General features: G+C 43.5%; 8 protein-coding genes across 11 annotated transcripts; 2 read left to right on the top strand and 6 right to left on the bottom strand.

The window, feature by feature from the left end:
• Positions 1-19,823: 19,823 nt before the first annotated feature.
• Positions 19,824-21,173, bottom strand: LOC310777749 (beta-1,3-galactosyltransferase 2-like; the record flags this gene model as incomplete). The annotated part of the gene is made up of 2 exons (XM_083638114.1): positions 19,824-20,840; positions 21,165-21,173. The coding sequence occupies 2 exons, from the start codon at positions 21,171-21,173 to the stop codon at positions 19,824-19,826; spliced, it is 1,026 nt and encodes a 341-aa protein (XP_083494240.1).
• Positions 21,174-45,491: 24,318 nt separating this feature from the next.
• LOC310778151 (uncharacterized protein) lies at positions 45,492-46,181 on the bottom strand. The gene is made up of 2 exons (XM_083638502.1): positions 45,773-46,181; positions 45,492-45,597 (listed from the first exon to the last, which is right to left on the bottom strand). Exons 1-2 carry the CDS (start codon positions 46,169-46,171, stop codon positions 45,517-45,519), a joined length of 480 nt encoding a protein of 159 aa, XP_083494628.1. The 5' UTR covers positions 46,172-46,181; the 3' UTR covers positions 45,492-45,516.
• A 147-nt stretch (positions 46,182-46,328) lies between these two features.
• Positions 46,329-85,250, bottom strand: LOC310777748 (aryl hydrocarbon receptor-like; the record flags this gene model as incomplete). Its single annotated transcript, XM_083638113.1, has 11 exons — positions 85,065-85,250; positions 76,255-76,442; positions 58,349-58,461; positions 57,842-57,931; positions 55,394-55,514; positions 50,216-50,352; positions 49,889-50,091; positions 48,436-48,545; positions 48,042-48,183; positions 46,441-47,525; positions 46,329-46,354 (listed from the first exon to the last, which is right to left on the bottom strand). Exons 1-11 carry the CDS (start codon positions 85,121-85,123, stop codon positions 46,329-46,331), a joined length of 2,274 nt encoding a protein of 757 aa, XP_083494239.1. The 5' UTR covers positions 85,124-85,250.
• Positions 85,251-86,177: 927 nt separating this feature from the next.
• On the bottom strand, positions 86,178-91,521 carry mat2al (methionine adenosyltransferase II, alpha-like; the record flags this gene model as incomplete). Its single annotated transcript, XM_083638112.1, has 9 exons — positions 86,178-86,280; positions 86,406-86,539; positions 87,336-87,518; positions 88,065-88,283; positions 88,395-88,538; positions 89,920-90,032; positions 90,132-90,254; positions 90,462-90,539; positions 91,446-91,521. The coding sequence occupies 9 exons, from the start codon at positions 91,519-91,521 to the stop codon at positions 86,178-86,180; spliced, it is 1,173 nt and encodes a 390-aa protein (XP_083494238.1).
• A 4,863-nt stretch (positions 91,522-96,384) lies between these two features.
• LOC310779047 (vesicle-associated membrane protein 8) lies at positions 96,385-98,774 on the top strand. Its single transcript, XM_083639541.1, has 3 exons — positions 96,385-96,525; positions 97,385-97,552; positions 98,129-98,774. The coding sequence occupies exons 1-3, from the start codon at positions 96,523-96,525 to the stop codon at positions 98,264-98,266; spliced, it is 309 nt and encodes a 102-aa protein (XP_083495667.1). The 5' UTR covers positions 96,385-96,522; the 3' UTR covers positions 98,267-98,774.
• Positions 98,775-98,938: 164 nt separating this feature from the next.
• hnrnpd (heterogeneous nuclear ribonucleoprotein D) lies at positions 98,939-104,699 on the bottom strand. 3 transcript variants are annotated; one of them, XR_014552804.1, is made up of 8 exons: positions 104,270-104,699; positions 102,832-103,000; positions 102,446-102,607; positions 102,092-102,223; positions 101,843-101,939; positions 100,695-100,847; positions 99,963-100,483; positions 98,939-99,168 (listed from the first exon to the last, which is right to left on the bottom strand). XR_014552804.1 is itself a non-coding variant. In XM_083639539.1 (8 exons), exons 1-7 carry the CDS (start codon positions 104,434-104,436, stop codon positions 100,416-100,418), a joined length of 948 nt encoding a protein of 315 aa, XP_083495665.1. In that variant the 5' UTR covers positions 104,437-104,699; the 3' UTR covers positions 98,939-99,168; positions 100,385-100,415. The 3 variants fall into 3 exon arrangements, 2 of the variants coding, with proteins under 2 accessions (XP_083495665.1, XP_083495666.1); XM_083639539.1 differs by having other exon boundaries at positions 100,385-100,483; XM_083639540.1 differs by having other exon boundaries at positions 100,389-100,483.
• Positions 104,700-107,502: 2,803 nt separating this feature from the next.
• On the top strand, positions 107,503-116,113 carry enoph1 (enolase-phosphatase 1). Of its 2 annotated transcripts, none has more exons than XM_083638479.1 (6): positions 107,503-107,828; positions 108,189-108,267; positions 111,055-111,257; positions 112,342-112,474; positions 112,678-112,801; positions 115,072-116,113. In XM_083638479.1, exons 1-6 carry the CDS (start codon positions 107,776-107,778, stop codon positions 115,209-115,211), a joined length of 732 nt encoding a protein of 243 aa, XP_083494605.1. In that variant the 5' UTR covers positions 107,503-107,775; the 3' UTR covers positions 115,212-116,113. The 2 variants fall into 2 exon arrangements, with proteins under 2 accessions (XP_083494605.1, XP_083494604.1); XM_083638478.1 differs by having other exon boundaries at positions 108,166-108,267.
• A 3,655-nt stretch (positions 116,114-119,768) lies between these two features.
• Positions 119,769-128,052, bottom strand: LOC310778566 (BTB/POZ domain-containing protein KCTD9-like). The gene is made up of 12 exons (XM_083639038.1): positions 127,913-128,052; positions 127,607-127,728; positions 127,452-127,495; positions 126,342-126,435; positions 125,073-125,131; positions 124,799-124,927; positions 123,935-124,002; positions 123,226-123,321; positions 122,947-123,096; positions 121,625-121,730; positions 121,363-121,496; positions 119,769-121,102 (listed from the first exon to the last, which is right to left on the bottom strand). Exons 1-12 carry the CDS (start codon positions 127,958-127,960, stop codon positions 120,986-120,988), a joined length of 1,167 nt encoding a protein of 388 aa, XP_083495164.1. The 5' UTR covers positions 127,961-128,052; the 3' UTR covers positions 119,769-120,985.
• Between the last annotated feature and the right edge of the window lie 16,127 nt (positions 128,053-144,179).

Below are 144,179 nucleotides of genomic sequence, written 5' to 3'. Positions count from 1 at the left end.
TTAAAAAATCAACAATGTATCCTGCTGTACAACTGCAGCATAAAATCATGTTTAATAAGACTGAAGGTCTCACGATATTGGAGATGAGTCAATATGAATAATTATTATCAACATTATTCATTTGGTTTTTGACATTATCTTCTGTTTTACCATTTTCATTACTCTACATTGTCTACATTGTCATACAATGATCATCTCTATCGAAATGCTATGGGGCAAAGAATCAGAATCACACTCAGAATCATCTTTACCTATTGGCAAGTATGTTTACACATAGCCTACAAGGTAGGGGCGTTTTTAGGATTAGACCTTTGGCGGGGCTCAGCCCCCAATCAGAATATCCCGGCCGGACCGCAGAACCCCTAGGGGGGATCCGGGGGCATGCCCCCTCGCGGGGAAGATTTTGTACATTTTAAAGTAAAAATGAATCAATCTGGTGAGAGCAAAGTAGGGATGTCAAGATAATATAATTTCTACTTCGATACCGATACCCAGGAAAATATCGATACTCGATACCATGGGAAGGGGGGATCACATCAAGAGGCATGAAAATAAAGTTAGACAGATGGACGGACAGATGCACACTTCTCCATAATCTAAGCCTGATAAAACTTTGAATTTGGACACCAGATTAGCCCTGCTCTAGCCATCAGAACACATTTAGCTTGTTGAAGCAACAGATATGGAGGGGAAAATCAATGATAGGGAGGGGAAAATCAATGATTTTTCATTAAAAGAAAGCACTGATAGTATCAAATCTGTTGCAAATGAGTCTTGTATCCATTAAAAAAATTGTATATTGATACTTTTCGATATTATTGATACTTTTGACAACCCTAGAGCAAAGTGAAGAGGCTAGATCTCTAAAGAACTACACACATACTGTTCTGTGGCTTTACAATGATGTCTCGCTATTCTGCATACAGGGGGGAACGTGATGCTGTGTATCAATAACATTGGAGAATTGGAGATTTGTGCGATTTTGACAATGTTGACGATTGAATGATAAGCACTATTTTCTGAAAATGGCTCAGAAAAACACTTCAATGTACCTGGACATCCCATACATTTTTATGTATCCAGTGTTGGGGAGTAGTGAACTACATGTAGTTGAACTACATAGTTTAACTACATTTTGCAATAGCTTGCTGGTAGTTCAACTGCATTCATACGTAGTGAGCCAAGTAATTAAACTACTTTGATGGTCATTTTTGTGTAGTTTAACTACTCAAACTACAAACTACAATTTTGGGCAATAAAATGAAAGGAATGGACATTTTATTTTACCATAACTGTTGAACCAGAACCCCCTTTGACAGGACTGCCTCTTTTTCTTTCACCCTGATTGCTTTGACCTCTGATTGGCTTGCCCTGATATTCTTACCCTAACCTTAACCAATCCTAGTCAAGTCTTTACTGTTTATTCGTCTGATAAAACAAAACCCAGAAGAACCCAGAGTTGTTTACAACAAAAGTATAACATTGAATGTATTGGGTGTCAATAAACTCAATTGAAATACATATTTGTGCAGGCATTATGCTTTTTGTACGCTATTATATTTGATTTCATATATCACACGTACATTGTCAATTGAACTTTTTTTTAACAAAGTAGTTTGAACTTCTTTTTCTGCATAGCTTGTAGTTTCCTACACTACATTTCTCGCAGGGTAGCTTTGCTGTAGTTTCAACTACTTCCATGGTGAAGTAGTTGGTAGCTTCCTACGCTATGCTTTCAAAGTAGTTTCCCCAACACTGTATGTATCTGCATTCTGGGTCTCTAGACTAGAGACTCAAGCCCCCAAAAAAGAGTCTAAAACGGCCTATGCTACAAAGAATTGACTTTGGCATTTTGGTGCATAGCAACATCGAACATAATAAAAGAAAATAAATAAGTAAAAGTAAAGAGCAATACTGCGAGTCAGTAAGCTAAAGATAAAAAATGTTAAATAGAAATATTTACAAAAGGAAAACAACATTTAAAGAATGTCTGAGCTATGTAGTTTTTGCAGGAATGTGCAGAATATGAACTATGAATGTACAAATGTCCACAGTATGAGGTAGCTATATTTAGATGGATGAATTAATTATTTAGTCAATAAAAACATTTGCCTGTATAATAGTTGGTTAGGGGTGTGTGTGTGTGTGTGTGTGTGTGTGTGTGTGTGTGTGTGTGTGTGACCGTGCTTGCGCGCGCGTGCGTGCGTGTGTGTGTGTGTGTGTGTGTGTGTGTGTGTGAGCGTGCGTGCGTGCGTGTGTGTGTGTGCGCGCGCGTGCGCGTGTGTGTTTTTAAATGACAGTCACAATGCCACATAACATTTTGGCTTTGAATGTCATGAATATGGATTCACTGTGGTATTCTCTCTCTCTCTCTCTTCCCCCTCTCTATCGCTCTCTCTCTCACCCCCCTCCCCCCTCTCGCTCGCTCACTCTCCGGGCTGTGGTGATGGCAGTGGCTCGGGGCGGAAGGAGATGTACGAGGAGGCTCCAGCCCTGAAGCCCAGGAAGGTCATGAGTTCATCATGTCCCCCGCCCCCCCAGGGCCACTAGTACTACTCCCACAGGAGATATATCTAGAGGCAAGGGCAAAGCCAGGAGGTGTGTGTGAATGCATGTATTTAGTCACCTATCTGTTCATGTTTTTTTTACTGTACTCTAATAGACTGCATACACAACCAATATCAATAAAAGGGGAAAAAGAAGATCTTCACACATCCAATAAATTACTTTGTTCTCTGGCTCAGTTGGTTTCAACAAATTAACATAATTTGAGCATTTAAAAAAATATATAAATCACTAGGGGGCTCGCCCGCTACGTGGCCTCGCCCAGCTGGCCCTGCAGCTCGCATACGCAGCTGGGCCGCTGCGCGGCCTCACCCTGGCTGCTCCTTGATGGCATACTTCAGGGATGCTGGATCACATATCCTGGAGCTGGCAACATTCAGCTGTCCATGGCTGAAGACGGGGGGTCTGAAGGCAGACTCCCACTTCTTTTTTGTGACATCACTGATCACTGGTGATGTCACAGTGGGATTTATGACATCACTGATGATGTCACACATCTATGGCATCACTGATGATGTCACCGTGGGATTTATGACATCACTAGGATTCATGACATCACGGATGATGTCACAGTGGGATTTATGACATCACAGTGTGACAGTGAGAGAAACAGAAACAGACAGAGCCCCAGCTCCCATTTATATACTGATGATGTATATTGAATGATAAGTGTTTGCAACTTTGCAACAGAAATAAATACAGCTTCTTCTTACATTTTTCCCTGTTTGCCTGTGAGAAGCTGATGCGGGAACCTGAATGATCAGCAGATTGATGTAAAACAATACTGCCCTGCAAAGCTAAAAGGGGGTAACTCGCCAGAGTGTAGAACTGAGAAAAATGACTTTAAAGTTTTGTTGTTGTCCAGCCAAATGTATTGTAGGAAGAAAACTGGAAATGTGTTAATTATTTGTTTATTTAATGTAGTTATTTATCTACATAATTTTTTTTAGCTCAAACTTGACCTTTGACCCTTATTTGGAAGTTACCTTACTCTGGCTTTGCATTGTCTGTAAAATAATAAGGGGTGATGCCAAGCAAAAAGACAGTAACTTCAATTTGATCCTTCACTTGGTTGCTTATCACTATATAAAACCAGTATATATGATAATAATGATAACATAGACATGAAGTCTCATTTTCATGGCACAATTACGCTTAATATAATATACGTATTAATATAATATAACTAGATTATCAGGCCGCTACACATCCTTCAAGCCTAGTTTGGTGGGACTCTTCGCCCGTTGTGTTTCTGTGTGTTGGCGCCTCGGGGGTTAATGTCATATGAGCTGGCTCCTCGGGGGTTGATGTCGTATGAGCTGGCACATCTGGGGTTAATTTCATATGAGCGGCACCTCGGGGGTTAATGTTGTATCAGCTGGTACCTCTGGGGTTAATTTCATATGAGCGACGCCTCGGGGGTTAATGTTGTATGAGCTGGCACCTCCGGGGTTAATTTCATATGAGCAGTGCCTCTGGGGTTAATGTGGTATGAGCTGGCGCCTCGGGGTTAATGTTGTACGAGCTGGCACCACAGGGGTTAAATTTGTATGAGCTGGCGCATCAGGGTTAATGTGGTATGAGCTGGCACCTCGGGGGTTAATGTCGTATGAGCTGGCGCCTCTGGGGTTAATGTCATATAAGTTGGCGTCTCTGGGGATAATGTTGTACGAGCTGGAGCCTCGGGGGTAAATGTGGTATGAGCTGGTGCCTCGGGGGTTAATGTCATATGAGGTGCCTCGCGGGTTAATGTATAAGGGTTAGGGGGTTAATGCCATATGAGCTGGCAACCTTGGGAGTTAATGTGGGTGTCTGTGTGGGTGGGGGTGGTAATTGGTCCGATGTCACAATCATGACATTAGGCCTGCCCAGTAATGTAATTCATACCTCAACTCAACCTGAGCATTCTGGTGAGTTACCCCCTTTTTGCGTTGCAGGGCAGAGCATTCAGAGTGCAGTCAAACCAAACCAAACAACCGTAACTGATGTTACCTTAGTCTTGCTTGGCTTTTCTAGGGCTTTTGGAAGTTACTGTAAATATGACCGCCTATTTTCTCCAAAAAACAACACAATTGACTCAAGATATTTTTCCACATTATAAAGCAGATCTTCAATGTTCCAAAAATGACAAAAACTCATTTTTGACAAAAATTGAGTTACCCCCTTTTAGCTTTGCAGGGCAGAATAGTGATCGCTGTTCTGGGAAAAGTAGGGCTGAGCTACTGATCTATGACTCAAACTTCAGCTCCATGCCCGCAAACCAGCTACTGCTTGTCTTCATTTGACATCCCGACAGACAGTAAAGTCCCTTCTGCTGCAGGCAGCAGGAAAACTCCCAGATCACTTCCAGCCTCCTCTGTGCTGATTATTCTCTTCCGAGCGCCCTGCTCATACATCACCTTACAAATCCAGTGACACATTTCAACACGCTCCTGATACTTGGGTATTAAGATACAGACTAGTGCAGTGCCCATTCTCCCCGCTGCTGCACAGAAGGCTGTTTGCTTGTTTATTGAGGTTTATTAAATAACTAGTGCAGTGCCCGTTCCCCCATGCACCACCCCGTGGGCGCTTCCCCCCGCACACACACTGCACTCTGTCAGATCCCCCTAAGCGCAAGTTTGAAGTCGATCCGACAAACGGTTCTCAAGATACGCGAAGGAAAGACACAGACAGTCCTGGAATAAGTCCAAATTGCATGAAATGCGGCAATCAGATGAATGGCTATCAAGATAAACCGCTTTTTGTGTTGCCAGTAGGTGGCGCTATGCCAAATTGCATTGAATTCAGGTCCCTGCACTCCGTTGAGTCCCCCTAAGCGCACTCCCCGAGTTTGAAGTTTGAAGTCGATCAGATGAATGGATGAGATAAAGCGCTTTTTGTGTTGCCAGTAGGTGGCACTATGCCAAATTGCACAGAATTCAGCTTCCTGCACTCCCTTGAGTCCCCCTAAGCGCACTCGCCAAAGTGGAAGTCGATCGGACGAACGGTTCTTGAGATAAACAGCATTTTATATGTTGCCAGTAGGTGGCGCTATGCCGAATTGCACGAAAACAGGGCACTGCACTGCACAATAGGGCACACTCCCAAAGTTTGAACTCGATCCGACCAACGGTTCTCGATGGCATGCAGCAGATGATGCTCATCCATAAGCAGTTGTGGAAATAGCCAGGTTTTACTCTGGGAACCCTACTTACACAGGATGGGGGTTCCCGGAAGTGGCGTGGCCCTAGAGCACGGATACTCAACTTGCTTTGCCTGGGGGCCACTTTTGCAAAATGACAGGAGGCAAAGGGCCAGTCAATAAACATTAACATTAATTTTTCTGTAGCAGATTGTAGGATTTTGGGGTGTCAGCCGGAGTTTAGTCTCACATTTTTTTGCATAGTTAATACATTATACTGTAAGTGCCTGGGTGGCGAGCAGACAGCCATATTTGACAATTTAGCTGGAGCTCAGTCAAATTTTATTTAACCTTAAGTTTTCATTGTGAATTAGGAAATTGTCGGGGGGCCACTCTGCACCCTATCGCGGGCCGCATCTGGCCCCCGGGCCGCAAGGTGAGTATCACTGCCCTAGAGGATATTATTTCCGAATGCGTGACTCATTATAGCCTACCATTATAGCCACATAAAAATCTCTTAGAAATCTCACTTAACTAAGATCACTGAGCTCTACTGATTATTTCCCCTTCACATGAATATGAATGCTGCTTATTCAGCAGACAGACGCTATCATCATTATAGTATAGATAGATACATGTAGAATGTGACGCATGTCCAAATTGCACCAAATACGACACTGCATGTCATTGGGTCACCAGAAACACCCCTGCCAAGTGTGAAGCAGATCGGACAAGCGGTTCTCGAGATATGCGAACGCAAAGTCTCACTCACTCACTCACTCACTCACTGAGTCACTCACTCACTCACTCACTCACTCACATAGATTCCTTGCTTAGCAGGGGTGCCCAATACGTTGATTGCGATCGACTGCAAAGGCCGTGATGATAGATCGCGTGCCATTCATTCATTCCCTCCACATTTTGTCCATCCTCCCATTAAGGCATCTGACACTTGATTGACATAAAGATCGACCAGTCTGCTGCTGTTGAGAGCTGTGTTACATTAGGTTACCATGACAACTAAATGACGCTTTGCATCCTGGGACTGTAAACCATGGGAAGTGCGTTTGTTTGATCGACCTTGCGAGCATCGCTATGCTTTTTTGTTTTTTCCTGCGGTATGCAGCCTTAATGATTAACCAATTAATTGATCGCTAACATGTTCAACTAATGGTTAAGGAAAGTGCACAAAAGTTGCACTTTTGCAATTTGCAATTTGAGACTTTTCCGGCAGCCACAAGGAGCCGTAGCGCATCTGGTGGACATTGCACTTAATGCAGATGAGAATCAACCTTGTTTGTTTTTTAATGGTAAGATGTTTCTACATGAACTGTGTTCAGACTCAAGATGTACAGTATGCAGAAATGCTAATGAATAGCAGCAAACTAGCTACGTCAAAGCATGGAGCTTTGTTCCCTCCCACACATACTTTAAACCAGCTCCATCCTGGTCCTGTTCCATCTGGACTGGAACTGGATAATGTTACAGTAATATTGTTAATATACCTTTGATCTTGTTCTTCTACTGATACTGTTCCTTTACTTGTATGAAAAAATCGCTCGATGAGTGAGAATAGCGGCACTCCAAAAAGTAAAATGTAAGACTTTTGCTCAGGTTTCCATTTTTATTTCAGGCTAGACTGACGCGTTTCGGCCATGGGCCTTCATCAGAGCATCATACAAAATGATGGTACCAGCCTCTTTTTATTACCTGCATTATAAAAAGAGGCTGGTACCATGTTGTGATTTTTGCACTGGCTGAATTTCCTCTTGAGGACAATAAACCCAATGTATCTATAAACTGACTGCCTGCCTGCCTTGACTGCCTGCCTGACTGACTGCCTGCCTGCCTGACTGCCTGCCTGCCTGACTGCCTGCCTGCCTGACTGCCTGCCTGACTGCATGCCTGCCTGACTGCCTGACTGACTGCCTGCCTGCCTGACTGCCTGCCTGCCTGACTGCCTGCCTAACTGCCTAACTGCCTGACTGCCTGCCTGCCTGACTGCCTGCCTGACTGCATGCCTGCCTAACTGCCTGCCTGCCTTGACTGCCTGCCTAACTGCCTAACTGCCTAACTGCCTAACTGCCTGACTGCCTGCCTGCCTGCCTGCCTGCCTAACTGCCTAACTGCCTGCCTGCCTAACTGCCTGACTGCCTGCCTGCCTGACTGACTGACTGACCCATTGGGATTATCACGGGACAGGTTGGAATCCTTTGGCTCAGTGCGGTTCCCCCTTCCACCCCACACACAATACAATGGCTCCCTCTTCAGGCAGCCTCATCAGATCTGGATGAAAAATGTGACATTAAGGGCTAAAGGACCAAGAGCCTCCTGCACTCATATAATCATATAATATAATATAATATATTATATGACGATTGATTTGTTTGATTCTGCTTTCAGACCAATCAGCATACTACAGTAGTTAGTTAAACTTATACAATTAAACGTTAATGTTATTAGCTGTCACTCAAGCAATTGTGATGATGTGCATTAGTGAGTGATGTCATCAGTCATGTCATCACAGACACTGATCAAAATCACAGATGATGTCACTTATGCATAGACATTGCGACAAAAGTGATTAAACAGTGCCATTGACACAGATGAGATCACTTATGCACAGAGCAATTGTGATGTCATCAGCGATACTGTCACACCATGACACCACTGTCATCTATGACATCACCGATCTTCACTGATGACCTCCCAAGGTCGCTGACGATGACACACTGATGACATCACTGTCATCTATGACATCACTGATGACATAATATAGATGACCTGACAATGTTGTCGATGATGTCACACCGATCACATCACTGTCATCTATGACATCACTGATGACTCATCAATCGAATTTAGTCACAACAAAAAAGCACCTGGGAGGGTGGAACTGCAGCTAGTATGAGTTGTGCCAAACGAACATTAATATCTCAAAAATATGATGACATTGTGAGTGAGAGCAGCTCAAAGGTCTGATGGATATATTATGTATGTAGTGTTAAAGTTGTGTGAACTGTCACAGTTGTGTGTGGGTTTAGTAAAAAGTACAGCATAGACTAGAGCGACACGCTCAAGGCTGTTTCCATTATAAAGGCTGAAAAAAGCATAAAACCTAAACTGTGATTTCTCAAACAGTACTAAAGATAAATTAAAGCTGATTTAATTGGATAGAGTCCTAAAAGCGGTGACTCGTTGGATGTTTAAATGGAGTATCTAGCTTAAAGTATGAAGGAGCAGTCCAAAAGGGCATGGTTTCACATTGAACCGTGGTAAACCGCACTTGCCCCCAGAAGCTGTCGGAGCCAAACAACCCGAGCCTTCGTGTGGAGGAAGATTGACAGCCCTACTGATGACATCATCACCAATGACCTCACGAAGTTCGCGAAGATGTCACACTGATGACATCACAATTGCTCGAGTGACATCATTGATGAGATCACTCACTCACTGATCAGATTTTACGACATCACTGATGATGTCAGCGATGAACAGAAGGCTGATTTAAGTGTTCGCATGTGAACAGTCAAGTGTGACATGGACAATTTCCAGGCTGGACTGCAGACCTCCATGGAGGCGGTACAGGAGGTGGTACAACCAATTGTGCAGAGCGGCATAGATGTGGTACAAGCAGGTGTGGAGAGCGGCAGTTGGGTGGTACAAGCATTAATCGGTGAGTGTACCACCTGCAAGGAGCTACAGGCAAATCTCAGAGAGGTTGTCATGCTCAATGAGGCTCTCTGCCAACAAATAGAGGCCCTGAAAATTCAGAGGAGAGGCATAAAGAATGTCTTTTTTGCAGTTGCCATAACACTGCTGGCCGTGGTGGGGGGATATTTTGGTGCCTGGAGGACCTGGGAGGAAGATTGATAGCCCTACTGATGACATCATCACCAATGACATCACGAAGTTTGCGACGATGTCACACCGATGACATCACAATTGCTCGAGTGACATAATTGATGAGATCACTCACTCACTGATCAGATTTTACGACATCACTGATGATGTCAGCGATGAACAGAAGGCTGATTTAAGTTTTCGCATGTGAACAGTCAAGTGTGACATGGACAATTTCCAGGCTGGACTGCAGACCTCCATAGAGGCGGTACAGGAGGTGGCACAACCAATTGTGCAGAGCGGCATAGGTGTGGTACAAGCATTAATCGGTGAGTGTATCACCTGCAAGGAGCTACAGGCAAAGCTCAGAGAGGTTGTCATGCTCAATGATGCTCTCTGCCAGCAAATAGAGGCCCTGCAAATTCAGAGGAGAGGCATAGTCGATAAGATCAAGGAGCTCCCAAAGCATGTCTTTTTTGCAGTTCCCATAACACTGCTGGCCGTGGTGGGGGTATATTTTGGAGCCTGGAGGACCCGGAGGCACCCAAAAATGGGTATATTTAAATTATCAACATGAACAAATAGTTCAGTCAACGCTTGTCATAGATTTAACCATTTATTGCAACAAATGGAAATACATGTTATGTTTGCTGCTTGCTGATGGCTCCACTCTTTACAGAAGATGCTCCCCGGATTAGCCAAGCAGCATGCTAAGCTAATCAGGGAGCGCAATGCAGAATCCCCCATGGGTATACAAGAGTGAGCCCAAAGCAAGACATTGAATACATGTTGAACCTTTGAGCCATGCAAGACTCTGAACTAGAAAGGTGGAGGCTGGGGTGGTGGAGGCAAAGCTTTGAGCCATGCAAGACTCTGAACTAGAAAGGTGGAGGCTGGGGTGGTGGAGGCAAAGCTTTGAGCCATGCAAGACTCTGAACTAGAAAGGTGGAGGCTGGGGTGGTGGAGGAAAAGCTTTGAGCCATGCAGACTCTGAACTAGAAAGGTGGAGGCTGGGGTGGTGGAGGAAAAGCTTTCCAGCAGCAGCAGCAGACCATGTGTGTGGCGGCATTGGAGTAGCAAAGCAGTGTAGAAGGGAGCCATATTTAAATTGACCGCCTTGTGAGAATGGATGTGATTGGTGAATGATTCAACACTGATCCAATCAGTGGGCTGTCAGCTGATTACAGCTGTGGCATAGCCAATGACTTCCTTGTCCTGCATGAACTTCATGTATATTTCAAAGTAGTCTCGCTTGCCAGACTATCTGCGTTTTGCGCTGTACCCGCGCAGGAGAGAGTCTGGTTGGTCTTACTCTCACTCTGGTCGAGCCGTGGAAAAAAGGCTCTAATTTCAAAGCCACTTCCTACATGGGGGCACGGTGGCACAGTGGTAGTGCCTCACAACAAGAAGGTCCTGGATTCGACTCCCGCCCTCCTACGCTGTTGATACTGGGGGTCTGTCTCCCCATGCGAAGAGCTTCACCGGTAGCACATGGGAGGATCACGCTATTCCAACAAGTTCCCCTCCCTCCGAACAGGCGCCCCGAACGACCAGAGGAGGCACCACTTCAGCGACCAGGATATTGCATGTTTTGGTGAGGGGATCCTATATGAAGGAAACCCCCAGGGGGCACGGGAAGAACATGCAAACTCCACACAGAAAGTCCCTTTTGACGACCTGGGCGGTGGGCACTCGAGGACATGCGGAGGGGCACGCAGCGCTCACAGCGTCCCAGGTGGGATTCGAACCCAGGACCTTCTAGCTGTGAGTCGACAGCGCTACCACTGCGCCACCGTGTGTGCCTGTGCCTTTCTGTGTGGAGTTTGCATGTTCTCCACATGCTCCCCTGGGGTTCCTCCATACAACATCAATATGACCTCTAAAAACATGCAGAAGATCATCACCTGACCAGAGACGATGAAGCTGGTCCCCCGGCGCCTTCCTGCAGGAAGGACATACCTCGATGGGAGAATGCAGACAGTTTTGGCGACCACCGTTGACAGTGTGTGTGTGTGGTTGCTGCATGCAAGTGTAACTGAATTACGTCCCCGTTGGAAGCGGGAGGTCGGTGGAACGAATCCCGCTCCACCCATCGGCAAGCCCTTAACACGTTCACTGCCGTGGACGAGTTAACTCGTTTTTTTTTTGACGGTGGGACGTGGATCAAAGCCCCCTACATCTCCTATAAAAATATGGGAGCCACCGAACGTGTACAACCCATTCCACCGACCCACTAAGTGGCGACAGTGCTCTCCAGACTAGAGAAAGCCGAGCAAAAACAGCAGGAAAAAGCGTGAGGAAACCATTCTCATGAGAATGGTTTGGCGAAAACGCTTTCGCGCTGGGAGCTGGCGCACAACGGTGGGGGATTCCAAAAATAGACTCTGGGTGCAACACACTTTGAAACACGCAGCAGAAAGCCCAGAATCGCACGCAGCTTCATCCCAGCTCACAACCGAAACCCCAGAAACGAGCGAGCCCGATCCAGACTCGCCCGACGAGCGGCCGCCAGGCAGCACAGACAGGCAGCAGAGACTCGCCTGTGACACACGCTGCAGAGCCACCAGAGACACACCCACGGAGGGAGGAGTTTGCAGGAGAGGGGGGTGGGGGTGCTGTTATATTGGAGGAAATTACTGTTCAGAACTATTGTTTAGATGTCTGATGTCTCACTGATGCCAAAAATAAATGGTTAAAGTGACTGTTCTGCCTGTTCTATCGAATTTCACAAAAATGCATTTATCTCAGCTTTCCTTCTCAGATGCTGAAACCATGCTGTATTCAACTGCTAATGCCTACATAACAGAACATGATAAAAACTAACTCTTTTAGACAGAGAAAGCACACATTCTATTAGTTCTTATGAGATATTTTGTGTTCACAAAGTCCTAGCAGAAAATAATCCTCGGCTCTTGAAAGATGAGCCAGAATCCTAAAAAAAACCCTTGGCAGAAGCTACCTACTGTATTGGATAAACTGTTGGCAGTGAATGTGTTAACATGGGTTGCTGCCAGTACTGTGACTGTCAACACAATGCAGGTTACATTGGTGCCGTGACCCGGATGCCCAGTGGGTGTGGAGTGAGTTTAGCGGGGTGAGTGTTGGCGAGTAGGTTGGTTAAACTCACTTCCCACTGTAAAGGCCTGTTAACCGGCTCCGCCAAGGGAACTTGGTTCTCTTGGCATAGTGGTTAGCGCATGAGCTTTGGAAGTGGGAGATCGGTGGATCGAAATCCGCTGCACCCCTGGGCAATCCCTTAACATGGATTGCTGCCTGTACCGTCAACACAGTAGCCTACTGGCACCTTAACACCTCAGGCTCCAGAGTGTGTTTCACACTCTGAAATGCACGTCAGCCATTGCAATAGCTTGCTTTCAGGTGATGTCACGTCACGTCACAAACTACGCCTGGAGGACACTGCAGGGCAGTGAATTCCCATAAAGAAGTGCTATATAACCAGCTGTCAAAATACATATGTTTGAATGTTTGTATGTGTGAATGGGAGCAGCTCACCTGCTATCAGGCCGGGGCGTTGACAGCTATAGACGGTCTCTTTCGTGGACAGCTCAGTCGGTGGTATGGAGGCCAGATACAAACAGCCTCTGCTCAAAAGACGCTTCTTAACTCATTGAGTGCCAATGACGACTAAAGTCGTCAATTCAAATAGTAACGTAGAGTGCCAATGACGACTAAAGTCGTCAATTGCGTTTTTTGACGGTGGGACGTGGATCAAAGCCTGATGCATCTCCTGTAAAAATATGGGGGATGTTGAAGGTGTATAAGCTATTTTACGGACCCATTAGGTGGCGACGGTGCTCTCCAGATTAGAGAAAGGTGAGGAAAAAAACAGAAGAAGCCGTGGACACAGGGAAACTGATGCATGCTGTAACGTTAGCTGTGCCTGTGAACAGCAGCAGCCAATCTGCTCCCACAATTGAGCCTTTCTGTCTGTTGCGATAGCCCCTCCACATGATTAGTTGCCAGAAAAGGAGCACCCGACAGCCGACACCAGCGTCTTTCTGAAAAGATAAATTATTCTCAGCTGGAAGCGCTGGGAGCCGGCGACAAAAATGGCAGAACGATGTGAAAATAGGCTGGGTGCAGCCAGCGCACTTTGAAACGTGCAGCGGAAAATTCAGAGCAGAGAGCCACCAGAGACACTCCCACGGAGGAGGGGTTTGCAGTTGAGGGGGGTGGGGCACGCAGGGCACCATACAACACCGACCCAGACAGCAGGCTCGATGGACAGATTGGCAAACACAAGCTAGAATATCTGATGCCCACCAGCAGTAAATCAAGACCAGCAAGAAGCTGTAGGGTCTGCGCACGCAGGGGCCAGCGCTGCTGGTTGCAGCTAAAAAATATTATTTTGCCATCTGTTTTATTGAAGGAAATTATTTTTGAGGTGTCACTACATCAGAGAATATTAGCTTCAGAGTCAGTGATGTGCTTGAAATGCTTCATTTCACAAAAGGCTCATTATCTCAGCTTCTAGTTTGAAACGTCTGTTTTTGCTGAAACCAACCTATCTTCTCCTGCTGATAACTAAAGAACGGAAAATGATATCAATAAACTTTTTTTTGCTGATGATACAAGATAGTCTCATCGTTCTTTGGGCGTGTTCGGTGTTTACATAGTAATATCACACAATATTCTGTGGGTCTTGAGAAATCACTGAAAACGCTCTGAAAGGGCTGGCACTGGGAGCATCCGTTTTCCAAAAGTGGCTGGCACTCAATGAGTTAAAACAAAAGTCACACACACACACTAACACCCGCACGTGAGAACGGAGGGAAAACTACTAGGGAACAGGGGCTCCAGAGAATCCATGGCCCGGCTTCAATCACTGGCAGAGGGGGGCCTGCGCACCTGAAATGCCATGGATATAAGCTCTAAGCCACTACCACTTCCTGTTTGAACCTCTGATGCAAAGACATAAATTGACATTATAATTAAACAAGGGGTTGTGGCACAAAGAACATGCCGGAGTGAGGGGGTCCTATTGGCATGGCAAAACACCTCAAGGGGTACATACAAGTGATATGACACCCTTCTTCATAACATAAAGATCACCAACGTATATTGTGATTTTCTTTTTTCTCCTAATATTGTCTAAACTAGCCCGTCGGCTTTCCTCATCTCATCCATTCTGCTCTTCGCTTCATGCCCTCCAGACATAGTTTTGATGTCAGAATGAGGCCGCTCGCCAGCACCCTGCATAAGATCTAAATACGGTCACATAAGCGCCACAGGACCGCCAGGTGTGTGATGTCACTCGAGCAATTGTGATGTCATCGGTGATTATGTCATCAGCAGTGATTATGTCATTACATACACTGATGTCATAGTCATTGTGACATCAATCAAGCAAATTTTATTTGCAGACTCAAAATAGAGCAAACACACAACACACAAAACAAGGCTAGGTCGGAACCTAGTATATGGCCATGGCTAACACATCGATTCTATATTATATGTTGCTCTTATGACATTATGTCACAATGCCTATCACATCAATGATGTCATAAGAGCAATTGTGATGGCTGAGCTGCAATACTGTTTATTGGTCTTCCCGTTTTTAGCTGAGAAATATTATGGATAAATCCAATTATGACTTCTCGGGTGTTGCTGGGACTAGAATGAGTGCTCGCTTCATTAACAGGTAACATCGTGATATATTTCATATTAATTAGCTATAGCCTAGCCTAGCTAGATCTAACTAATCGACAAGCATCATCAAGCATAGAACAGAATGATATGATTAACACACATATTACTGTATATAAACACACAAACAGAAATTTAAGGTATTTCTCTCGTGTGGCTGTTCAAGTTTCAATTTTGACTACAGCTTTTACCACAGACAGCAATTAAGATCGGTCAAAGGGCCGCATCTGGCCCCCGGGCCGGACTTTGGACATGCCTGACCTACAGGCTTTGGGGATCTTGTGCAGTTTACCCGCAGTGCTAAAATCACATGTAATGAATGAAGAGATCTTCTGAGATGAATGACTTGGTCCTTCAGTTTTTACCACAAGGTGTAATTCTCTGTAGGCCTCATCTCGGCGGACAGTTGCATCACTGGAAAAAAGAGACGATGCTTTCCAGATTGTTTCCTTCTTCAGCAGATGTGGTGAATAGACAATACCGTACCGTGTGGGAAACAGACGCTGTATCACTTAAGGTTCCCCCGTTATGTGTTGTTTAGGTGTTTAGGTAACCATGGAGACAAAATATGCGGCCTAATAACATCTTACACTGCAGTTTTTATTATTCATTCATTCATTCATTACTTTTTTAATGTGTAGTTCATCCCTTAAAAAAGTGAGACAGTCAATATAAACTCGCCAGAGTTAAACAAACACAGTCAAAAACAAGAAGCTAGTAGCAAGTAGGAATATGGTGATTTTTCATCAGGGCGAAACGTGTGAATTGTCATTAGGCCAATAGATGAGAGAAGGATGAGCTTTTTGCGTGGCTGGCTGATGATGGGACAGTCTAACATGCTGGGTGTGTAGGTCACGCCTTCAGTCAGTGGGGCCCCTGATTTGACGCCCTATAGGCTAGGCCCCTCCCTTATAAACAGAGTATAGTACATTCCTGCTGTGTTTCCCATGATGCATGCTGCAAGTGTGACTGTATATGAGGCTTCTCTTCTCTGTGTGTGTGTGTGTGTGTGTGTGTGTGTGTGTGTGTGTGTGTGTGTGTGTGTGTGTGTGTGTGTCTGTGTGTGCCGTGCACGCATGGGCGTTTCACTACACAGCGCACAAGAAGAAACATTCCACAGAATCATTCCATAGAGGTCAAGTGGTGTAAATTTCAGAAAGACCCTCTGTCACTTTCACAGACCCTCTCATGTTCAGTACATTTCTTTCAGTCAGGAGGACCACTATAGTCAAAAGAACACTTTTATTATCGCCATATGCAGTGTACTTATATCTTTGGCGGTATGACTCTGTTCTCGGAGTCAGCAGCAGCAAAAAGACCCCCAGGTACAGAGGTAGCAACACTGACAACACAAATGACTTTGTTGAAGTCAGACAGTAAGGAGGAGCTGAGATGGGTTGCAGAGGAGGCAGAAAAGGGTATAGGCAGACCGAAGCAGCTTTAAATAAGCTGCACTCGATGAGATCTGCCAATTGAATGCATAGAAGGGAATCAGTTGAGCCATCAGCTGATGTGGATGTGGGTGTGTGATAAATATGATTAGTGTATTTGTGTCATCTTGACATGCTCTAGTATGGAGGTAAATATGACGACGGACCGCACAAATGAGCGAGGAGGAAGACGATTTCTAGCCCAATTTATGGTAAACTACATCTGGGTTGTGGTCACATTACGATCCAGTTTTATTTCAAATTCTTTTACTTCAGAATTATCTGTCAGGTGCACTTAATTGTTGCAGCCGTTTGTCCTAGTTGACCCTCGTCGAGATGCAGGGCAGGCCCGTTAGGTTTTGTGTTTGGTTTTGTCTGCTGATAAAATCAAGATGAGACATTTCTGTTGTTGATGTAGGACACCCAGCCAGACCAAACTAGTCAATTCATGTGAAAGATCGTTTGTTGATTGTTCTCCATAAGAACAACACATTTCTGGCCTCGACAAGGCCATATTTCTTTCAAATTTTCTTTCATTTTGTTGACTTTTTAAAGAGATTTATCTTAAGCCATGATAGGCTACATGTGATGTGCAACGATATTTATTTCTTTTCATTGAATTGTGACATTAATCTTGACACACAAATGTCAGTTCTGGAGCTCTGGTGCAACTTAACATGCTGCTAAAACTCCAAGGAATGATTCTCTTCCACTTCCAGGCTGGAATGAGCAGCCAGAAGGGAGGAGAATGTGAAAGCTTCCAAACGCGACGTGCGTGTTTTTACAGCGGGACGACCTCTCAGCAAAGGTCATCCTGTGCAGGCCGTGTGGCTTGACCAGTTTTGAATCAATCTCCCGGTCAATAGAGAGGCAAAGTGAACGTCACTTCCTGCTTCAACACTGTACCAGAGATTTCCATCCGCCATTTATTTTCCCATAGACATTTCGTAAAATGCTTATAAAAAGAGTTTTACTGGTTCAAACCAAACGGTTCAGCTAACGCTATAATCAGGAGAGACCATAGAACATTTAACTCGGACCAAAAAAACAATATAAAATATTTTCTTCAAACCCGCATTTTTTTACGTTTTGGTCTGAGTGAAATGTTATGCGATCTCTCCTGTTTCTAAATATATCCGAACCGTTTGGTTTGAACCAGTAAAACTCTTTTTGTCAGCATTTTACGACATGTCTATGAGAAAATAAATGGCGGATGAAAATCTCTGGTAGGCCTACAGTGCTGAAGCAGGAAGTGACGTTCCACTTTGGCTCTCTATATGAGAATTGTATGTTGCAAGAAGGAAAACAATTGGTCAACATTCCTTGTTCTATTTCCTCCTATAGCAGGAAACCCGGGAAGAAGAGATTGATAAAAGTGAGAGAAGACATACTGTATTTGTAGAGTATTAGTGTGGCCGTGAAGTGCCTCATTTATTTTGGCTTTAACAGTCACTCGGGCTCCACTCTGTTGTTCCAGGTTTTCACCTCTGTGACCTTAGCAAGACAGCATGCCAAAGTTTAGACTCTTTCCCCACTCATACTATTCAGTATTTCAAAGCAGTTATTAGCCCATATCAAAGGCCTGATGGGACGTTTAGCACTTTAAGATCTGCAGGGTTTATAAGCTCTCATTGTCATGAAAATGTATTATTCATTGTTTTGTTTTTATCAACTGCTCAAGTCCTATTTCATGTCAAGCTTATTAGCTGAATGACTGGATTTCTGGTTGTCAGTTCAAATTTAAATTTTGAAAGTCTATATCCCACTGAGGAACACCATGTCCTGCACGTTGACCAGGTGGCTCAGAGCTGGACGGCTGCACCACACAGTCTATATATGTTGTGGGTTTGAGTCTCAGGGAAGTGAAGACTGAGCAGCTCTGACAGAAATTACTTGACCTTGTAAGACTCACAGAGTTGGACAGCTGCATAGACGTTTTGAGTTATGTCTTACCTTTGCTGTTTTCCAATCAAAAGTTGTGTTTGACTTCATAAAAACGCTACTAATTGCTACTCCATCATCTCTTAAAGCGTTGTTTTTTACAGTCATCGTGTTTACAAAGCCATATGGAGGATTTTACATGGAGTGGTCATCTTCACAGAATACACGAGCTTTGGGTTCAGTCGACAGCATTTCCTGGAAAACTGCCTGACGAGAAGAGCCTGGTGACGCGAGGTTAGCCTGACGTAAATTCTTTCAGTACACGTCGATTCTATTGGCTCTGACGCTTTCATAGAGGTGTCAATCATCGAAATCGGCCAATGGGGTCCCGAGATATCCCTCTGCGTAACGTCCCAGGCTTTGCCTGCAATTTGAAGAAGCCCTTTTGATACATTTCACACAATAAAAATACAGATATAACGCTTGAGGGTTATCCAAACCATAACGCATATTACCTATAGTGATATGTAAATAGGAGAAAAAAAGGTATTTCAGTCTTCTACCATAGAAAAGTCAAATGCACCCATGATGCCCAAAATGTGCCCAGATCAGGTCCGCCTGGGCCTACATGTAGTAAATCATCTGTAGAATTACTCTGGTTGACTTTCTAAGGATTTACTTTGATACAAGCACTCATAAGATATTAGTCTACGGCTCCATAGAATAATTTGGCTACCAACCCATGATTTTCAGGTGCTTTTCATCCAAAATAGTGTTTTTTTAGGCGGAGCTTGATTTTTAATTTTTTGCCATGTTCTAACGGATTTTACTCTGATACAGTACATTTGTAATTGATTCTGACACTTCTACAGCAATCTCACAGGTGTTGGCTAGCTTTTGAAAAAAATAATTTTCAGAAAATACCCTGTAGTTGTGGAGATATACTCCATTCATGGCATGTCATTTTGGGCAGGTGAGCTGAAAAATAGGCTTAGGGATTAACAGGTTAAGTGGCCCTCGGCTTGTCTCTCAAAATATACTATTAGGAAGTTTGTGTGAAGTTTGCTGGATCTTAGGTAAGAGCTCACGGCAGTGATCGATTAGAACCACAGAGATGTCTTTCAGGAATTTATTTGGGATATCAGGCAGAAGCAATATACAGAGTAGCTGGGCCATTACGGAGCATTTTCTACAGTAACAATTACCGTAACACCCCGGTGTTTATTTACCAATAATTGTTTTCAGACCCGGCGTCTATTTGGGACTGGAAAAATCAGTTGACTGTCAAAGTTCCGTGAGCCTCTCTGTTTTTTTTAACAGTAAGGCGCTGGTCTTTTAAAGTCTTTCCAAATCCACACCCGATCAGTGTTTTCAGTAGCAGTGGTCACTATTATTTTGGAGTAAGCACAGCGATTGTAATACAGAGGGCTGACATGAAACAGATTCCACTTTGGGGGGTTTGTGGGTGGGATGCCCAGGTGTCTCATACACAACCCCAAATATACATCCTCAATGTAGACTGCTTTAACGTGTCTGGACGCTTCGACAAGCTTTTTAGGAAGGTCTAAAGACAGAACGTAGCCCAGTCCCAACGCATAACGTGGGTAATGTGACTCAGGGAAAATCGATACAGGTAGGTACCACTTAGATGTTGGGTTCCTGAGAACTTGAGCCCCTGCTGCCACTAGTCCAGTCATGTAGTTTTTCTTTCGAGCCTTTAGCAGCATGTCCACCAGGTTGTGAGAATTGAGGAACGTGTCTGAATCGATCTTCATGGCGTAGGAGACACTGGAGCAGTGAAGGTCCAGCCACTCCAACATCACCATGGTCTTGATGGTCAGGTTCTTGTAGCAGTCCAGGAAGTCACTCTGGATCAGATCCCGGTGCTCTCTGCTCTCCTGCAGCACCTGCTGTTGGATTTGCTCAGCTCCCTCTCCAGGGTGCAGCCCCAACAGGAAGAACAGCTTCACCACTTTGCCCAGCACCATGCTCTCACTGCCCCAGGTGCTGCGGACGATGTCGCGATGCGCCCGGTTGTGGGGCGCCACCGGAACCATCAGGACCACGAAAGGTTTCTGTTGCTCGCATTCGTTTGGCTCATTTATAATGAAGTGGTACTCATAGGGGTATTCCACTGAGTAGGGTCCCGGGGATACATACGGAATTGGTGTTGGCAGCACAGCAGTGGGAGCCTCTGCAGTGGGAACCGGTGGATTCTCCGTCTGTGGGACAGCCGGTGAGAGGCGGACCACCTCAGTCTGTGGGACAGCCGGTGAGAGCCGGACCACCTCAGTCTGTGGGACAGCCGGTGAGAGCCAGACCACCTCAGTCTGTGGGACAGCCGGTGAGGAGTCGGAGGTATTTGTATTGACAATGATCGTGTTTAAAAAAAACAAAATGACTGCCCCAAGCAGAACAAAACAGAAGGAGCGATGGCGTGGCCAACTGATGCATCTCCCAATTCCTCTCCATTCCCCATTAAACCATATAGATATCATAACAGTTCAAAGCAGATATAGCTGGGGAGCTATCAGCCCGCACACTCACCGGATAAACAAAGTTTTAGGTGCAAGGCACAAGAGTTTCAATAAGTAGTAGAGAAGGAGCCAGCACTCGATGATGTGTGGTCTGAATTTCAATCATGGAAGACTAACCTCTAGCATAGTTTAGAGCAGAGGTTCTCAAATGTTTTTCAGCCAAGGACCCCTTACAAGATAGATAGCTTGAGTGACATCACTGATGACATCACAATTGCTCGAGTGACATCACTGGTGACATCACAATTGCTTGAGTGACATCACTAGTGACATCACAACTGCCCCTTCTCCATTTCCCAATATCCAATCAGCTAAGGACATCTGTCTCTCCTGATCTGCTGAGCCAATCACCTAAGTGGTGGTGGTGGTATATAGAGCCCTTGCTACTACATCATTACTCACATTTGTGCCATCATCCTCAGCTGCTGTTCATTATCACTGGAGCAGTTGTCTCGCCCCACCCCCTCCCCTGATCACCACCAACGTCATGGCTCCTGTAGAAATCCCTATGGGGAGATTATCTATCCTATACATCACTGATGCCCCCCCTCTCTCATCTCAAGAGGAGCGTCATCATTTCATGGAGCCATACGCCACACTTAAACTGGTTATTTGTTCAATAAAGCTTGTTAAAACTTCCTACGAGTCTCTCATGATTGAAGTCCTCTTGAGGGTTTTTATTCCTGTTACAACGTACGCGTTTCAGCAGTAGCCTTCATCACCGACAGAACAACACTTTTATAACCCCCACATTCGAGGTATGACATCATTGGTGATGTTACAACGTCCCGGGAGGTATGACACGTCTGCCGTCACACAGTCCGGAGGCAGCCTAGACCGTCTGACATCACCGATGACCTCACAAGGTGAACTCTGACATCATCACCGATCGTGGGCTCCTTGGTTCGTGGGCGTCAATTGCCCCACGAACAGGCCTGATGGTGGGCCATTACGGAGCATTTTCTACACTATATGTGGCCCTCCACACAGTATTGGTTAATCAAGCAAGTTCATTTAGCATTTTTTCCCTTCACCTAATAATGACAGCAGTATCATACAGTTTGTAGACAAGCACCAAGTAGGAACAACACATGCAGAACTAGTGTTTTCAGATGGTAAACAAAAGTACAATTGTTTTGTTTGTGATTTTTATTTTTATTTTTACAACCCAAATGTTACACATTTTAGCTGTCTGCCATAGAGCTCCTCTTCTGTGTATACCTGTCTGTAGTGATAGAGGGTAAAATATCTTCGGGTTAGGGTTAATGGTATTCTGGTGACTTTTTTTTTTTTTTTCACCACACAAGTCCCATGGGTGGACCGAAGAAGAAGTTGGGAGGTCCTGTTTTTTTTTGGGGGGGGGGGGGGGGTCACCACATTAGTGATGGTGTGACTTTAAATCACGTTAGTGTTCTTCTAGGGTTAAGCAGATAAAAATGTCTTTATCCTGAATTTGGATTGTTTGCCCAGTTTTCCTTCTTATATAATGTTGGACAACCACCCAGAATATTCTGCTATACATACAATCATAAACCTTCGGGGGGTCAGAGATGAATATGACAAGTACAATTGCCCCATAAATTATTAATATTCATAAAATTAAATTTGTCCGAAAATAATGATGGGAATTCTCTATAAAATCTGGGCACCAGCATGGATATGGCCACGCACCAGTCTAGTAACCTTTTTATGGCTAATAAACAAATCCAAACCAATCAAGATCAGTCTCAATAATTAATTGTATTTTGTACAATTAGAAGGTTAAAAGTTCAAACACTGGCTTCTGCACACCTTGGCCACAAATATAGATATACACATGAATAATCACTGGAAGCTAATAGAATGTGTAACAAAAGTTTATTCAACCACAGCATCAATTTAGTGTATCAATGTCTTATAGTTAAACAATCGATCATCACATCTAACTAACTATACACTACTAATCACACCTATAGCTAAACTAATTAATAAACAATAAACACTTATACAACTTGATAGTAGAAGTTACAAGTGTGTGGGGTGGTGCGCATATATGATGAGTGTCTGTGTGTGTGTGGGTGTGAGAGAGGATGGGCAACGAGAGGAGAGAAGGGGGGGCTCGAATGATGCTGGGAGGGGTCACTGGAGCTGTACCACTCGTGATTGGTCACCGCCAGTCCCCTGGGGGCAGGGTTGGATGAATGAATGAATGCATTTATTTGGTGATAAAAAAAAAAACACAACAGTACATACATTTAGTAAAAATAACAGACAATAGATAAATCACCGAGGATAAAAACACAAAAAAGGTCGAAGGTTTATTTCCATTGTGGTCCTCAATTGGGATTGGTTAAGGCGGAGTTCGAGATGAGCAATGAATGACTCTGTGATGTCACGGCTAGATCGGAGCGCGGGGAAATTCAACCTGGGGACCAACCAAGATGGCCCCTTCTTCTTTTTTATGGAAGAAGGGGAATTCAGATAGGGGAAGTTGATGGGTTTTTTTCTGAGGGAAGTGATAGAGGGAGGGAGAGAGAGAGAGAGAGAGAGAGAGAACAGAAAGAGACAACAGCAATTGTTCTTCCTTAGTCGGATTACCAACGGTGTATGATGAGCCGATTTAAGGGACAGATGATATCAAAATGAACCTCTTTCAGAGTTTGAACATTTCAATGATCTCGTCAGTCCCAAATGAGCATGTCAAATAAATTATACTGTATGAACCTCTCTTCTCACTGTACAGTAACATGTTGAGATTTACAGTCAAAACAAACTCACACGGCAGGTACGGTGGTGCAGTGGTAAGCACTATCGCCTCACAGCTCGAAGGTCGTGGGTTCGATTCCCACCTGGGGACGAGGTGAACGCTGAAGGAATGCGTGCCCGTCCGCATGTCCTGGAGTGCCCACCGCCCGAGTGGGGTCGGCAAAAGGGCCTTCCTGTGTGGAGTTTGCATGTTCTCCCCGTGCCTCCCGGGCGTTTCCTTCATATAGGAACCCCCTTCACAAAAAGATGCAATATCCTGGTTGCTAGTGTGGTTCCTCCTCTGGTCGTTAAGGGCGCCTGTTCAGAGGTAGGGGAACTGGTTGGAATAGCGTGAACCTCCCACGTGCTATGTCCTACCGGTGAAGCTTCCTCTGTCAGGTGAAAAGAAGCGGCTGACTGACTGCCCATGTCTCGGAGGAAGCATGGAGCCAGTCTCGGCTCTCCCCAGATCGGCAGAGGATGGAGTAGCAACCAGGATTGAGAAATCAAATGAGCACTAATGGGGGATAAAATGGGATAAAAAAAAATATATATTTAAAAAAACAAACAAAAACAAACAAACTCACAATTAGTCTGCTATTATTCTTTAACTCTGCCCAGAGAATAGCTATGCCCTTACGTTCAGTGTCCTTTTGGGTAGGAGAGGAGGGGAGATGGGCTTCCACAGTGCGCCCGGTGACTGGTCTCTGGATGCCTGTCCCGTGTTTTCGCAGTTCTGCGGGCGAGTCGGCTCCTTTGTGCTATGGGCTGGAGGCGATGGTCATTACTGTGCTTCCTTTACTGCCGCTATAGCGGTTCCAGGCTGTGGCGCACTCTTTGTGTTGGTGGTTGGCCGTTTCTCCTCGTAGCGTAGCAGCGTGGCACGGCGCCCCTGGACGGTTGAAGGCTGCCTGTGCTTCTCGCTCCGTGCCGTGGAGATAAATGTATGGAAAATAAAAATATGGAGAATAAAAAGAAAACAAATAAAACAAAATAACTAAATCAAACAAACAGAAATTAAAAAAAGAAAGTCAACAACTTTGTCGTGGCAAAGGCAGGGTTGAGCAGGGGTCAAACAAAAAACGGGGCCTTTGTTTTATCATAAGGGCGTGAAAGGGCTGCAGTTATTTGATTAACCCATTGATACCTGATGCAGCATTTGTGTGTGTATCCCTTTAAGACTGCGAACCGCGTCACGCGGTTTGTGGTCTTAAAGGGATACACACACAAATGAGGGATATACACGCAAATGCTGCATCAGGTATCAATGGGTTAAATGAAGCTTACTACTGCCTTTTATAAGGAGACATATTCTGTGTCCAACATTTTCTGCCATTCAGCGGCTCAGTTCAGTCTGCTTCCTCTGCTACAGTATACTAAACACATTTAAATATACATTTTATACGTTTCTGTGGTTCTTTTTCCTTTTTCTGCCCATTTAGCTTCACAACTTTACTCAGCTGCTCAGTCAGAAACAGGCTGACAGTGAGCCTAGCTAGATTTAACTAATGAACAAGCATCATCCAAGCATAGAGAATTACATAATTATATGATGAACACACATATGACTGTATATAAACACACAGACTGAGTAATTAAGGTGTTTCTCTCCTGCGTGGTAACTCATGTGGCTCTTCAAGTTTCAATTTTGACTACAGCTTTTACCACAGACAGCAATTCAATTATTACTCTCCTGTGTGGTCTATCATGTGCATCTTCCAAGATTTCCTATAACCAAAGCCTTTACCACAGATTGAGCAAATAAATGGCTTCTCTCCTGTGTGGACTCTCATGTGTTCGTTCATGTGTGCAAGTTGGCTGCAACTTTTACCACAGACTGAGCATACATATGGCTTCTCGCCGGTGTGGACTCTCATGTGTTGCTTTAAGTTGGTGCTTGTACGAAGACCTTGACCACAGACTGAGCATTTAAATGGCTTCTCTCCTGTGTGGTCTATCATGTGGTTATCCAAGAGCGGTTTATGAGCAAAACATTTACCGCAGACTGCACATTTATATGGCTTGTCTCCTGTGTGGAATTTCATGTGTCTGTTCAACTCTGCTTTTTGACGAAAACCTTTACCACAGACTGGGCAAAGAAACGGCTTCTCTCCTGTGTGGACTCTTATATGGTTCTCCAACACACGTTTATAACCAAAACTATGACCACACAATGAACAATGAAATGGTTTCTCTCCTATGTGGACTTTACTCATGTGATCCTGCATACTTTTCCGCATGGAAAAACGTTTATGACAAACTGAGCAACCAAAAGGCTTCTCTCCTGTGTGGACTCTCATATGTACCTGCAGATTTGTCCGCAGGGCAAATCTTTTATGACAAACTGAGCAACCAAAGTGTTTCTTCCCAAGAACTTCACCGTTTTTCTGTGAGTCTAAACCTGACTGAGGTTCACTAGTCTCCATCAAATCATCTTCAGTCTCAGGTTGAGAAGAGTGTGAAGTCTTGCCAGAACTAGTCCGCTGTAAATGACTAGCTGGATCCAAGTTCCTGGCTGGTTCTGATACTCCACCGTCCTCTCCATCATCCTCTCTCTCAATCTGTTGAATTGAGCTGCTGGTTAGAGGCTCTGCCTCTCTCTCCTCCTTCACTCCTGTGTGGGCTATCATGTGTCTGTCCAAACATTGTTTTTGACCAAAACCTTTACCACAGACTGGGCAATTAAATTGTTTCTCACCTATGTGGACTATCATGTGTGACTTCAAGGTTCCTCTAACACCAAAACTTTTACCACAGACTGAACACTTAAATCGTTTCTCACCTGTGTGGTTTATCATATGTGATTTCAACTGTCCTTTTTGAGCAAAACCTTTACCACAGACTGAGCAAATACAGTGTTTCTCTCCTGTGTGGATTCTCATGTGTGGCTTCAACTGTTCTTTACGACCAAAACTTTTACCACAGACTGAGCAATTAAATTGTTTCTCACCTGTGTGGATTACCATATGTGCCGTTAAAGATCCTTTTAGACCAAAACCTTTACCACAAACTGAGCAAGTAAATGGTTTCTCGCCTGTGTGGACTCTCATGTGTATCTTCAATTGTGATTTATAACCATATCCTTTACCACAATCTGAACAACTAAATTGTTTGTCAATAGCTTCTCCTGTGTGGACTCTCATGTGCACCCGCATATTTGCCCGCATACTAAACTTTTTATGACAAACCGAGCAACCAAACGGCTTCTCTCCTGTGTGGACTCTCATGTGTACCTGCAGATTTGACCGCAGGGCAAAACTTTTATGACAAACTGAGCAACCAAAGCGTTTCTTCCCAAGAACTGAGCAATTACCTTGTTTCTCACCTGTGTGTATTATCATGTGTGCCTTTAAGTGTCCTTTTTGACCAAAACCTTTACCACAGACTGAGCAATTAAATGGTTTCTCGCCTGTGTGGACTATCATGTGTATCTTCAAATGTGATTCATAACCAAATATTTTACCACAATCTGAGCAACTAAATTGTTTCTTCCCAATAACTTCACAGTTTTTCTGTGAGTCTAAACCTGACTGAGGTTCAATGGTTTCCATCCATTCACCATCACTGCCTTCAGTCTCAGGGTCAGAAGAGTCTGAGGTCTTGTCATCACTAGCTGGATATAAGTTCCTTTCTGGTTCTGATACTCCACAGTCCTCTCCATCAGCTTCTGTTTTCATCTGTTGAGTTGAGCTGCTGGCTATAGGCTCTGCTGCCTCCCTCTTCTCATCAGTTTGGCTTTGATGAAGCTGTGAGGACTGAGGTTTCTCTTCATCATCTTCACTCTTCACAGGGACAGCAGTGAATTGGAACTCTGTGATATTGGCCTCCTCCAGCCCTTGGAGCTGCTCTCCCTCCTGATTGGTCCAGAGTTCCTCCTGTTCCTCTTTAATGTGTGGGGGCTCTGGGTCCTCCTGGTCCAGACTGGAACTCCACTCCTGCTGCTCTTCTTTAATGACCAACAACAGGAGGTCTGGTGGTACGGCTGAAATACAGACATACACATTAAAGGGATACTTCACATTTTTTAAAGTCTAGTCCTATTTGCTACTTACTTACTTAATTCTTTCTCATCACAGTCCATCCTGGTCCTCATAGTAGCTCTGGAAAGTTGGGAAAAAAACAAATGCAAGGTCAATGGGGTCATGCTCCTCCTGTATGTACAAGCTGACTGAAGCTCACTGAAATGTACTTTGTGTGTGTGTGTGTGTGTGTGTGTGTGTGTGTGTGCACTATGAATGACATTTCAGTGAGCCTCAGTCAGTTTGTACACACAGGAGCGTGACACCATTGACCCTGCATTTGTTTTTTTACCCAACTTTCCAGAGCTACTATGGGGAACAGCATGGATAAAGAACTATACCAATCAACATCATCATTGGTAAGCATCAAATAGGGCTAGACTTGCAGACTATCCCATTAAGACCTGTGGCAGTTAGTTTTAGACCCCCAAAATGGCATAGCTGACGCGCGCACACACACACACACACACACACACACACACACACACACACACACACACACACACACACACACACACACACACACACACACACACACACACACACACACACACACCTCATAAGTATGCTGGTCCTATGCTGCTCCTACTTATAACCTTAACCTGGAAGGATTTATGACATCACAGTTGCTCGAGTGACATCACTGATGACATCACAACTGCCCATCGAGGGATCATCACTTATGTTATGACATTCCTAATGAGTGAGATCACTGGTGAAGAGGACATCTGGGTGGGTGGGAGGTTTGGGGAGAAGCTTTTTGGAACCAGATGATGGCTTCCTAGCCTGGTAAACCGCCCGTCACGTGAACTCACAATTCATTTGGTTCTCCGTGACGGTCTGGACCCACACAGGCAGTTAAGATGATTGGTCAAGCCATGCCGGCTCGACGAATCAGCGGCAGCCTTAGGCGGGCTTAGGCTCGTCTGGGCAAGTAGTGGGTACATGGTCTTTGTAGTTCTTTTCACTCGTCAACATGGCTGCCGCCGCGGAAGTGACAAGCAGTCTGAATGAAATTGAATGTAACGTTCCCAATTCTATGTATTAAATTCTAAAAAACGACCCTCAACATTTGGGAAGGCTAAGCCACACAACTAGTTCGTTATAATCTAACTAAATGCTTCGAAGGTGACTTTACGACCGTGAGGACTCAATCAATGAATACCACGGAGATCATCCACAGGCACCTTCGGCGATCTGATTGGTTGAAGTTAACACCCACCAGCGGTGATAGACAGATGGGTCATCCAATCACCTGCCAAGTAGCTTGGAAAAAGTGCCCGCCTCCGTCAGCGGGTCTGGTGACTTCATTCCCAGATCGACTGGTTTAGTGAAACCTATGTGGAGCTATACCGTCCATCTGGCAGCGTCAGGTTAATGGCTTCCGCCCCTGGGCTGAAATCTCTTAACCCATTGATACCTGATGCAGCATTTGTGTGTGTATCCCTTTAAGACCGCGAACCGCGTCTTAAAGGATACACACACAAATGAGGGATATACACGCAAATGCTGCATCAGGTATCAATGGATTAACAGAGGACCCCTTCACAAAGGTGAAGGTGCGTTGCTCAGGAGGGATGAGGAGTGGAGGAACATGAGACGAGGCGTAACAGCCAAGATTGAGGAGGTGTGAGAAACACCGGAAACTTGAAAGAAGAAGAACCAGGTCTAGAGTGAGACCATCCAACTGTGAGGCAGCAATGTGCCGCAAGGCATCCATCCAGTCTGCCAGAAAGCCATTAGATGACGAAATCACTGTGTCAGACTCCACGCTGTGGGAAACATTAAAGGCTGTATTTTTTTGTTTTGTTTATTTAGCTTTAATTTAACTCATTCACCGCCAATGACGTCTTTGACGTGTTATCAGAAATAGCCCTCCCCGCCAATGACGTGTTTGACGTGTTTTTGTTTTTATTGGTGCAGCGCCTGCAGCAAACACTTGCCCAGCCTGTGACACAGACACAGGTCCCTGCCTTCAAAGGGTAGCCGACAGCACGCGATCAAACACATACCGCAGCTGTTGTTTTGAAATTGAGCAAGAGGAAAAGCAGAGAACGGGTAACGCTTCCTTGTGCAGACAGGAGAAACGCCATTGAAACGCCCTCGGCGCGCTGCACGAGCTGGAGTCGCCTTCCTCTGTGCCAGCCAGGAGAAAACGGGAGAAAGTAATCAAGAGATGTGTTTGATCATCGGAGGAATGAGGAAATGATCGATCAGTTTGCGAGGGCGGTGAGGACGTGTTGAATAGCCGAGGGGAAAACGGGAACGATCAAATAGCAGAGTTGATATGACAGGGAGACATGGACGAGGACGGGTGTACCAGAACAAATCAAAAATAAACACAGGAACAGCTAGGCAGCAGCGGGCAGAAGGCACTCACAGCAGCCCGCTGTCCTTCTCAAGAGCTCTTCAGTTGGTTCATGAAATCGCTGGGCTGCGTGCCCTCCAGTGTTGCTCCTGGCCAATCCCAGCGCCACAGGGCGTGGTTATTGCTTATCCTATGTTGGGTTAGAAATCTAAAAGGGGGATCGTGTGTGTGTGTGTGTGTGTGTGTGTGTGTGTCTGTCTGTCTGTCTGTCTGTCTGTCTGTCTGTCTGTCGGTGTGTCTGTCTGTCTGTCTGTCTGTCTGTCTGCACACTCACACCGAGTAAACTGTATTGTTGAATGTAAAAAAAAAGCACTTCATGTGTATATATATATATATATATATTTTTTTTTTTGTCATTTGTGTCCTAACGAATAATATTTACATGTCTGATGTCAATACAGTTCAAAATAAAAGAATTGAGAGTGAGTTATGCCTGAGATTGTGCCCTTTTACAAAAATTGCCTTTTCTCCTGTTCATTTTCTCTGGGAGAACTTTTGGGGGAAAACAGGGTGTATATAAATGGCTATAAGTAGAGTACAGAACATGCTAAAAGCTCACTTTTTTTTTCCCTGGTGAACCCAGAGACGTACATCTTCATTTTGAGGTATTGCAAATCACTCTGGTGCTAATAGATAATTTACTGTGGGTCTTGAAAGATGACCAACAATTATGAAAATCTTTGGCCTGTGCTAAATATTGGCAGTCCTAAACTGGCGGTGAATGAGTTAAACAGGTAAAAACCAAATTGAGACCGAGGTCTCATTTATAAGTGCGACCTGTTCAGACAGCAGCATACAACAGATACAAAATACAATCAGCAGTCAATACAATCAATAAAGTACAGTAACAAAAACATGAACATAAAACATAAAGTGCCAGAAGTGGAGAGATTCAACCTTGTGAACAAGAGCAAACCAAGGAGGCACTCCATTTTACTCAACTATAATTTAAAACTTGCAAGGGGGATCAAGCTGGACAGCTTCAGACTCTGCTGTAGTGTGTTCCAGGTGGAGGGGGATCAGACTGGACAGCTTCAGACTCTGCTGTAGTGTGTTCCAGGTGGAGGGGGATCAAGCTGGACAGCTTCAGACTCTGCTGTAGTGTGTTCCAGGTGGAGGGGGATCAGACTGGACAGCTTCAGACTCTGCTGTAGTGTGTTCCAGGTGGAGGGGGATCAGACTGGACAGCTTCAGACTCTGCTGTAGTGTGTTCCAGGTGGAGGGGGATCAAACTGGACAGCTTCAGACTCTGCTGTAGTGTGTTCCAGGTGGAGGGGGATCAAACTGGACAGCTTCAGACTCTGCTGTAGTGTGTTCCAGGTGGAGGGGGATCAGACTGGACAGCTTCAGACTCTGCTGTAGTGTGTTCCAGGTGGAGGGGGATCAGACTGGACAGCTTCAGACTCTGCTGTAGTGTGTTCCAGGTGTAGGGGGATCAAACTGGACAACTTCAGACTCTGCTGTAGTGTGTTCCAGGTGGAGGGGGATCAGACTGGACAGCTTCAGACTCTGCTGTAGCATGTTCCAGGTGGAGGGGGATCAAACTGGACAGCTTCAGACTCTGCTGTAGTGTGTTCCAGGTGGAGGGGGATCAGACTGGACAGCTTCAGACTCTGCTGTAGTGTGTTCCAGGTGGAGGGGGATCAAACTGGACAGCTTCAGACTCTGCTGTAGTGTGTTCCAGGTGGAGGGGGATCAGACTGGACAGCTTCAGACTCTGCTGTAGTGTGTTCCAGGTGGAGGGGGATCAAACTGGACAGCTTCAGACTCTGCTGTAGTGTGTTCCAGGTGGAGGGGGATCAGACTGGACAGCTTCAGACTCTGCTGTAGTGTGTTCCAGGTGGAGGGGGATCAGACTGGACAGCTTCAGACTCTGCTGTAGTGTGTTCCAGGTGGAGGAGGATCAAACTGGACAGCTTCAGACTCTGCTGTAGTGTGTTCCAGGTGGAGGGGGATCAGACTGGACAGCTTCAGACTCTGCTGTAGTGTGTTCCAGGTGGAGGGGGATCAAACTGGACAGCTTCAGACTCTGCTGTAGTGTGTTCCAGGTGGAGGGGGATCAGACTGGACAGCTTCAGACTCTGCTGTAGTGTGTTCCAGGTGGAGGGGGATCAGACTGGACAGCTTCAGACTCTGCTGTAGTGTGTTCCAGGTGGAGGAGGATCAAACTGGACAGCTTCAGACTCTGCTGTAGTGTGTTCCAGGTGGAGGGGGATCAGACTGGACAGCTTCAGACTCTGCTGTAGTGTGTTCCAGGTGGAGGGGGATCAAGCTGGACAGCTTCAGACTTTGCCCCTTTCGGAACTGCTAACATAGCTTACGCTACTACGCAGTCCCTTATTAGTACACCGCCGATGTAGCCTAAACAGGTCGCTCCGTCTGCTAAATTTTTCAAACTACTCGATAAAGTTTCGCAAATGAAGTTTCAAATGTACTTATGGACCGAAAAGGGTTGTGTGAACCTCCGCGCGTGATGTAGAAACAATAGCGCCACTAATAAACATGTTTAATCCCTCACTGAAACCCGGGTCTCATTTCTGCAAAATGAATCAGCTACAAACACTCGTCTTCTTCTGCGCTGCTGTCATGGGTGGTGCGCAAAGCAACCATAGCGCTCGCTATCACTTCCGGCCCCTGGCGGCCGGAAGTGGCACTTTTGTAGTTTTTTGCAACTCCAAAAGTTACAAAAAACTACAAAAGTGCCACTTCCGGCCGCCAGGGGCAGTTCCGAAAGGGGCAACTTCAGACTCTGCTGTAGTGTGTTCCAGGTGGAGGAGGATCAAACTGGACAGCTTCAGACTCTGCTGTAGTGTGTTCCAGGTGGAGGGGGATCAAACTGGACAGCTTCAGACTCTGCTGTAGTGTGTTCCAGGTGGAGGGGGATCAGACTGGACAGCTTCAGACTCTGCTGTAGTGTGTTCCAGGTGGAGGAGGATCAGACTGGACAGCTTCAGACTCAGCTGTAGTGTGTTCCAGGTGGAGGAGGATCAGACTGGACAGCTTCAGACTCTGCTGTAGTGTGTTCCAGGTGGAGGAGGATCAAACTGGACAGCTTCAGACTCTGCTGTAGTGTGTTCCAGGTGGAGGGGGATCAGACTGGACAGCTTCAGACTCTGCTGTAGTGTGTTCCAGGTGGAGGGGGATCAAGCTGGACAGCTTCAGACTTTGCCCCTTTCGGAACTGCTAACATAGCTTACGCTACTACGCAGTCCCTTATTAGTACACCGCCGATGTAGCCTAAACAGGTCGCTCCGTCTGCTAAATTTTTCAAACTACTCGATAAAGTTTCGCAAATGAAGTTTCAAATGTACTTATGGACCGAAAAGGGTTGTGTGAACCTCCGCGCGTGATGTAGAAACAATAGCGCCACTAATAAACATGTTTAATCCCTCACTGAAACCCGGGTCTCATTTCTGCAAAATGAATCAGCTACAAACACTCGTCTTCTTCTGCGCTGCTGTCATGGGTGGTGCGCAAAGCAACCATAGCGCTCGCTATCACTTCCGGCCCCTGGCGGCCGGAAGTGGCACTTTTGTAGTTTTTTGCAACTCCAAAAGTTACAAAAAACTACAAAAGTGCCACTTCCGGCCGCCAGGGGCAGTTCCGAAAGGGGCAACTTCAGACTCTGCTGTAGTGTGTTCCAGGTGGAGGAGGATCAAACTGGACAGCTTCAGACTCTGCTGTAGTGTGTTCCAGGTGGAGGGGGATCAAACTGGACAGCTTCAGACTCTGCTGTAGTGTGTTCCAGGTGGAGGGGGATCAGACTGGACAGCTTCAGACTCTGCTGTAGTGTGTTCCAGGTGGAGGAGGATCAGACTGGACAGCTTCAGACTCTGCTGTAGTGTGTTCCAGGTGGAGGAGGATCAGACTGGACAGCTTCAGACTCTGCTGTAGTGTGTTCCAGGTGGAGGGGGCAGAGTAAGTAACGCATTTTTACCACGCTCAGTACGGACTGAGGGGATGGAGTAAGTGATAAAGTCCTGGGTGCGTAGGCTATAGCTGGACTGTTTGCAAAATAAATAGGCAGATAAGTGGGCAGCAGACCTAGGATGGATTTGTAAATGAAAATGTACCAGTGCAAAGTTCATGATAAACAGCATCCAGCAGATGGAGACAATTAGCAGACGCATTCATGTACAGAACATCACCATAGTCCAAAAGAGGCAAGAAGGTGGCAGCAACCAATCGTCTCCTTGCATTAGAGAAACAAGATATATTCCTAAAGAAGAAACAGTTTCAATCGTAGTTTCTTTAGAAGATTATCAATGTGAAGTTTAAAGGAAAATCCATCATCAATTAAAATGCCTCAGTATTTATAAGAAGACACAAGCTCAATAGGGGTACCCTGCACTGACACGATGCAGGGAAGATCAGCTGGCACCTTCTCATTAGAAAAAAAGCATGGCTTTGGTTTTGTCTGCGTTTAACACCAATTTGAGGTGATACAGGTGTGACTGTAAGACATCAAAAGCAGACTGCAGACATTCAAAAGCAAGAGCAACAGTGCTCGCACAACAGTATAAAATGGTATCGTCCGCATAAAGATGAACAGAATCATTAATATTTTGCCCCATATCATTAATAAAAATTATAAAAAGGGTTCGGGCCTAAGACCAAACCTTGCGGCACAACATTAGAGACATTAAGAACACTGGAGGAGAGATCACCAAACTGCACACACTGTTTACGGTTAGACAGATAATTTGCAAACCAACCAGTTGCTTGAGCTGACAGACCAATATCTAAGAGGCGCCGAGTATGATTATGTTTGAACCACTTATTCTTGAGTAGGCAGTACTTCTCTTCATCTGTTAGTTGTTTATTTTTAAACTTGGCTGGATCTAATTCATGTAGAAATGTGTCTCTTTGACATCAGTTATCTCACCTCTCATCTCTCTCTCCTCTCCTCCTGTCACCTCTCTTCCAGCCTGGGCTCCTCCAGTGTGGCTCTGCTTGTCTGGTCTCTCTTGTCCATGTGTGTCCACTGTCACCTCTCTTCCAGCCTTCACTGCTTGTCCCTTTCTCTGTGACTCCTCACTTGTCTCTCCTGCCAAAGAAATTTAAATAAAATTATATACTTTTAACAGTACATAAACACTTTGCAAACTAGGGGGGAATGTCACCACTCACCATAGGGCGTTTGGGTGGGTTTGACGGGCCACCATATTTTCTTTTTACTCCTAATGGCCTTAGCGGAGAGTGGGATGTCATAGAGGTCTCCCCGAGCGCGTGCATATATTTGGCAAGCTCAGGAAAAAAGTGGAATGCGCGCACATCCTAGTAGACAGGTGCTGGACCAAATGAGATAACTTAAGAAAAATGATAGAGGTCCGCACACTGTATAATGCTCCCGAAGTGGATTTATTAAAAGCACAACGTTTCGGACGTCACGTCCTTCATCAAGGTGCAATACAAAACAGGTGTGGGGGAGTGGTATAAATACCTGGGGAAATGGGAGTGTCCCAATTGATTAAAAGATACACAGAATGCACACTAGGGGGCCCTATTGACCAGAGTAGACAATCAAAAAAACTTGGTTGTCCTAGAAAAAAACACATTAGGCCTACAGGCCTGTATAACAAGGAACAGAGAAAACAAACAGTGTCAAACGGGCAAGGCTCAGCAGTGACAATGTGTCTAATGTAGGCTCAAAGACTCTCTTTTTGATGATGTGGTCACTGGATCGACAACTGATACAGACTCCTTGATGAGATCACTTAAGAACCTTACCATCCGAGAGACTAAACAGTATTTACATGCTGTAACTTTGAGTGACTACCTGCGCAAGAAGATTATTCCACGGGGTCTCAGAATTCAAAAATCCCCGGCATTGGGTCTCAATAGTCCAAAATTCTGTGACCGGTGGTGTGAGATTCTGAACAAGTGCTCGTCTGATTTGATGGTACTTGTGATTCAGGAGACTACTGAACAACTCGCCAAGACAAAGGAGGAGTTTCAACAATCCATGAGTCAACTAGACACTGAGCTTACTGACCCAAACAGACTCGTTGAACTGAAAAAGGAGCTTGAACAACTGAAGGAGAAATATCAACATGAGATTAAAATGATCAAACGCAAGAAGTTCATGAGGGACACAAGGGATTATGCGTCAGGCAATGTGTATTTCTGGCGCACCACAACCAGAGATCCAGCCAAACCACCTCAGACGCACGGGGGTGCAACCTCTGCCTCTGCACCTTCACCCTGGCTCTCCTCCACCTCCGTGGATTCCGACTCCAGCTGCCAGTCAGGACGCGGCCGCGGAGCGCCTTTTTTAGGCAATACCCGCGGGGGCCGCGACTACGAGCGCCATCCAAGACCACCTCGCGTACGCGGCAAGGGGAAAACCCGCTACCCCATAAACGCACCAGACGAGGACTACGTAAGAAGCCTTCGGTACGACACCAGGAGCTCACGACGTTAACGAACTTCTCCACCAAACCCCTGACTGAGACCTGCACGTCCGCTCTCAACAAGGGGTTATCATTTGCGCCTACTTCTACCAGCAAGGACTTTGACACCATTATTGACTTCCAGAAATTCTTTCGCACACTTAGACTGAGAGAATTCTTTCATTCTAATGAGCACGCCCATCCAGGAGAGGGACATGACTATATGAACACCACTGAACAGCCCAGCCCACCTGTGAACCGCTCTTCAGGTAAACCCATCACGCCATTTAGAAAAAAATCTACCTTTATTCCTCCTAGATGTAGAAACGCATCCCTTGACACATATTGTCGTTTAGTAGACCATGATGTGCGCTCTGTCCTTAAAGACCAAGAAAGAATATAAGGTTTATAATAACATGACCAAAGATGAGAGACAGGCTATATCTGAGCTAAGCCATGATAAAACTGTTATTGTCCGACCAGCAGACAAGGGTGGAGCTATTGTTATTCAGAACACCTCCGATTATGAGTCTGAAATCAAGAGACAGCTAAATGATGATACTTTCTACCGCCAACTGTCAGGTGATCCTACTAACCAGTTTAAACGTACTGTACATGACAAATTGAAATATTGGTATCAACAAGGTGAATTGACGAAAAATGAATATGAATTCATGTTGACTGATTTCCCTGTGATCCCTGTGATATACACTCTGCCCAAGATCCATAAATCTCAAACCACGCCCCTAATTGGTAGGCCTATTGTCAGCAGCATAGGGTCCCTGACGACCAACATCTCTATATATGTTGACCACTGTCTGAAACCCTGGGTTACCTCTCTATCCTCGTACACCAGGGACTCCATGGACTTTATTAATAAACTGAAGTCTGTACAGTTACCGACAGAATCTATCCTGGTAACACTCGATGCGTCTAGCCTCTATACCAACATTCCACATAGTGGAGGTATAGAGGCTGTAAACTTTTTTCTGAACCACAGATCGCAGTCTGACAAACCCAGTACTGCATGTATTTGTGATCTGACAGAAACAGTACTTACTGCCAACAATTTTTTGTTTAAAAACGAATTCTTTCTACAGACCAAGGGTACTGCCATGGGCAGCACCATGGCACCAAATTATGCTAACCTTTACATGGGACATTTTGAGAATCACTTTATTCTCGACCCAGATATTAACCCTTTTTTCCAACACATCCTCTGTTACCAACGATACATTGATGACTTGTTTCTGATATGGACGGGTAATGAGGAAACACTTGCTGAATTTCATGTGTATCTGAATGCTGCTAATGAACATTTGAAGTTTACCATTGAATCCAATCACAACAGCATTCGTTTTCTAGACGTCCTTGTCATGAAGGAGGGTGATGTAATACAAACAGACTTATTTCGTAAACCCACCGATAGGAACACCCTACTACGTGGGGATAGCTTCCACCCCACCCATCTCATAAAGAGCCTCCCCATTAGCCAATTCCATCGGGTCAGGAGGGTATGTAGCTCAGATGATCGATACAGCAAACAGGCTACTGATCTGACGAATAGATTCATGGAACGGGGATACAGGAAGGAATGGGTTGATGTAGCTACTGAGCGTTTTAGCACCATGACACAGAGTGATGCATTACAACCGAGAGTTAAAACCTCTCGGGATCAGTCTCCATTGTGTTTCACGACATACTCACCTGTGGGTTCTGAATTTCAGAATATTCTGAGAAGACACTGGCACATCATAGGCTCAGACCCTAAACTCAAGACCCTTTATAAGGAGCCCCCGAGGTTAGTCTTTAAACGCCCTCCCAACCTTAGAGATCAGTTAGTCAAGTCATACACACCTGAGAGTAAAAACACATTCCTTGATAATATCTCAGAAGGGAATTACAAATGCGCTAACTGTGCACAGTGTGGCTTCACTGCTAAAAGCAAGACGTATAAGCACCCACATAGTGGTAAGACACTTAAGATACAGGGTGTCATCACCTGTAGCACTCCCTATGTGATTTACCTCATCAAGTGTCCCTGTGGTCTTGTTTATATAGGCTGCACCACCAGACCCTTACGCACCAGGATTGCTGAACACCGAAGTAACATTAGGTGTGGGGATGAACGCAACCCTGTGGCGGTGCACTTCAAAAAGGCTGCATGCCACAACCTCTGTTTCCTCCAGTATACAGGAATTGAAAAAGTTAACAAACCCCCGAGAGGTGGCGATCATAAGCGCCTGCTATTACAGCGTGAGACATATTATATTCACACTCTTAACACCATGTCGCCAGCAGGCTTAAATGAAGAGTTTGATGTCAAACCGTTCCTGTAGGCTATTCTTTCTGTATACTCATTGTTGATATCTTTCCAAGCTCAGGTTTTCCTCATTACCATATATAAGAAATACTGAACATGTCATGTGTAGTGTGTAGGCTATGATATACACATGATATGCTAAATGTATGATGTTTAAAGAGCTATATAGGCCTACATTAGACACATTGTCACTCCTGAGCCTTGCCCGTTTGACACTGTTTGTTTTCTCTGTTCCTTGTTATACAGGCCTGTAGGCCTAATGTGTTTTTTTCTAGGACAACCAAGTTTTTTTGATTCTCTACTCTGGTCAATAGGGCCCCCTAGTGTGCATTCTGTGTATCTTTTAATCAATTGGGACACTCCCATTTCCCCAGGTATTTATACCACTCCCCCACACCTGTTTTGTATTGCACCTTGATGAAGGACGTGACGTCCGAAACGTTGCGCTTTTAATAAATCCACTTCGGGAGCATTATACAGTGTGCGGACCTATATTTGGCAAGCTCCCACTCTGAACACAAACCTGTCCAGTGTCCAATTTGTAAAGGCTAGCACTCCAGTGAACAGGTTTTACTCATTTACATACTGAGAAGAGCGTTCTCAATGTTATTAAAACAGTTGGTGTTAAACAGAAACATAATTTGTATTGTATACCTTCGTTTAGATGCTTTGTTTATTGTTTTAATCTGCGAACTAACCATTTTTCTATGCCTTAGCCGTTCACCACCATTATAATGTGTGGACCCAGGGGTAACCGGAAGTAAATGTAAACATCCCCGCTGATTTGGTCTATAGACACTGTTCAAATTAACCAGTTGGTACAAATTGTTTTTACATGCAGATTGTCTAAATAGGCTATAATAAATAATACATAAATATATAATTAGGCCTTTATATAAATTGCCGTATAGTAGGATAGACAGCTCTAGCCTGCATATTTCAATCCAAACCTAAAGAGTTCAATGTCAGCCTAAAATGATTAAAATCTAAGATCTTTGCTTATTTGCCTATTGGATTTGGATACAAGCGGCTACTATTTTTTTAATTGGATATTTAAAAAAGCAATGGGGAATGTTCACCTGTTATCACCTAAAATGAGTTCATGTTTGTGCAGCCTGTGTGTGTGTGTGTGTGTGTGTGTGTGTGTGCGTCGTGTGTGTGTGTGCAGCCTAGGTTTTCAGCAGTTCAGAAAAGCTCAATTCAAAGGAATGCATTTAATTGTGCTAATGGGAGATGCATGGGTCCTCATCATCCTCAAATTCTCCCATATTCGGGGAACAGTTTGAAGAAGAAGATGAAGATGCATGCTACAAAAATGAAATTTAAGACACAAGGTGGCCAAGTCTAGATTTTTGGTATAGCGCCCCCAGTGGAAAGAAAGGTACCAGCCGCCATACCTCCATCATCATCTCTATTTCTTTTTCTCTCGCTCTCCTCCTCAGTTCGCTGTCCAACGCTGAGCTTTGTTTGGCGTAATCTTCTCATGGTCTCTGTGGCAGTGAAGGAAGCAAACACACATGTGAATACCGGCCTCTGCTAGGATAATCAAGTTCCAATGGAAAAAGGGGGGGGGGGGGGCTAATTTCAAACATAAATTTCAACCCTTAGACAAGCTGAGTGGAAAGAAAAACATTCAATTGACGCGGTTGATCAGATTACCATTGGAATTATTGGAATGAATGTTTGAATTACTAGCTAGCAGTAGCCACTGCGTTCCTTTACCCATTCCATAGGCAGCTCCTGTATTGAAGATGCAAGCACGGGAACTGCCTATAATTTCTCGCCATACGTTGTTTGATTGGGGATGAATGACACAGAATTACAAGCAAGCAGACCACACTAAAATTCTCTAGTTTCTACCTGGCTTTTCACCGTCAAACCGCATCGTATCGCGCGGCGCCCTGAATGCTGCAGCCTGCAACTGATGTGCTACTCGCTGCTACTAGCAAGCTAACCTCGCGTCACCAGGCTCTTCTCGGCGAACTAGCAAGCGCAGTCCCTGCTTTGTTGGCCCAAGCCCCCAGCAATAGCGCTGGGCTTTGAAGCCATTTGAACATGCTGGCGAAGCTCTGTATTGCAAGTCACGTGACGCCATGCAGCCCAGAAAGGAAAATTCCCATCCACTTGCATGGGGACTCCGGCAGCTGTTAAACCCAGTGGATTTTTTTCCGGGTGTCACTCAAAGTATAAAACGACTCTTTTAATTATCAAGTAATTTTTTATGGGGCATTTTTTCTTCAGAAGCCACTAAGAGCCGTATACGGGGGTATTTTCTTCTTGTAATACAATCCATGGGTGGGAGGGGTGGGAGACGTCATGGAACACGTCATGGCACACATGCGCACTTCGCCTTGGCCTGCATAGTCAGAAAGTAAAACCAGGAAGAAAAAGCCCCCATGATGGCTTCATGCGCCAATGAGCTACCTCCGTCCGAATGCATGGGTGGGCGATCTTTTTTTTCCCATGATGGCGAAGGCATGACCCGCCCCTCTCTGCCTCTAATTGGCTGACTGCACTCGACTGCTCTCGCCTTCTTTCCAGGCGAGCCAGAATTATCTCAAAAAATATATATAAACATAACTCTAGAAAGACCACAGCGGTCATTTTGACCTTTTTGAAATTGATGTGTGAATTAAAAAATGCAATGCTGCTTGTACGTCTGTATTGTAATTTAAAATAGTTTTTATATGAATTACACAAAAGGCAAAGAAAATATAATTTTTACCTAGAAAGACCATTTTGCCCCTCACTGAATTTCCCAGGGTTCTAGATCTTTTTTTAGTCTATATTGTCACATTTAGGCATTTTGTCTTTTTTAAATATATCTTAACACAATAAATGCATTAATCTTTCAATTGGGTATTTATCATGAGAGATTATAGTTTGGAATCTAGTGGTCAAAATGACCGCTTACTTCTAGGAGTTATGGAATTCTGGTCCTTCTAGTGTTAATGACTTGTGGGAAGTGAACACACATCTCAGGAGGAATGAGCGGAAAATTGGAACAAAAACATTGCAATGTGCCAACAAGCTGCTAACTCTAGCAAAATCTGTACAAAAAACAATCTACACAGGCTGGCACTGGAGTCACAGTGCTACAGTTACAGCACATGTTTATTTTGGCCTTCATATTCATAATAAGTCTTAAGGCTAAGTTGTCATGTTTGGTGTTGAGCCTGTTGCATAAATGAACACTTGAATGTGAATATCTGGAGGTCTCCTTGTTATGTGTGACATGTAAGAATAATACATGAAGTTAATAGAGGGGTTACAATTCTTTATAGCAAAATAAATTAGACTTGTCCCCATGGTAATATCTGGTACACAATGAGTACAAAGCAGTTATATTGGGTAATATCTGGTACACAATGAGTACAAAGCAGCTATTTGGGTAATGTGGATAATTGTCAAGTAGCAGAATAAAATGGCAATTTCTTGTGTGCAGTCAAATATGCATGAATGCGCATTTCTCTCTAAATATATCATTAGATAAGGCAAGAATAAACAGAAGAAATGGTATGCTACAGCTGACAGATGATTTAAAGTGATAGTACAAGTTTATACTGCAGTTTTGAATAACATTCCCCAATTTAGATATATTCACATTGAAAATTATAGCTGCCATCTCTCCCATATCCATGTGTAGGTTTATACACTCCTGACAAAAATTGAAATAAATGAATGAAACCTGGCTGTTTTAAAGTGCCTCTAATCCACCGTTACATTTCAATGGATTCCCCTACCCCCATCTCTGACAGAAGTCCAAATTAGATCACATTTGGCTATAAAAAGGTGTCCTTTCTCTGAACGTGGTATAGATGATCTTTAAAGTTCTTGAATATTTGCCAAGCACTGGACTATCATATCAGAGAGAACATGTTTTTCTACTGTATAGCACCATTACCTATCAAATCACTGTTACAACATGGGTATCTTCAGAGCACATCTGAATTATTTTTATATATTAAAAAAAAAGAAAAAAGAAAAATGTTCTTGCTTGTGGGGACCTCAGTAAATCGTCAACTAGGGAACACACTACTGTGACAGCAATATCAAATTAAATAAATTATACAGTATTTTAATACTGTATTGTGTACATTTCATGTTATACATACTTAGATAATGTATCTAAATCATGTTGTAGTTCATTTGAAATTATTGTATAATTGGGCAACTATTGTAACTCAAAAAGACGTGGTCTAACATCTGACTGTCTCTGGGTCACAATGTTTTCCAACAAAGACGTGAAGAGTCGGGGCAAAGCTGCTACCTTCCTTCCTTTAGTTTCGCAGCTATAAGCTGAGGACATCGAAAGTCTTTGGAGAGAAAAACAAAACAACATTAAGCAAACAATAAAAGCCAATAACAATAAACTCCCTTTGGTTTGGGATCATTTATATCATTAATAAGAAGTTGCATTTAGTTTGATCAAAACATTGATGGAAGTCATAGTCACGCTGCTTGTATGTATGAAGCCAAAATATATAATGATAAATCATAATAATAATAATAGATTGAATTTATATATAGTGCCTTTCTAGATACTCAAAGCGCTTCACATTTCAGGGGGGACGGGACTCAACTCATCCACCACTGATGTGTAGCACCCACCTGGGTGATGCACGCCAGCCATTTTGCGCCAGAACGCTCACCACATCAGCTATCAAGGTGGTATTATATATATATATATATATAGATATATATAGATATATATAGATATATATATATATATATATATATATATATATATATATATATATATATATATATATATATTCTCTATAGAATATAAGGAATGTATGACAATACAATCATCTACAAATTACTCCAAACACATGGACAGAATTTGCTTATCTGTCATGCCGACCCTAAATGCCACTCAAAAAACGGCACTGACAAAGTCTGTTGAGGCCAGTTTTTGTCTTGAAATGATCCAAGAGAGAAAACACAAGTGTGCACGAAGAAACTAAGTGGATATATACAGTACTGCATACATTCTGAGTGTGGAGGGTAAGCAAAACAAGAAGCAGAGCTATTATATAGCTTTACAGAAAACCAGTTATGGTAACACATTCACATTGCGATACAGGAAGTTCGTAGTCTGAATATCCAAATCAATTGAAATGGTACTTCTCCTTACAAACAGCAGCTGTGGCTACCGTTATCTGTCCTTTATTCCTCAAAGTCATGCGACTCCATGAGGCTGTAGTCAGCATTTCTTCTCCTCTCTACTGCTCCGGCACCGTCCGCTACCATTATATCCTGTTGGTTACAGCAGACACACTGGGGGGTGTCAGAGCGAGACACACCATCTCCGAGTCACTTCCTGTATCTGTCTCACCAAGGTCTATTGGAGTCAATGGGAGGAGTGAACGTGATTATGACAGATTATTTTGCTCCCTTAGTCATCAAAGTAAATATTGGGCCCATTTTCAGAAGCCGCATATCTTCTGAACATTCTGACACTAAAATGGCATTTTTCAGACGGACAGATCAGGAGATAATTAAATTTGTTCAAGACCTGTCTCTGTCTCAGCAACACCCTCGCGCGAGATTTGGCAACAGGAGCTCATGTTATGCAGGGAGTGATTAACTAAACTTTAGCTAAAGCTACGTGTGAACTTCGTTGATGTAGTAGCTAAATCTGTGGCTGGAATTTTTTTTTTTAATGGAATATCTTAGTTACAACTAGAGTGAGCTAACACGGGGCAGCGTTGTGTTTATGTGTGTGGTTTGTGTGGAGTTTGGGAACTCACGATCTCAAGCTCAAGTTAGCTTGCTAGCTCAGCACTAACCCCCGCACCAGGATCTCTCTCTCACAACACTTCAAGGGGAGAGGTGACCACATGACCATTTAGGAGACCGGCAGAGTACCATTTCTTATTATTGGCGGAGCCTGCAGTGGTGTATCTCTAATATTAAAAATCTCTGGTTACAGCTTCCATTTAGCTGACAGCACACTTTAACATTATTAGTTGACTTGCAGCATGAACCACATATTGAATGTGTTGTGTTAATAACAAATGACTACATGAAGCCGTTTGTTAAATTTTTGCACAGTCAAGACGCAGATGACCAAATGCAAAACCTCAAACGACAGATTGTAATGCAATAGAGTAGATCCCACCTCCTGCCCCCCCCCCCCCCCCCCCACACCACCATCCTGCTACGTGTCTTTTCCAGAACATCTGCAGGCCTGGATAGTGAGCAGCTTCCATCTCAAACTTCTGCAATATAATTGGAAGGACAAGGTTATTTTTTGTCAGTAAGCCACAGCAGATGCAGCATCCATAAAATATGAGTCTCCCAGGGAGAGAAAACTCCTCATCGATCCTTCCTCTGTGCAGTCGGTGAGGGGTGACCTCAACGCCAACAAGGCTAGGCAGCTCCACAGGAAGAACTAATCTCATTAGTGCTCTTAGTGGTCGCCTTTCCGAATGACGTCACACGGATGACATCACATCGCATCTCTGTCGGTGCAATCGAGGCGCTCTGAGGGTGCTGGAGAGGTGGCTCTGAGGGTGCTGGAGAGGTGGCTCTGAGGGTGCTGGAGAGGTGGCTCTGAGGGTGCTGGAGAGGTGGCTCTGAGGGTGCTGGAGAGGTGGCTCTGAGGGTGCTGAAGAGGTGGCCATGGGCTTGTGTTTTACGACAAGTTGGTGCTCCCATTAGGGAGGGCAGGGACGGTGAACGGGTCCACGACACTGCTCGGGGGAACTTTGGGGATCTGTGGACGAGAGGGCAGAAAACAGACGTGATTATGTGAGCATATAAAATAATAAACTTAGTGCATAGATGATGATTTACTTTGCCTTCCCGAGTAACATCCAAATTCATCCAAAAACGTCAAACAGAAACAACAACCACCAACAGATTTGTTGCTCACGAGGTTATTATCTCACCTGAGCTTCATCATTCCAATAGAAGTATGAAGGCTGTAATGATCCGTCCTCAGGGGGATAACCTGGTACAGTCGATCCCAGGCCAGAGCTGTTTCCACTGGACTGAGTAAGACTGATGCTGCCTATATCTCCATGTGGAGCCACCTGAGGGCCGGCATGGGACGACGGCAGCCTCATCGCCTGGTAAGGATCCGCAGGCCAGGCGGCTCCCGCTGTAGCGGTCGTGACCGGCTGGGAGAGGGCGGCGGTGGGTAAGGAGGCGAGGGTGAAGGGGGAGATTCTGCTGGATGGGGCGGTAAGTGGGGATCCTCTGGTGCAAGAGAGTGCCAGGAGAGGACTGTTTTGTCTGGTAGGCACAGTAGCAGAGGAAGGTACGTGAGCTTCTCTCTTTTCAAACATGCAGCTGCCAGATAATGGCTGTGGTGGCGGGCTGTACTGGAATGACTGACCTGTTGAGTTAGCGCTGGCCGACGCGTGTGAAGAATGCACGGTGAGTGTGTGATGCTGGAGACTCGCCGCCGGCAGCTGCTGCTGCTGTTGTTGCCATGATGTGTGTTCACAGTGCGGAGGTGGGCCCTGAAGCTGTGAACCCATATGCGCCTGCTGTGAACGCTGCACATTAGTGGACCCTGTCCCCATGTGCCTTAGTGCAGGACTATATTGCACACGTGGCCGAGTCACCGCCACGCCAGGGTTGTTGTGGACATTGTTGTTGCCGTGTGTCGATGGTAGCCACGATTGATCTGCTACTCCGGGCTGTGATTGAACAGCATTATACGGCGGTGTAGAAGCCACATGGTTGCCACAGTGGTAAGCGCTGCTACTTGAAGGCCAGAACTGATAAGCGTTTCCCAGGCGAGCAGTGCCGGCCTGGATCAGTCTGTGTGCAGCTCTGTGAGACTCTGTCACAACTCCAGGACTGATTTTCAGTCCTGTCAAACCGCCATCATCGCCAAGAACAACTCCCAGCAGAGACTGCTCTCCAAATCCACTGAGGTTAGCATTCATGTCTGTCATCATCTGCCACTGATGCTCATCGCTTGAGCTGCTAGAGCTGTGCAAGCTTCGGTTGCTGGGCAACACAGGCCTAGGGGAGTGGTGTCGAAAGGGGTCAGAAACCTCAGAAACCTCCACATATCCACCCGTCTCTCTCTTCAGAGCCTCCTCCACATATGAGAATACATCACTGGCTAGTATGTGATGTAGTTCCCTTGATTCTTCTTCCCTCTCCTTATTCATCCTGAGGAGCGCATTCTCCCAGTCCCTCAGCTCTGTCTCCTCCACATCAAGACCCCCAATCCCTCCATCCACAATTTCTCCCAGGATCTGCTCTAAGGAGTCGAACATCATTTGCGATGGGTGGTCCCCTTTGTTGGGCCTCCTCTGGGAGTCATGGAGCTCCCCAGGGACACTGAGCAGAGCGTGGCTGTCAAGGAAGGCTTGCTCTATGGAGAGCTGGGGGTTGAAGGGAGAGTCCTCTACCTGAGGAAAGACCAGAGCCTGGGGGCTGGGCTCCTGTGGCTGGGCGTAAACAGAAGGGTCCTGCCGGAGAAGAGATCCCAGGAGAGAGGCAGGATCCAAAGGCTTCTCTGTTGTGGGCTGCTCGGGGCCCAGACCATCAGAGCCAGGAGGACCTGAGACGGGCAAGGCATCCAGAGAGAGATACGAGTCGTACAGGACGCCTTCTCCGGTGGCAAAGTTGAAGGGGAGCTGCTGTCTCCTCTGCCGCAATTGTTCTTCTCCTTCTTCATTTCTAAGGAAAAATAAAGACAATTAAAGGTTAATATGAGGCACAATGAAAGCTCTAATGAGTAGGTGTGAGTGTCTGAACAGCCTTTAAACATGTGTGAGTAGTACATATACAATAAGAGATTAATAGATACAATATTATATATATAATATATATATATATTATATAGCAGAGCGTATTATATATATAATATATATATATATTATATATACATATACTATATATACATATATATTTAAGCAATAGATCATGCCGTGGTATATGCTTATTATACCACACCTAAGGGTTGTGCTTCGACCGTCGTGCAAAGTATATATAGTATATATATATATATGCGTCGTCGTGCGAAGTATATATAGTATATATATAATATACATATATATATATATATATATATATATGTATATATATATATATATACACACACACACACACACACACACACACACATATATATATATATATACACATGTATATCTATATCCATATATACATATATGTATATATACATATACTCACGTGAGGGCTTTCTGGCGAGCGATGATGAAGTCTGGTCTTCCGGCCTTGAAGACCACCCGGGCATTAGCCTGGACCCACACCCACTGACGCATTTTGGTCAGTAGCCTGAAGAATGTGAAGCCACTCTCACCAGTCTTGATCACTGAGAACAGAGCAGGCCGACACGGGACTGACATCAGAAAACATCACCGACCGCAAACACCCTTATTTAAAAAAAATAAAACTGTGTAAATTTACCAAAAACAAATCTACACAATATAACATGGTATCATCAAAGAAATGTATCTGTGGTGAGGCGCCTGAACTGTAGTAGAGGGTGAATGTTACTACTGTGTATGGTATACATGTAGGACAGTGGATGAAAAGAGGATGATGTCTCCACAGAAGAACTCACTCTTGAGGTGGTTGTCAGCACAGTACATCATGTCCGCAGCATGGATGAACTGGTAGCCAGAGCCCGGTGTTGTCAACTCAGTCTCTGAATAACCCAAAACCAACTTCCCTCTGAAATGGAATCAATTAAACAAACAAACGACAGGCTGTTACGGGAGGGAAAATGCACCAAATGGGTTAAGGCAATTTCACTTATAATGCTGATCCAGTTCCATCCTGTGTAGGAAGCAATTTACACCAAAGTACACAAGTCCTGTGTCACTACTAGTGACACAGGACTTTCTTGTGTACTTTGGTGTAAATTGGTGTAAAGTGACTCACTACCATTCACAAGTGTACATTTCCACTTCTGTATGGTATGTCCTCTTATAACTTCATCTAAAGGAGATGTGTTTATGCTCTCTGGCAGATGACATGTCACTCCAGAGATCAGTTGATCAATCATCAAATGAAAGATGTTTAATTTCTTCACTTCTTAAACCAGCTACGGGGAACTTTCAACGTCTACATTTAATACTGATGCATCACATCTTATCTACACACCAGCAAATGAGACCGTCAGTGAAGAGATTGCCGATTTTGTTGATTGTTTTTCTAAATGCCTGTGAGACAGGGTTGAGACAGCGGGACTTCCTGTGTTCGCGTCCACGTGAAAACGGGATGTAACTTTTGTTTTCCGGCCGACGAATGAACCAATAACGTAATAAAACAGCGGGGGATGAGGCTCGATGTTCGTGCGGGCTATAGGAGAAGCCCTGGCCGCCGTGTCGCAGCTACTAGCCACAGTCACACAGCCATATCCAATGCTGCCGCTGCTTTGGAACTGGAGACAAGCGCGTCACCAGTTAAACACACCTTGCCCTGATGTATGGAAAGTAGGGGTGTCACGATACACTCAGTTCACGATACGATACACGATATTGGGTTCACGATAACGACACGATATTTTAACAATATTTTTTTGCGATCGATTTGTAAGTTGAGGGGGCATCCTCCACGCTAATTTGAGTAATTTCACCATTTTCATCCTCCGTGTCTGCAACGTCCCTCGTCTGTTCAAACAAAGCAATGAAAAGGAGAGCGAGCATGCAATCAGATGCATGTTCAGCTTCTTTTTCTCGCGATATGAGATTTCATCTCAATGATACATATTGTCACGTTTTGATATCTGATATATGAAAGACAACTCCACACCCGCGCCTCTTCGCACTCTACCATGCGAGGCCAGGCCATGTATAGAACAACAACTTCGGTGTTCAGGAAATGCAGTGTCTTCGTTCCCCGGGGGGAACACTACCGGTTTTGTCCACAGGGGCCGCTAAGATCAACACAAAATGAACGCTCCTCGTACCCGCTTTAACTCTTGGCTAGGGTTGTTTTGTAGAGTGAACTTAACCTGGGTCAACCCATTCACACTGACAATCAAACCTGTGTGTTTCCAACACAAGATATACCTGGTGTCTATTCCCATGGGAGCAAAGTCCATTCTGTGTTTTGTCTGGAAGATGAGGGTCTTCGTACGGATCTCCATGACTGAAGGGGGCTGCAGAGGTGTGGCGATGGCAAACAGAGCCAGCTGAGCAGGAGCCACAGTCCCATCGTCCCCCGTCTTGCCCTGGTAATGCAGGTACTTCAGACGCCCCTGGAAGTTCAGAGCCTGGAAAGGAGTAAACACGTTTACATTTGCGCATACTTTACACATGCAAACATATCAAGTTCAGAGAATCATAGCAAACTTCAAAAATATCCACGGATTAGGTTTGGTGCGAATTTTCTATTACCAGGAATCCAGAAGAGTTGTCTAGGAGGCAGCGAAAGCGACAGCAGAAGGTTCTTTCTAGGAAGGAGGAGTTCTCTGGTGGGATGTGCTGGGGGCGGGGCATGTAGCTCCTTATGGCTTCACTGCTAGACTGGATATCTGGGGAGACATTTGATTTCTGTCAAAGACCGGCACATTTATGGATACCACTGTATGTGCCTTAGAAAGACTGTCAGTACTGTATCTGATCTAACCCTAACCCTTAGAAAGACTGTCAGTACTGTATCTGATCTAACCCTAACCCTAACCCTTATAAAGACTGTCAGTACTGTATCTGATCTAACCCTAACCCTTAGAAAGACTGTCAGTACTGTATCTGATCTAACCCTAACCCTTAGAACAGTGGTAGCCAACCAGTCGCCCGCGGGTGACCAGTCGCCCGCGGGGTGGCACTGTGGCGCCCGCAAGCCACGTTCAGAAAAATGTAAAAAAAAAAAAAAAAAAAAAAAATTTTTTTTAACACAAACAAGACAAAACAGACAAACAGGCTCAACCACAGGGGAAAGAAAGAAAAAACAAAAAAACGAAACAAAAAAATATAATCAGAAAAATTAATTTTTTATTTGTTTTTCTCCTCCCTTCCCACAATAACACACAAATGTAGAAAATAATTTGTTTAACAATGCATACGTTTTAAAAACGTTTATTGTCTGTGTATAATTTATTGTCTGTGTATAATTAATTATTGATTAACTATTTTGATCCGCCTGGGCTGGGGTCAAAGTTTAGTTTTACGTTACGTCACTACGTCATTCACTCTGCGACAGTGCGACTGCCAGCTGCCAATGATTATATCAGTCGGCTAAGCTAAATGATGGAACGCAAGAACAATGGCAGAAAAGTGAAAGAAAAAACATTACCAATTTCAAGAGGAGTGGGAGGAAGAGTTCTTCTTCACAACAGTGAAAGAAAAGAGTGTATGTCTCGATTAAATGCATAATACTCATTATTTAAAGGTAAATCGAGCAAATTTCAACAGGTAGCCCCCGACATGACTCTCTACCCTTCAGGTAGCCCTCGACCTCAAAAAGGTTGGTGACCCCTGCCTTAGAAAGACTGTCAGTACTGTATCTGATCTTTTGACAACCAGATCTCTATATGAGATTATGTAGCATCAATCTAGACAAGTGGCAACAGAGGTTCCCAAAGCCAGAATGCTGAACCACTAATATGATTAGTGTACAACAAAGTGTATAGGTGTTCTCAGAGATAATCAAGAGGTCAAGTTGAGGTCGAAGGAGCACTTGTAGCACCTCCTAGAGGGCAGGAGCTAGTCATCAGGGTGTAGGTCAGGGATACTCACGTTGCTTTGCCCGGGGGCCACTTTTGTAAAATGATAGGAGGCCAGGGGCGAGTTAATAAACAAACCATATACATTGTTTGATATTCATTATCGACTCTGATGAAGACGCAGTCGCGTCGAAACGTTGGTCTGCAGTCTGCACCTAGTGCGTTAAACGGTTTCCCTGTTCCCTTTTCTGCACAAGTCAAAAGCCTCGGTGTCATCCTGGACAATACCCTTTCTTTCGCCCCCCCCCACATAAAAAATATCACCCGGACTGCCTTCTTTCACATCCGCAACATCTCTAGACTCCGCCAATCCCTCTCCCAATCCAGCACAGAAGTTTTGGTCCATGCATTTGTAACATCCAGGATTGACTACTGTAACTCTGTTCTCTCCGGCCTCCCCACCAAACTCCTCAACCGACTCCAGCTCATACAGAACTCTGCCGCCCGGATCATTACCCGCACTAAATCCTCTGATCACATCACCCCCATTCTCATCCAACTCCACTGGCTCCCTGTTCCATACATAATTAACTACAAAATCCTCCTGCTCACTTATAAAGCTCTCAACCACCAAGCACCCATCTACCTCTCTGACCTCCTGCACGACTACACCCCCTCCCGTTCCCTGCGCTCCTCCACTGCTGGTCTCCTCACTGTCCCTTCACACCGCCTCACTACCATGGGTGCAAGGGCCTTCAGCTGCACTGCCCCCAAGCTCTGGAATTCCCTACCCCCACACATCCGACAGTCCGACACCATCACAACATTTCAAATCCCACCTCAAAACCCACCTGTTCAAAGTGGCCTACTCCCTGTAATTAATGTCACTTCTGCTTCTAATGTCACTCCTGCTGTAATTTGCCCTGTTTTTAATATGTATTTGTTCTTATTACGTGAAACTGTTTTTATATGCACTGTAAGGCGACCTTGGGTGTTCTGAAAGGCGCCTCGAAATAAAATGTATTATTATTATTATTAAATCTATTCCAGTGAATCGAGTGCTCCAGGTCCTTCTTGGGTTTACCCATTTATTTCTGCTGCAAACAATATACATTTTTCTGTAGCGTATTGTAGGTTTTTGGGGTGTCAGCCGGAGTTTAGTCTGACAATTCTGTGCACACAGGATAGTTAGTTAGCTTGCGTTAAGTTAGTTAGGTTAAGTTAAATTAGTTAGATTAGTTAGGTTAAGTTAGTTAAGTACATAGAAGTGCCTGGGCACCAAGCAGACGGCGGTATTTGACAATTTAGCTGGAGCTCAGTCAAACTTGATTACCGGTATTTCACGTTAGTTTTCATTGTGAATTAGAAAATGGTTGGAGGGCCACCCTGCACCCTATCGCGGGGCCGCATCTGGCCCCCAGGCTGCAAGTTGAGTATCACTGGTGTAGGACATGGGTAGGGTCAGAGACCATTTTCTGAGCCTGTTTGACTGTGGCCTGTTAAAAAATGTCCTGAACTGACCCCCATAATTCTCACTGCTGTCTCTGTGACTTCAGCTTCACTGTGAGGATGCCAAACCAGACAAAGATGCCATATCGGATAAAGCTCTCAAGAGAAGCATATATTTCTGGTTGACGCCAAAAATGTTCAGTCTGCATAGGAAATAATTTAGCATTTTGGACACTTGCTCAGCTTGATCATCATCCTTCCTTCAGACATAGCCAGATGTATAGGCCAGCAGCCAAAAACACAAATACAAAATACAACTTGCTACATCAAGGGGGTATGTGCACTAGGGATGTTCATTTTGAAAATTTTCCAAAATCGATAATTGGTGAAAATTAACGATCAATTATCGATTATCGATCTTTTTTTTTTTTACAAAATGAATGCCTATGGCAGAAAATACGAAAGACAACGTGTTCTCCTCAATGAACTCTTTATTTCAATGTGTCTCCTCTCCAACACTGCTGTCCCCGGCGCATGCCGGTGTGAATTTCCCATGTTTAAAACAGTTTTGTTGGCACAAAGGCCCGTGCCCAGCCAGAAAACTAGAGACTATATGAAGCTCCACCTCACGTTAGTCGGCTGTGCAATGGAGTGGTGCGAGGAGGAACGAATTCCACCCAAACCTAGTCCAAAAAAAATAAATAATAATAATAAAAATAATAATAATTAAAAAATCGATCCAAATGCCACAGGATCGATTCCAATCCTTAACGATCAATTATCGATTTTCGATAATTGATGAACATCCCTAATGTGCACTTAGGGCTGGGCGTATACATGTATGGACCAGAAGTAATATCTCAGTATTTTCTACGAAGTGGGCAAAATGTTCAGTTGTAACTTGGTGCTTTCATAGAATATTTACACAACGAGATTTCTTTGATAAATAATCACCAGTAATGTGGATATAATGACTAAGTGGGGAAAGGCAAATGATAGAACAGCTAGAACAGTCTGGTAGGTTCAGAAGATTACATCATTTGACAGGAGTCTATCTGTGGTCCAACTCTGCTCAATTACCGTAATAGCAGACACCAGCTGATCCAATTTAAAGTCATTCACCGTCTCCATTATTCCAAGTCTAGATTGCACAAGATCTACCCTTCTGTCTCACCACTATGTGATAGGTGTCAGGTGTTAAGAGGGTACATTGTCCCATGCTTTTTGGTTTTGTGCTTCATTATCTGGTTTTTGGGCCAAAATATTTGACTGGTACTCTAAGGCCTATAGAACAACCCTTCAGCCGGAGGCAGAACTCGCCATTTTCGGCTGCTCGGAATCCTCTCTGCTCCTCCCTACGGCCGTGCAGCAGTCTCTGACGCAGGGAACGACACCTTCTTTTCAGCTGTGACTGACGGACATGATCTCGGTTATACGTATGGAGAGGCTCCGGTTTTTTTAGGACAAATTCTCTTGGGAAGTTCTTGGTTATCTGGGACCCGTTTCTGGCCTATTTGGATGAGGTTAATAGCAGTATGTGACTCGCATAACTGACTTCTCATGGACCCTTTGCGTAGGATCCCACGCACATCCCTTGCAGGCACATGGGGACCTTACGTGGCTGGTAGTGCCAAGCTGTAGTATTGGAATGTGAACTATGTTTGTTTTTTCTTTCTCTGTCTGAGCCTTTTGTTGTTTCTGTTTTACGTTTTGAAAATTGCAAAATAAAATATATATATAAAAAAAGAAGATTACATCATTTTACTGTAATGCAGCCTTTAAAACTAGCAAACAACACTTTTGCAATTTTACAATCTAAATCTAAGAAGATATCTCTCATATCACAATATCGGCTATGTGCACATTAAGCAATCTAAATGGATGAGTTTCTGTACTTTAGACCTTGCAAAAAGATACACACACACACACACACACACACACACACACACACACGCAGACGCAGACGCACACGCACACACAGGGTGTTCATCCAAGCCATTCGTTGGCTCCGGAAGGACAGACCAGTGTGTGTAGTAAAAGAATCCCTGCAATTGCCAAAGAGCTGTCAGCAGGTGGAAGCGCAGTGGTCTGGTAATGCCAGCAGAGGTCTCCACAATGCATTTGTTTGCCCTCTTGATTTGCCCATAACAAAAGGTCCAGTGTCTTATTATAGGTGTTTCTGAATCACAGTGAACATGGTTTTAGCAGCGGTCTTGGGACCAGCTTCAGGGTGCACGTCACAATGATAAAAGAGGGAAAAGGCCAGCACTCTAAAATGTCCTTTTAGAGTGTAATAAAGGTTATGTACAGCAGGGAACAACGCACGCGTTTCAGCAAACAGCCTTCATCAGCGTTGAACGCTGATGAAGGCTGTTTGCTGAAACGCGTTCGTTGTTTGCTGATATAAGTCTACATTTGACTTGTACAGGGATAGATATTGATGAGTACGATCCATACATACCCTCTCCTCTCCTGTCTGAGGTGCTCTCAGTGGGGTTGAGGGCAAAGTGCAGCTGACATCTGAACATCTCTCTGTCGTCCGTGTGAATGAGATCATACACACTCTGGTAAAGGACATCGGACTGAGGACAGGAGAGAGAGTGTGAATGAGATCATAAACACTCTGGTAAAGGACATCGGACTGAGGACAGGAGAGAGAGAGAGAGAGAGAGAGAGAGAGAGAGAGAGAGAGAGAGAGTGTGAATGAGATCATACACACTCTGGTAAAGGACATCGGATTGAGGACAGGAGAGAGAGAGAGAGAGAGAGAGAGAGAGAGAGTGTGTGTGAATGAGATCATAAACACTCTGGTAAAGGACATCGGACTGAGGACAGGAGAGAGAGTGAATGAGATCATAAACACTCTGGTAGAGGACATTGGACTGAGGACAGGGGAGAGAGAGAGAGTGAATGAGATTATAAACACACTGGTAAACAACATTGGACTGAGGACAGGAGAGAGAGAGAGTGTGAATGAGATTATAAACACACTGGTAAACAACATTGGACTGAGGACAGGGGAGAGAGAGAGTGTGAATGAGATTATAAACACTGGTAAACAACATTGGACTGAGGACAGGGGAGAGAGAGAGTGTGAATGAGATTATAAACACACTGGTAAACAACATTGGACTGAGGACAGGGGAGAGAGAGAGTGTGAATGAGATTATAAACACACTGGTAAACAACATTGGACTGAGGACAGGGGAGAGAGAGAGTGTGAATGAGATTATAAACACACTGGTAAACAACATTGGACTGAGGACAGGGGAGAGAGAGAGTGTGAATGAGATTATAAACACACTGGTAAACAACATTGGACTGAGGACAGGGGAGAGAGAGAGTGTGAATGAGATTATAAACACTGGTAAACAACATTGGACTGAGGACAGGAGAGAGAGAGTGTGAATGAGATTATAAACACACTGGTAAACAACATTGGACTGAGGACAGGAGAGAGAGAGAGAGTGAATGAGATTATAAACACACTGGTAAACAACATTGGACTGAGGACAGGGGAGAGAGAGAGAGTGAATGAGATTATAAACACACTGGTAAACAACATTGGACTGAGGACAGGAGAGAGAGAGAGTGTGAATGAGATTATAAACACACTGGTAAACAACATTGGACTGAGGACAGGGGAGAGAGAGAGTGTGAATGAGATTATAAACACACTGGTAAACAACATCGGACTGAGGACAGGGGAGAGAGAGAGTGTGAATGAGATTATAAACACACTGGTAAACAACATTGGACTGAGGACAGGGGAGAGAGAGAGTGTGAATGAGATTATAAACACACTGGTAAACAACATTGGACTGAGGACAGGGGAGAGAGAGAGTGTGAATGAGATTATAAACACACTGGTAAACAACATTGGACTGAGGACAGGGGAGAGAGAGAGTGTGAATGAGATTATAAACACACTGGTAAACAACATCGGACTGAGGACAGGGGAGAGAGAGAGTGTGAATGAGATTATAAACACACTGGTAAACAACATTGGACTGAAGACAGGAGAGAGAGAGAGTGTGAATGAGATCATAAACACTCTGGTAAACAACATTGGACTGAGGACAGGGGAGAGAGAGTGAATGAGATCATAAACACTCTGGTAAAGGACATCGGACTGAGGACAGGAGAGAGAGTGTGAATGAGATCATAAACACTCTGGTAAAGGACATCGGACTGAGGACAGGAGAGAGAAAGAGAGAGAGACAGAGAGAGGGGGGGGGGGACTAAAGGCATCAATATGCTTGTTGAACTGCATCTGATAACAGATCAAAGTAGGACTCCCGAATTGACTTTCCCTATTATAGTTCCAAAGAACTGGCTGATATGGGGAGGTGACGAGATTATTGGAGGCTGTCCATCAACCTAGGGAGGGCGGGGAAAAAAAAACAGGAATTAGCGCAGCAGTGTTGCCAAAGCTATATTTAGCTACCTTTCAGGACCCCCTGCAGCTTCATTGGCTGTCTCGCTGTCTTTTCGGTTTTGAATTGGCCGATTTTGAATTTGGCCCCTCCTCACATCGCGGTCGTCGCTCCCACCCGCCGCCAGGTATCCCAGCATGCTTTGGAAGGTGATGAGAGATGCATACACAATGAATGGGCAACTGGCGACTTCAAGCGACAAGCGTCGCCGTGGTGTGCGTGTGCAACGTCACTGGATAGCACCATGGCGGTCCAGGCTGCAGCAGATCCACACAGCCCTGAGCCATAGCTCTAAGTGAATCGCGCGGGCACAGCTTACGACACAATCACAGAGTCTCATGCGCAACTAGTCGACCCTATCGCTGGGAAGGGGCGGCCCATTTGGAGACTTTGGATTTGGAGAGTGACTTTTCTGACCATAAAAAGGCCATTTACAAGTGATGACAGTTTATAGAGAGATTCTCAGTTGTTACCTGATGGTAGCCCAGGAAGTCCTGGATGGTTGGAGAAGTGTAGAAGATTGAGCCATCAGTCGTCACAACCACGACAAAGCCATTCAGAGCCTGTAGAAAACATGGACACACACGTCAACACCTACAAACTACAGCTGCAGCCATTCATCCGTTAGTGTGAAGCGCCAACTATTTTGATAATCCATTACAGTAATTTTTTAACACAAAGAAAAAAAAACTACAAATTCTCTGATGCCAGCTTCTTAAAATGTGAATATTTTCTGGTTTCTTTACTCCTCTGACAGCAAACTGAATATCTTTGGGCTGTGGACAAATCAAGACATTTGGGGACGTCCTCTTGGCCTTTGGGGAAACACTGATTGACACATTTTACCATTTTCTGACATTTTTTAGAACAACGAACTAATCAATGAATCGACAAAATAAAAGAATCGCTAGTTGCAGCCCTAATACAAACACATGTATGCTGTACATCATATACACAATGCCATGTATTTGTTATTCTACCTGGAGAAGGAGCTCTCCCTCGGAGAGACTGACTCCACCCAGGGACGTGGTCTGCCCGTGTCTGCTGCTCGCAGAGACAGAAGGAGTGGACCATGCATTCTTCTGGACGGTTGCTGCAATGTAGAACAGCAAACAACTTAGTGACACTAGAACACACATTTGCTTTTTCACACTGGTTTTCCATTTCAAATGTCCTGAAGCTCCCCATGCACAAAACATTTCAGATGTCCTGAAGCTCCCCATGCACAAAACATTTCAGATGTCCTGAAGCTCCCCATGCACAAAACATTTCAAATGTCCAGAAGCTCCCCATGCACAAAACATTTCAGATGTCCTGAAGCTCCCCATGCACAAAACATTTCAGGGCATCACACAAGTAAAGTAGGCTAGAACAGTGGCTCTCCAATGGGGAAAATAAAAAGAACAACTTTTTTTTGCAAAAGCTTCATAGTTCAATGAAAATATTGTATGCTTTAAATCTAAAATGGTTCATGGATTACATTCTAATCTAACAAACCTATCAATTTAAAAGTCAAGCACGTTACCGTGGAAACAATTAAGCTTAGCCAAAATCACAAATCAGAATGAGGGCGTCCCCGGTATATGTTCTATCTTCTATCCTGTGTAAGGGCTCCTTGCCTGAAAAACATTTGAGAACCTCTGGGCTAGAAAACAAAGGGAAAATGTTGGCAAAATATGATTCAAAAACTAAGTGAGAGGATGAAGACATTCTGTCCTTAATTTATCTTATTTCCTGGGACGGAACTAAGCCTGGAGACAGTTCCAGAGAGATGGTCCAAGCCAAATGGCTGCAGTGTGGAGTGGACACATGACAACTCCAATGCAGTGTCACTGACTGGAGCTGATGACAGCAGAGATGTGCCTCCCATCCTCCTCTCGTCTTTCCTCCCAGATGTTACACTAGTCCAGGGGTGTCAGACTCATATTAGGTAGAGGGCCGGATTTGTTCAACTGAGACCTCATGGGGGCCGGATTTTTTTTTTACTAAAATCAATTCGACTCATTTACCCATTTACTTCACAAAAGAAATACTGCTCTTTCCATTTCTCTTGAACCTGCCTGCATTCCGTGTCAACCTTTCTCTTTTTCGACAGCATCTTGTTCAGGGGCGGACTGGGATCATAATTCAGGCCGGGCATTAGATACCAAGCAGGCCAGGCCGATACGGGCTGACGCGCGTGCCGGCGAGATTTGGGCTGTTTGAAGCCCGATTTGGGCCGTTTGAAGCCCGATTTGGGCCGTTTGAAGCCCAATTTGGGCCAAGTCCAATTTTACAATGAGATGCACCCACTTTAACCCTGAATAAAGTAATAAAACCACTAGTAAACCAGTAGGCGGCGCCTGGCCTGCTGTTCAGTGAGTGGCCTGACAATTTTTTTTTTTTTTTTTTTTTTTGCAGGCCAGGCCAGGCCACCGGGCATTTGCCCGACGTGCCCGATTATGCAGTCCGCGCCTGATCTTGTTGATTCTTTTGTTTTTTGGTAGGTAGCTGAATGCGCGATTCAATTCCAGCGTGGCATCATGTCGGCTTTGTTTACACCTACTGACATACTTCCTTGTAGTGCAGGTTAATTAACTTATGAATGAACTCTTAGCTTGCTTATTAGCCACACGTAGTTCATGATAATGGGGTGCGAATTTAATAATAATAATAATAATAAAAAAAAAATATATATATATATATATATATATATATATATATATATATGTATTCCAAAACATCTCGCGGGTCGGATGAAACCTGCCCGCGGGCCGGGTCCGACCCGCGGGCCGTATCTCTGACATCCCTGCACTAGGCTCTTAGTATGTAGTGTCACACCAACACAATATTTGCATCAACGCACTGCAAGTGAAGATGTGCATGCTTTCTTTCCCCCCCTTTTTCTCCCAATTGTATTTAGCCAATGTCCCCTGTCTAAGCGGTCTCGGTCGTGGCTCCACCCCCCCTCTGCTGATCTGGGAGGGTATAGACTCTCACATTCCTCCTCCGATACATGTGCAGTACTCGCTAGCCACCTCTTTTCACCTGACAGTGAGGGGTTTCATACATGTGAACGCTTCCCTCCCATAACCAGCCGGATGAGGGGAAGCGTCCCAGACCCAGAGAGAGATCTGCAGCATGCAGTAACGCAGTGTATCAGACCCAGAGAGAGATCTGCAGCATGCAGTAACGTAGTGTATCAGACCCAGAGAGAGATCTGCAGCATGCAGTAACGTAGTGTATCAGACCCAGAGAGAGATCTGCAGCATGCAGTAACGTAGTGTATCAGACCCAGAGAGAGCTCTGCAGCATGCAGTAACGCAGTGTATCAGACCCAGAGAGAGCTCTGGAGCATGCAGTAACGTAGTGTATCAGACCCAGAGAGAGCTCTGCAGCATGCAGTAACGCAGTGTATCAGACCCAGAGAGAGCTCTGCAGCATGCAGTAACGCAGTGTATCAGACCCAGAGAGAGCTCTGGAGCATGCAGTAACATAGTGTATCAGACCCAGAGAGAGATCTGCAGCATGCAGTAATGCAGTGTATCAGACCCAGAGAGAGCTCTGGAGCATGCAGTAACGTAGTGTATCAGACCCAGAGAGAGATCTGCAGCATGCAGTAACGTAGTGTATCAGACCCAGAGAGAGCTCTGCAGCATGCAGTAACGCAGTGTATCAGCATAAGAACTCTCATGGGTCTGGCGTCGAGACTACTCAAGCAGTGAGTGATGCCATCAGTTATAATGACAGAATCACTTCATTCACGTCATTTTAAGTGAAAGTTTCAACACGAGAGCCGCGCGGAAATTAAAAACATGGAATATTTTCAAAAATGCTGAAAACTGGGTGTTCTTGGGTGGGTCACGCAGTGCGATGGAAGCAGTGTTGAACAGACAGGAATAACGTTTTTCCTCTATGCTAAAAAAGAAGCCATGTATTAAGCTTCAGAAAATCTTTGCTAATCTAATCTGCGATCGCTGGCATCCAGTCAGCTAAGCAATGCCACCTTTCCTTTTCTTACAGTAATGACGCTATGGCACGCTAACAAACTTCCCTGCCCTCCGCACCTTCACCCACCACTCCCCCCCCCCCTCCCATTTTTAAAACAACTGCGGCACCAAGGAACTTGACACGATGTCGCCTCCAACTAATGTAGGCATTTTTGCCTTTATTTAGATAGATTCTGATTCTGACAGGACAGTAGGCAGACAGGAAAGGTGGGGAGAGAGAGAGGGGATGACATGCGGCAAAGGACCTCGGGTCGGATTCGAACCCGCGTCGGCCGAGGACAGAGCCTCAAACAAATAAGAGTTTAACTTTAGGGTCAACTCGTCCCTTTCGTAACTGGCTGATACAGTAACCCAAAACCCCCCATCTCGCCTCCCTTGTGCTCCCCTCTCCTCTCTTGGCTGCCCCTCTTATTTTCATTCTTTCCTTCCTCTTCCTCTTCCTCTGCCACCCGCCCCCCCTCCTCTGCTCTGCTCTGCTCTGTGGAATTTCAGGGTAGAGAGTTCACACGGCGAGTCGGCGCACCGGGCCAAAGACGTGGGCCCGGGAGGGGGGGGGGGGGGGGGGCAAGAGGAGATGATGTGGTGGCTAAAGCTTGCTTTATACTCGCTGTGCCGCGAAGGGCGTGGGGGAGGAGCGAGGGCCGCAAGCGTCAAATGACGTCAATGTGTTGGGCGCGACCTCCGTAGGCCGCCCACCGCGTACCTGAAGATTTTTCTCACAGCGCAACCTCCGCACGGCTTCTCTCCAAACATGGCCGCTTGCGAGCCACTGAGCCCTGAACAGTACACTGAGCTGTGTTTTCGCCACATTTCTTGACCCATGTGGTAGGCTGAACTTTGACTTGCAACTGTTCGTTTTTAGTAATTTCACCAAGTAAATGTGTTGTGTTGAGAGCATGATTGAGAGAGATTAAAAGCAGCACAGAGTAGGCTATCAGGGCTGAGAAGTAAAACGGCTATTCAGTAAAAACAAGTTTGGTGATTCATTCATGTGCTGATGTGCGGTCGTTTGAGAGCGAAAGCGCACTCAGTACTGCACATAATAGCGTTTCATTGTGACTTTTCACGGGCTGTTCTCACTATTACCATTGTACAATAACATGCTGATCACTTGGCTGATCACTTCTGAGTATAAAAGCATCTGCCCCAGCACGAGGTCCGCACGGTGACTCGCGGAGCCTTGCTCGAGTATAATGAGCGCTTAACCAGAAAGAGCCAGTGCAAACAACATCTGAGGTGGCTAAATGCAAGCGAAACAACCACAGCATAGCTTACATCAAAAAATGCAGAGACACATGCACAAGGACTGAAGTGGATGTGCACGTGTGCCGGGTTATCATGGTTTTGTATTTTTTCATTATTTTTTATTTCGTTTTCAATTCAGTTTAGTTTAGTTTTAGTTCGCTTCCAGTTTGTCTGTGATTTTTTTCTTTTTTTTAGTTTAGTCTTTATTAGTTTGAGTAGCCTATTAGTTGTATTTCTTTCTCTTTTTTTTGCATAATATTGGGGGTATTTGTTAGGGTCAAGAGTTAATAAGTTCAGAATAGGTATTACATTACAAGCACAACACTTTGTAAAGGCAATGTAGACATCTCAGTCTCAATAACCATATGCACCAATGCTTGTTGTGTTGACAAATCTGACCAAATTGACAAAGACTAAAACTAAAGACATGTTCTGTATATTTTTATTTGAGCTATCTTGTAAATACACAATCTCGTTGTTGTTGTTGTTGTTTTTCCTAAGGTCTAGTTTTTATTTATTTTTATTTCAGTTAACTAAAATGTGTGTTTTTCCCCCCCACAGCTAGTTTTAGTTTTTAGTTTAGTTTTAGTTAGTCTCGCTTGTCAGACTATCCCCATTTCACGCTGTATCAGCACAGGAGAGTCTGGCTGCACGGAAACAGGCTACTGGGATAAGCCCTCCCCTGCTCTACAGCTGCTCCCCATTGGAGCGACTGTTTCAGTCGCTGCCGGATGTCCGCTCCCCGCTTATTAGAAGCTCTGTCATTGGCTCCGACCATCAATCAGAGCGGCTTCCGCTCCCTCCCTCCCTGTGTGACGCTGTAAATAGTGCCCTGCCGCCTCAGTGAAAACAACAACGCTGACTAGCTAGCAAGCTAACGGCAGAAACAACCTACACGCTAGCTCGTTGCTACACGCTGAAAATGGCAGGTTGGATTGTTGGAAACTATTTTCTAAGGGCACTGCCGCTAAGCGCCGCCCAAGTAAGTCTTACCCCTGCAGCCTGCATCCTTCCTGTGAGTCAGACTTGATTTGAAGTTAACTATAATAACCTTGGTGTGTGCACTTTATGTGCACGTGATCTGATATTGTTAGGTAGGAAAGGAAACACAGGAGGAAGGAAGTCATAGTATGCAAACATCCTTGCTATAATAGTAATTACGTAAATGAAGAAATATCTGTGTGTGTGTGTGTGTGTGTGTGTGTGTGTGTGTGTGTGTGTGTGTGTGTGTGTGTGTGTTTGTGTGTGTGTGTGTATGTACAGTGTTTCCCACAGGATTTTGAGTATTTGTGGTGGGGGACCGCAGACCCCCTAGGGGGGTGCGGGGCATGCCCCCCTGTGAGATTTTTTTAAACATTTTAAAGTTAAAAGCATGAATTTGGTGTACTTTGAGAAAGCTTAACACATTCACTGCCAACAGTTTTTTCCAATCAGTAGGTAGCTTCTGCCAAGGTTTTTTTTTGAGGATTCTGGCTCATCTTTCAAGAGCCGAGGATTATTTTCTGCTAGGACTTTGTGAACACAAAATATCTCAAAAGAACTAATAGAATGTGTGCTTTCTCTGTCTAAAAGAGTTAGTTTTTATTATGTTCTGTTATGTAGGCATTAGCAGTTGAATACAGCATGGTTTCAGAGATTTTCAGAGAGTTTTGAGATAAATGGATTTTTAGAACCACCTCACGTGCCTGTGATTATGGGTGCCCTTGGGCAAGTGTGTATACTGTATTGTGTTTGTGTGTGTGTGTGTGTGTGTGTGTGTGTGTGTGTGTGTGTGCGTGCGTGATTCAATAGAACAGGCAGAACAGTCACTTTAACCATTTATTTTTGGCATCAGTGAGACATCAGACATCTAAACAATATAGTTCTGAACAGTAATTTCCTCCATAACAGCACCCCCACCCCCCTCTCCTTCAAACTCCTCCCTCCGTAGGTGTGTCTCTGGTGGCTTTGCAGCGTTTGTCACAGGCGAGTTTCTGCTGCCTGTCTGTGCTGCCTGGCTGCTGGCGGCCGCTCGTCGGGCGAGTCTGGATGGGGCTCGTTTGTTTCTGGGTTTTCGGTTGTGAGCTTTGATGAAGCTGCGTGCGATTCTGGGCTTTCTGCTGGTGTTTCAAAGTGTGTTGCACCCAGAATCTATTTTTGGAATCGCCCACCGTTGTGCGCCAGCGCGAAAGCGTTTTCGCCAAACCATTTTCATGAGAATGGCTTCCTCACGCTTCTTCCTGGTATTTTTGCTCGGCTTCCTCTAGTCTGGAGAGCACTGTCGCCACTTAGTGGGTCGGTAAAATAGGTTATACACATTCAATAGCTCCCATATATTTATAGGAGATGTAAAAGGGTTTGATCCACGTCCCACCGTCAAATTTTTTTTTTTTTTTTGACGAGATAACTCGTCCACGGCAGTCAACCGTTGGATTTTTTTTGACGAGTTAACTCGTCGACGGCAGTGAACGTGTTAAGAGCAAAATTAAAAGGCTAGATCTATGAAGAACATGTCATCATTACTGTGCTGTGGGTTTACAATGACAAACTAAATTTCTCCCTATAGGTCAGGGATACTCAACTTGCTTTGCCACTTTCGTGAAATGATAGAAGGCGAGGGGCCATTAATAAACAAACAATATACATTTTTCTGTAGCGGATTGTAGGTTTTTGGGGTGTCAGCCGGAGTTTAGGCTGACAATGTTGTGCACACCGGATAGTTAGTTAGGTTAAGTACATACATAAGTGCCTGGGTAGCGAGCAGATGGCGGTATTTGACAATTTAGCAGCTAAATCATAGATTATTGAAAGATATTCCATATTCCAGACTGAAATGCTATAACAGAAGTATTGGCCAGAATGACATGAACATTTATTGGACACTTATTCAGCGGGTATCTTGCATGTTGCGTTCAGGTGCACTGTATTAAAAAAAAAAAAAAAGAAAAAAAAAATGTTGGTCAACATCTTTTTGTGGCGGTCAAAATCCACAAATTCCTTTATGTATGGGAAACACTGATGTATATATATATATATATATATATTCGCTTGTGAAAATGTCTCTCTCTCTATATATATACCGTAAATTTCGGACTATAAGCCGCGGCTTTTTCCCCGTTTTTTGGCCCTGCGGCTTATATAACGGTGCGGCTTATCTATGGATTTTTTCAAAAAAAAAAAAAAAAAAAAAAAAATCTCTCTTTTTTAGCACTCTTTCTAACTATAAATCCACTTCTGTTTTAATTTCCTCTCTTGCCCTCTTTTCACCACACCACGGACACTGTGTGCACTGTAAAAAAAAACACAGGTGGTGTTGTGTTATGTTGTTTTGTTGAAATGTTAATAAATGGGAGCTTCCTCAAACAGCCATCTCTTTCCCGACAATCCCCTCTGTGCATGAACCCTTACATATGGTAATTAAACATTAAAACACAATTAAAAAAAAAATATATATATATATATATATATATATTAAAACACCTGCGGCTTATAGTCCGGTGCGGCTTATATATGTAACAAACAGGCAATTTTGCTGCTGCGGCTTATACTCCGGTGCGGCTTATAGTGCGGAATTTACGGTAGATATATATTCACCTCTCTCTCTCTATATATATATATATATATATATATAGACAAAAATATGAGTGATATGGAATGATAGATTAGCACTTTCTAACTGATTCAGTCAGCTCCACACATCTAGCTGTGTGCTATGGCTCAATAGCTGTCCTGCACAGATAGCACCGGCCCTTAGTTTACAGAGGCCAGCAGGCTGTGTCTATCCGAGTGTCATTTCTGCTTATCTTGCAGCCTTGCTGCTCACATCCTCAAAGTCCTTCCTGTGTTCAGAGGTGCCTTAAGGCCAGGCTGAGTTTCTCCCATATCTCCTCATTCTAAAATCAATATAAAAGGCATGGTTGTCACCTTTTCACCACTGGTGAGTTTGCACCCCTGGTTTGTGGAGGAGACTACTGGCAAGCACTGTGGTTTGGGGTTGAGATGACTGGTTAGGGTTAGGCTCGTCTGGGTATGGAGGTATGTATGTGGTAACTTCTTTTTGTGGTTCTACTATTCCTTAAAGCTGCATTCAGCGATGTTTTTGTGTTCAAATAAGTGTTAAATGGCTCTATATTCTGACAGCAATCACTGAAAAAGAGTGTTCAGTGAGTGTTCAGTGGCCAGTGACTTGAAACCCCCAACTGTCCTCTATCTCTCTCCTGTAGTCCTGCAGGCAGGGCGGATGTATCTCCGCAACCGTAACTCGTAGAGACTCATTGCGGCATTAAATTCGGGGTGAAAAAATACATAAAGTCCTTTATTGGGATCGCGATCTGACTTTCCGTTTCCAAGAAAATGTCAACTTTTCTCTGATTGGATAGTTTGAGGTCGCCGCCAATTTTCATCCAATCAGAGAAAAGTTGACATTTTCTGAGAAACGGAAGGTCCAATCGCGATGCCTTAAAAGGACTACCGTAAATTCCGGACTATAAGCCGCACCAGTGTATAAGCCGCACCTTCAAAGTTGACTATTTTTTTCTTATATAAGCCGCACCGGACTATAAGCCGCGGGTGTTTTAATGGTATTTTTTTTTTGTTTTTTGTTTTTGTTTTAATGTTTAATTACCATATGTAAGGGTTCATGCACAGAGGGGATTGTAGAGGAAGCTCCCATTTATTAACATTTCAACAAAACAACATAACACAACACCACCTGTGTTGTTTTTTACAGTGCACACAGTGTCATACAGTGTCATACAGTGTGGTGAAAAGAGGGCAAGAGAGGAAATTAAAACTTATTATAGTTATATAGGATTTATAGTTAGAAAGAGTGCTAAAAAAGAGAGATTTTTTTTTTTTTTTTTTTTTTTTTGAAAAAATCCATAGATAAGCCGCACCGTTATATAAGCCGCAGGGGCCAAAAAAGGCCAAAAAACGGGAAAAAAGGTGCGGCTTATAGTCCGGAATTTACGGTATATGTATTATTTCACCCCGAATCCAATGCCGCCATTACGGTTGCGGAGATACTGTACGTCCGCCCAGCCTGCAGGACTACAGGAGAGAGATAGAGGACAGTGGGGGGTGCGGGGGTTTCAAGTCACTGACCAAACATTCTATTTCAGTGATTTCTGTCAGAATATAGAGCCATTTAACACTTATTTGAACACTAAAACATGGCTGAATGCAGCTTTAAAGGTGCTGTGGTCTCATTCTAGACGACGGTAGCGCAAGATATAATAGGAAAGAAGCACTTAAAAACGGTTGGTTGGTACACAAGTCTATAACTACGTTAGATCAGCAGAGAGAGACATGGCATCAACTTTGGCTTCACTATTTTTGTTGCGAGCTTTGAGGTGTGTGGTCTCTAGGAGGGGCCCCTAAGGGTAAGCATAGCGCACGCACGCACGCACACACACACACACACACACACACACACACACACACACACAGTACATGCATGTAACACACAGAGAGCTGCCTTCAGCACAGTCCCAGGCATCTCCTAAGCGGCCTGTCCTCAGAGAAACCTGAGACACTCTGCAGCTGTTAACAATGATGGTCCACCTCATACTCTACTGTAGAGTGTACTACAGTACAGTGTGTCTACACTCCCCACCCCCCACACACACAACACTCAATATACTGTGTTCAAACTCAACTCTTCCACCATCATCTTTGTTGAAACTGATTGAAAATGAACCAATGAAAATATAGAAGTAGAAGAAATGCTACCGTTACTGTCCCGATACTGCCTCCCTGACAGTACCTCCTGAACCGCTTGACTTCCTTCAGGGTCACAGTGAAAACAACGACGCTAACTAGCTAGCAAGCTAACGGCAGAAACCTACACGCTAGCTCGTTGCTACATGCTGAAAATGACAAGTTGGATTGTTGGAAAACTATTTTCCAAGTACACTGCCGATAAGCGCAGGCCATCGCAATTCCAGAATGGTGACCTGCGCTGCCAGACTCCTCTCACGGAAGGGAGGGGAGTCTGGCAAGCGAGACTAATAAGCGGCCGTTCACACCATACGCCCGAAGCAACGCTCAACCTACGCTCAACCTACGCTCAACCTACGCTCAACCTAAGCTCAACCTATGCTCAACCTAAGCTCAACCTACGCTCAACCTAAGCTCAACCTACGCTGAACCTAAGCTCAACCTACGCTCAACCTAAGCTCAACCTACGCTGAACCTACGCTCAACCTAAGCTCAACCTACGCTGAACCTACGCTCAATCTACGCTCAACCTACGCTCAACCTAAGCTCAACCTACGCTGAACCTAGGCTGAACCCACAAGTTTCATTTAGCTGTCCGTGTTAACAGGCGAGGCCGTTCACACCACCCGCGCCGCGCGTGTCACACTCACGCCTTGCTCAAGCCATCGTTCAGGATTCAGTCCTATTTTCCAAGCGTGACGCGTGAAGCTTGAAGCTGCCATGCATGAAGTGAATGCAGGGGGGGAGGGGGGTTGGTGGAGCAGCTCCCAGCCAGGCGCTGAGGAACGGAGAGTGTCTGCTGTGTGAACGGTTAGGCTGAGGAAAGGAGAGTGTCTGCTGTGTGAACGGTTAGGCTTGAGGAAAGGAGAGTGTCTGCTGTGTGAACGGTTAGGCTTGAGGAAAGGAGAGTGTCTGCTAAGTGAACGGTTAGGCTTGAGGAAAGGAGAGTGTCTGCTGTGTGAACGGTTAGGCTTGAGGAAAGGAGAGTGTCTGCTAAGTGAACGGTTAGGCTTGAGGAAAGGAGAGTGTCTGCTGTGTGAACGGTTAGGCTTGAGGAAAGGAGAGTGTCTGCTGTATGAACGGTTAGGCTTGAGGAAAGGAGAGTGTCTGCTGTGTGAACGGTTAGGCTTGAGGAAAGGAGAGTGTCTGCTGTGTGAACGGTTAGGCTTGAGGAAAGGAGAGTGTCTGCTAAGTGAACGGTTAGGCTTGAGGAAAGGAGAGTGTCTGCTGTGTGAACGGTTAGGCTTGAGGAAAGGAGAGTGTCTGCTGTGTGAACGGTTAGAGGAAAGGAGAGTGTCTGCTGTGTGAACGGTTAGGCTTGAGGAAAGGAGAGTGTCTGCTGTGTGAACGGTTAGGCTTGAGGAAAGGAGAGTGTCTGCTGTGTGAACGGTTAGGCTTGAGCTCGCGTTCAGCGTCAGTCAACCATCAGTTCTGCCTATGGTGTGAACAAAGGCTAACCTCACTGCGGAGACAACAAGGTTTGTCCAGCTTAAACACCATTGGTCCAGCTGCAGTTACGCAACGTATCCCCCAGCCAGGGCTTTCTATTCGTTTCCAATGTCTTCAAATGATATATAATACATCGCCTTTGTGTCCCCCTTCAGACATGAAGCTGTGAGTGGCTGTTTAGTGTGTCCCTGGCCTGTCCCCCTTCAGACATGAAGCTGTGAGTGGCTGTGTAGTGTGTCCCTGGCCTGTCCCCCTTCAGACATGAAGCTGTGAGTGGCTGTGTAGTGTGTCCCTGGCCTGTCCCCCTTCAGACATGAAGCTGTGAGTGGCTGTGTAGTGTGTCCCTGGCCTGCGTGACTCAGTGGAGCAGACAGACACTGCTGCTGCCTGGAGGCTGGAGGCTGGAGGCTGGAGGCTGGGTACCCTCTCGTTCTCAACAAACACAGGAAGCAGACATCAACAGCCAGCCAGAGCCCCCCACCCCCCCCCTCCAAAAAAAATACATTAAAATTGTTTTCCCCTTGTCATATGTCTCTATTTTTCTATCTGACCTATTTACTCAATGTTTATACTGATGGAATAAATGTCTTAGGGCCATTTAGTAGTACTTCTTAGGGTCTTAGATTAGTCTGTAGGTGGCTTTAGGTTAGTCTTAGGTATCTTGTAATCTTAGGTTAGTTTTAGGTATCTTGTAATCTTAGGTTAGTCTTAGGTATCTTGTAATCTTAGATTAGTTTGAGGTGTTTTGTAGGTTGTAAATGTTAATGTGTAATACAGTAGCAGCAATCTTCCATCCAGTATTCCGCCCTAAACAAACGTTCTCCACAATCAGAGGAAACCGGCGTGGAAGATTAGCTGGAGCATTTAGCAGAAAGTCAAAAGGCCACCGAAAGGGCTTTTCCCGGAGAAAAAAAAAAACAATTCTAATTTGCAATGCTTTCATCCTGGAAAATCCATATATTTGAGTCATTTTATTTTGGTAGTTGTTGAAACACATTATTTGGTCTTGATAGTTTGGTTGAAGCTGTGAAATGGTTATGATACGAGATCATTTGAGGGTGGGGTACATTAATACAGGACAGTAAAGCCCAATGTATACTTCGTCTCTCCACACTTTTGAAACCATCGCCGACAGAAATTAGGTCTTTGTCGACACTTCGATAAGTATCTCCTACCAAGTGAAATGTATGTCGCTGTCGCATGTCGCGCAAGTGTGATTGGCTATCACTGGGCTAGATAGTAGTTCACTGGGCTTGACTTCCTTGTTTTGGTTTTCGCTGTATTGAAATCGATTGAAATGAATATGAAAACGTGTCCCGGCTATTTCTATCGGCCTGTCCTGGATGTTTGACTTGGTGAAAAAATCACAAAGAACACCGTGACCAACTTCCCAGAGAGAGAGAGGAGGTGAGCTGTGTGTCATTATGCTGCAGTCATCATCAGGTTGCAGGGACAGCGCAGTTTACGTCCAACGTGGTTAACCATAAATGCAACACCATGGGCGACAGTTTATTTTTTGTCGGCAAACCACATGTTGAGCGACACTTTCCAATAAGTATAAATTAGGCTTAAGCCGGTCTGGAGCGTCTGAGGTGAGACCTGTGTCTGCTGGCAAGAACAGAAGTCAACTCTGTGTCTTCAGCTGATCAGCTAGTCAGCAAAGTTGTTTTCCATTTGGAGGTTAGATGAAGGAAACTGACCAGGAAACAGATGGAGCAGTCATTAGGTACAGCTCTACCAACCGCAGACTGGGACTGTACCGCATCCTGGCAATGTAGCATACACACTGTTCATGGTCAATTGAATTACTCTCACTCACACACACACACACAGTCACACACACACACACACACACAGTCACACTCTCACTCACACACACACACACACACACACACACACACTAGCCCCTGGAAAAAAACACAAAATAGCCCCAGGAAGATTCACTATCACCTTTTTATTCAGAGCCCCAATATGGTGCGGAAAAAGATGTTTTTGTCAGGAAGGCCTTCTGTTACTTCTAACAGGCAGATCAAGCCTCTTCTGTTACTTCTAACAGGCAGATCAAGCCTCTGGAAATGGTCGTGGAAAATGGAGCATTATAACACATTCATCCATATTCAAATAATAAGCAGAATGTAGCAGTGTAGCCAAAGAATTAACACTTTGAAAAGCGCGTCTATACAGACGGTTTCATTGGGATTGTGTTGCTACAGTAGGGAACAGTTTGTACTCAACTTTCCTGTCAGCTGTTGTATTAGCAAGTGGCGCAACAGGAAGTAACCCAATTCAGAATGTTTATGTTGTCAAGTTGACCCCCCACCCCCACCTCCACCCCCACCCCCACCCTTTATTTATACAGGGGAGTCTCACTGAGAACACACACATTCCCTCATACCTGGAAAGCTCACCAGTACAACCACAGTCTGATCTGCTGGCCACTGATCTGCTAGCCACTGCAGCGGTTGGGGTTAAAGGAGAATTTCGTTTTTTTTTTTTACCTGGACCCATCTCCTGGCAATAATTATGATTTGGCCACTCACCCAGCAATGTCCGCGGCGTTTCTGGCCGTCCTAGCGTTGTTTTGAGATCAATAGCGTCCAAGTCAGTTGTAAAATGGAGCTGATTTGGGGCCAAGTGTGAGCCTGTCTTTCCTGCATCTAAATAGCTATTTTTATTCCCGTTTTCGCCACATATTGTAATAATGTGATCCCGCAACATCCACCAGAGTGATATTTCGCCCCAGGCCATTTCCTGGACTTTCACAGGGATTAAATTACCTCAAACGTGATCTCGGTCACCAAGTCTCGTGAAGTCCCGCGATACTTTCCTGCCGACTGGCCAACTACAGGTAGGACGCTTTGCGGTGGTGGTTTTAGCATAACCTATGTGGGGTTTGGCATAATCTTCGTTATTTCGAAGATTATGCTAAAACCACCACCGCAAAGCGTGTACCTGTAGTTGGCCAGTCGGCAGGAAAGTATCGCGGCGGCGGGACTTCACGAGACTTGGTGACCGAGAGTTTGAGGTAATTTAATCCCTGTGAAAGTCCAGGAAATGGCCTGGGGCGAAATATCACTCTGGTGGATGTTGAGGGATCACATTATTACAATATGTGGCGAAAACGGGAATAAAAATAGCTATTTAGATGCAGGAAAGACAGACTCACACTTGGCCCCAAATCAGCTCCATTTTACATCGCTGGGTGAGTGGCCAAATCATAATTATTGCCAGGAGATGGGTCCAGGTTAAAAAAAAAAAAAAATTCTCCTTTAAGGGCCTTGCTCAAGGGCACCTTAAGTGGTGGTAATGGGGGAGGGGCAAGCGCTGATTTTTCCCCTTTCCCCACCCAGATGTATCCTGCCGGTCCCGGGGATTGAACCGACAACCTTCCGGTTACAAGCTCGCTTCTCCCAACCTTTAGGCCACCACCATTGATGATTCAAAATGTATAACGGTTACACATTTGTATACATTTAACTGGGTAGTTTGTCTTGCAATCTGGGAAGCCAGAGTCTGTCAGTCTGACGACCAGCAGCAGGATATTTGTAGGGGGAATGCATAGGATGCCATCCCCCTTGTTAACCTGCCAAATTGAACAGTTAACTGTTTATAGAGTTGAGCAGAAATGTCGCCTGGACCTAAAACACCCAACTGATCAACTCCAAATGCATTCCCTGTAAACAATGACCGCGGCGCACAGAGGCGGAAGTCTTGGCGCGCGCGGACATCCGCTCTACAACGGAAAACCCCAAAATATCAGCCGTCTGTCTCAGAGTCTTACTCGTCAGACTGATAAGACTCTGGTAGGGCTGCACAATATATCGTTTCAGCATCGTCATCGCAATGTGCACATGTCCGTGCACCAGGCCGTTATTGAAAATAAGAATTTGTTCTTAATTAACTTGCCTGATTAAATAAAGGTTGATGATGATGATGATGATGTTCAATAGTCACATCGCAGAACATGCAATGTCAAGTAAGGCAAATTAACTCATAACATACAGTAATGCACGCCCTCTCTGTGACGTTCTAAGCTCTTTTCCTACTAACTATAGTACCTTTACTCTCTTAGCATCCTTCAACTCACCCTGGCTGCGGCTACAAACATACTCACTTCCTGCTACATCAACCATACAGGTTACCCAAGGCTTGATATAGACCTATTCAAGTCTTTTGGTGAAAAAATTCCTGTATTTTTTCACATCACAATATACTGTATATATATATATCGCAGAAGAAAAAACGTATTGCAATGTCAGTTTTTCCCAATATCATCGTGCAGCCCTAGATTCTGGGTGCCGAGATTGATTATCTTGTATAATAAGAAAAGAAGAAAATGACCAATACTACTGTCCCTCTGGCCATTTTGCTAACTGATAATAGCGTTGATCACAGCAAACTCAATGCAGTGTGTCCCACTTCTCGTTATTGCAGCATGCACACACGCCCCCACAGACACACGCACGCGCACACAGACGCACGCACGCGCACACGCGCACACACACACACACACACACACACACACACAGGGGTGGGAATCACCAGATGCCCACGATACAATACTAAAACGATACTCGAGTCACGATACGCTAGTATTGCGATATATTGAATATTGAGATATTTCGATATATTGTCTAACTCCTTTTCCTACCTTTTCCTTCACCGGAAGTAAAACATGCAGTGTTTTTTTGTTTTGTTTTGTTTTGTTTTGGCCCCACACGTAGGCTACATTATTAAGCTTCGCCGGACTCAATACGGCACTGCAGGCGCGGACTGCAACATCGGGCGCTTCGGGCAGATGCCCGGTGGCCTGGCCGGGCATGGCCTGATTCTTTTATTTATTTCTTTTAATATCGATACTTGGCGTCCAAATATCGATACAATATCGTCAGGCAAAATATCGCGACACTATGGTGTATCGATTTTTCCCCCCAACCCTAAAAGACACAGGCACACACTCTCTCACTCTCACTTTACCAAACCTCAGGCATGAGAGGGATCACATCAGTGTGTGTGAACTCGCAGACTTCTTTTTGCGTTGCCGGCCTTTTTCTCTCTTACTAACTGGTGCAATCATTGATGACAGTATGGTAAACAGACGCTTTAGTGAATCTGTGATTAAGATGCCAAAGGGCTATGTGCTGTAAGAAGGCTTCATTGTCAAAAGGACAGCACATAATTATCTCCAATGTGTGTAGTTGTACAGCAGAGGGTGTGCCAGCGGCTATTTGAACTTGTTCACTTCACAACTAATCGTATATATATATATATATATATATATATATATATATATATATATATATATATATATATATAATTTGAAATTGTTTTTAACTATATACTAGTTTAAACTACTTTTGCTGACTACTATGCTGACTACTATGGCTGATACCCATAACCACTATTAATATTGCTGTTATTTTTGCGCATCGGACCAATAGCGATATATTAAAAAAGAAAAAGATCGACCGATACTAGGATTGACGATAGATCATCATGCATCCCAAATTCTACTTCCTCAACTTCTGCATGTGCGGTGCAGTGACCTGACCTCATGTCACATGTAAACCACATTATTAGGAGAGGTAATTATTGTGTGCATGTAAACGCAGCCAGCGTTATCTTTCACAAAGCTGACTTTCTCCTCGGTCAAATTCAGCTGTGTAGGCAACCAATCACCACCATTCATCGCTTTTTCTTTTTTGTGTGTAACCCAATCAAACGGCAGAGAAAAGGCCCACTGTTCCAGGCTGATGCACGGGCGATCTCATGTTACGCTGCCTAGTCTCCATCTGCCCCACAGCACACTCCCGCTCGCCCCCACCCTCCTCCCAGCAGGGCTACTATTCATTATTATTCACAGTGTCGGGTTCCCTCTCCGACATCCCACACACTCTCACAGCCACACCACACACACTCTCACAGCCCAGCCACAAAAATGTCCGGAGCAAAACACACACACACACACACACACACACACACACACACACACACACACACACACACACACACACACACACACACACACACACAAAAGACGTTCGCTCAGCTTCCCAACGCTGAATCCCACGCGCTACGTCCTGGCGGCGAAATTCTTCGCTGTCAGGTGAAGAGAAGGTGCAGCTGGCGACTGCACATGTATCGGAGGAGGCATGTGCTAGTCTCCAACTCTGCCCAGATCGGCAGAGGGGGTGGAGCAACGACAGGGACACACCTATGCTGCTCAGAGGCACCATGAAATGTGTCCTCTGCTTTTTCCCATCCTGGCTTGTCCTCCTCCATGATTCAGTCCAGGAGCAGTGTGTGTGTGTGTGTGTGTGTGTGTGTGTGTGTGTGTGTGTGTGTGTGTGTGTGTGTGTGTGTGTGTGTGTGTGTGTGTGTGTGTGTGTGTGTGTGTGTGTGTGTGTGTGTGTGTGTGTGTGTGTGTGTGTGTGTGTGTGTGTGTGTGTGTGTGTGTGTGTGTGTGTGTGTGTGTGTGTGTGTGTGTGTGTGTGTGTCACACTGACCGTGGAAGTAACTCTTGGCCTTGAGGTACCCCACGCTGAGGCGGAGCACAGACAGCTTGTCCAGACGACCTCTGACCTCCTGAGAGAAGGGCAGCAGGCTGCTCAAGCGCTCCAGCTCCCCGTTCAGACGCTCCCGGTGTCGCTTGGATGGATTGGTCTTCACAGGCACCCCAGGTGGAGGCTTCACGCTGGAACGAGACATGGGAGAGTCCATTTTCAGACACGAACGCCTAAGAAGCTATGCTTCAGTGATGGCTCCCTGCAATCTGAGTCTGTCGTAAAAATAAAAACGATGTTAATTTTAGTTTTAAGGAGTAAGGATCAAGCTTGACACATTTTTATTTAAATTCTGATAGTGAATTCTGTTAACTATTTTAATGAAACATCCCACTATAAGGCAAGGAATCTCTGTACCAGCCAGGGTTAGCTCTAGCCAGGCTAGCCATTGTTGGCAATAACAGTTGATAATGCACATGGTATTTTGCACATACAAACACCGTAGCAACATGCCCACAGATAGAGGCTAGACAGTGTGTGTACAACTGATTTAATGAGACACAAATAAGGTGAGCGTGAAACAGGCACCAGGAGAGTGAGTTAGTGCGTGAACGGGCCGAAGAAGAAGAAGAAGAAGAAGAAGAAGAAGAAGAAGAAGAAGAAGAAGAAGAAGAAGAAGAAGAAGAAGAAGAAACTTGCAAAGTTTCAACAATGATAGGACAACATTTGGCAACAAATATGCCAATTTTGGTGCTTCTTTCCAGGTTGTGAACATTTTTTCTTTAATCTGCTCCACTATTCTGACAGGCTGATGACTAGATCAGAGGTAATCTGCTGTGTTCTGATAGGCTGATGACTAGATCAGAGGTAATCTGCTGTGTTCTGATAGGCTGATGACTAGATCAGAGGTAATCTGCTGTGTTCTGATAGGCTGATGACTAGATCAGAGGTAATCTGCTGTGTTCTGATAGGCTGATGACTAGATCAGGGGTAATCTGCTGTGTTCTGATAGGCTGATGACTAGATCAGAGGTAATCTGCTGTGTTCCGACAGGCTGATGACTAGATCAGAGGTAATCTGCTCTGTTCTGATAGGCTGATGACTAGATCAGAGGTAATCTGCTGTGTTCTGACAGACTGATGACTAGATCAGGGGTAGTAATCTGCTGTGTTCTGATAGGCTGATGACTAGATCAGAGGTAATCTGCTGTGTTCCGATAGGCTGATGATGGGAGGAAGGGTAATCTGGTGTGTTCTGATAGGCTGATGACTAGAGCAGGGGTAATCTGCTGTGTTCTGATAGGCTGATGACTAGATCAGAGGTAATCTGCTGTGTTCTGATAGGCTGATGACTAGATCAGAGGTAATCTGCTGTGTTCTGACAGGCTGCTGACTAGATCAGAGGTAATCTGCTGTGTTATGATGGGCTGATGACTAGATCAGAGGTAATCTGCTGTGTTCTGACAGGCTGATGACTAGATTAGAGGTAATCTGCTGTGTTATGATGGGCTGATGACTAGATCAGGGCTAATCTGCTGTGTTCTGATAGGCTGATGACTAGATCAGAGGTAATCTGCTGTGTTCTGACAGGCTGATGACTAGATCAGAGGTAATCTGCTGTGTTATGATAGGCTGATGACTAGATCAGAGGTAATCTGCCGTGTTCTGACAGGCTGATGACTAGATCAGAGGGAATCTGCTGTGTTCTGATAGGCTGATGATTAGATCAGAGGTAATCTGCTGTGTTCTGATAGGCTGATGACTAGATCAGAGGTAATCTGCTGTGTTCTGATAGGCTGATGACTAGATCTGGGGTAATCTGCTGTGTTCTGATAGGCTGACGACTACAGCAGGGGTAATCTGCTGTGTTCTGATAGGCTGACGACTACAGCAGGGGTAATCTGCTGTGTTCTGATAGGCTGATGACTAGAGCAGGGGTAATCTGCTGTGTTCTGATAGGCTGATGACTAGAGCAGGGGTAATCTGCTGTTCTGATTATGGAGAAGCATCTGTCGTCCGTCCATCCATCCATCCATCTTCTTAGTTTTATGTTCATGCCTCTTGATGTGGTCATTTAGTTGAGAACATCTCTTGTACATCCCTTGTTTAATTTGTCATATTTTATTTATGAAATTATACTTTCGTTGTCACTTTCTCCGGCACCTATCAGTTGCAGTCCATTGTTTGGTCCAAAGATGGCGGTGCAACAAAAGCACCGTATACATAGTGGAAACCTGGAAAGTCTGCAACTGACCGGGGGTGGGGGGTGGGGGGGACGGACGAGTGGGGAGCAGAAGAATGTTTCCTGTTGCAGTCGGCCATATCTTCACCCACAATCCATGTTGAGTGTGCAGAGTTCTAGCATTCCTTTTTGGGTGTAGATATCAGCTCCCTGAGAGTAAGGGAAAAGCCCTGTTTCTTCTGACCGGGGCCCCTTCGAAATTATTTGACTTGAGCAACTGCCACTGCCACAGTCAGTGTTTCCCACACAGACTTTACTTGGGTGGGCCGCCCAGGTAGATTACTATGTTAAAAAAAAACATGTTTGGACCAACATTAACTACCAAATGGACCGTATTTGACTGGAAAGCGTGAATAATCCACTAACAAACTAGGTTAGAAGAACACCCAAATCTGTGTTTTTATTTTACTATTACAACATGGCGCTAATGGCGCCAGCCTTCTCCACCTACATAATGTTTAAACTTTTAATGTTAGCATTTGAGCTAACGCTACTCTAGCAAACATTACTAATGTTACTAACTTGATTAATAAGACCTATTTGGGTGATGCACTCCAGCCTGCCAGCTTTAAAACCATGTCAGGTTCATTTAAATCTAGCTAAAGTCAAAGGAAAGTGCAGTAGTGCATTGTTTTGGGTGGTAGCTGGTGCTGGTAGGTGAAATGTTTGTGCAATTTCTTTTCAAAATAAAACCCCCACAGTTCTCCATAGACATTTAGAAAAATCCTTATATAACGAGTTTAAGGCTGGAACCAAGTCAACCCTATCCTATACTATTCCCAACCCAAGCCATTGCTATCCTATACTATTCCCAACCCAAGCCATTCCTATCCTATACTATTCCTATATTCCTACTGTATTGTGAGTGACCATAAAACATTTCACTTGGAGCAAAAACAAAAACAAAGACGAGGGGGGGGGGGGGAATCTAATATTCGATGTTTGCCCCCCGCTTGTTAAACACTGATCTTGCATTAAAGATTTTGTGGCGGAGATAGGCTAGTGGCTACTCCTCTTAACTGGTTTATATCTCTGAAATAGATTTTGTGGCGGAGATAGGCTAGTGGCTACTCCTCTTAACTGGTTTATATCTCTGAAATAGATTTTGTGGCGGAGATAGGCTAGTGGCTACTCCTCTTAACTGGTTTATATCTCTGAAATAGATTTTGTGGCGGAGATAGGCTAGTGGCTACTCCTCTTAACTGGTTTATATCTCTGAAATAGATTTTGTGGCGGAGATAGGCTAGTGGCTACTCCTCTTAACTGGTTTATATCTCTGAAATACTCTAAACGATAGCACAGCAGGCAGCAGACATTCAATTGTATCCATTCCTCGTCCACCACATGCAACTTTTAAAAGAAATCCAGGAGCTATTTTTCATTTAGTCTGAAGTACGAGAGTCAGGAGGAACAAAGAGTTTCTCAGACAGTCTTGTTTCTGCCATTGGGCAAATATCAGTTATTTTTCATGCATTTCTGACATTGAATTAATCGTGCCTTTATTGCCAAAGACCCTCCCACCCAGCACACTGCCTATTTCAGCCCATGCCCTCAGGTACATGCTACAGGACTACACTCCAAAACCACACGCTTCAAGGACAGTTTCCCCCCCACAGCTGTACAAACTCTCATGGTGACAAGCACAGTTTACAGAGTTCTTCAGCAATATAATACATTGATACATAACACTCATAAGTCAAAACACAAGCCCATAAACCATAAGATGAACAATGATATAAAACGGTTTTAAGAAGGGATGTAAGAGATGACAGTCATTCTGCCAGTCTGAGCTCCTCATGCAGGTTGCCCCAAAGCCCATGAGGGGTTGCCTCACAGTCCACACAGTCAGCAACCCAGCTGTCATCACCTCCCTACCCTCCACCTAATCAGTGAGAGGCTCTGCTGCAGGCAGACATAGGCTACTGCTCTTATTATCACAAGATCATTTCGCCAGTTTGCTTTAATGTGCGCTAATGATTAGATTATGCCCGCTGGAACATTAAGCAACGTGTGTACACCTCGCCCATGAGAGTGTCGCGCAGAATATGAAGATAGACTAAACCGGGGACAGATCATGACAGTGTTATGTACCTCTGCGCTGCTGCGTGAGACTAGAGCCGTCTGGAAGCGAGAGAGACCAGGAGGGAATTTATTTTGGGAAGATGCTCTGAACAATTTTGACAACGTGGAATGGAAGCGTCATTTTCGCATGTCCCGGTAATACGTGCTGAGTCTGGTCCGACCCGCACGCAAGATCACCCGGTGGCGAAAACCACTGGAAGCGCGTTTGCGACTGGCAATAGTCCTTTGGTGGTACGCAACACCAGGGGAATATCAAACAATCAGCTGTGTATTTGGTGTTGGACTGTCTACTGTGTGCAACCTGGTCCACGAAGTCACAGCCCACTGATAGCGGAAAATGACTGGACCCCTTTCTCACCTGTCTGTCTATCGCGGCATACCGCTCTTCTGACTTGCTAAAAACTGGTGAAATGGCCGCGACGACGGGGTCGCGCTTATACCGGCACGGCGCCTTTCCCACATGCAGCCATTTGACCACGTTCCGGTCATTTTGCGGTACAAAGCGCATGTGGGAAAAGGGCTATACATACATACATTAGGGCATTCACAGACTAGTCGACTAGTAAAACCACTAGTCGACACTGTGCTTAGTAGTCGACTAGTCGTTTTTTTATTTATTTTTATTTTATTTTATTTTATTTTTATCTTTAAGAAAGAACATGAGGTATTTACATGACATACATGGACTATCATATCCCATATCCCATATCCCCCACAAAGAACATCAAAACACAACAAAACAAAACAAGAAAACTGCATAAGATACACAATAATCCAAGAACAAACAAGACTATTGGACAAACAACCAAACAAAAACAATGCATTCAAAGTAAATACATAGATCTTGCCCTGTTGGCAGCTAGGAAATGCATAGCTTTAAATTGGAAAGCATCCAATCCCCCAGCTGTAGTTCACTGGTGGAATGAACTCTCAAGTTACCATACGTTGGATAACATTTACTACAACAGCAAAGGCAGATTCTTAGACATCCCCAAAATATGGCAACCACATACAGAGTTTGACTTTAAGAACTTTTTACCCCAGTGTCATTAGGCTTATCAGGATAGGAGCTGAATGCATTGTTTTTGTTTGGTTGTTTGTCCAATAGTCTTGTTTGTTCTTGGATTATTGTGTATCTTATGCAGTTTTCTTGTTTTGTTTTGTTGTGTTTTGATGTTCTTTGTGGGGGATATCAGGGATATGATAGTCCATGTATGTCGTGTACATACCTCATGTTCTTTCTTAACTCATTGAGTGCCAATGACGATTGTCGTCAATTGCGTTTTTTGACGGTGGGACGTGGATCAAAGCCTATTACATCTCCTATAAAAATATGGGAGCTATTGAACGTGTATAACCTATTTTACAGACCCATTAGGTGGCGACAGTGCTCTCCAGATTAGAGAAATGTCAGGAAAACAGCAGGAAAAAGCCCCGTGATGAAAGAGAAACCGCTCATGCTGCAGCCAGAGCCATATAGATGGCTCTGGCTGGAGCTGACGTTGGCTGCGAACAGCAGTCAATCCGCGCCCACAACTGAGCCCCTCTGCCTCTGTCTGTCTGTCTGCATAGTTTCTCCACACGATTAGCCGCCAGAAAGGCAGCACCCGACGCCGAAGGGCCAAACCATTCTCAGCAGTCCGGTTTGGCTTTTCCGTGTCGCGCTGGGAGCCGGCGCACAAAAACAGAGCGCTCCGAAAATAGACTGGGTGCGTGAGGCTGTGTGTTAGTGTGGGGAGGAGTTTGCAGCTGAGGGGGGGAGAGGGGGGTGGGGCACGCAGGGCACCACACAACTACACCCCGTCACTCCATCAGAAAATATTAGCTTCAGACTCAGTGAATGTGCTTCAAATGCTTCATTTCACAAAAGGCGGAATATCTCAGGTTCTAATTTGAAACGTCTCTTTTTGCTCAAAACAACCTATCTTCTCCGGCTCATAACTAAAGAACGGAAAATGGTATCAATAAACTTTTTTTTGCAGATGATAGAAGAGAGTCTCATCGTTCTTTGTGCGTGTTCGGTGTTTACATAGTAATATCACACAATATTCTGTGGGCCTCGAGAAATCACTGAAAACGCTCTGAAACTCTGGCACTGGGAGCGTCCATTCTCCAAAAGTGGCTGGCACTTAATGAGTTAAAGATTAAAAAAAAAAAAAAAAAAAGACTAGTCGACTACCTTTAGGGACGACTAGTCGACTAGTAAAATTCACTAGTCGTGAATGCCCTAACATACATACATACATACATATATATGTTAGAGGTACTTGTACTTTACTAGCCCCATAAAGTGACCCTACTACTGTAGTAGTGTATATAGAATAAACACTTGTGCAGTATTAGGGTCACATAGCCTTCCATAAGGCAATAGGGGGGAACGGCTGTTCAAAACGCTCTCCTTGCAGATCCGAAGATATAATAGTCCTCCTACGGTAACCAGTAATTTAGCCGGGGCAGTTAAAATGATACTGCTGTGTGAAACAACCGTTTAAAAGCAGTCTTTCCACAGCCTGTGCTGAATTTAGGGGAGGAGAAGCTTCCTAGTGCCGACAGGAACCTTGGGAGTTTGAGTATTTCATGACATGTTTTGCTTCCCAGGTGCGCTGGATTTGATGAGTTGATCACTGACTGAGCCGCCGTCTCCGTGTGACTGCATGTGTTTGCTCGCTGTGTGCAAGCGGTGCACCATGATAGTGAGATCAAACACACCCTGCTGTAAATTCAGCACAGGCTGTGGAAAGACTACTTTTAAACGGTCGTTTCACACAGCAGTATCATTTTAACCGCCCCGGCTAAATTACTGGCTTCCATAGGAGGACTATTATATCTTTGGATCTGCAATTGGACATCGGAGACGGGTAGGAGAGCGTTTTGAACAGCCGTTCCCCACTATTGCCTTATGGAAGGCTATGTGACCCTAATACTGCACGAGTGTATACTATATACACTAGTACAGTAGTAGGGTCACTTTATGGGGCTAGTACTTTACTTGAGTATTTCCATTTCGCGCCCCTTTAGTTTACACTTCGATGCTACTACATTTCTGAGGGAAATATTGTACTTTACCCCACTACATTTATTTGACAATTTTGACTAGTTACTTTGCAGATTTAGATTATTATTAATACAAATTATTACTACGGGCGGCTGTAGCTCAGGAGGTAGAGCGGGTCGTCCACTAATCGCTTTGGATAAAAGAGGTCGTGGTTCGATTCCCGGCTCCTCCAGTCTGCATGTCGAAGTGTCCTTGCCTTGGGCAAGATACTGAACCCGAAATTGCTCCCGTTGGTGTGCCAGCACCCTGCGTGGTAACCTGCCGCCAACGGTGTGTGAATGGGTGAATGTACCTACTGACTGTAAAGCGCTTTGGATAAAAGCGCTATATAAATGCAGACCATTTACCATTTTACCAAATTATAAAACAACTAATAAATGATGGTATTTTTATAGCTAGGTGACAGCTACCCTGCAGTAATTATACAAAGCACTGTAATTAAAATGAGCTCCACTCCACCTTTACCTGCTGCAGCATTAAAGTGATGAACACATTAATGCAATTGTAGTCCAACGACACACAAGTCTGAGACTGTGGGCCTCCCCAGTCCCCACAGACAAAGCTGCGAAGAAGGAGCCCACTCACTCAATTCCTGGATGCCTATGGGATCATGATTATGTTGTTTGATCTCATAAACATGCAACAATTGAGCCAAGATAGCCTGATATTGCTGTTTGACACACTTCAGACTGCACCAAATACATACATATATACATACATAAATACATAAATCAGAATTTATTTGTTTCTGACTCTGGGAAAGTAGGAAAAATAGTCAAATTCCCCAAAACTACTGTATCTCTGAGGCAGAGCTCTTTAACCAAATCACACACATTTAGGCTATTTTATGAGATTTATTTTTTAATAACTTATGTTGTCACTGCCATTCACTGAGCCTCCCCTGAAACTGCTTGGAGTCCACCTGGGGAGGACCGCCTCCCATTTTCAAAACCTCCGATATAGCTTATTGTTGACTACTACTTTGACTTTTGCTACTTTAAGTATATTATATTATGCTAATACTTTTGTACTTTGACTTATGCAGGACTTTTACTTGTAACAAAGTATTTCTACACGTATTGCTACTTTTACTTCAGTAAAACTTCTCCCACCACGAGGAAGGTAGAGTGACGCACTGACTACACCACATTGATGCCCTGGTGATAAGTTATAGGCCATATAACCAATAAGATTAATGAGGGCCCTGGCACTGGAACACCTAAATGGAGCCATCGTTAATGGTATGGGTTACACCTGCTTTACCACCTCAAGACGGTTGCCGCAAAAATGGTCTATTGTTTATTATGATGGATTGATCTGTTCATTGACAGTTGTGCTAGACAGTATAACGCCCACTGTGCACAGAGTAGTAGGCCATTAGGCTAATGCTATTCCATAGCCTGCGGTTAGGGGGAAACGAAACAACCAAGCTTACTTTTTTTGAACGGGTTTCTTCCTCCTCTTCCCAGCGTAGGCTCCACCATTCCCCAACATGGTGGCAAGAACCTCCAAAGCAGTTTCTTTATTCCTTTCTGTTTCAAAAAAGGAGTACCACGAAATGCCCAAACAAGCACAAAAGTTTGATTTACTCCAAAGACACACCCCACCCCGTCTGCGCGGTGCTACCTCCTGCCACTGACCTACAACTGCTATGCTATTTAAGACTTGACCACTCCGATACAAAGTGAATGGAATCCAAATGATGTTTCAAACGGCATGTTGCGGCGTCCTTGTCTGTCAGAGAGAGACATTTTGGAAGTCACAACTTTCCAGCCACTGCCAAAAAAGAGCTGCAGCACAGCAGCCTAGCCTGTCCTCCCTCCTCCCTCCCCCCACGCCTCAACCAATCAGGTTCACCGTAACATCACTGCCTCTCTATCACACGGGTTATGATTGGTGCCCGTGCCATTGTTTATCTTCCTACAGCTCGTCTTTGAGCCACAAATGTTGGTATGACTTCCCCTGCTTTATCCTCCAAGAGGGACTATTGCATTCTACAACATGCACAGATATAATAGCGTTGCACCCTTGGGTGGCATCGGCTCAACTTTCAGCTGTAGTTGCCGTCGTTTTCTTTATCTGCCATCCCGACCCCCCGCGCCTCCCGAAGAAAAAAGTTGTGTAACCTGTAACTCCACCCAGTGGCAGTGACTGTTATTGCAAGTGTCTTTACGGGCACGAATAAAAGAGGAAAGACAATACAATAGAATAGGATATATCAAAAATGATGTCTATTATGCAATCAACAATATTGTTGATTGCATAGAGACATTATTTTCATCATGAGTTTATGGGTATTTTGACAGTGAACAGTCTGAAGGTGTTGTTATTCCAATCCAGGCTCAAAACTATTAGCAATTAGCAATTAACATTCCATATGATGCACCAGCCCAATCACAGTATTAAAATGGGAAGGCGGGTCAGAAAAAAGTGTTTCTGATTCTGATAAGAAAACACGTGTTTCTCACAGCACAGAGGACTCCTGATTTGGCGGTTGTGATTAAGAGATGGAAATGAGAAAATAACTGGAATGTGTTTAACCCCAAACTCAAAACACCAGAGTCTTTGGCTTTTCCCAGGGAAACTCCTCCCTGCCAAAGTGACCGTAGCAGGCGGCCGCCTGGTAAATTGGCCTCTTCAACCCCAGTTCTCTGTAAAATAAACACATTCAGGATTGCACTGTTATACTTTGCCATTTCATCAAAAGACTGTTCACAAAACCAAGGTTTTCATGTAACCCTTTTGCAGCTAAAATGCTATGAGCATCTGCACGTACTTCACGATGACTCCCGGCCTCAAGTCAAAGTTTTTCTGCACTATCTGCAGCAGGTCATCTTGGTCCCTGGTCGACGTGCCGTAGTGAAACACTGAGATGGAGAGCGGGTGACTCACGCCGATAGCATAGGAGATCTGTTGGGCAAACCCTGCAGTCATTACTAATTAGGGCTGTGTATTGGCAAGAATTTGGCGATATGATACATAACACAATACAGGGAACCCAACTTCTCCAGTGGAGCTGATCAGTGGCCAGCAGATCACTGTGTGAGCTGTCAATGTGTGTGAATGTGAACAGGGCACTCCTGAAAAATAGAGCATTGCTCTCAGTGAGACTCCCCTATATATGTTACAGAATTTAATAAAATTAAAAAATAAAACAATATATTGCGATTTAAAAAGAATACTGAATTTTAGGAAAACCGTCATAGTAAAAAGAACACTCATAATGCATAAAATGTGAGTTAAAAAAAGGTTGTTACGTTGCAGTGGAAGGGCTGAAGATACAACACTGCTATCTAGCGGTCAGGGGTTTAAATACAACACAAAATGAACCACTGCCACGAATCTTTGTGTGTAAACTATTATTAAGAAAATATTGTTTTGTTTTTGAGAATCGATACAGTATCCCAAAACATAATATTGCAATACTCAAGTGTATGATACACTTGAAGATCGCAATATTATGTTTTCTGATATATGATAAATATCGATACACTGTGTATCGATATTTTCTTACACCCCTATTACTAATCAATACCTGATCACATATCTAGTCCTTTACTTGGTTCCAGATTGTTAGGAAGTATCCCAGATTAAACACCACAAGTCACTCCCTTGAAAAGTTTTAGTGTCAAAACTAAGGCTGACTCTAGTGTTTTCTTCCATTTAAGAGTTGAACATTGACATACAGCGCTGTGCACCTCCTCACCTGCACCAACGCTCTCCTGCATAGTTTAGCTTTAACCAAGGACTTTGCCACCCAGCGAGCTGCATAGCCCCCGGATCGATCTACTTTGGAGGAGTCTTTCCCGGAGAACGCCCCTCCTCCATGGCCTCCCCATCCTCCGTAAGTGTCCACTATGATTTTGCGTCCTGTAAGTCCCGCATCTCCCTAGTGAGAGAAAGACATGTCATTTTCAAATAAACATTCCATACTTTTTCCAGACCTTTATTTTTATTTTTACTTTTATTTATTTTTTTATTTTGTCTGGTATTCAATATAAATTACACAGATAGACATCTTGCCCCTGCTAACTAGGTCATATCAATGTATCGATGATGATTGTTCTTCACAGCGACAAATATCAGAATACGTGAGGTGACTGGCAGGATTCCTACATGGCTTCCACTTTAAAATTCCATAATTTTCCCAGCTCCTATGTTCTTGACTGAATTATTCTTCACATCAACAAAAACTGTGGACTCAAAAGTGGGTCTACAACAACATAAGAGCTATAATTATGTACCGGTATATCAAACCTGAACCACAACATTTTCCTAACTTTTCCATACTTATTTTTTTCAAATTCCACTTTTTTTAAATTCCCAAAGTATTCAAGACCTGGAAATGATCAAATTAATTTTTAATAGTTTTCCCGACTTATGTACGAACGCTGCTGTCACAAAAATGTTGTTCTTCACCCCGACCCTCACTGACCTGTGGGCCTCCCAGAAGGAATTTCCCACTGGGCAGCAGATGGTAGATGGTCTTGTCGTCCAGGTACTTGGCAGGAATGATAACCTTGACCACTTTCTCCATCAGGTTGCCTCGTATCTCCTGCAGGGTGATGTCGGAGCTGTGCTGCACCGAGATGACTACGGTGTGAACGCGCACTGGCTCCATGGCGCCCATGTTGTCTCTATACTCCACTGTGACCTGCAGGAAAGGAGACAGTCAACTCGAACTAAAGCCTCTGTATAAAGCTAACACTGTGTCAAAGTTAGGCTTTGAACCCTCCCACCTCATATTGTCAAGTCGGTGGCTCACCTGTGTTTTGGAGTCTGGTCGTATCCACGGACACTCTCCGTTGCGTGACAGCTCCCTCATCCTGTAGTTGAGTTTATGAGCCAAAAGGATGGTTAAGGGCATAAGCTCCTCAGTCTCATCTGTGGCATAGCCAAACATCAAACCCTGAAGAGGCAAGAATGGATGTTAAAGATGGAAGTGAGGTCCTCTGATCAAACGAAGCCATGGAAAAGGTACTGGAGATACATTGATGCGCAAAGAAGTAATAGTAGTAGTAGTAGTAGTAGTAGTACATTTAAATTCCATGCTTAAGTGGAAGGCGTACTGTATTTAAAAGAGATGTTAGAAAATTGTACAAATGACCATTTAGAGAGAGCCTGAGAATCTGAAAAACTTTGAATATTATCTAATAACTAAAAGTTTTGTTGTTGTTGTTTTCCACATTTGACATTTTATTTCTAAATGATGTATTAGTGCAGCTTTTTATATCAAATACAATACAATGGAAAGATAAATCACAACTCATTGCAATGAATCACAATATTATTGTAAAATGGCTGCAATGATGGTATCCTTTTAGGAGCTTTTTGGGGATTCCCACCATTAAGTTTGTTAAGTTAAGTTATCATTTATTGTCCCAGTGGGGAAATTCATCCTCTGCATTTGACCCATCCTCCTCTACTAGGAACCTTCCTAGAACGGAGCAGTGGCAGTCAATGCAGCACACCGGGACCAACCAACCCAAGTTCTTTAGCCAGTGCCTTGGTCAGGGCCACTGAGAGAAGTATTAACCCTAACATACCCCTAACATGTCTTTAGCCCCTTTTCAGGTCTTTCAGGTCTTTAGCCCTGATGGTGGGAGGAAACCGGAGCACCTGGAGGAAACCCACACAAACACGGGGAGAACAGGCAAACTCCACACAGAAAGGACGTGGGACGGGTTCGAACCCAGGACCTTCTTACTGTGAGGCAACAGTGCATGTGCAATGCGTCCATTAGTGCAGCAGTCTTTGGCATTGCGATTGAAAGCTTCCCTTAAGGGACAGTTCACCCCCAAATCAAAATTACATCTTTTCCCTCTTACTTGTAGTGAGGGTGTAGGGTTCGGTCGAAATAAAATAGTTCCTACATGACACTGCTCACAACAAGGTCTGTGGATTATCTTGAGTAACCATGCAGGTCATGATTTCTGGAGACATTGCTTTTTCAAATGTATTTTTTGACGCTTTGAGCACCGCAAGCTGAGGGCCATCCAGTTCCATTGTATTTGGAGAGAAGGCAGACATCTCTACGGCTGATATCTCCAAAACTCAGCAACTCACACCAAAGCGATCTAGAATAGATCATCTATATTCTAGATGGATAAATAGCACTACAGGTAAGAGGAAAAACATGTGTTTTTGATTTGGGGGGAACTGTCCCTTTGACATAGGCAGGCTTGTTTCCCCAAAGGGACTTTCTGCAACCATTGTCGGTCCATAAAACAAAACAATAGAGGTAAAAAATAAAGGTAGAATGAATAAGAGTTAAGCATGGTCAACTGAACCTGGTCCCCGGCACCGATGTCCTCCGGATCCCGGCCTTCAAACACACACTCCGTTATCTCTTCACACTGTTCCTCCAGCGCCAGCAGGACATTGCAGGTCTTATAGTCAAAACCTGCAGATCACAAACATCAGCCTCTGTCAGTGTCTATTATGTGCTATTATTAACAAGAATCACTGCGTGTGTCAAATGAAATATGAAATGGCACTCTACCTTTGGAGGAGGAGTCATACCCGATGTTCTTGACGGTGTCCCGCACGACTGACTGAAGATCCACTTTGGCCTTAGATGTCACTTCTCCACACAGCAGGATCATGCCCGTCTTCGCCACGCATTCTGTTGCAAAACATCACCTCTGATGAATATGAATCGATGTGACAATACCAGGTTAGAACCCAGACGTTTTTGGATGCAACTTCTGGTGACATGCTTTGTCAATATTGTTTGTAAACTGCCATGCCAATAAAGCACATGGAATTGAATTGATGTTCCTACTTAACATTATAAAATGACATGACCATGTCATAAAAATGCATTACTTACCACAGGCCACTTTCGAGTCAGGGTCATGAGTCAGGTATGCATCGAGAACAGCATCACTGATTTGATCACACATCTTATCTGTGAACACACACGATGAAAACTCATGCACAACATAATAAGCGTGGGGACATGGACATATAGGCTGCTTTACAGTCAAAATCAAAATCTTAGGTAAAACTACAAAAGTATTTGCATCAAAATATACTTAAAGTACCAAAAGTAAAAAAAAAATACTTACTATGCAGAATGGTCCATTTCAGAATAATATATTATATTATTGGATTATAATATTTATGCATGTCATCACTTTAATGTTGCAGCTGGTAAATACGGAACTAATTCTAATGTATTTATATATATTTTATACATTATTTTACATGCTGCTGCAATAAAGCCTTATTGATATAACAATATACTGTATTTTTGATTGTATTTTGTATTGTTAATCTGAATCTGCAAAGTAACTACTAACTAAAAACTGTCAGATAAATGGAGTAGAGTAAAAAGTGCAATAGGCCTACAGAAAATCGAAATAGTCAAGTACCTCAAATGTGTACTTCAGTACAGTATTTGAGTAAATGTACTTACTTTCCACCACTGACTGAATCTAACTTTAACCATAAGAGTCAAGGGCAAGTGCTAAATCTTTGCTAGTTTCTAGCACACCAACAACAACAACAACAACAAACAAACAAAAAACACTGTGTCACTCAGTACATCAAAGGATGTATTTCAGTGACCCAGTGGTAATTAAAAGAAAAAAGGGAGATTTTGAGTCCTAGAAACTAGCAGAGATGTTGCACTGGCCCTTGCACGTGGTGTAAGATATGGCCCGAAGAGAGTATACAGAGGGAGGGATGTGCTTTAGGCCTACTGTATATCTATCTAGGATTTAGCGAGCACTGTGTACACTGACATGCCGGGGCAGCACACTCGGTAAACGGGACAAACATACAGTGACAGTCGACCATGTGAATACGATACCAGAGTGTCCTTGTCCCACTGACTCAGACGTGAAGAGGAACGTCTTCCCGCTAAAGCACCTCCCGCCTGGGTCCATGCTAGCCCTGTTGAAGAAAGCTGAAGTGGATGTGGAATGAATGCTTAACAATTGAAATCTGTATGGAAAATAGTAAAAATGTGTTAATTAGTTGTATATATAGAGCACCAGATACTAGTATAGAGGTTTTTAATGACTGGATACAAGAAATGTTTACATTAAATAATCAAAAAGTACTTTTTATTTGTGGCGATACTAATATTGATCTTCTGAAATTTAACAATCACAGAATGACTGAGGAATTTATTAACACCATGTATAGCATGAGTCTACATCCAAACATCACCAGACCCAGCAGAATTACAACCCATAGTGCTACATTAATTGACAATATATTTACTAATGATGTAGATAATAAAACAATGAGCGGATTATTGATTAAGGAAATCAGTGATCATCTACCTGTTTTTACTGTTTATGACTGTAATTGCAAGAGAAATCGGACAGACTCCAAATTCCAATACAGAAGAGTAAGGACAGAGGAAGCCATAAATGCACTAAATTATGATTTATTAACCCAAGACTGGGAGTCTTTATATATAGAAAATGATATTGATGGTGCATATGATAAATTCTTGGGGATATTCAAATTTTTATATGATAAGAATTGTCCACTAAAACAATATAATAGAAAACATAAAGATACGGACCAACCATGGATCACTAAGGGACTGCAAAATGCATGTAAAAAGAAAAATACCTTGTACAGAGAATTTATTAAACAAAGAACGAATGAAGCAGAAAATAAATATAAAAAATATAAAAATAAACTAACAAATATAATGAGGAGATGTAGGAAGGATTATTATAGTAAATTATTAGATAACAGTAAAAATAATATTAAAGGAATATGGAATATATTAAATGGTATTATTAGAAATGATTCAGGAAATACAAATTATCCTCAATATTTTATTGATAAGGATATTAATAATTATAATATGGAGGATGTTGTTAATAGTTTTAATGATTTCTTTGTAAATGTGGGGCCAAACTTGGCTAAAAATATTTCCGATCCTGTGACATCTAAGGAATGCAACCAGAACATCATTGGAATGAATTCATGTTCAATGTTTCTTACAGCAGTGGAGGAGAGGGAAATTATAGAAATTGTTGATAAATGTAATAATAAAACGTCCACTGACTGTAATGATATTGACATGAAATTAGTCAAAAGGGTAATTGGAGGGATTTCTAAACCACTTACATACATCTGTAACTTATCATTCCAAACTGGTAAATTTCCGAGCAATATGAAAATAGCCAAAGTCATACCATTGTTTAAATCTGGGGACAAACACAACTTCACAAATTATAGACCTGTTTCTTTACTTCCACAATTCTCCAAAATTTTAGAAAAACTATTCAATAGTAGATTAGACAAATTTATTGAAAAGCACAGTCTACTCAATGATAGCCAATATGGATTTAGAGCAAATAGATCAACAGTGATGGCATTAATGGAATCAGTTGAGGGAATCACAAATTCTATAGATGAACACAAGTATGTAGCTGGAATATTTATAGATCTTAGGAAAGCGTTTGATACTATTAATCATGACATATTAATTAATAAAATGGAGAGATATGGGATTAGGGGAATAGTATTACAATGGGTGAGAAGTTATTTGAGTAGCAGGAAACAATTTGTGAAGTTGGGGGAGTCTGTATCATCATGCTTGAACATTGCTTGTGGAGTCCCCCAGGGGTCAGTATTGGGTCCTAAACTGTTCATTTTGTATATAAATGATATGTGTGAGGTATCTAAAATATTGAAAATGGTGGTATTTGCAGATGATACAAATATTTTTTGTTCTGGAGCAAATTTACAGGAGCTATTGGACCAGGTCACTTGTGAATTGTATAAATTAAAAAGGTGGTTTGATATAAATAAATTGTCATTAAATTTAGCTAAGACCAAATTTATGATATTTAGTAATTATAAAATAGATAATCAAGTAAATATACAGATAGATGGTGTTGATATTGAAAGAGTGTTTGAAAACAAATTTCTTGGGGTGATAATAGATGATAAAATTAACTGGAAATCACATATTAAATATATACATAGTAAACTATCTAGAAGTATTTCAGTTTTGAGCAAAGCAAAGCAGGTTTTAGACATGAAATCACTCCGCATGCTCTACTGTTCCCTGGTCTTACCATACTTAAATTATTGCTCAGAGATTTGGGGAAATACCTATAAAACTTCACTTCATGCAATAACCATCCTTCAAAAAAGAGCTATAAGGATAATAAACTATGCTGGATATCGTGATCATACTAACATACTTTTTCTAGATTCAAATCTTTTAAAATTAATGGAAATTATAGAATATAAAACTGCGATTATAATGTATAAAGCCAGGAATAATCAACTTCCTGGAAATATCCAGGCGATGTTCTCTGATAGAGAGGGGGGTTATTGCCTCAGGAGGGAGTTAAATTTAAAAACCCAAAGAGCTCGGACGACATTAAAATCATACTGTATCTCAGTATGTGGAGTAAAGCTATGGAACGGTATGGATGTGGAGCTACAGCAATGTTCAAGTGTGATCCAGTTCAAAAAGAAATATAAAAAATGCATTATTATGAGGTATAGGGAGGAAGAGTTATAGTAACAATATTGAGTTATATATAATCTGTGTATGGTGTATATTAATTTCTGGACGGTTGTATATTGTATATATTGTATTGTATTGTATATTGTAATGAAATATAATTATGAAAGTGATTATTGTGGTTATAATAATGATTATAATGATAATAATTATTAAGATATCCTATGTATATATATGTATATATATATATGTGTACCGGTATATGTGCATATTCGGGTAATGCAATGTATATGCAGTGTAATTGTCAATTGTGTAATTATTTGAATTTGAGAATTATTGTCTCTGTTTTTGTTTATAATTGATTATTCGTTAATCATTTTTCTGTTGTATAGCTTGTTTAAGTAAGAAGGGTAGGCGCTATAAGCTATAGCTTCAGCCTACACCTTTTCGGTCTATCAGCCTTGTGCTGCTTGTTTGTACTTTTTCGTTTTATTTTATGAAATGTTTTAATTTCCCATGACCGAAATAAATAAAATAAAAAAAAAAAAAAAAAAAAAATGTGTGGAGTCCGACTCAGAGCACACTGTTTTTCACCCAGCACACTACCAGTAAATGCATTGATCGTCAAACAATAACCCTGAACCCTGATCGTTGAACCTTATTAAACGACTTTATGACACGGCAGTAAATTCTATTTCGAATCTTTTGTCTGTTGTTCAGGTTGTTCAGGATTCCAGATGATCTGAACTGCAGGCAGAGTGTAAACCTGTCAACAGAAGAAATACACTTTTCTCACAATATAACCAACAGCAGACATCAGAAAAGTGCATTCACCCTGCATACGCACACATGCACGCGGTAGCCTACTGTACTGTGTGTGTGTGTGGGGGGGGGGGGGGGTCTGGTAGCCTACCGTACTGTGTGTGTGTGTGTGGGGGGGGGGGGGGTCTGGTAGCCTACTCTATTGTGTGTGTACTAGGGCTGGTATCCTACTGTACTGTGTGTGGGGGTCTGGTAGCTTACTGTATTGTGTGGGAGGGTCTGGTAGCCTATGGTACTGTGTGTGGGGGGGTCTGTTAGCCTACTGTACTGTGTGTGGGGGTGGTCTGGTACCCTACTGTACTGTGTGTGGGGGGTCTGGTAGCCGGGTCTGGTAGCCTACTGTACTGTGTTTGTGTGTGTGTGTGTGTGTGTGTGTGTGTGTGTGTGTGTGTGGGGGGGGGTGGTAGCCTACTGTACTGTGTGTGTGTGTGGGGGGGGGGGGTCTGGTAGCCTATGGTACTGTGTGTGTGGGGGGGGGGTCTGTTAGCCTACTGTATTGTGTGTGGGGGTGGTCTGGTAGCCTACTGTACTGTGTGTGGGGCTGGGGGGTCTGGTAGCCTACTGTACTGTGTGGGGGGGGGGGTCTGGTAGCCGACTGTACTGTGTGTGGGGGGGTCTGGTAGCTGACTGTACTGTGTGTGGGGGGGTCTGGTAGCCTAGTGTACTGTGTGTGTGTGTGTGTGTGTGTGGGGCTGGTAGCCTACTGTGTGTGTGTGGGGGGGTCTGCTAGCCTATGGTACTGTGTGTGTGGGGGGGGTCTGTTAGCCTACTGTATTGTGTGTGGGGGTGGTCTGGTAGCCTACTGTACTGTGTGTGGGGGGTCTGGTAGCTGACTGTACTGTGTGTGGGGGGTCTGGTAGCTGACTGTACTGTGTGTGGGGGGGGGGGGGGGTCTGGTAGCCTACTGTACTGTGTGTGTGTGTGTGTGTGTGTGTGTGTGTGTGTGTGTGTGCGTGCGCGCGTGTGTAGTAGGTGTACCTTTTCATCTCTAATGTCAGCCTGACTCCAGCCTATAATTTCAGAAGACGTCATGTGTTTGCTTAGAACTTTTCCAGCTGGATTGCTGTACTGCATTGCCCTTCCATTGCATAAGCCTCCAGGTTACAGGTGGGAAAATGTTTCAACCATCAGTTTCAGACACCCTGGGAGAAGATGGAACTGCATGTCAGCATCACAGAGCTTGTTTCTGAGTCCAGTTATTAAAACAGATGATCAATTAATACTAGGGTTTGTCCACAGGGATAGGCTAGATTCAAACCTGCTAATAGGAGAAACACCTAGTGTGTCATCCTCTTTTTCAGGGTTCTTCTTGGGAGCTATGGTTCATGTATATCACTCCATTTTTTTGTCAGTAAGAACCTAACGACAACGCTTCCACACGGGGCATAAGCTGTACTCTGGATTAAAAACAACATGGATGAAGTGTTATTTGCATACAGGAACCACCTCCCTTCCTGGTTGTCACAATGCTGACTGAACACACAGACTGCACAACCAGGACATGGAACTAGAGGGGAACAACTGACTTCAGCTTTTTTATTGCCGTTATTGCAGCAGTGGCCTTTGCCCGGACACACATCAGTTCAGTGGTGACCTGCATCTGCTGCTAGGAGGGCTGATGGTATGTACTGTACAATTCATAGAACTAGGGCTAATAGAGCAGATATTGTCAGTAAGAGACAGTCCACTCTGGTGATTTTTTTTGTATAGAAATCACTCGTCTGACATGTGTGGGTATGAAAGCTCGCCAAGAAGCAGGAAATGGAGCCGCTGCGCTGCATGTCCTTCCTACTAATTCTAGATCTTTGTAGTGATGAGGTCTGGCTCATGTGAAGCCAATGACAGACTTCCCTTGCAACAGCAGGTAGTTAATATGTAACCCAGGAGAGGTGCAACCTTAAGTAGACATTAAGGTCTGCTTACTGAGTGACTCATGCAGTCACCAGAAGCACTTTTCTGCATTTGTTTACTATGCTGGCAGGACTGGATAACACCACTCTGTAAAGACTTTGGGTTTTTTGTGTGCCGTTGGTTGTGATAAACTACCATGGTGAGTGATGTACTTTTCTTATGATGGGGGGAGTTAACATTTAAATGGTTGTCTTTTCTGACAAGTCACGTCTCTTTTTCCATCATCGTATGATCTAAGAATAACCTCTATATTGTGGCAGAAAATGAGGATTGTGACATTATTGGTTAACCAAAAGGCAAACGGGTAACCACAGCGCTTGTGGTGTTCATGTGACTATCACACAGGCCTCGGTCAATTCACTCACAGTCACATCTGAGAGCACGGTTTCCCTCTCGCACAATTGCAGGAAGTGACAGTTGGACTGTAGCCCTAATGGAGAAACTGCCAGCATTAGAGGACGTTACCCTCCACCTCCCACCCCCACCCGCCTGGTGTGGATTTAGTGATATTTATTGGGACCGATTGCTTGTTTTTACTTCCCTAAAACTGAGTCGCTGTCCCCCCACAGGCGGACTCAACCTCTCAGCCACCTGTGGCTGACTCCTCCAAGCTTGACACGGTGCAGGGCCAGGTCAACGAGGTGAAAGTGATTCTGAAAGACAACATCAACAAAGTGCTGGAGAGGGGAGACAGATTAGATGATTTGATTGGCAAGACCGACGACCTGCAAGCAACTGTAAGTATTTATTATTCAGCGTGAATGCGTGGCGTTCCCTACCGGTCACCGTGTTGTTTAGAGGACAGGTTTTCAAAGTGGGAGGTGGACCTCTCCGGGGAAGGGGGTCCAAGCAGTTTCAGGGGAGGCTCAGCGAATGGAAGTGAAAAAATATGACGTTAAATATTATTAAGATGAGATCTCAAATCACACACATTTAGGCTATTCAGTAGTTTTGGGGAATTGGAGTTTTCCCACTTTCTCAGAGTCAAACAAATAAATGCCTTCAGACAGACCTTTAAGAATGTCAAACAGCAATACAGTATCAGGCTATCTTGGCTCAATTGTTGAGTGTCTATTTGGGTCAAACAACATAATCATGATCCCATAGGCATCCAGGAACTGAGCGAGGGGGGCTCCTTTTTCCAAGCTTTGTTTTGGGGGAGGCCCACAGTCTCAGACTTTGAAAACCCCTGTTTTAGAGAATCAGCTCGTCACCTGAAAACTTCTCATCTGGCTCCCTGGAAGCTACAATTTAGAACAATGATTGGGAGTTACCAGGCTCCAACTGACTATTATGCTTTGGTTTCTTTTCAGGCCGACTCCTTCCAAAGAACTTCCACACGGGTCGCCAGGAAATACTGGTGGAAAAACATAAAAATGATGATCATAATTGGTGTGATTGTGCTGATCATCGTTATCCTCATTATCCTCTTTGCTACTAAGGTTATATAAATCAAACTAAAGGTGAACTGCTTCAGGATTGAAGGCTATAAAGATGGGGGGGAGCTCAGAAAGCCATTTCCGTTAAGCATTTGTGATTTAATCAGTCATAAGTGAATTTCTAATCATTTCAGCTTGTACAATAAGACGTCTTACACCATTTCAAGATCAAAATATTTGTGTAAAATTCAAAAGGCAACTTAATGTTATTATCTCAGGTAGCGGACTCCACAATGACATCTAATGCTGTAAAGATAAAATCCAATGCTGCAGAACTTAAATGGTTAAAAAGTTGAGTTGACATAACTTCAGAAGCCTAAATACACTCCAACCAAAGTCATGGAACGCATGACACAATTACCACTCATATTTCAAAAAGGATCACAAATCCGCACAAGTGTTTTTGTCATTTTTATTTTGTCAAGTTTCTGTTAGCCATTCCATTGTATATATATACTGTATGTTTATAATGACTGTCAAACTCTGTAACAACATAATGTATTATTTGAGTGATAAAGGATGAATGATAATGTAACCCATCTTGTATCTTTACTACCACAGTATTGTATATGTTGTGATCTGTTCAGCTAATCCAACACAACTTTGACTTAAGTATTAGATGAGGCAATTCACAAATAGTGTTCGAATCACATTTGAGACAAAGTAAAAAAAAGAAACAAGTAACTTATAAGCTCAAACTGCTGAAACTTTGCAGTATTCTAGGTAAACGCATAAAACATCAAAATCCAAAAGCTTTGACAGATACAACAAATACAATGTTAAATAGAGAGGAAATGTAGATCAGAGTACTCTTCATTATCATCTTACAATCAGCTTGCGATCTTTGCCTGGATACCGTCGTCTCTCCGGCCAAAGCTCCTGCAGGGGGCAGCAGTCTTCCATCGCTCTGAAGCCTAGAAAAAAAACAAGAAAAAAGAAAGGAAAATCAGCCATTGGTGAACAATGACCTGCTAGGCCTAATCCACAAATAAACCATAGGAATCCCCTGTGTGTTTTATGTCCAATGTAAAAACAACAAAAACTGAGAACAATTATTTTTAGAATAAAAAACATAAGTTAGTCCATAAGCTAGAAATCCTGAAGTGCAATAAATTGAAGTCAAAGCCAAAATACTAACTGTCAAAAAGACACATTAAAGAAAGCATCACATGCAAATTTCAGGAGATGCAGTGATACTTTGATTCTTCATGTTTTACAAAGGTTAAGAAGAAAATTTGTTAGAGGAAAATTAACAAGGTTTAAAAAGTGGAGTCTTTTCCCATCGCTGTCAGTAACAGAAAACAGAACAATACATGTACAAATAAGAATGCACTTTTTCAACACAGTAGGGTCCAAGTACAAACCAGGTTTTAGCTCATGGACTACTGGCTATTACTGCTACCAAGGGCTAAATAAAGAAACAAGCATTTCAGATAAGAATAGGAATACATATATTAAAAGGAACTGGCAAGTCCAGAGAATGCTGTACGTATCCTTTGAAAAACAAATCAGTTATTTTTTCATTTTTACTCATTACTTGTGGGGAGTAAGGGCCTGTAAAAAATGACAATTAAATGTGTGTATTTAAAATGGTTTACATTACATACAGTTGCAAAACAAATTGAAATGAAAAGAAAGATGACAAAGCTGGACGTGTCCCATATTGTTTAGTTTAGAAATGCTGATACAGGATGTTGTAAGACCATACCAAATGGCAGCATTCGAGAGCGTATGCTTCTCGTACCCGGTCCGCATTGAGCGGGCCCTGAGAGTATCTGGGAGTCAGCTCATGGCCTGCAAGGAAGCTCCGCTGGCAGGTACAAACAAGGTATGTCAGAGTTAGGAGACAACATACTTCCTTTTCTTTTTCCTTGCACATCCTTAACTTTGGCATCCATTTACTGTAGTAGCAGTACTTTACCTGTTAACTTTACAGTTAAAGAAAAGGTGCAAAAAGAGGCAGCAGAAGGCCAGTTGTTACAATAATCGCCACAACACTGTGGCCTCTATGTTACCACTACTGTAAAGCACAATTTACAAGAGGACAATTATACATAATGTTACCATACAGCAAAGTAAATATAGCTACTTATTTTTTAATTTAGAGTAAGAGATGGTCTTTTTACATACCTACTTGAACATGTACAGTAGGCTTCGCCCGTCAATACGGCTTGTAACTGTTTTGGTGACCACCGCGCCTCGGTGACTTGCCATATCCACCCTGTTGATCTACAAGTTTGGCACAACATTAGATTCTAGGAGATCCACACCAGATTTGATGGACACCAATTACAACACAACTACCGGTAGTCTCAAAAGAAATTTAAATAGTATCAGGTAATAAATGGCATACTAAACAAGAAACCGAATCCTCGCGTGAAGGCTAGTAGCTCGATCACATTATGGGTTGTGGAGGTGCTTCACTCAAGGGATTACTCACCGTAGTCACCATATCCATAGTAGTTGTTGTAACCAGAGTAATCATAGCCCCCATATCCTCCATAACCTGGATTGTTGTATCCATAATTTCCATAGTTTCCATATCCTTGGTTCCAGTAGTTGCCATAACCCTGGTTCCAGTTTTGATTGGGACCTGCAATTGAAAAGGGTTAAAAAAAAAAGAAGAAAAAAAAAAAAAAAATCTTCAACCGTCTAAATTTGGGGTAAGTTCAAAATACATTTGATAGAGTTTGACTTTTAAATGCAATCTAAGCGTTTCATAACTTTCAATCATAACTCAAGATAAACTCCATTGTTTACCAACTTTACAAATGTAAACAAACATTTTCCAGCCTCAAAATACATGTAAAAATGTGTCCATAGTTATAGCATTAGTCCTTATATCAAAAGCTCAAATTCTATAGAAGAAGAAATGTCTTCAATTGAACAAATCACTATGCAGTCAAAGCCACTAGTCTAGCAGAGATACAGAGTCCCAGCAGTACACTAGATCCTCCCGCCCCAAAGTTTTGTCTTTCCAAAATCTACAGTTCAATGGGGATTCAAAATATGTGACACTTTACATCAGGGGTGGCCAAACTACGGCCCGCGGGTCAATTGCGGCCCGCTACCCGTTTTTAAGTGGCCTGCCATGAATTTAGCAAAAAAAAAAAAAAAAAAGCTAAAAAGCTAAAAACGTTTTTCTGTTTTAAAGTTTAAAACGAAAAATGAAAACGATTCAATTTAAAACTATTGAAAATGGGTTATACTTGAGTACCCTGACCTGGTCTATTTATTTTTAAACATTTTTAATACTGAATGAATGTTTAATACTAATGTTATGTTCAATTATCTCTGTCTTAACCTGTTGGCACAGGAAAAGAAAATTTTAAAACATACAGAAATACCCATTGTAATAGGTGAGCGCATCAATAAACTATGTGTCATATATTTATTTAGGTAGAAAGTAAATTTTTGATGGCACAAGGGTTTTCTGGTCAAAATGTTTTGCCGCGAAAACTGCCGCACTTAATATTGTTTGGCCTGCGACTCCTTATATTTTTCTGTATGCGGCCCACAACCAAGAAAGGTTTGGCCACCCGTGCTTTACATGTACTGTGTGCCACCAGAGAAGAAGTCAGTACTCACCGCCTCTTCCTCGAGACCTGGACGAGTATCCACCTTGGCCTCCCCAGTGCTGCTGCTGCTGGTACTGGTCCTTGGACATTGCCACCTTTATTTCACACTATAGTGGGAAACAAATTATTAGCATGGTTCATCTCTTCACCCTTGATGGTACCATCTCCCTTCACCCTTAATGGTACCACAGTCTGTTATTTCAAAGTCATTATGCGGCAACACCCATGTTATTTCAAAAGAACATATTTTAGGGTGTACCTTGCTCAGCCCTATGTTGTGGTACTTCTTCTCCATGATCATCTTGACTGGTTCCTCCTCTTTGTAGGTTATGAAGCAGAACCCTCTCCTTTTGTTCGTTTTGTTCTCCATGGGAAGTTCAATAGACTCCAACTGTTCACAACATAAATTGACACATTAATTAAATCAGGCAGTTTCCATGATTAGTGGGAAATCAGCTCACCCACTACACAAACAGCCTAGAAACCAGTGAGAATCTGCAAAAGGCTATTATGTTCAATAAAGCATTCTGCACCAGAAATATGCACAATAAATGAGCCTAACGTGCTCTAACACAACTAGTAGCTCCACCTGGGAGTGTGAGGACATATTTACCTCTCCGAAGGCAGTAAAGTACTCTCTGATTTTCTCCTCAGCAGTGTCTGGAGAGAGACCTCCAACAAAGATCTTCTTCACCGGTTCCTTGCTCTTCATTGCCTTGGCTTTTTTGGGGTCAATGACTTTCCCATTAAGTTTATGTTCCTTCTGTGTGGTAACCTTCATAAGGAGAGAAGCCATTGAGAACAGGTCACACTATAAATCATTTCCAAGTGCTTCTTCTCGTGGGTGGCGGCTTGTTTGAAGGCACTCGAGCCCAAATGTGACGGATGTAAGATTGTTGTGACTCTAACTCCCAAATAACTGAATTAATTCCCTGACACTTCTCCAATGACAGCAAGTGTTAATCAAAATGACAACATACACAACAATACTCACTGTACCTTATCGACACTCTCCGTTTCTTTGAACAGTATGAAGCCAAAGCCCCTGGAGCGGCCAGTCATTGGGTCCAGCTTTAATGTGCAGTCTACAACCTCCCCAAACTTGGAAAAGTAATCTTTCAAGTCTTTCTTAGTCGTGTCCCAGCTCAGCCCTCCAACAAACACCTTCCTGTGGACAAAACAAAGATGTGGAGAAAATATAATACACACCCCTGGATGAAGCAGGAAGAAAGAGAGTGAAGAGTGTTTATATCTATACATTATATCAGCATGTAAGAGGTGTGTGTGTGTGAGTGTGTGTGTGTGTGTGTGTGTGTGTGTGTGTGTGTGTGTGTGTGTGTGTGTGTGTGTGTGTGTGTGTGTGTGTGTGTGTGTGTGTGTGTGTGTGTGTGATATTGGCTAGTATGTGGATGTCATTAATTAGCATCCACCTTGTGTTTCCCTTAACCCTTGTATTATGTTTGGGGTCAATTTGAACCCATTCAGCATTTCCTATAATTTCATGACAGTGTTGTTTGGGGGAATTTTGAGCCCAAAAACAAAAGACTTCTATAAAATAAGCCGATAAAACGCATTTTCCCTCCTTGTTTTGACTGATAACTGAGGGAACTTTGCCATGACATTTTTGTAACTTTCCTGTCACAGCTCTTTGAAAGACTATTTTGGTGACAAATGTACTTTTTTATTGGTGTTCCCATTATTGACTAACTGCCACTGTTACTTGCTGATGTTCTGAACTGAAGTGTAAACTAAACATTTTCAACTACATTACAAATATGTTCTTGTTTAAATTGTGGTGGTCATTTTGATTCCAAACATTAAAAAATAAATCTGTTTATTTGATATAATAGCAGGCTATAGTAGCCTTAATTGATATAACGTTCTAGCAGGAGTTAATTGCGCTTATAAGACAACAACACGGTCACACTACATGTAGTTACATAGACATAATTAGCTAATAACACAGTTTAGGCCTAACGTTACATTTCGCGTTAAAATGGCAGAAAAGTGTCGCTACCGTACCCCTAGTCTGGGCACCTTCCACCCCGCTTTTTGTCATGGGGGCGTAAACCCCGGACCCAGAATTAACACCGGATGGCAATGCGCTTAACAACGTCTTTGTTGCCGTTAGCTCGACGCGGTGATGTTACCTAAACTAGAGTCTGATCAAAACAAAGCTAGCGTTACATAAAACAAAACGTTCATGCAATATGGCATCTCCGCCACCACCGCCTGACACACCGGTCAAAACGGTGAAAGAGGATTCTGATACTTGGGTCAAATTGTCAAGTTAACGTGAAAGTTGACGAGCTAGAAACGCTGCCATCCGGTCTAGGGCGGGCTCTAGGCCGGAGCCAGTAGGGTGACAAAATCAATTGTGGGCGGGAGCCAGGCTCTTTCTCGCCGAGAAGAGCCTGGTGACGCGAGGTTACCGTACCCCTCATCCTCCTCGTTTTTGCTGGCATCAATCTTGGACCCCTCGGTCTCTGCTCCTGCGAGGCCTCCGTCTGCAGCCTGCAGCATCGGCTCGTCGTTGCTCGCCTCCCCGTCCTCCTCCATCTTCATCAGGCTCGGGTCTTCGCTGAGTTCGAGGTCCTCCGACATGTTTAAGCCTTTTTTACTAGTTGCTAAAATAGCTCGAAAACGCTACCGCCAGTGACACTTGGCTGCAGATGTAAGCTTGCTAAAGTTATATTTTGTATGACAGGACACTGCGAGCTAATGTTTGGTAGCGTGCACCGTTAGCTGATTGCTCTGGCGTTTTAGACCAAAACAAGCCACTAGCCAGACCAAAACAACACACACCGCTGTCTGTCTGAAGTCTTTTTTGCTGCTGGTAGTCGCCGTCGTTTCCACTCTGTTGTCAGATCTCGCGAGAATACCTGTCTGGCTGTTTCTTTCTCAGATACGTTTCTTCTCCTTCTCCTTCTTTTTGTTTTACGGCGGTTGTCATCCATTGGTACGCCACATTCCTTCTGCTCCGGAGTGTGGAATGGACAATCGCGCGCGCACGCACGCACGCACACACACACACACGCACACGCACACGCACACGCACACGCACACGCACACGCACACGCACACGGCCCTTCATGAGGTCACATACGTTGTAGTAGGCTATAGCAGAGCAGCACAGTCCGAATTGCTTTGGTGTTCTTTGAGTATTTAATGGAGTCATATTCACTGAGAGCATTTTTAAACATGGGAAATAATGGTTTAGAACCATTGAATTTACACTTGTGGATGTGGTAGCAAGTAAAAACAAAATATCAATTAGGCTATAAAACATTTCCCCTCATTCTATTCAATACAGCCCGCAAATAAGCATGTAGTTATAGTAGACCTATAACTAGTACAAGGAGTGTAGTATAACTACGGGGTACAAGGAGTGAATTTAATCTGTAACTATAGAGGGTAACAAGATCTGTAGTTATAGTATATCTACGGGGTACAAGGAGTGTGTGCAGGCCCGGCTCCAGACCCAAGTTACAGAGGAAGATTTTGTACATTTTAAAGTAAAATTCGTCAACCTGGTGCATTTGAGAGCAAAATGAAGAGGCTAAATCTGTGAAGAACTACACACATCTCTAATGTGTTGTGACTTTACAAATAATTAGGCCTAAACAATTAATATTAAGTGTATTTACACATTGTGCACAAATTGCATTCATTGTGACAAATTTAGTTAATATCCAGCCAGAATCATTGCAAATGGATGTTCAAAGTAACAGTTAGCAATAGCATTCAGTTAATCAATGCCTAATGACAGCCAGATTCCATGTTAAACTTTAAAAACAGAAAAACGGAAAAACGTTTTTAGCACACTTGGCTGTGTCTCCAGCCAAGTAGATGAAGCCAGACACCCGCTTTTCTCAAATGGTACCAAGTCCTTTGAGAACTTGCCTCCCACCCAAGATGCACTGATTCAGCATGTAAAATGGGGACTGCTGCAGGCCAGCTTCTACTGGAATCAGGCAACCTCTGTCCAGCAAAACATCCAGAGTTCAGTACGTGGGGCTGGTACTGGGACTCAATGACCAAGACTTTGGAACCTTACTGGACCCATCTTCCAGATGCCAGTAAAGCCTGAGCCGTCATTCTCTGCTGCGTCTGCAAAAAGTCATGTATTGTGTGCTGTGAATGTTGTAAAGCTGGAGCCCGTGGCACCTCAATGTGGATGCAAGAGTGCCTGTACCAACCGAACCATGAGGGTCGAGACAACAATACTTGAGTAATCTGGCTGTGGATATAAGGTTATAAACAAAAACCACTTGTCATCTGAAGTCTTTTATGCAAAATCAGTCACCCTGGTAAATCAAAAGGACTGAGCACTTCTAACTCAATTCAACCTATGGACATAAGTAGGCTACTACTCACTTGTACATATAGGCACCAATATATGTTTTGTTCTGTTGTTTTTGTTTCTGATATTGTAATATTTTGTTCAAATTCTAAACACCTTTGATCAGTATTGATAGCATTTCACATTTATGGAGAGCATTGATGCACAGACTGGCTATTACCTGTATCAATGGGAATGGGTTCTACTCTATTTGTCTAATTGTTTCAATAAAATCTGTAAGATACATACTGTAGATTGTTTGTTTCCACCAGTTTGATGGTAACTTATTCTTACAAGTCTACACTCAATCTGGGTGAAAGTGTATGTAAAAAAAAAGTTGTTTAGCGGCCATATTGGTAGCCTACTTACTATGCAAAGTAGAGTGCTATAGATAGATTCAATCATAAATCTGAGTATTACAATGTGTTTCTAAAACTCAAAAACCATAAAATGGACACCGAGTTTACTAAAAGCATCAACAGTTATGGTAAAACTCATATTCAGGTAGTCGCCATCTTGGAAATATGCAGATTAGGGGTCCACACACATCTTCATTAGTAAAGATAAGCATTCCAACACCTTTCTAATGGTCAAAAAACATAAGATAGACACCAAGTCTGTATTTCTAGCTCATCTCTTTCAAAAGTTATAGCCAAAATCTTTTTCGGACAGTGGTCATATTGGATCTGGCCGCCATGGTGACCCCGGGGGTCACCGGCTCGGGCACTCTGGCTCAATTGTTAGAGCATGCCCTGGGCTAATTCTGGGCAAAATCTAGTGCTTTTAGACTTGATTTGCATGAACTTAGCCTCAAATGTCCCTAAAAGTCCCGCAACTATTATGTTTTGCATGGTGTTATAAATCGAGTGATAACACACTATTTCAACGGGGTAACAACAAAATTTGTTTATTAGACACCTTGAGGAGTACAAAAATCTATGTTAGAAAAATATATCTTTCGGGTGCACGGGGACCCCCGTTCCTACTAGACTAAACTGCCATAAAACAGAAGAAGGAGGAGGAGGAGGAGGAGGAGGAGGAGGAGGAGGAGGAGGGAAAGAAAGAAAGAAAGAAAGAAAGAAAGAAAGAAAGAAAGAAAGAAAGAAAGAAAGAAAGAAAGAAAGAAAGAAAGAAAGAAAGAAAGAAGAAAAGGAAGTCCAGTAGGTGGCGGTAATGCAACGTTTTGGATGCCAACCGCCATTAAAAACCAAAGAAAGAAGAAGAAGAAGAAGCGGTTCGACGGGGCTGAACGTCTGAACCAATGATGGTCTGAACCGTCTGAACATGTGTGCTCACTGCTCAGTCGGTGCTCGTTGAGGGGAAGACAATTTAACAGTGTTCACGGGTGAGGGTGGCAGTGAGAGCTAGCTAGTGGTGAACAACTAATCAGCTAGTGTTATATCAGAAGAATTGGTCTGTTGTTGGTAGATTATTATAGTGTGCTCGTTGTTTCTGTCGCACCTCTCCCAGCTAAGAGCTAACGTCACCTAACAACATCGCCTAGCTTATTACGTTGTTGTGTTGCTAAGTGCTAACGCTAGCTAGCTAGCTAGCTACAGACTCCTGAAAAATGGCCACAGTTTCAGTCCCTGCATGTACCAATGCACTCTTGCTGGATATTGAGGGGACAACGACACCAATCACATTTGTCAAGGTGAGTTAGATTGAAGAAACTGTTGATTTGTGCATGCTATAACCTATAACTTAGGTTTACTTTGCAGGACTCAACAACGACTATCATGTTCTCTACAACAGACAATGATCAGCCAGCTAGCCTAGCTAGCTAACGTCAATTCACCGGATAGGTGTGATAGGAAAAGTAATCTTGACAGTGGATGACGCATGGAACAAGTTTCAAAAGTAATTGGGACTGGAATAATTTCAAACACGTTTTGTGATTAAATGCAAACCAGTACATTTTGTGTTGACTATGCGCAACAATGAAAATGTTTTGCTTGCAACACCTAATGGCACCATATTGTAATTTCCAGGATATCTTATTTCCATACATCAGAGAGCACCTTGAGGATTACCTGTCCACCCACTGGGAAGAGGATGAGTGCAAACAAGATGTTCACCTCATAAAGAAACAGGTACCTGGGATGGGCTTTCAGGGTTTGGGGCCTAGACTGGCTTTATTATTGGATAAACAGTAATGTCACGAATGTCAATGTATGTTATAGTTACTGTTATTGCTGACCTGTTAGACAACATGAGTATACATTGTCCAACAAACAGCTTCCAGTATGAAGATGTAAAAATAGTCAGGTCAGGTGGCAATTATAAACAACCAATTACCACTTTTTTACCATGGAATTAGAAGAACAGGAGCATATTCAAGAGTGATTCACCATCAGTAGAATCAAATTTGAGAACAAGACTTTCTTGAGAGATTTTCATTCTTGAAGGAAGAGAGAGAGGTTAGACGTGCTTCAACCTAATACCCCAGCTCCGTGTGCTCCAGTGCCATACTTTGGATGAAATATCTGAAGTTTCTCCTGAGAGATTTTCATTCATTGGAACCCAACTTGTGTCCTTTGTTTTCAGTCGGGACACACCACTGCTGGCGGTGAGTCAATTCAGCAGCTGCCTTTGTGGCCTTCAGCTGTAATCTGTCATCTCTGACTGTGAATCCTTAACCTGAGTAAACCGGATCCGATGAAGATGTGGCTACAAATCCGCACAACTTCATCAGGCCTTAGGCTGGTGTTCAGTGTCTGTGGCGTGACTCAATCTGTTCATCAGCGTAGAACCTTTTGTCTAACAGTTTCCTCTTGACAATAGAGATGTTTGATCTGAGTGGTTTAACTTTCATCTGAGCCCATTTCAGGTCATCACCCAACTTGGCAAGCAGGTTTTTGTACAGGGTGCTCGTCATTGTTGTCATGTTATCCATATGCCTTTTCCATGGGAGGTGAATCCCTCCCTGCCACCTTTACTCCTAATGACAATTACAGCTCCATTTTGTTTGATACATGTTAGGGATGGGCATTTTAAGCAATTTAAATACTCGAGTACTCTCCTTCTATTATGAACGAGTGCTCGCGCACTCGCGCAGGGGGGGGGGGGGGGGGGGGTCTGTGTGATTACTATGGTAATGACTGAGCAGGGGTAATCTGCTGTGTGGGGGGCTGTTCACACATTACGTTTGCATTTTTGCATGGAAAAAGCGCTACCTGGAGCATTTTTTGTCAGGAGAGGAACTGACTGATATTGGGTGACGCTAAGCTAACATCTAGCCTACCTCAGACAGTAGCCTATCTCCGATGGTTGGATGGATGGCATTAGCACTTTGGAGCAGACACGTTGTGAAACAAGCGAAGGCGTTTCCATGTCCATTGTCCAGCAATGTCAGGTTATTGTCCAGTATCATCCATTTTACTTTATGATCACTGTTACATTAACGTAAATCCACGGATTACAGTCCGGTGTTCTGCCAAAAAGTGGAAACTGACCAGTGTGATTAACGTTACAGCTGCAGCTGAATAGTGATCACCATGAAGCGATTGTCTCCCAAAAAGTGATTCTTTCTCCACATTTCTTGTGACTAACGTTATGGGAAACGACAGTGTAGTCAGTAAACTAGTGCAACGTTTTGAATGAGTTTTATCGGGCGTGCGCTATGAAGAAGCGTGCGTCTCATTCGGGAGAATATTCCCAGCCACCATTTTCGGGATGAGCTGGAAAACTTCCGGTTAAAACTTTCAAAATAATGTTACTTAAACAAAAGTAAATAGCTTATTGATGCACGTTGGAGGAGAAAAAGTATTTCAACGAATGAAGCAGCAAACCTTGTATCAAAATACTCGTTGTGATGTTATATGGCGTGAAACTGTGGCTGTAACGCATTACTCAAAATAAATAAGGTTCCGTTACAATCTATGGTTACAATAAGCGTTTTATTTTGAAAGCAACAAAGCGGATGACGTACTTGTACATTCTGGCTGACTTGACGCCCGTGCAGTTCATGCTGCCAGATCCACATGACGATGCTGCGTAGAGATCTTAGACCATTTTTAAAGGGGTGGGGAGTGGGGCGAGTACCCGAACAGCAGAAACGTTACTCGAGTACTGACGTTATGAACGAGTGCTCGAGTACCCGAGTACTCGCCGCCATCCCTAATACATGTGTGCATGCATTCAGTTGTTGTTGCCCCCCCCCCCCCCATTTTCTCCCCAATTGTACTTGGCCAATTCCCCCTGCTGCCCCGGTCGCTGCTCCCCCCTCTGCCGATCTGGGGAGAGCCGTAGACACACACATGCTTCCTCCGATAAATGCGCAGTTGCCAGCTCCTTCCCCTGGAGATGTGAGAGAACTCTTTCCTTGAAGGCCAGTGTGTTTTCCCCGTTTCTCCTTCCCCTGGAGATGTGTGGCGCAGCGCATCCTGCCTTCGTTATTCAATGGGGAAAACCCACTCGACTTCGGGCAAAGCGTTCTCTTTGACCGGTGCCTGCCTGGTTGTCAGGGGTGGCGGAGGGCAGCGATATCATCTAACTGCAGAGCCGGAAAGCCCAGCGCCCCGAGGGCAGCGCCGCATATGAGGTGGGGCGACCAATCAAATTAGTTCGGACGTGGTTTAATCTGAAACTGGGTTGCCAAACGGATACACACGACTAGGACACATACCCTCATTCCGGCTTCCCACCCGCAGACACAACCAATCATGCCTGTGTGGACGCCCGACCAAGCCGGAGATAACACGGGGGGCGTGAACCTGTGACCCTCATGTTGGTAGGCAGGGAATCTACCGCCACACTACTACTTTTTGTGTGCTACTTCTGTGCAGTTTTCTAATACAATCCACCTCATCGTTCAGGCGATTTTGATAAAACATGCTATAATGTTCTCCCTCTAATGCAAAGCCCAACTCTCACGGCAGGTTGAAGAGGACCACAAGCAGAATCTGGCGTGCCGTGTCCACACCCTGGACCAGACCGTCCACACAGATGAGGAGAAGGCCATTAGGGAGGTGGTGGATAATGTACTGTGGCAGATGGCATCGGACCGGAAGACAACAGCACTCAAACAGCTCCAAGGTCACATGTGGAGGGCAGCTTATGCTGCTGGGAGAATCAAAGGCGAGTAAGTAGCCTGACATTTTTCTCCACTCCCATCCCTTCATTCGCCATACTTCACTATTCTAACAGACAGGACATGGACCAGTACAGACAGGACGACATGTACGACACATACGACACAGGACATGTACCAGTACACAGGATTTGATGTTGCAATCGTTTGTGGCAAAATACATACAGAAGCCCAGGTCAAACCTTTGGAACAAAAATGGTCTATTTTGTCACAAAATACACAATTTTGTTACCAAACTCTAACAGATCATAGATGTCATCAATTCCAAGGTGTAGCAATGAACATCACCATCGCCTTGTTAAAATGATGTGAAGTAAATAAAAAATAAAAATAAAAAAACTGAGAGAAAAGGACTGCACGGTGGCTCAGTGGTTAACACTGTTGCCTCACAGCAACAAGGTCCCGGGTTCGAACCCCGGTCCGTCCCAGGTCCTTTCTGTGTGGAGTTTGCATGTTCTCCCCATGTCCGTGTGGGTTTTCTCCGGGTGCTCCGGTTTCCTCCCACCATCAAGAAAGACATGTATGTTAGGGTTAATACTCCTGTCAGTGCCCCTGACCAAGGTACTGGCAAAAAGAACTGGAGTTGGTCCCCGGGCGCTGCACAGTGGCTGCCCCACTGCTCCTAGTTCTAGGAAGGTTCCTAGTAGAGGATGGGTCAAATGCAGAGGATGAATTTCCCCAAGGGGATAAATAAAGGATAACTTAACTTAAGTATCTTTGTGTCAAGTACAGAGAACCTTTATACCCAGAGTGTATTGGTAGCATTGTTGTTTTTGCAGACAGTGTCTAGCTCCTCCTCAATGTGTAAAACCTAATTTACTAACGCATTAATTAATTCATTAATCAATTAATTAATTAACAGCAGCAATACAATTGTGTCAATGACATCTGCCAGCCAATTAGATCAGGGTATCATAACATATAATGGGCTGTATTGTGAAGTTCTTACACCAAGTACATAAAGTGGTAGCTGTACTCTAACTGAACCAAGAGAAAGAAAACAATAATTTGTGTTCGTAAAACATAACTTTATACAGTAATTTATTTGTTTTGTTTTTTTGCTTGTTGGAAACAGGGTCTACCAGGATGTAGTTCCGTCCATCAAAAGGTGGAGAAGACAGGGCCTAAAAGTCTACATCTACTCCTCTGGAAGCGTGGAGGCACAGAAACTCCTGTTTGGATACTCTGTTGAAGGAGATGTTTTAGATGTGAGCACCATCACCTTTCTTATCATGCCACATGGATACTTGTCAGATGTTTAGGACCATCATTACCAGGTGTTGCATCATTCAGTTTTACAGCCCTGGTCCTCTGTGTCTTGCAAAGGAATATACAGTATAACTGGTTTGAGGAAATTCTGGCCATGTTCTGTTTTGCCTAATGAGACAATATCTTTTATTGACCATTTCAGCTATTTGATGGTCACTTTGACACCAACATAGGAGCAAAGGTAGAGGGGAAAAGCTATGAGAGAATTGCAGAGAGGATTGGCTGTCAACCTGAAGAAATCACATTCTTGACAGACGTCACTCGAGGTGGGTACAGTTTTGAACATTCTCATAAAAACTAGGGATGGGCATCGAATTTCGAATTTTCGAATAGTCGTTATTATCAAGGTCGACGTTTATTATTGAAAGTCGAAATTCGAAAAAAAAAATTTGTGAAATGTTGCATTGTCTCCCCTGATTCTAAGTATAGTCGAATCGCTTGGTTTGAGCAAGTAAAACAATTTTTATAAGCATTTTAAGCAAGGTTTGTGGAAAAATGAATGGCGGATGAAATCCCATGAAGAGGGAGAGGGGGTGACTTTGGCACCCCTTTGGCACTCAGACCTGAGCCTACTAAATATTTAATGAACCACTCATGATTGTCAAAACTGTTTTTTATTTTCGAAAATGTCAATGTAAAAAAAATTAAAAATGTAAAAAAAATAATAATAATATATATATTTTTTTTTAACATTTTTTATTTTTTTTTCGAATTTCGATTAAAAGTCGACTTTGGCCAGCGAATTTCGAATAGTGTTGTTGCTAGAAATGCCCATCCCTAATAAAAACATGTTTTTATAACCTGTGCATTGATTGTAAAATATACAACTATGCTTGTGACTTAAAAACAAAAAGATATACGGTAGTTATTTTTTAACGTGTTTGGAAAATATTCATCTATGTCATGATTTTATAATGCTCCAGTCCACGTTCAAAAATCGTGTTGATTTGATTTTGTACTGTGCTGGTGTCACACTTTATGATTATTATGCTATAATATTACAATATTAAATGACAACCAGCCTGAGGCAATGCAATCCTTGATTACGTTACAGATACTGTCTGCAGCAGTCATGACCAGTGTTGTAGTCAAGTCATTATATCTTGAGTCCTTGTCAAGTCTAGAGTCCCCAGTGTTCAAGTCTGAGTCACCAAAGGAGAGTCTGAGTCAAGTCCCCATTACCTGAGTCCAAGTCCGGAGTTACTGAGGATGAGCGTGAATCCACATGTAGGTGGAACACACGTGCCCACCCTTGCACAAAATGCTTGAATGTTCAAGTCCAAGTCGAGTCATGACTCCTGAAAATGTGTCAGGGACTCGGACCCGAGTACTGCAAGACTGCTCATGACTGTTCAGGCCAGGGCTTGTTGTGCCCACAGTGTGACATACACAGAGTATACACAGAGTGACATACACAGAGTATACACAGAGTGACATACACAGAGTGACATACACAGAGTGACATACACAGAGTATACACAGAGTGACATACACAGAGTATACACAGAGTGACATACAGAGGGTTCAAGACTGGTCATGACTGTTCAGGGCTTGTTGTGCCCACAGAGTGACATACACAGGGTTCGCACAAGGTCCTTGAAGTGCTTGAATTTTGAGGTGGGGGGAGGAATCAAGTACTGGAAGACCTTGAAAATAGCCCCTTTTTTAACAAAGTACTTAAAAAGTCAATGAATTTCAAATGAACCACATCGCTGTCTATCACCATCTTATATTTTGACCAAAGTTTTGGTCATCAAGTCATTGAATGATGCAAATGCATCCTGCAAAATTTCCAAGTAAAAAAGATGCCTAGTTTTGAAACTATCATTATGTTATCAGTGTTTTACAGTAGAGCCCGACCGATACTGGATTTTTGAGGCCGATGCCGATTTTTTATCCAATTTTTATCCCCCATTAGTGCTAATTTTTAATTTATTTATCCTGGTTGCTGCTCCACCCTCTACCGATCTGGGGAGAGCCGAAAACTGGCTCCATGCTTCTCCGAGACATGGGCAGTTAGCCAGCCGCTTCTTTTCACCTAACAGGGGAAGCTTCACCGGTAGGACATAGCACGTGGGAGGATCACGCTATTCCAACGAGTTCCCCTCCCTCCGAACAGGCGCGCCTAACGACCAGAGGAGGCACCACATCAGCAACCAGGATATTGCATGTTTTGGTGAACGGGTTCCTATATGAAGGAAACCCCCGGGAGGCACGGGGAGAACATGCAAACTCCACACAGAAAGGCCCTTTTGACGACCCCACCCGGGCGGTGGGCACTCGAGGACATGCGGACATGCATTCCTTCAGCGTTCACAGCGTCCCAGGGGGGAATCGAACCCAGGACCTTCGAGCTGTGAGGAGACAGCGCTTACCACTGCACCCCATGGCCGATATTCTTACATTATATATACACATTATATTACACGATTTTTTTGCAATTTTTATTTATTTATTTATTTAGCCTTTATTTAACCAGGTTTGTCCCATTGAGATCAACCAAAATATGAACTCAATCCTCAATTTGTCATTGCAGAGGCGAAAGCAGCGGAGGATGCTGGGGTCAATGTGGTGGTGGTGGTCAGGCCAGGAAACATGGAGCTGACTGATGAAGAGAGGGTCCACTACAACCTCATTACATCCTTCAGCCAACTGGAAGTGATGGGAAGTGCTTAACAGCAGAGAGTGGGAGGAGGAGGGACAACTTTTTCTCTGGCTTAATTTCATAATGACCTCTTCCCCCTCCTCTTTGCGCCCCCCCCCTCCCCTCCTCCCTTCCCCCCTTCCCTTTTGGCAACTGTTTACTTTTTGGCTGTTCTAAGCTTTGACAGTTGGGGAGGTGTATTGCAGTGTGGCCGGCACTACAGCTATCCATCTGACTACCATGATGACCACCATTAATCCAGTTCTTTCAGGACAAACAACCTTTCAAGTCCATGGACGCAGGTCTACACAGAGGTAGGTCTACACGGACGCAGGTCTACACAGGGGGAGTGAGAGCTGAAACAGAACCAGGTCACTCTCAGAGTGGGAAGAGAACATGAAGCTGTGCTGGGCAGTGCTAAGAGAGTATAAACCATAAGAAACGAGCCCGAAGGGAACTGCACTTGACTTACATTTTTACCTTTTAAATAAACAAAATACGATTGCCATTTCTGTACCACCTCAATGTTGGTTACATCTTATGAATTACGTACTGTAGGTGGATTGTATTGTGTGTGCCGTTTTGTAACCTACTTTTGCCCCCACATGTATGGTTTATTTTTGTCCTACTACACATGAATATGTTCCAGGTGTATTACGTTTTATTCAGTGAATGAATAGTGGAGGGAAAAAAGTTGAATATGTATTCAAATAGTGTTGCAAAATAGATGCATTTGGTACTGCTAAGAGTAGAAAGTAAGTTCTAATGTCAAAACATATCAGATCACCTCACAGGTGAAGGGTTTTTATTTAAATGTGCCATCTTCAATGTCTAATGTAGCATAGGGAAAGTAACCTCAAAATGCCAAATTAATTATGTGTGAAATATAATTGGTATTGTTATTGAGATAATATGAAAACATAACATGTCAATAAATGCCTTGTCTCAAGTACTGTAGTAGCATGTCTGTTCCAGTTAACCTTCGCATTTAATATCAATGAGAAATCTTTCCCTATAATGCCAAAGCTTGAATACTGTAATCATCAAACATCTGTCACGACAAAGTTTCAGTTGGAACACCTATCATATAATCCATATTATTCACATGTGGTATATTCGATTATTGTGAAGATAGAGTAGGAAGAAATCTGTTACCATTTCACTAATACACACCTGTCCTGGCTACTACTGCAAGTTTTACTGAACTACCACAAAGCAATGGCGGGTCTGCACCGTGGATCAATGACTTCATGGTAGTTTGTCATTGCAGTGCTGCTGGGCCAATGTCGAATGTTGAACATGACACGTGACGTGTTGTCGGCCTCGTCCATTTCCAGCCTGAGTTAATTGTTATGCATCTCTCCCGGGTTGCCCCAGGTCCTATCTCACTCATGTCATGACCAGTGTTGACTGACTTGGTGTGAATTGACAAAAAGAAGGGTTGAACATGGGTCAAGTAACCCTGGTCCGATCCTCGTTATTGGTGTGAAAGTGGTATTAGTTTGCATCTCTCGATTTAACCGTATAATAATCCCCATAAATTGCTGATGTCTCAAAACACATCTGACTTCAGACAAAGCGGAGTTCCTTGTTATTGGCCTTGAACACATGCCTAGACTTATGCAGCTGTCTTGTCTTGGTTCATCAGGCCTTCAAACAGCAATGGGAGCCACCTTTGGTTCAAATTTAACAGTAAAAAGTTGCTCCAGTATGAGCTGGCTCACAGCCTGAGACTAAAGCAGGGACTATGTAACAATAATGTTTTAAGCTATACCACAATGTCGATATCACGGTTATTGTACGGTAAGCTTTCCCTGTACGGCGCCGCACGCCACTACAGAATTGTATAAATGTTCTCATATTAATAAATTAAAGGAACACTCCGCCCATTTTCAACCAGCTTTGTATCATTAGAACATCAGTAGTATATCAGAAAACTAAACAGTTTTGAAGTCTGTCATTTAATTTGACAGTTATTGAGTGTTAAAGTGTGGACCAGTGACATCACTGGTCCACACTAAACTCAAATTAATAACTTATTAACTCAAATCAACTCTCAATAACTGTCAAACTATTCATCATTCATCTAGTTTGACAGTTATTGAGAGTTGATTTGAGTTAATGAGTTATTAATTTGAGTTTAGTGTGGACCAGTGATGTCACTTTAATTCTGATATACTACTGATGTTCTAATGATACAAAGCTGGTTGAAAATGGGCAGAGTGTTCCTTTAATACAAATTAATACATTTGATCATGGAGGACCTTTGTGTAAATGTTCTCATATAAACATTTATACAGTTCATAATGGAGGACCTTTGTGTAAACGTTCTCATATTAATACATAAATTAATAAAAAATAATAGTTGATAATAGAGGACCCTTGTGAAAACGTTCTCATATTAATAAATAAATAAAAATTAATAAAGTTCATAATGGAGGACCCTCATGTAAACGTTGTAGTAATAACTTAATGAAAATTTATAAAGTTGATAATGAGGACCCTTGTGAAAAAGTTATATTAATAAATTAATTAATAAAATGTAATAAAGTTAATGAGGACCCTTGTGAAAACGTTCTTATATTAATAAATAAATAAAAAGTAATAAAGTTCATAATGCAGGACCCTCCTGTAAACATTCTCATATTAAATAAAGTTGATAATGGAGGAGCCTTGTGTAAATGTACTCATATTACTTTCAGTTCAATAAAGCAATATTTTTCTTCAAAGCAAAAGTAGCACAGATGTTTGTTCGTTCCCAACACTGCAGCCCATCCCTCACCTTATAAGTTTGTATCACTGACATTACCGCCGCATCATTCACTATGGCAGCAACTCAACTCAACATGTTCATGGTGGCACGCAGCATAAGCCCACGAGTGAGTGTTGCTTGTGAATACAACTGAAACACCGCTGCCCTCTGCTGGAGGAACCAGGTACACCATCCAGCAGACCTGGGGTGGAAAACGTGGGTTTTGCAATCTACCAGTCAGTGAGTGGGTGGATGATTTCTTGCCCCATTGAAAACCTTATGGTCAAAAGGTGTTGCTCTATGCTCTATGCCATGTTAATACAGACTTTTTCCATTTTCAATGGTTTAGTCTCTTCTCTCCTTTAGAGTGCCTTGGACTTGTGGACACAACTCTAGTTTACTTTTCTTTTCATCACTGGATAGAGAGAAACAGGCCCACTTGGCCAGTAGATCAGAGTTTTTACTGGCCCCTTGTATATTATTACTGACCCGGTAGACAAAAAAATTAAAATAACTTTTTCTTCCATATAATAACGTTGATATAAAATACGCAAAATATAAAATTAGGCACATATGTTGCTGAAACGCAGATCCCCACCATGACCTTTTTCATTATGTTTATCGTTTTCATTCATTTCTTTTGGTGGTCCAACACGGGCTACGTGTCGCCACATTTGTATGGTAACAAAGTGTAACTTAACGCTAGGTGTTTCTTAGCGTTAGTTACACTGTAACTAATGCTAGGTGTTTCTTTTGTGACTAAAAAGACAAGACAGATGAAGTCAGGTAGTCTGAGTAATTGCGGTAGTAGTTTCGGTGGATGAGACGAGGAGGAGGCGTCTTGAAAACGATGACTAAAACGTGCTCTGGCTGCCACAGGCCCAGACGGGTCAGTGACTTGACCAATCAACTTGTATAGATTTACTAGCCCCGCGTATAGATTTACTAGCCCCGGGCCAGAGGGCCATTGCTTATGTTGAACCCTGCTTATATATCATCAGTTGGCTTTAACACCATGGTGGAGGATATATGTGTGGTAGCCTGCAGAACCCCTTCACATGTCCCAGCTGCACATTGTTGGCAATGAGTTTTGCAGGTATTGTGAGATTTTGAGTGATTTGGTTATTTACTTTCATCTCTGTAGTACATCACGGTGAATCATTATTTTCATAAAACAAAGGGGAAAGTATTTATTTTCATGGTTTTGGTGGAATACGTTGTGGAATGTTTATAGCCATCTCTCTCAAGTTTTACTTTTAGAAACATGACAGATTAAAGGTTGTCAAGTTATCAATCGGGAGAGACCATAGAACATTTCACTCCGACCAAAACTAAAAAAAACAACCCCGAAAAAACATTTTCTTTACACCCGCGATTGTTTAACGTTTTGGTCTGAGTGAAATGTTATGTGGTCTCTCCTGTTTCTAAATATATCTGAACCGTTTGGTTTGACGAAGTAAAATAAGCATTTTACGAAATGTCTATGGGAAAATAAATGGCGGATGAAAATCTCTGGTACAGTGCTGAAGCAGGAAGTGACGTTCCACTTTGGCTCTCTATAACATATTTCCTCAAATTTCAAACTAACAGCTCTGTCCATTGTGCCAAGAATTTGCCCATGCCACTTTCTTGCAGTTGGATCATTTGTTAACTTGGATTGAGCATTGAGAACAAAATACTATTGTGAAAATAGAAAATTATAATCGAAATCTACGTGTTATTAAGACAGGAAACTCCACTTCATTCTTTTGGAACCTGAAAATGTGTTGTGGTATGTAACTGTACTGGTACGCTTTGTAGAATGTGGAAGAACAACAAAGAGAAAAGGTTTACAAAACATGTTCATTATAATACATCACATCTCAACCATATAACACTTAATTAACTTAACTCAATTAAGACATCAAGTTGAGCACCTTAGTGGTGGTTTTGAAGACGGGTTTACATTCATGTAACATACTATATTCCTCAATACCAGTAACATGTAACATGCGTGGCCAACTGAATAAAAATAATCCAGATACAAAAAGATGCATACACCACCTTGAAAAAGGAATTTGAGATAATGTATACTTGGATATGTGTCCTTGGAGAACCTGTTGCACCATATTGTTTACAGACACACGTCACAATTCAGGATGCAAGTTGGGATTTGAATAAATAAAAATGTAATCTGACATCAGACAGACCTATAATGTGTCTGTCTAGTTTATATTTATTTCAGTTCTTGTTAAAATTGTGTACTCTTTGAATAGTTTGTTCTTACATTGCATGGTACTAGAAGTGTAGGTTAGCAATTTTGTTTGCTTTGTCATCGTATTACAAATAGGGCAAATATGCTGTGTTTTCAACAAATATTTATCGTCATCAATAAGCATCTATTTGTTGGTATCAGGACAGATATGGAGCTCGCTCAAATGCACAGAAATAACTGCACTCTAGATTTTTAAAATGCTAAAATCTCCATCTCTCATTATGTCAATTTTTCAATATACTGGACTCTAATTAATAGTAGTTCACATAGTAGGAGTGCTGACAATTGTCATGTTACTCAAAAAAAATCCAAACATTCCAATCAACTCATGATTGAAAGAAATCCGTTTACATTCCGTTTTAATATTAAAAGTTGTTTAAAAGAGGATAGCGTGCAGCAATTTATGTTGAATATTTAAAACCATTCATTTTGACCCGTTGTATACAGAACTCAACTGATGTGCAGAAAACCATAGAAGCTCGTATTGAACAGGGCTCTGCCCCCCCCCAAATAAATACAAAAATAATAATGATAATAATAAGAATTATAATTTGCTGGTTAATGTTGTCGAAGGAAACAAATGTGCCGGCTATTACAATGCATGTTTCCATCTTTACAGAACATTTTTTGAAGTTTACTATCCAGTATATCTTGATTTATTTGGTTCAGAGCAAAATACAAGTTTGCCATTCTTTGCTCAGTGTCTAAATAACTGCACTGCAAGCTTAGGGAGAACTGGGCTTGTGAGGAGTGTTTCAGGGCAGGGTGTGCGTGTGTGTGCATGCACGCTGCGTCGTGGTTTACCGCACACTCTGGGACATGTGCAGAGGTGTCAGCATCTCCTCAAAGATGGCTCCCTTCACATTGGAGCCCCTCAGGTTGGCTTCCTGAAGGTCGCATCCCGATAAGTCACAGTTCTGCCAAAGAAATGACTCATATTGGCCTTAAAAGCATAATTATTGTAAACAACATGCAGGGTTCCCACACACATTTTTGACTTGACTGACTCTTGAAACCTCACGTCAAAGTCAGAATCTAAACTGATTGTCAATCAATCAATCAACGTGATTGATTGATTTTTATTTTTCAAATTCACAAACTTTCAAGGATTTCAAGCAGCCGTGAAACTGGAAACCCCGATACGTACGTGCGTGCGTGCGTGTGTGCGTGTATTCACCTCCAGGTCTGTCCCGGCCAGGGTTGCTCCCCTCAGGTTGCAGTTCTTGAGTTTGGCGTTCTTCAGCGTGGCAACCCTCAGGTTGATACCCGTCATCTGACTTCCCTCCATGTCCACACCCTTCAAGTTGGCTCCTGGGAACACACACACACACACACACACACACACACACACACACACACACACGTGTCAAATTCCAATATAGATGTAATCTCTTTATAGTTGGGTGTAGGAAAATAACATGTATGATGTTGCACTTCACCCTCCAGGTTGGCCTTGATTCCAGCAGGGTCCTCAAAATTACATCCCCTCAGAGACGCCCCCTCAGCATTAGTGCACAGCATCTTCACCCCCTGCAGATTGGCCCCCTGGGACGGACGGATGGACGGACAGACACACACACACACACACACACACACACACACACTTTGGTAACACACGACTCATTCGGACACACGAGATGCAAATTCAGAACACTTGAAGACACACTGGAAGACTTGACTGACTCCTGAAACCTCACGTCTAAGTGAGAATCTAAACTAGCGTGATCAAGAATCAAAATGTATTCATTAAATATAGTATGCACAGCGGCAGGGGGGCAATGACAAACCAATATGTCTCTTGGTGCCTGAAACACAGTGGTGATGAGACGCATGTTTGATCAAAAACAACCAAGTTTCATCAGAATCTAATAGGGGTGGGGGAAAAAATCGATTCACCTAAGTATCGCGATTTTTAATGTCACGATTTTTTGGATCGATCTTTTATTCCAGAATCGATAATCGCAAATTAATTTTTTTTTTTTTTTTTTTTTTTTTTTTTGGGTGCTTGCAGTCAGGCCACTCACTGAACAGCAGGCTAGGCGCCGCCTACTGGTTTACTAGTGGTTTTATTACTTTATTAGTTAGTCTGAAGTAATAATTACACTTCAGGGTTAAAGTGGGTGCATCTCATTGTAAAATTGGACTTCAAATGGCCCAAATCTGGCTTCAAACGGCCCAAATTTCACGCGCGTTGGCCCATATCGGCCTGGCCTGCTTGGTATCTAATGCCCGGCCTGAATTATGATCCCAGTCGGCCCCTGTTTTTAACTATATCGCCCAGCCCTACTCATGATATATAATATACAGTCTCTAGTGTATGATTCAACTTTTCCCATGTTCTAATCTAGTGTAAAAAAGCAAACAAACTGAAAAAAGAAAAGAAAAAAATAAACAAAAATCGCAATAAATCGTAATATCGAATCGCAATAATCGTAGAATCGCAATACTTAAGAATCGCAATATAAATCGAATCGGCACCCAAGAATCGTGATAGTATCGAATCGGGAGATAAGTGAATCGCCACAGCCCTAGAATCTAACCAGCAGTGTGTCTGAGACATCATGCAACACGTGGACAAACAAACATTACAGCACCACCTTTAGGCCAATCAGTGTAGCTTTGAAAATGCCGGTACAGAGAAATGACACATACAATTCCCCGACATGTCATCACAATACAATCAATGGCCTCTTGTTAATTGAGCCGGTAATCCTACTGCATGTCCACAGGCTCCGTGATGTAAAACACAAACAGGACTCACGTCAAGACAAGCCAGGGACAGGTCTGCCCTCTCCAGGTTGGCACCGCTCAGATTGGCATGGGTAAGGTTGGCTGCTCTCAGGCTGGCCATCTTAAAGTTGATATAGCGTAGATCCAGACGAGACAGATCTGCACCATTAAAATTCAAGCCCTGTAAGACCACAAGGAAGCATTGCAGAGATTTAGATTTGTTTTAGATTTCTTCGTGTTCTTGTAACAACGGCAACTACTGTATATGAAGGCACGCAGGTTAGCTGTGATGTTGTGATGCGTTTATGACCTGGCAACGCAGCTCTGACTTTGTAGTCGTGGCCAACAGGAATCGAATGAACTCCTTCCGGGTCAGAGGTGAGTGGTCATCAGGGGGCTGAGATGCCTGAAAAGAGATGTGGAGGTGAAAACATTGCCATTGCATAAACACCAAGGGGCAACTCGTCTGGTTCTCAAAAACGAAGCCGATGCGGACGTGCCTTAAACCTGCATTGGTTCTAATGGGCAGCAGGGGGCGACTGGCTGCAAAAAGAAGTCCGATTGTATGCAAGTCAATGGGAAAAAGGACCCAACTTCTCACTTGATTTATGACCTCAGGAAACACTTTGCTAATGGGTTTATGGTCTCAATCGCTAGTTTCAAGTCTTCTTCAATACAGCATGATGTTCATTTTGTAAATTATGGTCCCACTTTAGAATAACATAGACGATAAAGCACACTATGTTTTGGGGCGTGATTGACAGGTCGCCTGTCCAGTGATCGTGCAGCTCGCCGATCATGAACCAATAGCAGGCGGCCGCTGCGGCTCTGTGGGAAACCCCTGGTTCTGGCGCTAGCTGCTTCTGGCTCCAAGATGGCGACGGTCAAAATGCCAAACTCGTGGCTTCAAAACGGGAGTCCACAAACCAATGGGTGAGGTCACCGTGGGCGTGGCTATGCCCATATTTGTATACAGTCTATGATAAACACCCAACCCCCCCCCCCCCACACACACACACCTTTATTAGGGTCTCCAACTGATCAGCCAACTCTTCAATACCAAAGAAGCGAGCTTCTTCCAGCACACCTAGTGAGTAGAGAGACTGAAGATTAGAAAGTGCATACGGGGAAGTCCCACCAGGAACGTCACGTACGCGTTCCGGCTCCGACGCGCTCGTCGGAGCTGCTCGCGGGCATTTTAGTCAACGTGTGTGATCCCACCAGGCGCGCAACGGCGCGTATCAGAAGCATCCCAGAAGCGGCTCGACGCCCCGCTCCGCTAAAGATACGTGGCAGCTCTATTTCTTACGGATGACGCCTGGAAGCTGCTTCAAGCTGCACAGAGCAGATCGTTCAGCCCGGAAGTCAGACACAGCAACTGCACGAGAATCCGGTCGATTTTCATGTGTGCAGACCCAATACCGACTCCTTCTCCTTCTCCCCCCCTCCCCCTGTAGTCGTTCAAGTAGACGAAGAAATGCAAGAGTTCTCCTCCTGCTAAGAGGCACTGTATGACAAATAAAGAAATAATTTCAGCCTACTTACTCATGATAGAAGCACAACAATCAAGGGAAAATGACCAAATCAAAAGCAAGTCAACGACAGACTGTGTTGTTTGTGTGTTGTGCTCTTTACATCCACCCCATTGTACACACAGTATCGCGTGATCTCGTAAATCCCGCGCGATCTATCTTGTATCCAGCTGGCAGGCAGCGCTCGGAAGCGCTCCGCTTCTGAAACGTGTGCGGTGGGACATGCCGACGTGCAGAAGATGGAGCAAAACCGCGGCGCAGACGGAACGCTGCGCAGACGGGCCTGGTGCGACCAAGGTGTTATAGGACTTGCCTGTGTGTTTACAGGTTTGTGAAGTGCATTCCATATACCCAGTGGGTTGATGCCTTGGTTGATGATGAGCTGTCCGTGCCTCAGATAGTTCAGAATGGGCTCAAAGTAGTCTGGGCTGCGGTCTATCAGATACGCCCCCTGTGAATCCTGCTTGTTCCCCCAAACATCTAAATGACACACAGAGATGAAATAAAACCAAACATCTAAAAATGACACACGGAGATTAAATAAAATGTCATCAAGAAAAGAAAAGAAAAAAAGACCCGTGTTAAAAAGATCCCAATGAACAACGGGTGTGACGAGTGATGTCACCTTTGTCTCTAAACATGTGGGCCAGCATGCTCTCTGGCTCCTTACTGACCAGCGTGCTCCTGGGAGGAAACACACACATTTTAGTTGCTTTATTTGAATTAAGGACATATAATCACACACATCAAATCCAAATTGCATTTCAGTCACAATGCAAACATATAAAACCACGCCCACCACATTGTACAGTGTGAACAGCCGTAGACACACAAGCAGGTTATAAAACATTCACAGAGCTCTATTGATATAGCCTGGGCAAACCCATCCTGATCACGTCATCTCACATTCTGTTTCACTCTAGCAATTTCAGTGGGCGGGAGTACTTGCCTTGACAGACAACTCCTTCAGCCAATCAGCGTTGCCAAATCAATCTGAAATCCACTCGGAAGAACAGCGAAAACGTCTTTTCCACCGAGAAACTCTGCTGGTGCATACTCTTGTTTAATTGTTAATATATTGCTGCAATAAGTGTGCTTATGGCTGTGTTTATGGGCTGGCCGGAGGCCATACTGATCTGCAGAACAAAACAGAACGTGAGTTCACTATTGATTAGAGGTAACAGCATCTTTTCCATTATGTAGTAGCTGCCTCCCTGATAGTGGACACAGAGCAATAGAGAGGCAAAGTGAACGTCACTTCCTGCTTTTCTCCGTGTACCAAGCGCTGAAAAAATATGATTGGCGGTGAACGGAGAATAACGTTACTTTTTTTATGCCGTTTGAATTGTGCCACCGGGTGCCAACGTTCATTTTGTCAATTTAAAACATAACTTTGCATGTCAAGAAAGTCGCAGTTTGTCGCCAAACTGTTGCACTGTAAGTTATAAATCAGAAAGACTATATGCACTGTCGCCTAAGTGACGTCACTTTCTCTACCGGCAAAGCTGAAGACCGGCGACATGCCACAAGCTTCCACGAACTACAGTATGTAGTTTTAATATGAAACTAACCCCTACGTTTCAGTTTGACAACAAACTGACTTTCTTTACATGCAAAGTTATGTTTTAAATTGACAAAATTAACGTTGGCACCCCGTGGCACAATTCAAACGGGATCAAAAAAGTAACGTTATTCTCCGTTCACCGCCATTCATATTTTTTCAGCGCTTGGTACAGGGAGAAAAGCAGGAAGTGACGTTTCACTTTGGCTCTCTATTTTTAAATAGATGATGTTTTCACGTTCTTTTGCCATTCCAGCTATTTAGAGTGTGCACGTGCACTGCAAAAACCAAAGCACTTGCTTTGATTCATGGATTGATGATACCATTATTTACCTTGTGGTGGTGAAACACCGTCCCCCGACGTTCAGTGTCAACCAATCAGTGTGAAGCTGACACTTTTCAGGGCCTTCGAGGTCTTCCTGAGGGTCTACAGACAGACACGCGCACACACACGCGCACACGTGCACACACACACACACACACACACACACACACACACACACACACACACACACACACACACACAGAGGAAGACTGTGCAACGTGACTGGACTTTGGGTTTATTCAGAATATGAAGAACATCTAAGGCCATGTTCAGACTAGGAGGCCAAATCTGATTTGTGAACTTTAGTGACCTATTAATGATTCTATCCAGATTGGTTTTATGAGTCTGGACGCTCAAAGTCTGATTTGTGTCTTGTCCCAAACCAGGGGAGGTTTGGTTTTTAAAAGGAAGTTAAGATCCCAGCTGCACTCTCAAACACCAGCAAACACACATTGATGCTCAGGACTACACTTTAACACTACTTGGAATTTTATGTTTTGAATAGTAGTGTCTTTGTAGATAAATTGTTGTCTGCGCAATAGGCCAGCTATATAATTAGCTGACCAAACTATTGTTGTTTTTCTATCCTATTTTGTATCGGTTTTTACTATGTTTTTCTGTGATTTTCCTGTATTGCAATGCATTTAATATTTCTTATCATTTTTGAATATGGTATTTTACTACTGCACTTTACTGTCTACTGTTTACAATTGTTTGTAACGTAATGTGTATTGTGTTTGGACCCCAGGAAGACTAGAGGTCGACGGCTAATGGGGATCCTTTTAAATAAACAATAAACAATAAACATATGGAGGTAGTTTCCAATCTGCTTTCGACTGATGTGACTTCAGTGCGGATGCGCAGATCCACCAAATCTGATTTGAACTGACGCCCACGTCGTTACCATAGCAACCCATGCAGATAGGCTGTTTAGGTCTGGACACACAGATCCGACTTGAGAATCAGATTTGTGGCAGTGCGGACACACTCCCAAATCAGATTTGGATAACCAATCAAGATAATGATGATTAATGACTTTATCAGCAAATCCGATTTGCCTGTAATGTGAACATGGCCTAAGTTAATCTGATCTGAGAAGAACTAAACAAATTCCTTACCTTCAAAGGAATCTCCCTCTGATATGTACAGTACATCATCGTCCCTGCAGTGAGATATACATTTGTCCATGCATCAAACATACAGTATAATAAACTGAACTGAAATAAAGATGTTTTTTTTTCATTGTGATACTATCATTTGGTTTTGGTCTCACCTGATTAATGCTATGTCGTCTATAAGGCCGCCATTCCCATTGTAAACACTAGAGGCTCTTATCCCCAGTTTTGAACTGGCCACAGACAGTAAATCATCCAGAGAGCCATAGACGGCCACCACCTGTATGATAAGAAAGACCAGTCCATCGCTCACATTACATCACCATTGTGCTTAACAAGCTAACTAGCCTTTAGCTGACGACGTTACTAGCCAAACTAGCCATTGTGAGGAGGCTAAAAACCAATGAGTGGAGGGTAACGGTAATAAGCTAGGAATACACACATCTTACTTCGCTGTAGCATACCTTTCCATTTGAGGACGTTCCGTTGACAAAGAGTGTGACTCTTCTCATGGCAGGATTGTATGATCAACTGAATGGTGCTATGACTTGTTTCACATTAAACAACATGCTTTGGCAACAATAGCTTCTCCTTTTCCTTCCTGACATGGATGTGCTTCCTGAACCCAAATGTCTGAAGCGAAACGTCACCGTGCAATTTGCCAATCAGCGATTTAGATTGACAGACAATAACCAATCGGCGAGCAGGATAGGCGGGACTGTTTTTTTTTACTGGGGTATGTTCAATCTGAAAACGGTGTGCAGTTTACCGGTCGGTCGGTCGGTCGGTCGGTCGGTCGGTCGGTCGGTCTGTCTGTCTGTCTGTCTGTCTGTCTGTCTGTCTGTCTGTCTGTCTGTCTGTCTGTCTGTGTGTGTGTCTCTCTCTCTCTCTCTCTCTCTCTCTCTCTCTCTCTCTCTCTCACACACACGCGCACGCACGCACGCACACACACACACACACACACACACACACACACACACACACACACACACACACACACACACACACACACACACACACACACACACGCAAACTACAAGGAAGTACAAGAAAGTAGGAAAAGTCAGAGTTCAAAATAAAACCGCCAACCGGTTTCAGCCTCGCAGGGCCTTCTTCAGGGCACGATGTAGGGAAAGTATCTGAGTTAAAAAATTAACACCTACATGCATACATATACATGCATAACATACCCGGCCTACATACTTTCCTACATGCCCTGAAGAAGGCCCTGCAAGGCTGAAACTGGTTGGTCGAATTCAATTTTTATGCGACCAGTGAGCACTCGGTGTGTCAGGTTAATTGCTCTGAAGGAACTGTAAGTATAGCATGAGGAATGTCTACAGTAAATGTGTGCAAAACATATGACTGGGCGTTGAGGGGAATGAACAACGTGAGATAGAGGAGACAGTCCTGCGGCCAGATAACGATACTCATTTGATTCTTGCGTTCTGTGTGGGAGAATGTATTCTGCGGCCAAGGCCAACTCAAAAAGATACATTCAACCTGCCCAAACTGACATCTCCACCAAACAGGCGTCGCCAAATCAACGTGACACACTTGCATAATATCCGGCAACTCCATTTGACAGGGGAGGGTCAGAAGAGGTGGAGAAGTTTATAGATAGCATTGCGGCTTCAGGCAAGTGGACTCGGGGGCCATTGGACAGTGTGTTCCTCTATCAGCTAGGCCTATCAGTTGGTAAGCCGGTAAGCCTTACAGACCAAAATTATGTTTTTTTGGTCTGTCTGTCTGTCTGTCTGTCTGTCTGTCTGTCTGTCTGTCTGATCTTTTCCTGTCTCTTCTATACCTGACCAGCAGTGTGGTATTATTTTGATGTGTTTTGTTGCTTTATGTGTTTGTGATTTTGTCATGAAAATGTGGATAGAAAGTACAGTACATCAACAATGTTTGTAACATGGATCAGTTATAGCACATTATATGCACAAGTGTGCATGGAGTAGATTATTTGAAAATGGATAATTATGTTAGATGCATTACATGAAACATTTTGCTGTGGGGATTTGGGATCCAATCAAAAGAAATACGATTTTGACATTCCTTAGAATTTCCAGGAAGCAAAGTGGGCTGTTAACAACAACAGGTGACTTTAATCAAGTAGCCTAATGCTACTCTTGATAAAAGTAAATAGCATATCACCAGTAGCTATCCACATGTTAACAGGGGATATGGGTCTACTCTAGTTGATATTTGGAGGCTGGTGAATCCATGTGAAAGGGAATAAATACATTTTATTCTAATCGTCATAAGTTCCATTCAAGAATATACTTTTTTCTAATATCAAACTAAACTAGGTAGACTGTAAAAGTAAATGAAAATAGATAAATCACCAGTAGGCCATAAGGTGAACCAAGAAAAAGTGCCTAGAGAGTGATTTTCGTTCCCACTCCCTGGCACTACTTTTTCAATGCATTTTTTTCAGAGAGAGCACCCTTATAGACTTTGTGTTAAAAGTTCTCCGCAAAATATCTGGCAGTTTTTTGTCACGGCCCATAATTGTAATGGGCCATGAATTTAAAACTTCAGTGATTGACACCAAGCAAAATAAAACATACACATGGTCAATTTGGAAAAACACAGCTGTAATCAGAGGAAGGAAATAAAATGGCAAATCCATGAATTATCAAATTTCACCATTGTTTCATTTACAAGAACACTTCAGAGAATGTAAAGATTACTACAATATTTTGATCATATTTGCACTGTCATGTATCAACCTACGACACAGATAGCCATGTAATTCTGGATTCTTAGGGTTAGCCCTAACCTCAGTTGACTGTTGTATGAGGTAGCCTGTGTATCAACTTATCTGCGGACATTGTCTCAACAAAAACCATCTCGCACATGTTGCGATTGCGGGGGGAGTGAAACACCAGCTGGGGAAAATCATGGGCCAGCCTCCTCTTCAATGTATCCTGTCTGCAACATAAAAATATAGTGAAAGATGATCACAAGGGTATGAATCAATATATATATATATTCACACTGAAAACCAATTTTACACACATGTATCAGCTTCTACATATATACAGGTTATAAAATATGATTGCTTAAAAAATCCATGACAGGTGACTTCTAAATGGGCTTGGTAGAGACGCACTTTAGGGTCTGAACTAACCCTGTACAATTTCAAAGTAACTGGCCAAGCTGACCAATGGCAGAGTTGACGCCATATTGATACCAAAAGATTGAATTTGTAAAATCATCACCTTTGAAATATTTGTATAAGTATAATAATAATAAGTATAAAGTGCTCCTATATACAAAGTATAAAGTGCTCCTATATATACTTATATCTTTATAAAAGGGGCTGTCTGTTCTGTTTACATTTTTGTCCTGCTGATGATGTCATCTTATGCCATCACTGATGGTGTCATAGGCACTGATGATGTCATAGACATTGTGATGTCATCAGTGAGTGGTGTCATCAGTGATGCAAAGTTGAGCAATTGTGTGCTGCGCATGCCAGTAAAGCAGGCGAAGCCACGCAGCAGCGACCGAGCTGGCTGCGTATGTGAGCTGCAGGGCAGGCGAGGCAGTCAATTTGATCATAACAAATAAATATATACATTTCTCCAAGACAAGCGAGGGCATGACAGGGCGATGTCAGTCATTTCTTCAGTCAGTCAGTCAGTCAGTCAAGGATGAACACAGCCTTAACGAGCACCATGGGACACTACAGAATCTGTGCTTATTTTTCACTTGCAAAATATCCCGAAATGCAAAATCAATATATTTTTTATATTATATTGAATTTTTTTTGAGAAAGAAATACAAATGAAAATTTGTACTGAATAAATATTTTTTCTAGAGCTGCCAAAGAGCCACTATTTAAAATTACCTGTAGTTTGAAGCATCAAGATTTTGATGTTTCTTCACAAGATATAGAAACATCTTTCGTAGCTGGTTCATTCTCAGCACCTCTTGGTTTACGATGATCCTTTCGCGGATGATCCTCTCACAGAAGATCTTGTAGCTGGCATCGAAGGACTCATTTCTGAAAGAAAACATTAAAATGGAAAATATATATTATTGTGTAGATTGTCTACAGACAGACAATATACAGACTAGTGTCTCAGGGATGTCAAACACATTTTAGTCCATGGGCCACATGGAACCCAATTTGGTCTCAAGTGGGCACTATAACCTTTATAAATAACACCTCCACATTTTAAGAACACATTTTCAAGGGCACCGGAAATAGTTTTGTGATTTACAGATCACGAATACTGTATGCTACTTAATATTCAAATTGATCCTGAAACCTGCCTTACACATTTGATTGAAGGATTCTCAGTGCAATGATGAGCTACACAAAGTCAGCCTATGGGCCAGATTGGACATTCTGGCAGGCTGGTTCTGGGCCCCAGGCCGTAGGTTTTATACCCCTGATGTAGATGGTCAATGCTTTACTTCTTAAATCTGCAATAATGTGAGGCAATTACTAATTGATAATGAAGGAATATAATACTCACTTTTCTACTGAGGTGTCTTGAGTAGTCCTCATCAAGAATCTGGTGTACTGTCGGTAACAATTCTTGTGGTACCGCACCTCCAAGGACACACAGTGTTTGTCTCGAATATGAAGGAGGAGTCTTCCTTCATCTTTCTTCAGCTTTCAGCAACTGACCTTTGAAAAAATACATAACAATTAGGGGCTATTTTATTACCCTAATGGCCAAAATAATGCCCCCTATTTCCTTACCCTGTTAGTGTGATCCATATACTGTAATATAGGTATGGTAAATCCATTTACAAATCACCCGTTTTTCTTGGTCCTGGCCTAGACCGTGAAGGCCACCAGGATCCCAATAATGTTACTGTAGGCTACTTATTGACAAGATACACAGCCTAGCTGGCTCTGATTGGCTTGGCTTGTCCTGATATTCTTGCCCTAATCCTAGGAGTCTTTACTGTTTATTTGTCTGATAAAACACAACCCAGAAGAACCCAGATTTGACAACTACAATAACATAAATGTGTTGGGTGTCAACTATTACATACTCAATTGAGAGGCATGTTTTTGCTACCATTGTGCTTTTATATAGACTATTAGATTTTATTTCATATATAGCCTGTCACACATAGCTTCGCATGTTTTCAAAGTAGCTTTCCAAGACTCTGATTGCGTGTGTGTATGTGTGTGTGTGTCATTGTTTTACCTACCTGCTGAAAACGTTTCAGCCTGTAGCAGATGGTCCTTGTGGTGTTTGTTTGCCTTTTCTCGGCCGCATCCAAACGCTTTTTTTTTTAATCAATGAAGCGTGTGTAGCATGTTGAGTGGAACCCAGCATATTCAGGAACATTCTCAAAGTCGATTTATATGCAATGTTTATATGACTGCCAGGGCCGATCCTGGCCATTTGGGTGCCCTAAGCGTAATTGTTCTGTGGTGCCCCCCCCCCCCCCCCCCCCGTAAAACTTTCAATAACTGTCAAACGAAAGACTGCAAAATCATTAATTATGAACAATACTAGTGTATCTCACATTTCATTACATGTGGGAAACAAACAATTGTTAGAATTACTGTACATGTCAGCAAACAAGTGATTGTTAAACTGTACATGCAAGCAGGGGCGGACTGGGATCATAATTCAGGCCGGGCATTAGATACCAAGCAGGCCAGGCCGATACAGGCCGACGTGCGTGCCAGCGTCCGAAGGGCGGCGGCGAAAAATTTGGGCTGTTTGAAGCCCAATTTGGGCCGTTTGAAGCCAGATTTGGGCTGTTTGAAGCCAGATTTGGACCGTCTGAAGCCCGATTTGGGCCAGTTGAAGCCAGATTTGGGCCAGTTGAAGCCAGATTTGGGCCGGTTGAAGCCAGATTTGGGCCGCTTGAAGCCCAATTTGGGCCGTTTGAAGCCCAATTTGGGCCGAGTCCAATTTTACAATGAGATGCACCCTGAATAAATTAATAAAACCACTAGTAAACCAGTAGGCGGCGCCTGGCCTGCTGTTCAGTGAGTGGCCTGACTGAGGGCACCAAAAAAAAAAAAAAAATTTTTTTTTTTTTTTTTTTTTTTTTTTGGTGCCCTCAGTCACGTGATGCCCTACGCAGTCTGCGTACTCTGCGTAATGGGTTGGAGCGGGCCTGATGACTGCTATTTCTGGCTGTCCCCTTGCAAGGCAAGCCACCGTTTGGCAATGTTTCTAAATGTATCCCACCGTGTACTGTTAAAATATTTTACTCTCTCTTTGCTTACTGACACGAGATGCATATAGCATCGTTTCTTGAATTTTTTACGTAGTTTTGAATGCGCTATACTTCTTCTTCTTTAGATTTCCGGCAGACTAGGCACGGGTTGGTGCATTGCTGCCTCACACTGTTAAACTACGTCACTGCACATTACCCTATATCCTCTGATACAGGTCTGTAGCTACAAGGAAGCGAACTACTTCCCTAACACTATTTATTTGTGCCACCCACCCAACAGTGTTTTAAGGGAAAAGCTTTTAACTCCCAGTTTGCCCAGCTCAATAAATAATTCCCTCCTTTCCTCTGCATAGTGTGAACATTGCAACAGTTACATGCTGCACAGTTTCCAATAGTCCACAATGCTCACACTTGCCATCTTTATGTTTCCCCATGATCATCAGCCCACTTGCCAGCCCACAATGCCCTAATCTAAGCCTGGTCAGTTTAATGTCATCTGACCTAGGCATGCTCACCCTGCTACCAGCTCTCACAGAATGTTGGATACTGAATAGTTTCCTCCCTTTATGATCACCCTCCCACTCCTGCTGCCACTGCCTACTAATCCTCTCGATAATGATGCTCCGACACTCCATCTTGCCAAGTGCCACCTGCACATCTACCCTACCTCTACCCAAACTGGCCTTAGCCAGCTTATCCGCCTCCTCATTTCCCTCAACTCCTGCATGCGCTGGCACCCACAAAAAACCCACTCTACACCCCTGCCTCTCTAGTTCAGTCAGTTTCATTAAGATCTCCCCAACTATATCTACTCTAGCTCTACCCCCCTCACCTCCCCCCAAAGCCATCAAGGCAGAAAGAGAATCGGAGCACACAACAGCCTGACTGAATCCCCCCTCTTCCACCCACCACAATGCCCACAGTAAAGCGATCAGCTCTGCTGAGAATATTGAGATACCATCAGGCAGTCTCCTACTCTGACTGATTTTGGCATGAGAGACATACATACCAAAACCCACTCTTCTACTCTCAGGGTCTCTTGAGCCATCCGTATAAATGTTGATATAGTTATTCCAGTTATGATGTTCCTCCACGCCCACCGCAACACTTCCTATTCGCTTTTCCTGTATGGCCTCTCTTATTGTTAAGTCCACCTCCGCCTCTGACCACAGCCAACGAGGTACAGGTGGCCAGAACACAGGGGGCCCTACCTTTATTTTATTAAAACCCAGTTCCTCTGAGTACCCCCTTACTGTATTAATATAGCTGCACCTATTCATCCTGCTAGCACCATTTCCAAACTCCCAGCATTCAGACAGGAAAGAAATTGAAGGAAGTGCTGTTACAGATCCTTTTAGCTTGATCCAATAATTTAGAGCTAGCTTTGCACGTCGCAGCCTCAGTGGAGCCTCCCCCGCTTCCACCAGCAGCGCCGGGACCGGTGTTGTCGGAAATGCCCCAGTGCACAGTCTCAAAGCCCTAGCCTGAACAACATCGAGTTTAGCCAGTGTAGATTTGGCCGCTGACCCATAAGCCAAACACCCATAATCAAAAATAGCTCTTATCATGGCCTTATAAATAATCAACATTGCACCCCTGTCTGCCCCCCAAGAACAACCAGCCAGGCACCTCATAATGTTAACTATCTTCCCACACCTACCTACCATTTTTCCCACATGCACTCCATATGTCAATCTTTCATCCATCCACACACCCAAAAACTTAAACACTCTAACCTTCTCAAGGGGCTCTCCATACATCATAAGCTCATGCCCAGCCATAGGCTTCTTCCTGCCAAAAACCACATACTTAGACTTTGCTACCGATAACCTAAAACCCCACTTATCAGCCCAAACCTTCACCCTATCCAGGGCTCCCTGCATCTGCTTCATCAAATATCCAACATTGCGCCCTCTTTTCCAGATTGCTCCATCATCTGCAAAAAGAGTTCTACCAAAGCCACCCCCCACTTCATCAAACATACTATTAACCATTACATTAAAGAAGACAGGACTAATAACACTTCCCTGTAGGGTCCCATTATCTATAGTTACAGTGTCAGACAGACTCCCCCCCCACTTTCACCTGTATAGTACGAGATCTCAGAAAATCTCTAATCCAGTTTAGCATCCTGCCCCGAACCCCTGCATCATACAACTTTATCACCAGCCCCTCTTTCCACAGCATGTCATAGGCCTTCTCTATGTCTAAGAATACACTTACCACTGCCTCCTTGTTCACTAAAGCTCTCTTAATGTCTCTGTCTAACACAAGAACAGCATCCATAGTTCCTCGGCCTAACCTAAACCCACTTTGGCATGGAGAAAAATACCCTCTTCGCTCTAAACTGTGCACTAACCGATCCGTAACCATTCTCTCCATGACCTTACACATAACTGCTGTAAGCGCAATAGGCCTGTATGATCCAGGACTACTGGCTTCCTTCCCAGGTTTCACAATCGGCACAACTACTGCATGCTTCCACTCAGCCGGAATAATCCCTTCCTCCCACACTGTATTTATCAACGCTAACATCTCATCCAATGCCAAATCATCCATATGCTTAAACATCTCATATCCCAGGCCATCTCTCCCAGGCGAGGTAGTATTCCCTCATCCTATTGCCCTCTTCAGCTCTTGCATAGAAAAAAATAGATTTATTACATCACTATTATCAAAGTTTACTTCAAGTTTATATCCTTCTTGCTCAAGCATTAATTGTCTCCTCAGCTGCCCTTCTCTACCCACATTACTTACACTGTGTACTTTCTGAAAGGTCCTGACTAGTAAATCAGCCTTCTCCCTGTTACCTACCACTTCTTTACTCCCTTCCACCAACACAGGAATGGACACTCCCCTTTTGATCCCAGCCATTCTGTGAATCATGCCCCAAACTTGCCCTACAGTTGTCTCTGTACCTATAGTGCCACAAAACCTGCGCCAACTCTCTCTCTTAGCACCTTTAATAACCTTCCTAGCCTTTGCTCGCAAGCTCTTATACTCAATAACATGACTCTCAATTGGACTCCTCCTAAGCTGACGATATGCAATGTTGCGAGCCCTCACTGCCTCATTACACGCCTTATTCCACCATGGTACTATTTTCCTCGGTTTCCTACTCTCCTTAACTTGAATTGCCTTTCCAGCCGCTTCTGACACCACAAAACAAAATGACCTATTCCATTCATCCACACCACCCTCACTCATCACATTTCCCAAATCTGCCGAGAGCTCTTCTGTAAACTTATCCCAGTCTGCTTTTCCATAATTAAACCTTCTCTCAGTGTTTTCCTCTTCCACCTGCAACACTCTAACAAACCGGCTTAAAATGGGAAAATGATCTCTCCCCATGGTGTAACGATCCATAAGATCCCATTCCCCACATCTAGCTAACTCAGCTGAAGCAAAAGTTAAATCTAAACATGATAAACTCCCATTGCCAACCTGAAACCTTGTTGGCCTCCCATCATTCAACACCACAAGCATATGTTTATCGAAAAAATCTTCTAATACCCCCCCATTCTTTTCTTTTTTTTGTGATCAATTTTTTATTGACATCAATAGTTCAGCATAGTTACACGACATAAAGACAGACATTAGTCAGGATGCATGAGCCCTCATCCCACCTGCCCACTCATATCACCCCCCCAATACCCATCAGAACATGTGCTGAGTGACATCACTTTTGTATTTACCACAAAACAAAAAGAAATAAAAAATGAAATAAAATATAGGAGAGCACCCTCTCCACCCCAAACCTCCCACCCCCCCCGCGGTCTCTTGTTTAAAGTAACTGTCTCACACTTCGCTATTGGAGCACTGGTTCCTGAGGCACTGAGGTCATTAAGTCAGAGATCTCAGATGCTACACCTCTCCAAAGTTCAAGAGTTGAGGACTTCGCTCTATTAACCCTCGCAGTGGAGAGTTCAAGCATTACTATATCACGAAAGTATGCCAGATTCAAGATTCAAGATTCAAGATTCAAAAGATTTATTGCCATGTCAACAAAAGTTGATAGGAATTTGTCTTGGTTTCACTCTCAGAGACAAACAAAAACATAGCAGCCAGCGACAGGAACATACAGGAACAGTTCTCAGCTACAGCATATACAGTAGAAAGTGCATACAGTTTAAGGTGCATACAGTTTAAAGTGACAACGGTAATGTGTCAGTGCAAATTCAAGTGCCTTATGGCTTGGAGGTAGGTGCTATCTCTGAAGCGAGATGTTCTACTCTTCATACTCCTGTATCTCCTGCCTGATGGGAGGAGGTGTGCCGGATGAGAATGGTCTGCAATGATTTTGTTAGCCTTCCTGATTATTCTTTTTGAGTAAAGTGATGACAGTGAGGGGAGACTACAGCCGATAATTTTAGCTGCTCGGCGTACTACTCTTTCCAGCCGAGTCTTGTCCTGAGTGGTTGCGTGACCAAACCAGACAAGCATGGAGAAAGTGAGCACACTCTCAATAGCCGACCTATAGAAGTGGGTCATGGCTACTTTACTGACCCTGAATTTTTGGAGCTGCCGCAGAAAGTAGAGACGCTGGTGGGATTTGCTGATCTTGAGACTGGTGTTGAGATCCCATGATAGGGATTCATGGATGGTGGTCCCGAGGACCACCATCGCCAGCCATTTGTGAATGTTAAGTGAGTGAGGGGGAAGCCATCTTTGGGCTATCATTTTCTTGACTGCGGTTAGGCCAGCCAGCCAAATTTTCCTCTGCTTCCCCGATAAATTAAGCTTAGAGTCATCATTAATTAATAGAAGTATTGGGTCCAGAGGAAGTGGGTGTTCAATTAAATCTGATATTATTGAAGTTGTTTTATCCCAGAATTCTTGAACTAGTTCACATTCCCAAACCATGTGTAAGAAAGTTCCGACTTGTTCCGGGTTGACAGAAGGAGCAGAAAGGATTGGGAATGGCTTTGATCATGTGTTTTCTCTGAGGAGTCCAATATGTCCTATGACAAAAGTTGAAGTGGATCAACTGGTGATTTGGGTTCTTGGAGCAGCTGAAGATATTTTCCCAGACTGTGTCCCACTCAATCATGTTTCCCTCTGAGGTCAAATCCTCCTATACCCCCCCATTCTTATCTTTATTTTTGCTGCCCCACAAAGGATTGTGAGCATTAAAATCCCCTGCCCACACCACTGGGGGGCGAACTTGACCCATTATATGATCTAACTTCTCCAAGTCCAACTGGAGACAAGGGTTAGAATCTTCCTGCCACACTCCATACCTCTATGGCCACACACTCCAGATCAGAATCTACATTCACTTCCCTATACTGTATTCCTTCTCTAATAAACACTGCACACCCTCCCCCAGCAATATTTCGATCTTTCCTTATGCAAGCATACCCCGGTATTACAAAACTCAAAATAGGCTTTAACCACGTCTCCTGAACACATATTATATCTGGCCTTTCTTTAAACGCATCCACAAACCTCTTTAACTCTTGTCCATTTGCTATTAAACTCCTAGCATTCCACTGGAGGATATAAAACATTATTAATAATCTAAACATCATCCACATCCTCCCTATGACTCTTTCTCTTCTGTCTTTTGAGAACACCTGGTTATGGAGAGCAGATGGATCCACCTCTCCAATTCCTAGAACCCTCTCAGCAGCCTGCACCACACATCTCACCACATCAGAGTTATTTTTGGCCTTCTTCATCTCACACATCACTTCCACAATGAACGCCAGGAAATTAACCCTGCTCACCACCACTGAATCCTCTGCTACACATGCAACCTGAGGAGGCGCTATTACTGCCTTTTCTCTCATTTCACCTGCCTCACCACATGTTTCAGTTTTTTTAAGAGCCTCAGCATAATACACCCCTTTATTTACCTCCCTGTACTGCTGCACCCTCATAGCCTGCTTATACTGCCCACACTCTCGATTCCCAGCAATGTGCCCTCCACCACAGCTTCCACACTTCAATTCCACTTCCTTACAGTCAAAAATCTCATGTTCACCCCCACACTTCCCACACCTTCTAACTCCTCGACAAGCAGCTGCAATATGGCCATACCTCTGCTCTGACATTTAAAACACCTCAATGGTGGCCTCCTATGCAGATGAACTTTAAAGGACAGACATCCTAGAAACACTCGCAGATGCTCTTCCTGAAAAGTTAAGACCACAGTGGTTGAATCACGTTTAGCTCCTTCCCTAAACACTCTAATGCGAGACGCCTCAGCGACCCTCGCACCCCCAAGCCCAACATCCCTTACTAGCTCCTCCATGCTGGTTTCAAGTGAAACCCCATATATAACCCCTTTCAAACAAACAGCCCTTCTCCCTGGGATAAAGCTTTCCACTGGCTTTTTCCCTATCGCCGACATTGCAACAGCTTTGGCACCTGTTAACTGAGCTGCAGACCTGCAAAACACCAGCAGTTTCCCATCTGCCAAGATGCTCGCATTTGGAATGTCTCCCAGCATTCCCTTCAATGCTTTAGAAAGCTTAATAGGGTAGGGTTGAAGGAACAAAACCCTGACTGCCCTTCCTTTAATTTAAAGATAACTTTAAACTCAGTCTCTTCTGCCTGGCTGTTTTCCCTTCTCATCATCTTACTAGATTTCCCCCCTTCTGCCCCTCCTTCTGAATCGCTCGAAAGCTTCCTTCCTTTCCCTTTACTTTTCATATTTTCCCCACTCCCCCCACCTTCATCATCTTCTTCCATTAACAAAACAGCAGTTCGCGTCCTTTGTTTAATAGCTATCTCTTAAATTAAACTGAAACCGTGACAGTCCGATTTCCCTCCAAAATTTCCGCTGCGACCCGTCCGGACGTGACGTCGACCCTCCAGCAGCCTGAATGGAATGCGCTCGACATTCCTCTTCTTCCCCGTTCAATGCATGGATGAGGGGGCTGCCATCTTGTCTATTTACTTTGACTCCTCGGAAAAGCGGCCACCCGATTGGTCTAGCGGGAAGCACGTGATACGGATCATTACGCCGAGCCTTGTCACTCATCAACAATGTAACTACGCGAGGGAAGGACTATTGCCGACCGCAAACGTGCCAGATTTCACGTGGAGAACTTTTTTTCTCACACTCAGAACCAATAGATCTTTCGAATTAAGTAAAAAGTATTTAGTGCCACATGTACGGCAACCATTTTAGGGCATCCTCGTCAGTCAGAGTATAGGCTATCGTTCCTCAGTCTAAAGCGTTGTCAGTTGTCATGTCTCCTATAGTAAACCGTCGAGTGTGCTCTGAAACACCTTCAGTCCTCACACGAAAACGCTGTCATTCCTCCTGCCTCACTAAAAACGTTGTCGATCGTCCTGCAGACTAGCTGTCAAGCATCACTCAAACTAGGTGTCACACAAAAACGTTGTCGATCGTCCTGCAGACTAGTTGTCAAGCATCACTCAAACTAGGTGTCACACAAAAACGTTGTCGATCGTCCTGCAGACTAGTTGTCAAGCATCACTCAAACTAGGTGTCACACAAAAACGTTGTCGATCGTCCTGCAGACTAGTTGTCAAGCATCACTCAAACTAGGTGTCACACAAAAACGTTGTCGATCGTCCTGCAGACTAGTTGTCAAGCATCACTCAAACTAGGTGTCACACAAAAACGTTGTCGATCGTCCTGCAGACTAGTTGTCACACAAAAACGTTGTCGATCGTCCTGCAGACTAGTTGTCAAGCATCACTCAAACTAGGTGTCAAGCATCACATGAAAACGCTGTCATTCGTTGGTTTTGGTTGTTCTTCAGTGTGGGGAAAGAATGCCTGTGAAGTTAGCAACAATTTTTTACAACTTCACTTCCGGTTGAATGCGTTTGCCTTTCAAAATAAAAGCACGCGTTTTTTTATATTTACAATAGATTAAAGTAGTAATATAATATATGAGACCCAATAGAATTAACATAGTAACACTAAGAGGAACATCTAGTTTAATTGACAATAGACTATATATATATTTATATTTCTTGAAATTCTTTCAACACAAAGACCGGAAGGCTAAATTTGAACACATGTAAATGAAACATAAAAAGTTAAATGGCTTTAAGGTAGATTAATAGGATACTTCTTCATTGAATGGGAAAGCTTATTTAATTATTTAATGGTAAACTGTTGTTCCATCAGGCATAAGATATCCAAACAATGTAGGGTGTGTGCTGAAAACATTTGACTTCTACAATAGCCTTGGTTATGGCCTCTTGGTAGACATCCAAAGAATAGCAAGTAGAGGTGATGCACATTAAGCAAAATGGAAGGTTTTGGTCTTGTGAAAAGCTATTAGCAAAATTTAGATACACAAGTGTCTTGTTGATGACCACCAAACATAACCAGCAGCCTAAGGACATGTTGAGGAGCTGGGCCAGGGGTGGCAAAACTTTTTTGGTTGAGCCACAAACAGAAAATATAAGCAGTCATGGGCTAAACAATATAAAGCGTGAGTTTTCAACCAGGTACACTAAGCAAACATCCAATTTGTAAACCAGAAAACCCCTGGGCCATCAAACATTCATTTTCCATCCAAATAAGTGAACAGTTTTGACATAGCAGTGAGTGCTCACCTATTTCAATGGTTAGCTCTTACTGTATCATTTCAATGATTGTTTCTGTCAGAGGTTAAGACCGATAATTCACCAAAATAACTGATGATTACACTGACAAAAGCAATGAACTGTGTATTGGCAAGCAACAAACATTTGTAGGAAATGCATGACATCATGGGAATACTATGGCTAGGCTAGAGTTCAAGGCCCACGTGTCCACCCAAAGATTCCAGGATCATTGTAATAGACTGAGTAATCATAATGCCAAAGAGGAATTTGACTTTGTGCAAGTATGCATATCACATCAATTACAGAAGATTGAGCAAACAGAAATCAATCTCAAATTATAGTGTCTAGAGAGGGAAAACACATGAAACTTGAAATGACAAGCAAACCAGATGAAACCTGTTAACACGTTTTAATGTAATTTGGAAACATTTCACGGAATGGTCAGTCCTCCACTGGAATGCTTTCCCCCCCTTCTTTTCAGTCCATAGCAAACACTGCTACAGGAAGTGAGCTGGGGTTCAATTTAGAATGTTTTTGTTGTCAATTTAAAACATCTATACGGGAGAGTTTCTACTTTATGGAAATTAAAAAAAATAAAAATGTCAAAATCCCACCACGTGAAGGGTTTTTCCAGACACCACACCTTTACAGAACAAGAGCAACCAAAAAGCTTTAAAAATAGGTGCTAGGCGAACTCACCAATGGCTTTAGGCGGCGTTCACAACCAAGGTGCTTTTTTCATGTAACGTTATGGAAATCATGTTGAGTGCGCTTCCATTGTGCACGGAGAGTTTTTTGTGCGCTTCATTTTGTTTTTACCTGCAGTCGCGTGCAGTACAGTTTAGGACACAACGACCACACGGACGGTAGCCAGCTGGTTTTGTCCGTTTGATGTTGTTGACCGTCAACATGAAAGCCAGATTATTGCCAATTCTGCCAGCAGCGGCGGGTGAAGATCCCTCTGTGAGAAGAGGTTGGATGAGTGAAAAGACGAGCACGGCGCTTTTCCTCCAAACGTTCTACTTTTTTCAGCTTAAAAACACCCAGAGCGCGCTGCCAAAAAAACTAGATAGCAGCGTTTAAACGCCAGGTGTGTTCTTGAATGAGGAGCACGTTTAGTGCGTCCTTACATAGAGAATGAATTGCAGAAAGACGCTGGCAGCTCAATTGAGCGCGTTGTGTGTGAACGCCGCCTTATGCTACAATAAAAGCCTCGAAAAAGCTATAAAAATAGCTAGGCGAACTTTGACCCACGTGTCAACCACATCAAGAGTTGTGAAAGTCTGAAAAAGTCGAGCTGGGCCCGGGAATAAAACAAAAAAGTAACTATCAACGCAACGTTGCAGTTGATATGCATGGTTGTATTTACTGGATATAGGTTCTGAAAAGACTATTGGTATGCCAATGCAACGAACACAAAAACGTCACTGGTGTAAAGAACTTAAAGTCCCTGGAAACCAAAATCCACAAAAACCTTCTAACTCTTAAATTTAGGGTCTTATGTGAGTAATTGTGTGCCTCAGAAAGTAGTTGACAGTTTCAACCCAAACACCCAAAATCGCCACTTTTCTACAAGGTCTGGATTTCCACCTTCTCATTGAAGAGAGCGGTGCGCGCGGTGCTAAAATTAATGATCTTATGACGTCATGAGAATTTTTGTCGTTCTTATAAAACCTTCTTGCGCCCACAGCGCTCGCTCAGTGTCTGTCTCCCTCCCGCTCTGTGTGACACACACACACACACACACAATGGCCGAGCAACGAGCGAACATCTCTTTCCCTCCCTCTCTCGGAGACCTGCACACACACGGGACACGCCCACACAGTCAGCGGGAGAAAAGACAGTCTAAAATCGAATTGATTGAAGTTCAAATTTGGCTGGTGGCTTATTAACATAGGTTCCTGTGAGGTTCCGGTGATGTGATGAACTCAAAATGCTAAATAATAAAAAAATATTTCTGGTTTCCAGGGACTTTAAGGCCGTCACAGACAAGGTAGTCCCTTACTTTGGGAATCAGTATGTG

Source organism: Poromitra crassiceps (genome assembly GCF_964638095.1).
Source record: "Poromitra crassiceps genome assembly, chromosome: 6".
In the NCBI taxonomy this organism is placed as follows: domain Eukaryota; kingdom Metazoa; phylum Chordata; class Actinopteri; order Beryciformes; family Melamphaidae; genus Poromitra; species Poromitra crassiceps.
This window is presented reverse-complemented; position numbering and strand designations above follow the sequence as displayed.

Excerpts from the sequence above, each read along its gene's own strand:
- LOC310778151 (XM_083638502.1), bottom strand. The coding sequence starts at position 46,171 with ATGTTTGAAAAGAGAGAAGCTCACGTACCTTCCTCTGCTACTGTGCCT. Across the intron at positions 45,598-45,772 it reads ATTGGAATGATGAAGCTCAG|ATCCCCAAAGTTCCCCCGAG; the intron begins GTGAGATAATAA and ends TCTCGTCCACAG.
- LOC310779047 (XM_083639541.1), top strand. Across the intron at positions 97,553-98,128 it reads CCGACGACCTGCAAGCAACT|GCCGACTCCTTCCAAAGAAC; the intron begins GTAAGTATTTAT and ends GTTTCTTTTCAG.
- hnrnpd (XM_083639539.1), bottom strand. The coding sequence starts at position 104,436 with ATGTCGGAGGACCTCGAACTCAGCGAAGACCCGAGCCTGATGAAGATG. Across the intron at positions 103,001-104,269 it reads AAAAACGAGGAGGATGAGGG|GAAGGTGTTTGTTGGAGGGC; the intron begins GTACGGTAACCT and ends TTTTGTCCACAG. Across the intron at positions 100,484-100,694 it reads CTATGGATATGGTGACTACG|ATCAACAGGGTGGATATGGC; the intron begins GTGAGTAATCCC and ends CCAAACTTGTAG.
- enoph1 (XM_083638478.1), top strand. The coding sequence starts at position 107,745 with ATGGCCACAGTTTCAGTCCCTGCATGTACCAATGCACTCTTGCTGGAT. Across the intron at positions 108,268-111,054 it reads TTCACCTCATAAAGAAACAG|GTTGAAGAGGACCACAAGCA; the intron begins GTACCTGGGATG and ends CTCTCACGGCAG. Across the intron at positions 111,258-112,341 it reads GCTGGGAGAATCAAAGGCGA|GGTCTACCAGGATGTAGTTC; the intron begins GTAAGTAGCCTG and ends TGTTGGAAACAG.
- LOC310778566 (XM_083639038.1), bottom strand. The coding sequence starts at position 127,960 with ATGAGAAGAGTCACACTCTTTGTCAACGGAACGTCCTCAAATGGAAAG. Across the intron at positions 126,436-127,451 it reads AGAGGGAGATTCCTTTGAAG|ACCCTCAGGAAGACCTCGAA; the intron begins GTAAGGAATTTG and ends GTCTGTCTGTAG. Across the intron at positions 125,132-126,341 it reads CGGTGTTTCACCACCACAAG|GAGCACGCTGGTCAGTAAGG; the intron begins GTAAATAATGGT and ends GTTTCCTCCCAG.